This window comes from Xylocopa sonorina, chromosome 15 (assembly GCF_050948175.1).
Source record: "Xylocopa sonorina isolate GNS202 chromosome 15, iyXylSono1_principal, whole genome shotgun sequence".
NCBI lineage: Eukaryota > Metazoa > Arthropoda > Insecta > Hymenoptera > Apidae > Xylocopa > Xylocopa sonorina.
In genome coordinates, this window is record NC_135207.1 from 3,847,017 (window position 1) to 3,986,551 (window position 139,535).

Sequence of the window (139,535 nt, forward strand, 5' to 3'; positions counted from 1 at the left end):
TTGGAATCTTAATTGGAATAGGCTTTGCCACTGGTACCGGAACGTGCTTCACTACGTGGAACGGAACTGGTTTCTCAATTTTCACGGGAATGATTTTCTCGACGGGCGTGGGCACCTTTTTCTCCACTTTCGTGAACACTTGTTTCTCCACCTGAAAACATATCGCGAAGGTTAGTCGTTGTCGAACGCGCGAATCGCAAACGAGATCACCTGGTAGGGCACAGGCTTCTGCACGACCACAGGAACCGGATAACTCTGCGGGACCGACTGAACGTGGAGGCTGGGCACGAATATCGGGACGTTCTTCGTCACTGGCACTCCTGTCGCGATCAAACCCAACGCGACGTGTAAATTTGCGAACATCGAACGAGCATTAAGTTAACTTACGCACCAATTGCCTTGACGACGGGCACAAAATGTCCGCCGCCGCCGTAACCGCCTCCGTAGCCTCCTTCCAAGCCGATGTCGTGCTCCAGTCCACCTGATATAGTGAAGTAAAACACGATAGTAGGTATATATACACGTGATACGCGCGCTGGTCGGTTAAAATACGGCCCTACGAGCGATATTTAAACGATAATCAGACCTGATTCACCCAAATCAAAGCCACCGCTCTCGTGACCCACGGCAATTTCCCCCAGAGTTAATCCATGACCGTCCAACGAGAATTCCCCGGCCCAGCAGGAGGCGGTGGCCATCAAAATTACGATCTTGAAAAGAGATACATTTAAAAAGCTCCACCAGCACCACAAAGTATCGCCTATCGACGCGAACGTTGCCTATCTCTGTCTCTCGACCGTGTTACGATTTTGACCATTGTTATTAATCAGTTACGTAAGCATCGATAAAACGGTCATACGATAAAACCCACGTACGAGTCCCTTCATGTCTGCTCGCTGGTCGTCGCATATATGAGTGGTCGGTGTATAAAAGATCTACTTGAGACGGATCGACAGCGTGGCCACCTTATATAGCCGCTGCACAAGGGACGTCCAACCCCACTATCACGTGAAATCCAATTCAGAACGTTCACTGTCGAGTTACACTTCTCTATTTCGCCAAACGCTCTATATGCCTCTTGAAAAGGTTACGTAACGAGAAATGCACGAAAGGATATCCGTCTTTCGTTGGCCGTGCCAATGCACCCGCGTTGTTCCAATTACTCGTCTTTCGCCCCGTTCTCTGAGACTCATTAAGCGGCTTGATTGCACACACCGCTCTTCCGTCCGCGCGGATACGTTTCGAACACCACGTACGAGCAATGCGTCCATTTGCATCGCGCGTCTCTAACGCGATTTCGCGAATCGCCAGTGGGAGCATCGAACGCTTCCTGCTTCCTTTTACCGGATAATGTGCCGTGATACGCTGATCGTGCGCGATGCATCCTGGATGCCAATGAATCTCGGATAACGATCAGGAAAGCGATTTATTAAATCAGCGTAGGCGAGAAATGAACGGTAGCCGTCGCTGCGGCTGAAGCGTACGCGATGAGCGCTTGATAAGTGTAAATGGTTTTTTTATGCTTGATAAAAATGCGCACCTGTCGTGTACCGTGACTGGTTGCACCGCGAATTCACGGTACGTTTACTCCAGTGCCGATACACGAACAGATTGCCTCTATCTCGTGTGAACATTTCATTCGTAGCCCTCTTCAACGCGCTGATCGATGCCGTTTACTTCGTTTTAACCGCCGCTTTCTGAACGTTTACGCGTATCGAAGAAATCGAGGAGCGCGCCGCTTCCTGCGGATTTCGTTTGCTCGAGTGAATAACGTGGGTCCGATATGAACTTCCTTCCACGTCTTCGTACTTCGTTTATGCCCCGATCGAGCGTTCCCCTGCACCCGCCTCGAGCCAGCACCTTCTCCGCCGCGCGTTCACTTTCCACGGAATCTGCAGCCGGCTCAACGAAAATACCAGTGAAAGTGCCGATTACAATCTCGAGCACATTAACTCGAACACATCGGTGCGACGACCGCTTCCATCCATTAGATACAGAACTGCGGAAAAATTGTTTCGCCTGGTCCGCCCCCCAGCTCTGCGTGGAAACTTTCATCGTTCGAACGGTTATCGGATTTCTCTTTAGAGATGCCTTGCGAGTCTTCTCGAGCCGCGTTCTCATCTCGATCGAAAATTTCAGCCCACGACATACGCGTCACTGTGTCTGGGATGTATAAATCGAACATTTTACCAGCACACGTGAGCGTAAAGTGAGATGGCTCTTATCAATGGGGATGCTCGTTCACAGCCGTGGACGATCGACTTTCTCCTCGAAGAAGACGGTTGGCGAAGCGTTTGTTTAAAACATTTTATTGGAAAACAAGAAACAATGGTTTTTATAAAATTAAAAAACATACAGCGATAACGATGTTTAACATATATACAAAACGGGAACAATAAACATGATCGTTGCAGCCTCAATACTGTACAGTCGTCAGAGCATCAATCAGATGGAACGGTTTTTAAACGAGCAGTTCCTTCTCAATGCTTCTTCGCGTGATGGTAGATGGTTTTGTACACGGGGATTTTGATGGGGTACGGTTTGATGACTGGTACTGGCACATGTTTCTCGATCGTGATGGGTATTGGCTTCTCGACGGGCACAGGAATGTGTTTCTCCACTGGGAACGGGACCTTCTTCTCCACAGGAACAGCGACGGTCTTAATCACTTGCACAGGAACCAATTTTGGTACCGGATGCGCAACTGGGTATTGCTGAGGAACTCCAACTGGCACTGGATGTGGTACACCGATTTTCACGATATGAGGAACTGGTACTCCTGCAAAGCAATAATATTCGTTAACAAATATCCTAGACGTTAATTAAGGAACTATTTACCAAAATATGTAAGACGTACCTATGTGCTTGACCACTTTGATCGGCACTGGCTTCGTCACTTCGACGTGCTCGGACACAGGAACGCTTTGCACGACACTGTGCCCTCCGTCAAGCGAAATTCCACCCTCGTCGCCGCCTTCGTAGCCTCCTCCAAGGGAAGACGAATAGTCTGAACCGCCCAGGTCGCCACCGCCAGACTCCAAGTGTCCTCCGGAAGATGCCTCGAACCCTCCTCCGTGACCACCGCCCAAGTCACCCCCGTAACCGCCGCCATAGTCACCGCCACCGTAGTCACCGCCACCGTAGCTGCCACCACCGTAGCTGCCACCACCGTAGCTGCCACCACCGTAGCTGCCACCACCGTAGCTGCCACCACCGTAGCTGCCACCACCGTAGCTGCCACCACCTAAATCACCACCGTAACTTCCGCCACCGGAACTCCCCAGGCCCTCCTGGTCGGATCTCTCTATCGGCTGGAAACCACCGTAAAGCTGAGGCTGGTGCTGGTTTTCATCCTGTTGCACGATCACAGGCGCAGCGGCGGCCAAGGACACCAGAGAAAGTAGCACCTACGTTGAAGGTAAAGTTCACGTCAGTGAATGTCGGCTGACTGGTATAGAACGCGCGAAAGGGAAAACTGTCCTTTTAATCGAGAGATCGAACGTGTGGGTATTAGTATATATGTTGAGGTAAGTAGCAAACGATTTTGTGAAGTGAAATTGTTTAATAGTTAATAATGAACAATGTTTAGAAATTTTCTAAGTCGATTCGTTCGTAATTTGTTGATCACCAGGGTGAAAGAGTGTCGTGGCGCGAGGGAACGTTCAGTCGAGAACGATTTTCGTTGGGTGTTCGCGTATCGATCCGTGGACGCGTGTGTATCAGGGATTATCCGAATTGTTTACTCACGATTTTGTTCATATTCAGACGCATATAGCGGTGCTACCGGTTGTTTGCTCTGCAGATTTCTTCAGCGACTGATACATCTTTGCTCATTGCTCGTCTTAATATACCGGCGAGCCTTTCACTGTCGGCGATGTAGTTTTGTCCGCTGGCTTGTCGCGATAAATCCTGGCCAACCGTCGCAATTGTTTCGCAGCCATCGGTCCGTCGAGCACGTAGTAACTATCGGCTACTTTTGTAAACTCACCAGCGCCGTGCGAATTAGGCATTTTCTGCACCGTTCGCGGGTGAGGGCCGCTGTACGCTCACAATTTTCATTGTCAGCCTGAATGCTGGCTGTTTCCACGGCTACGTAAATAGACGCGTTCGAACGATCGTGTCTATTATGAATCCACGTATGCGCGGATTCCTCTGCACGCGTTCCATCGCAGCCATCGTAGCATCATTTTATCATTGACGTTTCGAGTGAAACGTAACAAAAACTAGATGTCCGATCGTTTTATGCGAGTAATTACGGTCGCCTTTCTATTGAGTTTTATCTGGAAAATAAAATGTAGCCAGTCGACGATGTAAGCACTCATATGATAGCCGAGGAGATATTTGCAATGTGCTACTTCCTGGGAAATGACGTCACTTAGAGGAAATCTGAAGACTCTTCTTTCTTTCAACTTATTTTATTGGGTTCAGGTTTATTTTCTTTCGTGTTTCTTCTAGTTCATGGATTCGATTTAATCATTCTAGGGGTTCTGGACATGTCTTCAAATGATTGAACAATTAGTCAACAATAATTGAACCATTATTTAACTATTAACCATTTATTATAACTTTCAAACAACAAAAGTGTTCTTAATTTTTAGTTTATACATTTGTACATTCGTCTACGAGACATCTTATACAGCTAAAACTTACTAACTGAGACTTATTAGCGGATTTTTATAAATTATTTGTAGAAATCTATATACGGTACACCTTATACAACGAAAATTCATAAAGATAAGGGGCTTATAAGTAAGGAGTAAACTATTTTCCGACATTCTTCTTTATTCTTGATGGAAAATAGTGCAGTGACGACTACGCGTTGGATTACTTCACATGTCAGTGTGTTAAGAAATAGAACTCTGGTAATAGACAGTAGAGATCTATCGATTCGAGCGGGCCTCAAATGTTTATGCTTAAGAATCTAGAGATTTTGCGTCGTCAGTTTCTTCATGTTATGCGAGACAAATGCGATGCAGTAGAATTCATGACTTAATTCCTTGCGGTAATTCCCTAATTTACGACTAATTTATTAAAATGACTACTGGTCACATCGAAAGGTGCAGCAACAATTTGTAAATCCGTCAGAATGGTAATAAAAAAGGTACAAGTTGTCAAGTTGAGAGATTGCTATCTCTCGATTACCTATAGCTCTCTCGAATCGATTGATTTCTGCGAACATCTCAAAAGACACATGCCACGTCAGGGTAATTATTCATTAAGATTACATGACGGCACATACATAACCTACCCCGCAACCATGCCCTATGATGCATTGCTATTAGAACCCATCATGAACGTCGCGCAGAAATACCAAACAGAGCCTCTTCGTGCATCAGAACTATCGACGACTGTCATTAAATCATTCCAATGAATGAGAACAAGGCCAGAGGAAGGGGTCGGTAAACTTACACACGTAACCTATCGACTAATTCAATCCACTACGAGAAACAACAGGTAAACAGTACAAATAAAAATAAAAAACCTTCTTCTTTACTTAAACATCAATACTTTACTTGGTAACGCAATACCATAACAATCATAAATACAAACAAAATCATGATCAAACAACCAGAGGCAATCCTCAATCGTCCCCTGTTAAACAATTTTCCAATTTCCTCGATTTCAACCTCGAGCGAGGCGCGCTCGAAACAAGAGCACCGCCCCTCATCACGATCGTCCTTAGAAAGCGAATTGGGATCCATTAGAACGTGAGCAATCGATGCACACGCGGAGGATGTGTTACACTGGTCCCCCGTTTGCCTTCCCGTAAAACTCTTCCTGTATACATCCTCGAAGCCTCGTGACGCAACGAGGCTTTAATGGCTCCATCCGTGGCCGTGAGACTTCACCCGATGGAACACGTGCTTATAAACGGGCACGTGAATCGGATACGGCTTCTCCACGGGCACGGGTATGTGTTTCTCGACTGGTATAGGAATGTGCTTCTCCACTGGGACGGGTATCACCTTCTCGACGGGGTACGGGACCTTCTTCTCGATTGGGACCGCCACTGTCTTCACCACTGGGATCGCGACTGGCTTCGCGACGGGCACGTGAACCGGATATGGCTGCGGTACTCCAACCGCGACCGGGTGCGGAACTGGGATCGCCACTGGTTGAGCGACAGGCACTCCTGCAAACATACGACGAGGTCTTGATTAGTCGATCGATCGAGAAATATTCCAAATTGAGACGGAAACTCGACGCGTTTGGTATACCATGGAATGATTAACAACGTTTGTATTTCCGCGCGAGTTACACAGAACAAACGTTTTCACGGTTAACGTACGCGAGTACCCTCTGATCGATCGAAGGAGCGAAACTTCTCGAGCTGTGCTAACTTGCGGATGATGTTCGAGGCGTTTAACGTGTTTCACGCCAGCAATTAATGTCGACGTTTTAAATTGATGGAGCAAACTTACCGACGTTTTTGATGACAGGTATCGGCACTGGTTTCGTAATTTCCACGTGCTCGCTTACGGGTACCGCTGGGGCGTAATGGTGCTGAACGTAACCTTCGCCGTGGAGTCCACCGTGTTCCAATCCACCGCCACCACCGCCGCCGTAGCTAGACAAGCCTTCGTGGAGTCCACCGTGTCCTCCTAGGTTTCCCAATTCTATACCGTGCCCTGAACCACCTGTTCCATAGCTGCTGCCCCCGGATATTCTATTCGAACAAAATTAATTTTTATTGTAGGTACGTACAGTTCAATTTGTTGGAGTGAATTGAAGGTGTAATTAAAATGGTTTACCCCTGCCAACCTGCAGAATGATCTCCAATGCCCGCTAACGTTGACCTCGCGAACAAACATGCCACGATTACCTGAAACGATCGATGGTTAATTGTCAAGTTTCAGAGAACGTATGACATTTCTTGTGAACTAAATATCTGCACAAACGAGTAGACTTTGTTACATTTCTGTTTTTTTTAAAGCCGATACTTTCCAAACTCGATCGACTGACGCTAATAAATGACATTACTCGCGATGGTGTATCCATAGAGCGCGATCGTAACTTCCGTTTCGTAGTGCGAATATAAAGAGCAATGAATAGCGAAGCGGTAGCGTTGGCGGTTTTACGAGCTGCAGAGAACACGTACCGATGCGTACAAGAGGAAAGTACGCGAACAGCAACAGTCACTTTTCACCGGCATTGATCACGCCACCGATCAGAACCGTACGAGAAAGAAGAAAAAAAAAAAGATCGTAAACGATCGAGCCACGATTCACTGTCCCCCCCCCCCCCCCCCCCCATTTGCGAGCCTCTCGTTCGCGCACTTACGCGCGTCCATCGATAATTCTCTGACCGTGACTTCCGCCGGATACTTACGCAGGACCAAGGTAGCATTTTTCGTCTATTAACGAGATAGCGAATGAAGAAAGGAATACAGTTACTGCGCGTCCATCTCGATGGACCGATCCTTTTTATACGCTTTCTCCCTCTCCCCTACCCGAACCAGCGGATGATCTCTCTCTTGGAAACCGGACTTGCATGCCCGTGTCTTACACTAGACTGTAGGAAATACACCCGTGTGGATACGCGATCGAAACTCGACACCGTGTTGCCTCCTAGACCAGATACAACTTTCCGCGCAGCCGTGACGAGATCGACGATTCCTGAATGCAAATAATCTTCGATCCGTAGAAATCGACAGTACCATCGCCGCTCTAATTGGTCCGCCTGTTCATTTACAAAACAGTGCTTTCGCCGCCATTCGCGAAAATTTTGTTTACCGGTGTTCCGCGCGGCTCGCGACGACCGCTTTCACCGGAGATGATCGAAATTGAAATTGGTAGAAACGAAGGCCAACGGGGGCCGCGCGATGGTCAGTTCGGCTCGAGGAACGGCCACGGAATCCGGCGGATTCCGGAACGGCGCGCGGAACTTGGTGAACGCTTGGTGAACGGCCATCGGGAGCGTCGATGGACCCTCTCGACTGACGCGCGCCAGCCACGAAAGCGATTTCCTTTCGATGTGGTTCGCCTTCCGTTTTGCGCCGTCTTCCCAGCGCACGCTCAGCCGTAAAAGTCGCGTGCGACAGCCGACAGCGTCGAGCAGTTCAAACGGAAATGAAATCAATCGTTAATGAATCAACCGCCATATTTCATCGTCCTGCGTGGCCATTAAAATCGCAAACGCTTCCTCGAGGGGCGCGCGCGAAATGAAACCTGCGATTAAATAGCAAAAAGAGGAACAGTTTAACGTCCGCGACGATCCGTTGGCAATTAACGACAGCCACTTTTTGGAACGAGCACGAAACGGGACACTCTCGTGACTCTGGCCACTGAAAAAGACCGAGTTACGGCTGGTTCCAGTGAGAGTAGCCTGTTATCTTTCGCGCAACAAGAAAGGAAAGCAAATAAAGTGGGCTAGGTAAAAGGCATAAAGCGAGTGGAACCAAAAAAGCAGCATCGATGAAAGTGTTCGTTGTGGACAGAGGAGTGGTCGCTCGTTAGAAATAGCCGGTGTCTGGATGGGTGGCGGCTATTCCGCGCGAGGGAGCTGGCTGGATCATTTGCCTTGTTCGCGAGACACCAACGACCACTGCGTTAACTCTACAAAATGAAAACCTGCTCCTGTATCGTGTCTATGCTTCAAACATACTTTACAATAATACTCTACACTGTAATCAGTGAACTTGTCCCTAACTTTTATCCACAATGTATTGAAACTAGTCATTAAGAAGCTTCCAAAGATTTGTTCCAATCAAAGATCCCATCGAGCTTATCGAACCACGCTCGTCCTCGTAGAAATAGTAAAACCTCGCGAACGTAGATGCAAGGGTCAATCTCCACTTCGATTCTTCCATCCAATTCCTGAAGGGCTATTGTTCGCGCGAGAAGTTGAAGCGCGAGGCACAGAAGTCACCAGGCCAGGGAAGAGTGACTTTGATCGAACGACTTTCTTCCTTCTACGTAATTGCTCCTGATTCGTAAAAGCCGGGGCCACGACACGCGGAGAAAGGGAGTATTACGGATGGTCAAGAAAGAGAGGCGAGTGAAAGGATTGCGAGGGGGACACGGTCGTAGATTCGACGCGGAGAGTTTGTCCAACCCGATTCGTTCCTCTCGCTGCCAGGCTCCGCTGACCGTCCTGTCGCACGTAACTGGACACTGATATCGCATTCTTTGACCGTCGATGGTGTCTTCCTGCGGAACGAACGGAACACCCTGCCCACCGCCACTTTCACTGGCGTTTCCCTTTGAACGGACGCTCGTCGAGCCGCGATACACGCCATTGTCTTCGAGCACGGTCCAGGAAACCGTGTGTCTCGCGAAACGAAGGTTCCACGACCTTCTTTCCAGCTTTCTTCCTGGAGGAAGCAGGCTGCTTCTACTAACGCGATCGCGATTTAACGATCCATTTGTTACGACGATCGAGCAGCAACTGTGTCACGATCGCGCGCTGTTAGGTAATCTCTCGTGGAACGGAACCGCGGCTCGTCGAAGCGTGCATTCGATGACACGGAAAGAAACACCGCCGTTTAGCCGACAGAGCTGATTAAATAAATCGTGTAACGGACGGATACTTGCGGACCAGGCGTTTGCGATACAATGTCGTCTACCGGTGAAAGCACGCGTGCCACTTTCTACTCGTTAAACGTCGGATAAATTGGTCGTAGGTATCGTGAAAAATAAACTTTATTCGCAACAGACGTAAATAATTGAGCGTACCATCACCTGTAACGTATATGCTAGCGTAACAAACGGAGGCACGAAGCTGCCGTGGTCAATTTGTAGCGTGCAAGCGGTTATCGACGCCAAGGATGATGCGACGACGACTTTTGCAGAGTCGCGAACTGTACTGCGTCAGCTACAGCGTTCTCCTTCGCAGCGATTATGTCCTTTTCCTAGAAAATGATGAGAACCTAGTGCGCATCAGGGTTTGAAATGATTAAAATATGTTTACCTTGGCTTCTTGCTCGCTTTGACTGATCTGTTTGTCAACATCTTGTTTCTGCAATTCAGCAGCGGTCGCAGCAGCGTTTCTTTGGATCGCAGCAGCCGCGGCTGCCTCCCTCGCTGCTGCCACTCGCTGAGCAGCTGCAACCGCGTCCTTTAATGACGCTAGTCTCTGTTGCAACGCCACCAATTGCTTCGCACTTGCTCTGGCCTCTGCTTCAGCTGTCGACGAGATCTCTCGTGATCTGTGTAAATCAATTCGTTCGTAAACAAACTTTTGTAAAAGAAGTGTTCGATTGAAGTATCGAGAATGCGTTCACCTTGCAGCAGCCTCCCTTGCAGAGGCTTCTTTAGCGAGAGCAACCTTCTGTTGGACGATAGCCGCGTGTTTAGCCTCTGCCACTTTTTGTTGAGCGATATTTACATTCTGATTCGCGTCTTTCGCTTGCTGAACTGCTTTCAGCACGTCTGGAGGGTAAGCTATACTGGGTGTACCAGATGCTGAGTCTCTTAACGCCTGAAGACAACGAGAAACAGACACGTGGAGCAAAAGTGCCATGAAAATTGGTCCAGAGAATGGTCAACTCGATTTGTCATACCTGAACAGCAACGTTGTGCGTGGCTTGGACTTGGACTTGCGTCAAGGGAATATCAGGCGCTCCAGAGGGGTTCCAGGAAGCTGGATCGAAGCTGGTTGACTGCCATGGTTCACTGGCAGGAAATGTTGGTACTGGTCCGAAGAAGTCATAGCCAGACGGTCCCAAAACGGCCACGCCTCTCTTCTCTCTTCTCGATTGCAATTTTGACTCCGCGATGCTGGTCAACGCGACAGCGATCATGATCTGCAAGAGTTTGTTTCAATTAGAGACGCTGTTCCAGTGATTAATAAATCGTCGAAACGAAGATACGGAAATTTAGAACGCTCGTTACCCTGTAGGCGATCTTCATGTTGGATTAGCTGCGGATGGTGTTATCGGTGATACTGAATCCTCCGGGTCGAAGGACCAGTTTATATACAGATAGCAATTCGCGAGAGAATGCTCTGTCGACGTCCAGGCGATGGCAAAATTAATTGAACCTATTAAGAGGAAATGTAAAGATAGGAATTGCAGACCTTTGTTTTCTAATGGCGATCCGCCTCGACCGCGTCGCTGTACAATCACTGGGCCGTGGATCGATTGCACACTTGGAAATAAACGGGATGCGATAACCACGATATTTATTGCATTTTTATCGAGGGAAAATCGTCAAGAAATAACTACGTCTGGAAAGTTTCCGGTAAGGCACGATTCACAGTGCGGAAAATGTCGGTTTGTTTGATCGACGTCATAAATATAACTTGTAAGCAAAAGCAGTTCTGCGTGTAATCCGTGCATGCCAATTTTTATGAACGAGGGAGTCTCGTTTCTATACGGAAATGCGACGATTCAATGGTCAGTGCTGATTAATTCGCAAGCGTAAATTTATGTCAACACATACAGTCAAACGTAACAACATAAATAACGTAACAATATAGTATAGACGAGTTACATGCATGCAGTGACAGATGTACTTGCACCTTAATTGTTGATACACGTAATATCTTTATACATTAGTAAATCGTAAATATCTTTCGCAGGATTAAAACGCTTTGTTCCTCCTGGGTATTTTGTATCCAAAATTCTCTTCGTGTATAGTTCCAGGTGTCCCTTCTGTTACAATATCGGAACTGTGTCCAACACTATCTCTTAGATCTTGCGAGAATTTATGATGTTTAAAATTGCCGTGACTTCCTTCGCCAGAAGAGTCTTTGGATTTATGATTCCCCTTCTCTTTTTTCGACGACGGTGATCCGTATTTTAATTCCGGTACCTCCTTCGCGTGGACGTGCTCTAAAATTATATAAATTTCTCTTCTACCCGTCTTTTTGCAATTTAAACGCTTACGATTCTATAGTGGGCGTGTTTTACTTTGCTTTGGCGATTTTCTTCTATACGACGCTTCAAATTCCTCATCGAAATCCTTGTCAAGGTATTTAACCTTTCGCGTGTCTTCCGCCGCTTCTTCATTTCTTTGCCTCTCGTAGCCTTGTCTGTCGTCATCTTCATCGTCATCGCTCTCTTGTCTGTCGTAATTAGATCTAGACGAAGATTCGCCCGAATGATACTTGCTCGATGGCGCACGCTCGTCTTCACTGTCGTTATCAGCTTCCTCATCGCGATTCTGACTCGAATGCTTGGCAAATTTCTCGTCGTACCGGTTAAAAGGGAACGACGTCGAAGGCTTAAAATTGCTCTCCGTCTGCGGCGCTTTGAAGTACCTTCTCGGTTTAAGCTCGTCGTCGTCGTTCTCGTGCGGCGTTTGACCTGCAGAACAAAGGCGAATGAATATTAAAATCCGCCTCTGATGTGGCAATTACTTCGACACGAACCATCGTCCTTGCCCTCCTTGTCCTCGCCATCGTCATCCTCGTGCTCGCCATCTTTCTTCGAGGGTGGCTGAGGATTCTTCTTGTCGATCAGCTCCACGTCGTAAAGAATCCCCTGCGCTGGCGTGGACTGACGGGGCGATCCATCAACGAGCTGAGGGACGCTTCCATATTTGAACTGCAACTGTGGCTGACTCTGAAGGGGTTGATAAGCAGCCATCGGAGAAAACCCACCAACCGTTGGATAAACCTCGATGGCGGCGCCTTTGTATCGAGGGAACTGCTGGTTGTTCGTCACAGTCGAGATTGGCACTACTTGACCCTGAAAACTGGACAGAGGCGACAAGAAGGGCGCGCTCAGTTGCAGGTTGTTCACCTTTGGCGTTCTGCCGCCCAAATACAGCTGATGGTCCGCGGCGTTCGTAACCAGTGGCTGGTTCTGAAAGCTGGCCAAGTACGACGGCAATTCTTGGCCATTTTGTAAGCGAACTTGCGGCAGCGACGCTTTCTTGTTTTGATTTGAGTGCGCGTGGATCTGCTGCTGAGGCGAGACTGCGGTTAAGGGTTGACTCGTCTTGTACACTGGAACTTGAAGAGTACTGGTGCCTAAAATAAAGTAATTCGTGAGGATATTTAAAGTTGAAGCGATATAATATTGCATCGATCGTTTTCGTGAACGTACCTGTTGGTTTCTGCGATTTTACACCGCCAATTTTGTATCCAGCGGACATGGTGAACAGATTGTCAGCATAGGGTACCAATTGCTCGTTGCTTTGAGTACCAGACGCGTCGAGAGAAATTGGCAAGCCACTGTATACAGATGACTGTTTGAAGATGTCACTGTAGGGTGACGAGCTGTCAATCGTAATCAATGGAGATGCCTGTACGGTTGCAGACTTCAAACTATCCGGTTGGATGTTTTGCACACTTGGAACGATGGGTTGAAACTGATGGAACCTGAAGTTCTCAGCGGCACTCTGACCCGTCTCCATGGCTTCTCTTTTGGGTCTCGCGTGGTTCGACGCCAGGAATCGACGCTCCTCCCCTGCAGCGGCGTTCAACGCCGACAGGAGCAACGCGACGCAAAGAACCTGCAATGTATGCGACAATTCAGACACGTCGTGCGTTCCTCTCTCGCACTGGATGTACGGAAAACGAGCAACGCGAAACGTACCAACATGACACTGAGCTTAATCGACGCAAACGGACACGGACTCTCCTCCTTAACTGGCTGCGGCGCAGATCCGAACAACTTTTATATGCAGCGATTAGCGATGCGAGACAGCCGAATGGGTTTGGCTTTTCTATGATTGATAAAAAGCGTGTCGAGAAAAACCGAGGCAAACCTCCGTGACTCTCCCTGATTGTCGATGTTCAACCGGCGTGTCAACGACCTGTCTCCTCGCTAATTTATCTTTCCTTATTGTCGCTCGCCATACCCTCTCATGTGCAGCCAGTAACTACGATTCTAATCTCCTCGACAATTATATTATAATAGAAAAAGTGGAGAAAAGAAATGCAAGCTAGTTTACTTTCATTTAATAACAGTAGGGGCACTCGTTCATTATACACACTGCGCATGCCAAGTGATCTATGTATAGTTAAACGAATCTTAAGAGAATCGACTTCGATGAAATTGGTAGGTGCACAGAGTGCAACAGAACGACTGTGGCCACCGGAAGTGTAATTATCTGGCCAATATTCATTGGTCGCAGTGGCCAGTGCCATTATTCCCATTTCGTGTCGCAGATCGAGAGAACCGTAAGAAATTTGCTTCTAATTGCCTCGCAGCTATCATTCCTGGTGAAAGCTGGAGCCCACTGCACAGGATACGCAGCGTGAGATCGATGCATGGACACAGAAATTGAGTCCACCACGGCCAAACAATGTGCAGGGGAAATTAAATCGTACGAATTGACCGCAAGTGCGGCGTCGATTATGTCGCAGCGATTTTTCTAGCCAGTCGATCGTTGTTGCGATCAATTGGCCGCGCCACGACAACTGTTACTTTCACGTCGGATCAGAAAATTGTTGCAGACTAGAAATTCGAGGAATTTTTTAACTACGAACGCGTACCATCGAACCGCTTTGGGGGAAAAAGTGTTCACACTTTCCTGCGCACCCTGCGAAGAAGTGAAATCATCCCAAGGCCGTTGTCAAATCGGTCTGGAATGAAACACTTTCACCTCGCGATGGTATTGAACGCAGAATAGCCGTTGCATTAATTCCATTTGCTATTTCTAAAGGGTTAATGGTGATCGATGATCCGATATCACCGCTAAAAGATTAGAAAGGTGTATTAATACGATAACACGATCGTGCAAGCCAGTATGATTGATAGTGCGCTCGTAAGAAAAATCGACAGCCGTAATAGAATTGATTTACTTTGTCGGTGAAAGTATCCTGTGTATATATGTGAGTGTGCAGCCCTCGACTTACGTAAACGCGGAGGACCAGAGAACGCTGAAAACAAGGACGATTATTTGTCGTCGATCAATTTTGCTGACATTGCGTAACACTTTTTAGAGATCGAAATAGGAATTATCATAAACTTGTGATGTGCAAGAAAGGATTCAGGGTTCGAAGAATGAAAGAGAAGAGAATAATCAATACACGTTTACATTTTTCGTTCACAATTAATATATACAACAAACGCTAGCACCTTAAAAACAAACGATTGAAACTTTCTCCTGGTCAGTGTCTACGTCTTCTTCTCGCTTTTTAACGCTTCCATTTTTGATCAGAAATAATTACTAAGACAGCTCTCGCCTTTCGCGTAGTCCATAGCCACGTGACAGCCTTTGTGTCTCACAAATGAATGGCATGAGAAAGAATCAATGACCGATCAATGAAACGCAACGCTTACTAAGTCTACTTGTTATTGTACTGAAGAAAAAAAAAAAAAAACATAATGAAAAACATGTTAGTCTTGCAATGGACCGTTTCATCTCACCGCCGCCATTCAGAACACGTTACTCAATTAAGTTCGCGTGCATTTACAATTCTACAGAATTTCATACAGCTTCTCAAATGGCCTGTCTCGTCACGATTAATTACGAACAGTTCTCTTCTCCGAGTACGATCCTCGAGCGTCGCCGTGGCCCAGATTAGAGTACAACATACCCTCGGAAACTTTGTAGTAATAATCCTTCAACGAATCGTCGTAAAATTGATGCTGCATACGACGCTTCTCGTCCTCGAAGAATTGCTTCAGCTGAGTCTCGTCGCGAAAGTAGTTTGGAGGTCCTCCATTGGGTAGCTTGTTGTTCTTCATCAGCAAACCAAAAAGATTGTGAACCCTTGGATGATTGAAGGCGTCCTCGCCACTGTCGAATTCTCTGTGTTGCTTAGCCGCGTTTGGAAAATTATTTCTATCGCGCGACTTGAAAGCTGGCGCGTACGTATCGAATTGTGAACCAGTCCTAAATTGCCTCGACTCGTGAAGATTCTCGTAACGTGGAAACTCGTCGATGCGAACTGGTTCAAGGTTCGAGCTGGACGCTTCGATGCCCCCTGTTTTAGGCGATGGATTACTCCTGTGATTGGTACGATGCGATTTTCGACCATGATAATGATTACGATTATTAAATCTTGGCGGTCCTGGTCTCTTCTTCCCTGGTTTGTCGTGGTAGTGATCTTTGGAGCGATGAGAACTTGGCTGTGGCGGCGTTAGGAAGTCTCTTATATGCTTCGTGTCTCTGAAATCGCTACTCGATCCTGAATTATACTTATCTTGATCGTTGGGTCTGCGTTGCCTATTTGGTTTGCCACTCGCATGATGTTTGCTCGAGTGAGTCTTCAGCATCTGCTCGAACGCAGCCAACAATTCATCCGGTTTCTTACCAGGCAATTCTGTCGTCTGTGACTTCGTCTCGCTGTGATGTCCCTCGAGCTGATCCTTGTTTCGCTTCGAATCCGTCAGAGAAGCCTTCAATCGTTGCAACTCGTTCTGCAGCTTCGCGATGTCCGCTTCTGAGACGTTCTGACGACCATTGCCAGACGGTTTTCGATCGTTGTTCCACTTCTGAGAATTGTAAATGGTCTTCAGAGACTCTTTGAACATCTGCTCAGCGTAGGTCTCCAAGTCTGAGGACAGTTTTGGTTTCACCAGCAGCTCGCTTTGGGCAGGGAAGGTCGGTTTGAAGAAGTTACCACCTGGTAGCAGAGGAACCAGATTAAGATTCTGTTGCAGCGGTTCACTAATGTGCAGCTTGCTATTCAGAGCGTTCTGATTCTTAACGACGTCCAGATTTGGAACGAAGTTTATAGGATTGAACATAGGTCTGTCTTGCGACTGGTACGCTTTTAGATCGCTGTTGGACGCTTGGTTACCCTTCGAGCCTATTTCTGTCAGCGAGTTCACCAGACTCTGAACGTTCGTGGAATCCACTGTGGTCGACAGTAAAGCTGGCCTAGCAGTGACGAAACTGGTCGTAGTGAACATTGGAATTGACGTGGTTAAAACTGCGGCAGGATAGTGCATCGTTCCATACGAATTTATAATCGTCGTGTCAACTGGACTTGGTTTGATGTTTGGATTAAGAATCTCGACGTTCCTCGTCCCAACGTGTGGCAAATGGGCGGTCTCAGTGGACCCTAAGGCACCTGGCGACGTATTTATCGTATTAGCGTTATTATTACTGTGACTACCCATGCTGTCGATCGATTGGTAAGGGAAAGACGGGTATTTCACGCTCCTCAGCGTCGACGCGCTATTATCGAAGCCTGTGTTCTGCATCTTGAGAAATTGCAGTCCTTGATCGCGATGCGACTGCAGCACGAGGTTCGTTCCTTGAACGCTCTGCTGTTCAGGGATCGTTTGAGGAGTAGTCGCTGACAGAGTCGCGAACGTTGGCACAGGATGCAGCAACGCTGGTAGCAAATGTGTCGTTTGAATGTACGCCTTCGTTTTCGACGGTACGTTGATGTTCTTCAGCATCTGCTGATAGAAGCCACCGTGCATCTGCGGTTTAAACATTTGCTGAGCGTTCGAATTTTGGAAGTAGTAAGGGTTGCCGTAGTACGCTCCTCTTTGATCGCTGTGGCCAACAGCCATGCTCGCAGAGGCCAAGAAATTCGTGTCTGAACCGGATGGCAGGGTCTTCTTGCTTTGAGAGTCCGCGGTTAACAAGTTGATCTTCGTGACGGGTATAGTCTGCGGCGTGGACGTGATCGTGGGCATCGTTGGCAGAGGGTGCACCTGTAAGTTATCGTAGCTAATTGGATTCTGACCGTGCATACCGTGCGAGTTCACCTGGATGTAATCCGAGCTGGTAACTGGCGTCTGGACCAACGTTGGGACGGTCTGAAGCGTGGGTTGAGGCACGATCAGCTGTGGCATTTGATTAGCCAGCACTTGATTCGAAGCACTAACGTACGCTGGTCGAGGCGTGACTGCGTCGTGGACACCCTGAATACTCTGCAAGCTGGGATTCAAGTTTGGGGTGACCGTCAAAACTGGAGCAACTGTGCTGGTTACGTATTGAGGTTTAAACGTATTCAAATTTAAGCTCGTCGAGAGCTTGTTCTGGTCGTTGATCTGCGAAAAGATCGCCTGCATCGAGTTCTGAAAGTTGTTGTGACCAACGATGATGTCAGGGATAGGAGTGGACGGTTTCATTTTCATATCGTGAGCGATTCCGCCAGTTCCAGGGACAGGCGTGCTAAGCGTGCTGCCTGGCGTGGCTGAGACGATGTTGCGCAGGACCGCGTCCGACACGTCGAAGCCTTGGCTGTTGCTGATCGCGGTTGCGTGATCGAAGTTCGCTACCGGCACCAAGTTCACTTTAACCGGAACGATGAGCTTGGGTTTCTCGAGCTGCCCGATTTCGAACCCACTCGAGTGTGAGATCTCGAGGTTAGGCGATATCTGATTCCAGCTGGGGCTGGGTTTGAACTTGGCGCTCTGCGTCTTCGAGTGTCTTATTTCAGGGCCAGACGGTCTGCTGTCGTACCTCGTATCCTCGTAGCTGTCGTCCTGATCCAAATGTCGATCGTCGTCTGTCCAGGAGTTCCCTCGAATTCTTTGACGACGTGACTTTGTTCTGGACGAATGGTACCTCTTACCCTGACCTTCGTACTCTCTACTGTCGTCTGGTGAACCTCGATGCTCCTTTGGGTACCGTTTCGAGCTGTCGCTAGGTCGTCTTCTGCTCTTCTGTACTCTTCTAGACTTCCCTGCGTAGTCCATGTAATCGTTGTCGTCTGAGGTGTCTCTCGAGTCCTCGTCGCTTCGAAATCGACCATTTCTACTGTCCATAGTGTAACGATGCGACATTGCTGAGCCTATGGAGTCGATCATCCCTGAATTTTGATAGTCGTCGCTACCAGATGGCGCTGATGGTCGACTGTATTTGTAGTTCGTTTCAGCGACCACCACTGGTCTGGAGAATTTGTAATTCTTTGCAATTTGAGAGGACGACGACATACTGTCGAGAGAGTCTGCGTCGTTCCTTACGTTGGCTTTCGAGAAGGCGTTGACTTCCTGGTTCGTCCTTGGGAAGGATGGCGCGGTTGGCTGCTGGTTGCTGGCGCTTTGGCTATCGTAGCTGAAGCTATGCTGATGATGATCGTTAGCCACTTTCCCCTCCTCGTGATTATTCTTCTCCGTGTCCTTAGCTGAGTTGTGAGGATAATAATAATTGTAAGACGTGTCCTCGTAGTTGTTCTCAGGCGAACTGACTCCATAATTCCCCATGTACTCCTTCATTTTTTGCCCCTTCCCCTGAATTTTACGATTCGACGACGACTGTCCGTTCTCGTCCTCGATCTCATCCGAGTTTGGAGGGTCCTCGTAGAGGTCTGGATAATTAGCCACCACTGGCGTGTCGTTGCGAACCTTCAGCAGCTCGAACTCGTTCTGACTACTTTGATACTGGAACGATCTGCGATTCAAATTTGGAAGACTCAGAAATATCCTTGCCTCGGTGGAGTAAGCAGGATCGTTCTCGATGTCCATCGAGTCTCGTTCTTTCGTCTGATCATTGCCATGAATCCCGCTGGAATTGTTCGACTCGTTCAAAGAATAGCTCCAAGTGACGTTACTGGTCTCCAATGGAAGAGTCGTGGTGGCGTTTGGTTCTTTCAGCAGATCGTTGGTGGGCGAGGAAGACACCAGCATAGGCACGAAACCATTCGAGTTCTCATAATGCACCGTGGTGTCTATTATGGACGTGATCAGCTGATTTCGAAACTCCTGCTTCTGCTCAGGCTTCTCCACGCTCCGCGCCACGTTCTCCGACGCGGTTGCGATCTGATCGAACGGCGTCTCGCCCTTAAGCTCCGCATTCTCCGTTGTCGTTAGACGTGGCCAGGTCAACGATAACAGTACCACCTGTGTCGAACAGGAAATTCTAATGTTAGCGATCGAGAACGAGCAGACTCGACTGTCAAACGTCGCCTCTACTTCAATCAGACTAATTGCGAGAAATCGAATAGAAACGCGATGGCGAACGGGGTCCTCTTTGCGCTTTACCGTCCCGCGGAGTTCACAGGCGAAACCATCAACTAAATTGAACCGCACGAGGGATGCACGCGTTTCGAAACCATCCCAGTGTGCGCGTTCGCTGGAACGCGGTCTCGTTTGCGGAATGTCGGTGCATAACCGGGTGAAGAAAGCGCTCCGATTATTGGGGAGTTAGGGTAATGAATGGCGAGGCTGAACGAAATCATTGGCGAAAATAAATGGCAGTTTAGGAGCTGACCTAGAAAAGAAAAGCAGAGTGGAAAAGTAAAATGCTAGAGGCATGCGTGTGTATGCAGTACGACGGGCGAGGACTGAATGTGCACGGGACCAGATCCTCGCCAACTTTCTCACCGAATCGCGGGGTATCAAAACTTCGACTCCACTCGAATTCCAGCGGGATTGTTCGTTCGACGAGTCAGTACGTCGAGGATGCATTTAACCGCCGACGAAGACCGCCGCGTTCTCGTTTGACGTCACAGGAAGATAGCGAGGGGTGTAAAATGAAATGGTCACGGTTAATGTAGTTAATAAAGCCTGCGGCGATGTCGCTTAATTGCCAAAGAAAAGGCATTAAACTGCGTTTAATTACGCGCGCCGCGTAACAAGTTATAAATTTCATGCCGCTTCCTGAGTGGACTGAAATGCGCACGCCGTACACGTCCAATTTCTCGAATCTAACATTAACGTCCCAGATGTATTCTAAATATTCTTTTATTTGCACTATTAAACCCGTAACCGTAATGCGACGCTATTTTTAACGCTCTTATTTGTTCGTTATCTCCTTACGTACTCCATCGTTCACTTTTCGCTTTACTTCGAACAACGAAAAAATTACAGAACGAAACGCGACGCTTTTCAGATCGCCGCGAAATAAAAATCTAAATTTCTCTCGTTAGAACCGAAATGTGATTAACCTAGTTTTGAGTGGAAGTGGGGGGGGACTGGCCGCTGTGAAAATCAATCTCGACGTTTCGAAGGGCGACACTCGTTCACGGAAATCTACGCGTTCGTCACTGGATCACACATCGTCGTGCGAAGACACTGTCAGTCGACGATTTCATATCGCGTACTTACAAGATAAAAGAACATTTTTCCTAGCCAGGGGCTCTGTCGCACCGTTCTTTAATTCTAAAAAACAGAGAACCACGATTAAGATGGACGGAGCGTCACCAAGGATCGCGTTGAACACATTGATCACGGCCACGGTACTCTTCCCCAGGTATGTATCGTTCGTAATCCGAAAGACCTTGCGAGATGGACCTCCACGCGAGAACTGAGCCACATACTAGACACGCGATTTTCTTTATACACTTCGGTGGCCAAGTGAAAAATATCGTTCTAAATATCATCCTATAGTCCACCACCGGTCGGAGGATACTTTCATTCGCGACACGCGACCACCGCTGGGAAAATCTTGTCCGTAACGAGTGCAGGATGCGACCAGCCATCGTTACGATACCAAGTCGGAGGAATTATAGCCGGACGAAGAAAAAGAACCAGGCTACTCCTTCGCGCGTTCGAGTCTGCCAGTATTTAGCGCAGTTAACTGTAATTGTTCTTAATGATATATAACGCGCGTTGATACTTTTCGTTCCTCCCGTTTAATTGACCACGTTCCATTTGCAACGATCTCTACGCGTGCGCCAGGGATAATTGCAGATGTAAAAGCCGGGAAGCACTTCGAGGGCGACGCTTGTGCTCAACGAACGACACCATCGATGAAGGAATAAGATCGTTGCAATTTCGATACCGTGTAGAATATAAAAGATTCACTATATGTGTGGACAGTAGTTTCTCAGCGGCAGTTTATGCGCTCTGAAACACACGCATTATGCGCTGCGCTCACTCCTACCGATGCAACCGGTCTCGCAGGATAGAAACGATGGCTCGCGTCGGTACGCCGCGATTCCACACACGCACGCACGCTCGAACGTTTTCCGATGTGTTGGCGCGCACTTGCAATCGCTACACTTTAATACCTTGTGTCTAATTGCCGTGCTCTCGCAGATATGCGAGATATCATCGGTGCCTCTCGCTGTGAAAACGTGGAATTAACCGCGCCCCAAGATCACAGCGGCTTCGCGTCGCGCGTCGCGCGTCCAGTCGACAATTAACGTTTAATCGCTGTTCTATCTGACGACCGTGTCGCTTATTACCCTTTTCTTCATCGAGCGTTCTCCAAATGGACGCGATGCAATCCGCTCGCGATGTCTACGCGCGATTAAGACGCGAGCGTTGACGCAGACTCGGACGCGATGCGAGGTACGCTCCTCGATTTACATTTTCTTCTGTACGTCGGTGAACAGTGAAACGAAAGAAAAGTTTCCATTAGAAATTCCCCGCGGGTTTTTACTTTTCTTGAAATTCTTCAGCGGTTTAAGCTAATTACGTGCAGTTAATTACACCTCGCGACTGGCGTTTGGTGCGATGACTCCGGGGATAACCGTCGAAGACGCTTTTAGCGGAGACTGGATACTCGAAAGTAATAAAAAGATCGCGGTATTCAGGAAAAAATACCATTATCCGATGTTTCCTCGAGTTAATTGTAATTTGGAGGATATTTTATTTAATTACATAGTAGTACAGAGAAACGTGAGTGTATGATACACGGTCCTTAAGAACTAAACTTATAAGGTACCTTTTTGAAGTGGAAAATTTGGTCGATCGTAGGGTACAGTTTCAAAGCAATGACTCACTCTGTACGCGACTAACTCTTCGAAGTCTGCAGCAACCAAGGAATCTGTCAGAGCGTTCGAAGAATCAGGTACGACAAATCGCGATGAAACTTTATTGCACAACCCCCGTGTATTAAATACTATCAAATAGCTACCTTCAATCTACCTCTAATCTGTCAATCGAATTTCATCGCCTCGCGCGTGTCACTCGCGAACTTACATGCTGCCCTATCAAAGATCCACGATCGTTAACCCTTGTACGACGTGTATCTGGGATCGTCCAAAATTTCGACGCTCTTCACTTTCTGTCTGCCACTGGTGCGTTGAACGTAATCGCTGCCAACGAAATCGCTCGCGTGTCCCAAGTTGCTGGTCTCGTAACTCGACTTCCCTGTGTAAGAATTCGAACTGTAACTGGGCGACTGACGCGCGTCGTCCTGCGTCAATCGAATCAGATCGAGAACAGGGCTTCTGTTCGACGCAGACGTCGACCCTTTCGAGGGGGACTCCCCACCAAGGTTATAAGTGGAGGGTTCAGCCAGCTGTTGGATGCTCTTGGCATATTGAATCAAGTATTGCTGAAGAAGTGCTTTCAGATTAATATTCTGCGCAGGTTTCGTCTGAATCGGAGAGGCGCCATCGACCCTGAGTATAATCACTGGTATCAACGAATTACCAGCTTGAACGAACGTTGGACGAACATTTAGAATCGACGATGGATTCCTTACGTACTCTGATATGGAAGGATTATAATTCAACAGATCAGAGTACTGAAGATTGGAATAACTGTTCAGATCGTTGCTGGCAAGACTTTGCTTCTTCGAGCCATCGTCACTCGAGAGTATCGTATCCAAATAGCTCTCCACTTTCGAACTGTACGAACTCGATTTAATCTGAAACGGGTCCTCCGTGGAGGAATCGAACGGCTGACTGATAGGAGTCGTGCTATTCATCGTCGATTCCGTCGTGTACGTGGCAGTGTACTCGGGATTTGGACTGTTCACCATGTATCTGGGCAACTGGTGCTGATATCGCGATTCGTAGCCGCTGTTACTATCCCCAGGTCTCGTCCTTCCCAAGGAAGACGCTGAGGAAACAGAAGATGGCGGCGAGTAAGACGCGGATGGGTTGCCAGCGGGCTTTCGTTGTTGCGCGAAATTTACATTCTGCCTCTGAGTCACTAAATTCTGATAGCCGAGCCGGTACACTTGTTGCTGAGGCAAGCTCGACGACAACGAATCCGCGGAAACGAATGGGTTTGGCTTGCGTCCGGTCTCGTCGGAAACCGCAGGAAATTGCACTGGTCCCTGGGAGAGGATCCCATTTTCCGTGGTGCTGGTTTCATAAATCGAATGGAGGCTCTGGGATTTCGCAGGCTGCTGCTGCTGTTGCAACGGATACTCTGAATAAGTAGTCTCGACGTAGGTACGCGGTGGCATGTCAGACACAGTGCCGTCCGGGTATTTCCAGAATACTTTGTTCTCGTAGCTGACGCCGTTCTCCACGGTGTATCGCGGCGCGTTCGAGTACTGGCCGTCGTTGCTCTGGAAATGAGGATTGTAGTTCAACGAGCTCGCGGATCGAGCGGTTTGCGGGACGAAGCCGTGAGGATTCACGTTCGATCGAACGTTCTGCCTCTGGTCCGCGTAAAGTTCTCGCGAGTTCTCGTTACCAGAGAACGGTACGCTCGTGGGGTAGCTGAACGAGGAGGCTCGCGAGTTCGCCAAGTTCGCGGTGCTCGAGGTCACGTACCCGACCGTGCCAGCGTTGCCATGGGCCAAAGGCGATTGCGTGCTCGCGCGGACCTCATTGTTCCCGTATCCAGAATTCTGAATTGCGAATGAGCTGACCAACGGCTTCGACGTTGTCGGGAAGTTCTGATACGATACGAAAGTGGAGCCAGCCTTCTGAGGCTTCGTCCGCAATCCGAACACGGTCTGGGATTCCGCTGATTGCTGAAGATTCAGTGGCTGAAGGTTCGCGTGACTTTGAAGCTGAGTATTCACGTGGGAATACGTAGAAGAGGAGAAAGGGTTTTGACGCGTGACGATATGACCACTCTGACTGCCAGGGTGCACCCTCTCGACTATCGTTTTGGGTAGAAACGGGCTGATCGATTCCTCGATGCTGACTGTGGTGCCTGATTTACCAGCTGGGAAGTAGTAGCTGTACTTCCTTGGGCGGAGATTATTCTGGTCGAAGCCGTAACCCAGGCCACCGTTCACTGTGCGCTTCGACTTCTCCTCTGAGGTGCCATTCTCGTCGTCCGTGTTGTTACCAAAGTCCAGTAGAATGATCGGTGGTAGAATTGGCAGCTCGTCGTCTGGCTGTTCCTTGTTGTTCTCCTTATCTGCCTCGTCCGCTTCGTCCGTCTTGTTCGTCCTCGTATCAAGATCGTCGTCGATGTCGGAAGGGACGGTGGTATCGATGGTACCAGTCGTGGTCTCGCTCCCCTGAGCATCGTCCGCCTCCTCAGGCACAGCCTTCCCGGAAGCGTTCGACCAGCAGAGAGCAATTATCAGAAGAGTCGTGGCGATCTGAAAGCGACGTGAAACGTGTGTAAGAAATCGACAGAGCTCGCGCAGGAACGCGATGCTCGGTTATCGATCATACCGCTCGATGCTCCAGTAATGATAATCTCGCTTTCACTTCCATTCCCTTTTACCACCGACGGATCTAAGCTACACCTCTCCCTTTTTTATTTACGACGCAGACGCGAACGTTCTGCCAGACGTAGCCGGTAATTATCGAAGGGAAATCGAGCTCTGGCGGTTATCGCGGGGCGGTTGACCTTGGCAACGGGCGCCACGCGAATTTCTACAAGGTCACAGTTGAAGCCAGACAACCGATCGGCGAGTTGAGAGAACGACTTTCATACCGCCGCGCGCTTACCATTTTCACCGCTTTCTTCGGCTGGTAAACGCCTGGTCGAGACGTGTATTCGTGCGCCTCGTATTTAAACCTCTTCGTCGAGCGTGGGGGGATGGCGAATTCGAAAAATCGTTTCGATAGTCGATCGTGAACGAACGCTGTTTCCTCTAACCGCGCCTAGTGTCGTAAATTTCATACTTTGCCTCGATGTATATGAGAGACGCGAACGATGTCGAAGCGACAGATATGAAAGTTAGTTAAAATGCGTAAAAGTACCGCGTTACGCTGCTTCGCGCCAGCTACCATAGAAATTGCTCGGTGATCTTGAGACCCTGAACTAGGACTAGCGTTTCGTAAGAGAGAACGATCGTTTCGGCGAACGAATGGCGAACGTTGTATCACCGCGCCAGGGTCTGTTCCTCGATCGAACAGGTAAATTGACTGTTACTGGGGAAGGAAAAAAGCAGAACGGATTTCGTGACCGCCTGAGAACCGCTGTTCTACGAGTATCTTCAAGGACTTTCACTGACTTGCTCAACAGAATCTGAGCCGGACCAGCGCGACTGTGGATGAAAGAGAATAAGAAGCACTTTCTCCGTAATGACCGATTCAGAGGAGCCTGGACCGTGCCTGGTCGACGGAAAGAATTCAATCGTATCTGCGTAAGAAACAACACGTCATTCCGCGTACACTGCCTCGCGTAATTGCTCAATTCACTTGTTGCTTTTATTTCTTCGCCATGGCGAACGGAACTAACCGCGCACAGAGGGTACGACCAAGAAAAACGTCAACGTACTCCGCGCGAGGTTTCTTTTGTATGCAACGAGCGACGAAAATAGACGAGTATACAAACGAACGCGTACAGACGACGCGATTCGTATTATTGTCATGAACGAAACGAGCAGTCAGAGGTGTAACGTGGTAGCCACGGTCCGCGTTGGGCAAACGTTTGCGTTTCCAAAGTAGGGTACCCGCTCGAATGAAATTACCAACGCAACGAAATTACTCCCGCCATATTGTTTGCCCGCGAGGAACGCGCAAAAGTCGTCGAACAACGCGTCTATCGTCGCGCGCGATGAATTTCTAAAGTGCGAAAATCGCAAAATCGCGCTGGGCAACGTGCAATCGAGCTGAAAGAAGGAATCGTTTGGCTTACCTGTATCACGAGGATCCTCATGACGATTGTCGACCTTAAACCTGTACCTGGTTGACGGTCTTCCCGTGTGTATTTGGAACTGATGAAGCAGAGGTAGCAGCATCCCACCTTATATGCCTTCGCCTGAACCGCGAGAGGGACACCACGATTATAGTTTCACCGCTATAACACGCAGGCATTCCTCATTCGATACGTACTGGAAGACACCTGCCAGCAAGCGTAGTGACGTCGCGTGGTCGGTGTGCTCATCCTCGGTTACTGATACGACGAAAGTCGAGATGACGATCCAGTTCCCTGTCGTTACAGCTGAATTAAAACGATCGACTAATCGCCATCGAACGGCACGACCTTTTTCTCGACTGATTAACATCGCTCGACCCAGCTACCACGCACTCGATTAACCGAATTCCAACGTTACGTCAGTTGGCCCACCGCTGTCGAGAAGTTTCGCAAACCTGAATGGATTTTAACGATGCACGATGCCTGGAAATAAATTAGCAGTTCCGTGTGGGTCGCCAGAGGAAGCGGATTTCTCAGAAACAATTTCAAAAGTCTCCTCTATCGAGCAGCTCGTCCAGCGTCCTCTCTCTCGGTTCGTTACATTGGCGCAAGCGTAAACAGCTTTGTCCGTCGCCTCTATTAGAATACATAATTACCGTCGATGGAAGCGGTATCGACAGATACATTAGCGTGGCGATCGGAGGAATGAAGTGTTAATTAATTACAGTAGAAATAATTTAATGTATCTGCCAACCGGTTCTAACGACCGGATCCTATCGACTCTGACGTTTCTCCGTTTCGAAGTTAGTCAAACACACGGCCATTTAACGATATGGTTTACCTCTACTGCTTAATTAGCTCGCTGCGCGGAACAGGGTGGATCTTTCGGCTCGCAGTGACCGTGGCGAGCAAATTCGATCGCCAGACGCGCGGTTCGACAACGTGGGACAATGCTGGATTCAATAAGAGTTTATTCGGAAATCGTGTAAAACTTGCACCCATGGGTATGATACATAAGAAAACGTACGGACAACACAAAGTGAGACAACACAAGTATCATGTTTTCGTTTGCCGCTTAACGATCCTCGATGAAAGACTAGATGCGATCGCGCCTCCTATCGTATGGGCGACGTCCCCTCGCGTAAAACACGTCCGACTGACCATCATGCTCGACGCTCGTCAATTGTCAAACGAAGAGGCGGCTCCTCCCGTTCTAATTGATCTTGCGCTTCTTGTAGAGAAAGTTCTCCTTCGATGGGAGAAACCCGCTCTCCAGCTTTATCGGCCTCTCCTGATATCTGTAACGTGCGCTCGGTTAATTTGCCACGATCTCGAGTAATTGGCGCAAATAAACGACGCCTCGTCGTATATAAAAAGTTCTGATACCTGGCTGAGTCCTGAGCCGCGATCAATTTGCTTGGGACGTACGAATCCAGCAGCGATCTGGGCCCAGATGATTCCACGTGGTTTTGTTCTGGCACAGGTTCCTCTTCTTGCCCTGAAACTGGTAATTGCGGTGCTGCTGAGTACCTGAAGTCTTGCGCCTGCACCTGAGGTGGCACCAGATCTGTATTAAGCTCTTCTTGATCCTGTCACAGAAAACATCGATCTTTGTAGTAAAAATTGTCAGGCAAAATCACGTCTCTCGACGCAGTACAGAAAATTTCAAGATCTCATCTACAGTGACGCGTTAGCCACGAACCTTGACGTAACTTTGAGACACACTTTGGCCAAGCTGGTGATCCAGATCTTGATTGGACAGCTCTTCAACCGGTGTCACGTTGTCCGACTGTTCAGGCGGGGTCGCGTGCTTCGCGTTACCTTGCAAGGAGTTGTCCTGGACGTAGGTAGACGCGCGAGCGTAAACGTCGCTGTAGACCGGCGTGGCATGCATATAAACCGTTGTCGGCTGTGCATACACCAGCTGGGAGACGTACTGCGGCTGCGACGGGGCAACGTACGCTTGCGTGTACAATAACTGTCTGCCTTGGGCCTGCGATTGGTCCGTTGGTACGTACGCTGGCACGTTCACCAAAGAAGGACCGTTGTATTTCCTTGACGTGACCGGCGCCGCGTAGATCGCGCCCTTCGTCACCTGAAATTGGCGAACGTTCAATTGCTCGTTTTTATGGCGGTTCTGAGATCAATTCTACTTTAGCCGTAAATTGTTCTATGACATTTGTGTCTTGTGTAAACGATATCTTTGCGCTAATATTTGCGACAGTCGAATCAGACATTCTCGAAATCGAGACTTTTTTATTTCCAATTTTAATTTAATTGTGGAGCATCGTTTCATTTTTTATCTAAATTTGCACTCGTTCATGCTTATAATATATCAACCTTTTTTCGTCTATTACATAAGATATAATGAAACGAAAGATTAAAATAATAATATTTTGCTACCCTTCTTATCCCATTAATTTTGAGAAAATTAAAGAAATAATAACAGAGACACTATATACATTTAAATTAAATAAAAAATATATCTGCACACATGAATAATTAGCATATCGATAAAATTATAATTATGTATGTTGATAATTATTTACAGATGGAAGCTAACCTTGGTCGAGAACGCAGCAGGGATTGCGTTATAATTCTGCACGTCTTGAACTTGATAAGTCGGTTTTCCCGGAACAATCGGCTTTTGACTTAGAGTCGACGTATAGAAGGGGATCGATATGTGTTCAGTGGCCGCTGTACTTAATCGAGGCACGAATAGTCCGCTGCCTTTGCCAGAATTTACATCCAAATTCGGGTAATAGGTCAGAAGGTGCATCATGGGGATATCGACGAAAACAGTTTCTGCGAAAGCGCGATCGCGAATGAGTGAATCGATCAAACTGAAGGATCCTAGACGTTGCCCAATTTATCAATACACCGATGTTACCTTTATTGAAATTTTTCGCGTACTTGGCCGCGACGGTCCTCTGCTGAACGGACTGCAAGCGATTGCCAACGCTCACTTCCGGTTGGTAAGCCAATTGTTGCGACTCGTAGACATTTGGCGTGATTCCTTTCGTAGTTAACTGCTGCTGTTGTTGATACTCGTTGTAATACCGCGGCGGTAATATCTGTTCCTGCGGTAAAATGTTATTTTGCTGCTGGTATACTTGCTCCTTCGCCGCGTATTTGTTCGACTGAGCGTACGTTTCCGGCGGATGCTAAATAAACATGAGACAGGGTACATTACTCGAGTAACGCGATGCAGTATAATTTCGAGTGTTTGCTCTTACAATAGGGTACTACTTTACGTTTTGCGACGGAGAAGGGGTTACGTATGTAACCGGTGGACTAGTTGGCCCGTGGTATTGGTTGGATACATGGAATTGCTGCGGGCCAATATCCGACTTCGTCAGATACTCCTGCCGCTGGTTTCCGGATTTCGATATACCTTCCGTCCTCAAATTGTCCCTCTCGATGTCCTCCAAGTTGATCCTCTTCTCCCCGTTCGCGCTGAGACACGCCAGGGCCAGCAGAAGACAGAGTTTCTGCAAACATAAACAGCGTGCTCTGTAACCTGGGGACACGGAAACCCTCTCTTCTTAAATAACTGGCTCCTTAAATAACGCGACACGCCGCGCGTAATTTAAACGAGGCTTGAATGCGAGACTCGACCGGGAGCGTTATCCGTTATTTAAGGCCAATCGTATGTGTGCCTCTCTTAACCATTTCGATTATTGGTAAAAAATGAACTTGCATCGGGATACACTTTCACTGCTTACGAAGCTCTGGATCGAACATCCGGCATGGACCAGTCTTTTATACACTACGCCTCGATCCAGGCCCGTGGGAGGACCGTTCCCGCGAGGCATGTGTATCGCATCGCCGATGCAAAAGTAAAAGTTTCTCTTCTCGATTCTCATGCAAATCGTTGGTGTATCTTTCACTTCCGACAGCGGTTAAATTCGAGCAAGTTCTCGTCCCGAGCGTTTCGAGATAAGACGCGCGCGTTACGATCGTACGGTCCGTCGAGCAGCGGATACGACCGCGTCCGTTGGTCGTGGATGGCATCAGTTCCATCGAGGCAACCCCAACGACCGCCCCCCAAAAAACGCACACTTACCATGTTGCGTTAATTTCAGAAGGTATGATCGCGACACAAAGATCCTAGCTCTACTACAAAACCAAAGTAGATGCACCTTCTCTTATATAGCCTTTACCCCTACCAGCGGTGTGTCCTGACGGGGCAACACTTCACTCGTGGATCACACCGTATCCAGAAGCCCTCCTGGACCACGTGCCGATGGGTACTCGGTTCAGGTACGGGAGAAGGGACTCGGTTTTCCTCATCGCGATTAAAAACCATCTCTTGCGTTTTTATTTCACCAGTAAAGAAGGTCACCAGGAAAAAGATCGTTCCAACAAATATATGACGCTTAATAAGTGCACAATAGAATAATAAAACGTCGATTTTGTCAGTGCGTATCGTTAAAATTCTCAAAGGGAACAGTGGTGTGGTTTTAATTAGAATCTTAATACAACGAACACGGTCAGTAGGTAATAAATGGATATCGGTTTTTTAATTTCTGTTTTCACAGCGAATGATATGCATTTCTCACGATATCAGCCGCGATAAGTGGCGGTAACGATAAATTCGAGAAATACGAGTGTTATTACTGATCGTGAGAACTTATAAGGAAAAGCGGATGGAAACGCGAACATATCCCGCGGCGTTCGGAAGTTGGCCATTAAACAGGTCTTTCTAATTTCCATCCGGACCGATCCGTGCCAATCGCATTGTCAACGGAAGGCGCGGTGCACTAAACACACGTCGTGCCGCACAGAGTCGTAGCTGTTAATCTCCCTGTAAATCGTTCCGAGCTTTCCACTACAAAGTTGTACCAATTACTTCGCTAATTAATTCTCTGGTCCGCTAATGAGATGAATTCGTTACTGGCCTGCATTCGACAGCTTCCACGTCACGTGACACGAGTACATTGACTTTTTCGTCGTTAATTGCAAACGAGACTGTCCCTCGAGCGTTTCTTCGTTACTCCCTGCGCTTCGAACGAGGAGTATCTGTTTAATTTCCAACGGCTCCAACGAATCAGAGGAAGATTGCTCTCGAGTACGCGCGGACCGTTCAGGAAGCGTACGCGAAGTGCATCTACACGCGAGCAGATCTCCAAAGCAGAAGGATGTTTTTCGCTTTAACCAGCGTACGAAAAATTCATTTACCGTTAATGGAAAAAGGGAAAGGAGGCTCCGCGAGATCCATCAATCCGTTCGTCGATCCCTTCCCCTCCATTTCCGCGGAACGATTCGCCATTGAAACACGCCGTTTCCGCGACCCTTTCCTTCGACGTGTACTCTGACACGACGGACGGGAGGAGAAAAGAAAAAGGACACTTTCTATCCGCATTCTGGGTGTGGAAACAGAGAAAATGATCTAATAAACGATGACTGCCTCGCTCGTACATCCACTCGAATTATACTCAATTAAGAGAAGGAGAGAACTTTCACGACGATACAGCGGCGACGTTTTCGCAGAAAAAGAGAGGCTGCGACAAATTTAATAGCTGCGAGATCAGGGTTTCGTCAGACCGGGTTCAAATAACAGGTCGGAAACACGTTTAACCTTTTGGACGGCCCGCTTTCTCGGCCGCAGTGTCGATGAGCGAGGACCACGGAAATATCAGATCCACTGTCGTATTCTACGCAACATTTTACGCAAAGTTCGCGTTATAAATCATGTCGTAATAATCGATCCTTCTTCCAAAACAGAAATAGAAAGAAAGAAACAGAGACAGAGATTAAATGCAGAAGAGAAACCAATCTTTCTACAAATTCAAAATAGCAGAGGGAAGCGGTCCAAAAAACTTCTAGAAAGGGAATTCGAAATAGTTGGCTTTGAAAAAGATCGACGACTCGAACTCCACTGGAGAGGGATGATCAAGACTTTCGCGTAGCAGTTCGCGGTGGCTGCTGTAAATGGAGTCGAGACGGGAGATCAGAAAAAGTAACGGCGCCGAGCTTTCGAGTCACCGTGTACGTTAACGATCGGGATCAAGCCCAGCCGCGAGAAAGTAAAAGGCACGGCTCGTCCGATTTTATTTTCGAACACTGGCACACTCGCCTGGGAATGCGAAAAATAAAGCAAAAAACACGGTAACGGGCCACTCTCTCTCACCTGCCGAGATGCACACTTCCCCTTTCCATTACCGCGCCCAAACGGTCGACCGGACGTTGCCAGGATCCGGATCCCTTCCCTTCGTCCGTCGTCCGCACCAGGAAAGGTCGAGAGCTCCCTGATCGGATCGAAAATACGGTATATCGTTTTCTCGTCCGACGACCCGCGCGTACAGCGCGTCACTCGCCTCCAATGAAACGGGATTCCGATAATATCGCGCTGCGACTCTGCGAGGGAGACGCGTTGACGCTTTCGCGCGTCACTTCCGGCATTGCCGCGATACGAACCAGATACGAAAAGAAGGTGTTGAAGAAAACAATAACAGTCGTTTATTGCCAACAATGATAGACATGGATCAAAGAAATTCGCGCGTGCCTACATAGAACGAGAGTCATAAATAAAAGTATGTGTCTTTGCCGAGGAAGATCGAGCAGAGGGTTGAAACGTCTTATACGCTAATTGCTCCTGCACCTCGTGCGATTCTATGAAAAATGTATAATTTTGTAGAGAAATTATCATTCCTCTCGACTTCGCGCTAATAGCGATCGTTCTAACGATAAAATTAACGACGATACAAATACAGTAACATCAGCGATCGACTTTTTAAGAGCTACGAATATAAAAATAAATCTCTGTAACAATTAACAGGTAGTATCGTAGTACGAATGGAGCGTGAATTTTTCTTAGGATCGTTCGATCGCGAAAAGTTCAGCCCTTTCTCGATTCGCCGCCAAAGTCCAAGAGGCGTCCTAGTTATTCTTGTACAGTCTCGATGGTTGCTGAGAGAACATTTGCGGGGGGTTGAAGTTATTCGGATAATTATACTCCCGCGATGTTTGAACCGTGGCGAATGGCTGATTCTGATAACCCTGCCCTGAATCGTTCTCATAGTTCTGCTGTTGCTTGTCATCCGCCTGGGAGCTGAAAGAACCCTCGTAACTCTGACCACCCTGATTTGACGAGCCCTCGAAATTCTCGTACGCGTTGGTCCTGGTTTGTTCCGCCACAGGGTTCCCCTCCATCTGATACACTCCTGGCTTCAATGGTACCGGATACGCCTTCACGTTTACCAGTTGATTTGGTGTCATCTGAAACTCCTGGTCAGTCGTTCGTCCAGAATTAACCATTCCATTATTACTCGCGACGTACGTGAGTGCAGTCTTGGCGATCGCGGGAGCAAACTGCGCGTCCTTCCTACGATCGTTTTGGCTCGAGTACTGATCAGTGTTCATCCTAGCCACGACTTTCTTGCTCGCTTCCTGCGCAGGATAACGATCCTCGTTAGCCTGTTGCAGATTCTGAACGTACGCCTTTCCCCAAGCGTGTCTCATCATATCCTCCAGCTGTTGAGCCTTGGCGTACGGTGCTGGCAATGGATAATCTGGTCCCACTGGTTGTCCAGCGACACTGACCACTCTGTAGGTCGTCCTTGGGAGCGGAAGGTTCTTCAGCTGCGAGTCGTCCCATCGCATCAACTGGTTCTGATGAGCACTCGTTTTGTAGCTGCTCGATTGGCTCTCGAGGTCCTTCGAGCTGTCCGATATGTAATTTGCTCCGTCGATGAACTGATTCGGACCTCTGTCTTTGTAATTCTGCTCATCATTCGAATACTTCTCTCTGTTCTTGCCGCTGATCTCTGAATCTGCGTATGGAGCATTGTTGGGGTACTCTGTAACTGGGGCTGGTAGCGATGACGGTGGCGGTGGTGGTGGAGGTGGTGGTGGAGTGTAGAACAGAGGCTTGCTATAGTAACCTTCTGGATAATAGTAGGTGGATTGGTAGTAATAATTGGGATAAGAAGCAGAGTAAGGAATCACTCCGTAGGAGGGTGAAGGCGCTGCGTACGTTGCAGGCGAGTACGCTGTTGGATAGGAATACGGGAGACTGCCGTAGTATCCGTAATTTGGTGACGAAGAGACCTTGAGACAAGGGTTGCGATTCAGATAATAAGGATCTCGAGGGTGATTAGCGTTCAAGCTCGCGCCGTACGAGTCCTTGGCGCCAGCTTTCGATGCGTACAACTCTGCTGACAACTGCGCGGCGTTCTCTCTGTCGGCTACTCCTCTTTTAATTAATTTAGGACTGTACGGGTAGACTGGATATATTGGTAAAAAAGGCTCGTCGTTGGGATCGTTCTGCTTGTCGTACCCCTGAACGAGAACCGTCGACGTCAGTAGAAACAGTAACTGAAATTTCAAGAAGAATCCGTCATCGTTCCTGCTCTTCCCAATGCGTGAACTCATGACTTATCAATTACACGCGTTTATCTGTCTCTGAGTGTAAGAAGTACGCTTATACCAACCAGCAGGTCCATATCAATCAGCCTGTCACTCTCGCCTGTCGATAATTGCCAGGCCTCTGATCAGCGCGCGTTTCGCTTCGCCTCGCTCGCTATCTCATCCGCGTTGCTCGCGTTCACCGTCGCACTGTCTTCAACCGTGGATCTACACGTACGTATCTGTCGCGAGTCGAAACAAGATCGAAACTACCGTCACGCGGTCGCGATGTCTAATGACGCATCAGCCGACATTGAATTTCTCCTTTATACCCGGCCGGTTGAAAAATCGCGGAACTAGTTTACCATTGATCTGGTCTTATATGTAGAGAATCCTTGTACGTGACCAGTACCCGCAGCTGGTTCAGTGAAAACCGCCTAGCAAACTCGCCTCTCGATCTGATTGCACTGCGCGCTGGTGCACGCCACGTTCGGTAAACTGGTCTAAAAGGTGCTGGCCTGAGGTGGGATAGATACGTACCGCCTTGTCACGCGCCCCATCCGAACGGACGCCACGGGGAGGAAATAAAGGCAGAGGCGAACCTCCGTGAAAGCTCTCGTTCGCGACGAGATGACCCCTCTCGAACGAATGATGAATAATTGCCGCGGCGTGGTCGTTGGGATTCGTGCGAACGGGAGTGCAACGAGGGTAACGGAGAGTACGCTGTCCAGCACGCGATCCTTTGAAGCCTCTTTTGTTTCGCGAACGCGAAAAAGGCGGCGGTAATTTACTGCGAGGAGCCATGGACTTGGTCACGGAAGTGAAGCGTTCCACGATGCCCGCGAGACGTTCATCTATTCAATTTACTCGACTTTCACCGGCGCGATGTCCATTTGCCGCATCGATCGTATCCTTGCCACGAGGGCCACGCCTTCGATGACCACGCGATCTCTGGCGCGGCTCGCGTGGTCAGACGCGGAGGAAGCGTCCTTTTGGGGTGGATCCGTTTGACTGGGGCGCTCGAGGTCGACAGTCGCCGCAGCCACCGCGTTAAATACGTATCGCTTCCGAGAAAGTGTCCTTTCCACTTGGAGTGAATGGGAGGAAACGGCGAACCGGAACTTCGAGCGCGACTATAATATTCGGTATTTACGATTCTCGCGTGGTATTTATCGAAGAGATTGCACGTGACGCTGATATCGATCGCGGTCATTAAAGACGAACAGCTTGGCGAAGAGTAAGAGCTGAATTTTCCCTGTTTTCGCTCGTACACGTCACCGTCACGGGCGTGAGAGTGAAGCGCAAGTATGTCGCCAGTCGAGCCAGTCGGAAAATAGTGAAATGCGGTTGGTTTTTTTTTCTTTTTTTTTTTTAACGAGCGAGCCGATGCACCGGTTCTACGAGACGCATCCAAACCGATCGAATCTCCGCAGCCTCTTCTTCGTTGATCTCGCGCGGCGTGGATGCGTGTTTACTCGTGCATGCGCACGTGCGATCGTTGAAAAGTGGGTCGCGTCTGCACGAGAACGTCGCCCAGAGGCGCTCTGCATCGATGCACGCGGCGCACTTTCATCCGTGTGGGTGTCGTTTTATACGGCCACGTCCGATTCGACAGAAGAAAGTAATACGCGAACCAACCGACGACGATATACGCGAGGAGGATAAAAATTTGATTATACGCGATAATTGTGACGTTAACGTCTACGCGAGCGTAACAAGGAACACGTGAAATTCTGCGTACACGTATGCACAGTGAATCAATAAACGTTATCTCTGCTTTCTACCGACATATTTTTACCTTTATTTTAAGAACGTCTGACTAAGTCCACCCTTAATCTCTCCTTTTACCAGGTTCGAAAAAATCACGAGACTCTTGCCAGACTGAGACCAGTTAGAAGCTACTAAACTTCTAATTTCCATTTTATGCTTCAGCGAGTTATTTCGCTGAGAAATCAATTAAAAGTTTTGGCAATCTAAGAAGTAGTTGGCTTAAGTATCTTCCTTGAGAAAAGGCATCGCGATTTTATACTGGTAGCGTAAATACCGTTAATAATCGCAGGAATAGGGGTAGAGCAAAGGAACAGTTCCTTTCTGAGTCACGTCAAACCGGTCTGCGAGCAACGGGCCTGGTTGTAGGGAACACGACGCCTCGTGCGCTTTCCCAAAAGGAACAAAGGTTTAGAAAGGAATCCGGCCATTTCGCTGGGTCCGGACTTCGAGCAAAAGTGATCCTCTTTTTGCGTTTCGACGCTGCTCCTCAGTCTCATCTTTATTACGCTGTATACATAAGTATATGGCTACTGTTCGCGTTTAACTTCTCTCGCGGCTGATAACTTTCACGGCGAAATGCGAGGCGGTCAGATTTGTTCTCGACCATCGACAGGCAAATAACGAAAATAACTCTATCGTCGATCGCAACTGGATGCTTTATTATATATTAATTGGCGGCGCGATAAGCCCTCGCGTCTCGAGCGAGCAAAATCTCTCCTGCGAGCCTGGCGTCTTGTAAGTAGGCGATGTCGTTTTCAACCTCATCCACTATAGGCACGCTATTAATAAGTACTCGGCATAGTGAAAGCTTATGAATACGTTACAGGCTACATCTCCGATAAAGTCCGAGATTTCTACTGGCTGCTTGGAGGAGTGCGAGACTATCATCAAGCGGTTACAAAAGTAATCGATTTATTGGAATCAACACGTATAAAAACTAGGAAAGAAACATCGCGATGTGGACGCCACGAGACGCACAGGTGAACGGTAAACGAATCGAATGACAGTGATATAAATACACAGCGGCGTCTTAAAGGTATAGCAATTATACTAGAAAACAAGAACCTAAATATAAATTAGCTTATTCAATACATATCTCACGATCCGTGGACGTGATCCCCGTACGCGTTCACAGCCGACTCGTCAGAAAGTGGGCCGCGATCTGTCGTCGATTGAAAGCTACGATACCTGTGAAACCACCAGAACGCATACGCGAAGCGTATCGAGATCCTTAATATTTACCACTAGGACTTGAGTACGAGATCGTGTCGTATCTGTTGTTAGCCGAATTTGGGCCCTCGTAACTTTTCGAGGGCGTGTACGCTGCGTATCGTGGGCTCAGGTTCGAGTAGGCGCCATGCGACTCGACAGGGGTGCCATAGGACGTGGATGGAGCAGAGTAGCTGCTCGAGGAGTAACTACCACCGGATGAACCCGAGTAGCTGGTAGCGGGACCAGAATAGGTAACAGTTGGACTCGAGTAGCTGGAAGCTGGACTAATATAATTGGAACTGGAACCGGAGTAACTAGAGGAGGGGCTCGAATAGCTACCGCCAGAGGAGTACGAGGAGTCTGAGGATGGTATGTAATTCGAGTACGAACTGGAACTGCTCGAGCCAGAGGAAACAGGAAGAGAGTAGCTGGAGCTATCAGAGGATGCGCTGGAGTAACCAGACGATCCAGAAGAGACAGGTAACGAATAAGAAGCAGAGCCACCGGAACTGGAACCAAGGCTAGATAAATGTCCCTGAGAGCCTGAGGATATTGGGAGAGAGTAGCTACTGGAACCACCGCTCGACCCAGAGAAGCTGCCCAAGGAGGAACCCCCGTGAGAGGAAGAAATAGGAAGACTATAGCTGGAGGAACCTTTACCAAACGAGCTGGAATCGATTACCAAACCACCGCTCACCGGATAGGACGAGCTTGGCGAGGCGGATTGAATTGGAAAGCTATGACCCGAGGAACTACCCAGAGAACCTAAAGACGCTGGCAGGCTGTACGAGGAACCGTGTCCTGATCCCAAAGTCGATGGAAGACTGATGCTGTTCGAGGCTGAACCGCTGTACGCTGACAATCCCTGAACACCCGTTGCGTAGACTGGAGAACTGCCTGATGAGATACCGCCTCCGTGGATGCCAAAGGTAACTGGTCCATTCTTCAACGACGAGGAGAACAAGCTACCGCTTCCTCCGCTGAAGGAGCTTAAACTGGGAGTACCGTACGAGGATTGGCCAAGATGTCCAAAAGAGAGTCCTTGAACGCCCAAACCGTGGCTCTGGCCAGCACCCAAACTGAGTCCTCCTGATCCAATGGATAATTGCGAGGCGCCATGTCCCAGAGAGCCGCCTCCAAAGCTTTGGATGCCTCCTGAGTGTCCTAGAGAGTATCCTTGCGACGATCCACCGCTGTAGGTTACCAATGGAGAGTTGTAGGACGACGATCCACCGGACGAGTAGCCTCCAGAATAATCGACGATGCCGCGTTTGCCCTTAGGCGGTGGTCTCGCTGGTCGCTTCTCTCCCTGCAGTTCGCGACTGGACACGGTCGAAATAACGAGGACTACTAGCCCGAATAGTACCTGCGAAAGGTTCGATTGTGTATACAGTCTCGCGTGTGTCGTGCGAGATCGAGATACGATCGGCAGGAAACGATCGATTCGTTATAGACTGGAGAACAGGTCGTGATATACTTACTAACGATCTCATCTTGTTTCTAAACTGGTGCTGCCCGGTGCGCTACTTCTCGTGGTCAGGTGACAACCGAGTATGTAAGTGAAATTGTGGTTTCTGATGCCATTGCTACCCAGAACAGACCTTTTATATACAAATCCCCTCTCGCACGGTGAAAGAAAGGTCTAGGTGAAGGTGAATCTCCCCGTACTGGTACTAGTGCACCACCACCATCGCATGGACGTCTCGGAGGATCCTAGGCTGATCTAGCGTCGGACGTGATGTTCGCGAACGAGAATCTGATACGTTGGTAAAAGTGCCTAAATCGATATTTATCGTGCATTGTCCACGGCGGGCGTGTAGGGTCTCGCTTCCTCTCGAGAAGATGTCGATGCTCTCTTTCGTTCGCTCGAGGAAGGAAACGGTTTGCTCCGCGAGATTACGCTCACGACGGCAGATACAAAGCTGACGGGAACGCCAAGCACTTTTTAAATCAGATAAAAGTCCTACCAAAAAGGAACACAACGGCCTTCTCGTTAAAGATCGTCAAATTAGTGGTTTGGCGTTCTCGTTAAAGTTAAGAGTACGTTAATTTTTGCGAAACTCACTGCTTTTCGTGAAAGTACACGTACGTTTCGAAAAATACTTCGCTGTTCTATTAATCAGATCCAAGATGTTGGCTCAGAGTCAACGAGCGCGAGGCTTGATAATTAAAACTTTTGCCTGACTGATAATTAGTCAAGCAGGAGCATCAAGACGATAAAACGATCGTTTTACTCGGGCAAAATTTATCGAGCTGTCTAATAAAAGTCGTTTCACGAAAAGTGCTTGATTTTATATTCGCCTGAATAAATACAGATTCAACGGGCTAAAAATTTGGCCCGTTTAATCCAGAGAACATCTGTGGCGCTGCTCAGAGAAAAAAGGAAATCTCTCGTTTGTTTCTACATCGACGATATTGTACAATCGTGTGTTTCGCAAAATTCCGTTTGTTAGAGTCTGATTCTCATCGGGATTAATACTTTCCGGTACGTCTTCTGGTACACGCGATTGTAACATGTGACGATATGAAAGGAGCAGTGAAGGTGTGGTTCGTGCGACAGACACACTCGGACTTCCAGAAGCCACTGAAAGTAGTTTCGATGTTGGAAAGTGAAATGTCCGAGCGGCTGGCGAAAAAATGACGACGATTTAGATGCACTTGCGCGCTTATTTTCGCGCGGCGTATTCGTACAAGTAACTCGCGCGGAGGAATCCAAACGGCGGCGTTCGAAAAAAAGTTTACGTGGCGAACGGTACGAAGAACGACGGATCGGATGTAAAGTACCGAGCGACGCCACCCATCTGCCCCGTCCCAATACCATAACAGCTGAAAATACCGATTGGTTTCGTTTTACTTTCACTCGTGGGACGAAGGAAGTCCACTGTCATTGTTCTCAACCGGCTCCTCGAGTGGCATTAAGAAACTGCCTCCAGAACTGCCCAATTTTTTGCCAATCGACCAGCACGTTATGGCGGTTTTATGCTGTTTCTACGTAAATTGCTAGCACCTTTGGGTTTCGACGTTCGACGATTAGTGGAAAATATGGCACTGCAAGACACGCGTACGTACAAACGACAGGAAATTAGACAGAATCGATTAGACAAATTGTAACAGACCGATAAGCTTGATATACATAAATGTCCAAAGGTACCCTTTTCAACAGCGAATTAAAACGTGAATTATATAGTGCTTATAAAGAGACGAATGTGCGGAAGAGTTCGATGATTAAATCTCTCGTTGACAGGCTACCAGTTACCCGGAACATTTTCTACGAATCGTGCATAATTCACCAAGGAACAAGTAGAACTAATAGCAAGTGGAATTGAACTTCTCTGTTTTCCCGTAATTCAATTTATAAATTTCTTAAAACGGTTCTGTCGGGAAAGAAATTCCGACTGGACGAGTCGAAAGAAAAACGGTAAAAGTACACGGGGCGAACTAAAACGAAAAGTAGAATGAGATTTGGGTCAGCCGCGGAAAGTGAGTTGACAGCAAGTTTCCTGTGTAAATGGTGAAGCGGTGGCGTCCATCTAACCCGTTTCTGTTCCAGCGTTGCCCCGCTCTTTTGTGAAAAGGCCACCGCTGTACACGGAAAACGATGCGATCGTCCGCGTTGGAGGCAATTACACCTGTTTAACAGCTGTGCTGCAAGAATCTAGTGCGTTTAGCGGTATAATCGTGTTGATAATTCGGTCACTCGATTCGTAGTACATCGTGCTTGCATTGCGCCACGACACGTCGCGACGCAACACCGTTTCCTTTATGAGATCATTCACTCCGTGCGAGTTGGGAAACCAGTTTAAATTACGATCATAGGACAACCCTCGCGAAATGTCAATTTATAATCTGACCAAGTAAATAAACGGCAAATTCAGCGTGCAAGTGTATCGAATTCGCGACTACGTTTCATTCGAACTTTTGACCATTATCGTCCATCTCTTGTCGTCTAAATTATCGACTTTATGTTTCTCTTAACAATCTCGATAATTGCACGTTTGTCAATTTTAAAGCCATCGTAAAGCACGCCAGGCGATACTTGCCGTGTTGAACGTGACACACGTTGAGTAATCCGTAGATCGATTAATATGGTAAGCACTTGTTACGTCTTTTTCTACTGGCAAACACGCGTTTAAAAAATTTTCGAAACGTGTCTCGATGACGATGAGACTTTGTTACGTGTACGCAAGCATCGTCCAAATAATCTGATTAGTAATAAGTTGACCGTGATTATAATTATCGAACAGCTTTCGAGGTCACGATCGCGCCACGACAAATCAGCTTGCCGCCCGTTTAAGCCTGCGGTGAGAGTTTCTTGGTGTACGTTTACAGGCCGGAAATCGAGACAGTTGGTTTTCTAGGGTGTACTTTCTTTAGAGGCGAAACGAGCACGCCGGTTTGTAATTTATGAACCTTTTTATGTAGGAACAATCTTCTTCTACAGCTCTACGTTATATCAGTAGTAACAATGAGGCTGTGACAATAGTATATCACCTCTGGTTGGTCGTGAACGATCGACGAAAAGAAAGAAGCAGAAAAAAATGTCGTCCCTCTCTGTTTCTCTCTCGACAGTAAAAAAATATTTATTCAGTATAATAAATAAAACAGACCTCCCTCTATATATACATGCAGCATTCGGTTGACAATTCGTACGCAATTGACGTAGAAGGCAAACACATCGAGAACTGATATACGAGAACGTGCCCGATGTTTCGAATGAAAGCGGCTAAAAGATTCGCGTTAATAAAGAAAACGCGGGAGCGCGAAACAGATCTCCCGTTCACCTCGCCTAGAATAATAAAAACGAAAACCCAGATTAATTCTACAAGATTTCGTGAACACCATTAACCAGCGATAATAAGAAGAAGCTCGCGTACTTAAATTAGAGCGAACTAGAAAAATTCAATAACACTCGCGTTACATCCCAATATCAATAAAAAAAAAAAAAAAAAAAAGAAACGTAACTTCAGATCGTTGCAACCGTACAACCAAACGCTGGACGAAAATCATTGGTACGCGTAGAGATAAACGTGAACCACGAAGACAGCGGTGAACGCACGCCTCGTGGTGGAGACGAGAACCGCAGCTGCGAGACGGTCGTGTCTCTCATTACCTTTAAAACCGTGTTATTAGCGTCCCGGCTCGATCCCGTGGCGCCCGGTCACTTTCTTGTTCGATCTTTCGGGTTCTCCTTTTTCCGCGTGGGTAAACAGTCAGTCTCGATACGGGGAAAACGAGTTATACGATTCACCCGCGAGAAATCGGATCACGTCATTTCCATATTTGGGTCGGTTTCGCTTGGGCATAGGTCGGCGCGTAGCTCCACGGGTAAGTCGGTAACGCTGGCTTGTGCACTTGATATTGAACGCTCGGATAATAGTAGAACGGATAGACCGGTTTGATGGGCTTGTACAGAAGCGGATTGATCACGGCTGTTTGCAGTCCGTAGCTCGGATGAGTCGTCGAGGATGTTTGCACGGGATGCACAGGATGTACAGGATGCACGTGCGTCGATGTCGCTGGGGCCACAGGTTGCAAAGGAGTCACTGGATGAAGAGGCGTCACTACCGGATGCAACGGAGTCGCGACAGGGTGCACGGGAACTGGTACCGTGTTGAGTGGAGGGGATGAAGGCGCGTTGGGTCGGTTTGCTGGCGGAATCGAAGGGTTCGACGGGTTCAATGGAGACGTGGGTGGAAGTACTGGTCCAGAGATAGGTTTTTGAACGGGGTTCGTAGGAATTGGTAGACCAAAATGCGTGGGCGACGATCCTGACGGTTGTACAGGTGAAACGGCAGCGGGTGCGAAGAAAGTGGCGCCGTAAGCTGGCACGTTCGATAGAAACGTGGTGCCACCGATCAAGGCGGGCACGAACCCGCCGTAAATAGGAACTCCTTGAGCAGACGTGGGCGGCGCAGGCACGGAGGAACCGAGCTGCGTGGTTCCATCGCCTTTAGCAGCCTGAGGGGGTTGCACGGTTGTCGTGGTTGTCGTAGTGGTCGTTGGCGGTTGGGCGGTGGTCGACGGCCCGTAGCTAAGCGGAAACCCCGGACTGATCGTGGTCCCTGGCAAAAAAGGTGATTGATTGAAAGCTGTATTCCCGACCCCAAAGTTTACGGTACTCTGTTCTGTATTTAAACCGTGAATCTTCATTCGCTGTCCGAGGGAAGCCAGAAGATCTTGATTTTCTACGAAGCTCTGCTGATTTTGCGCATACCTTCCAGCTGGGTCCGTATTCTGGGCCTGCGCCTGGGTCGCCAGGGCCCGTTGCAATTGAACGATCAGTCTGTCCTTCTCGAGGGACTGTATCTGTTCCAGGGTTTCCTGCGCGCTGAGGGTTCCGGATGCGTACGAGGGCAGGGGACCGCGGAAGGTTTGCTGGCTTTGCGAGCTGCTCTCGAAACTTTGTAACCGACCGTTCGCGTTCTGCACTTGATTATTCTGACCTAAGAACTGATCGACGTGCGGCGCGAAGTCCTGCTCGTTTGGCGGTGCGCCGTACAGTTGTTGTATGGCTTGAGCGTTTTGCGTTAGGAAGAGCGCAGCATCCGATATCTGTCCCTGCGGCTGGACGAGGCTCTGGCTTTGGAAGTTCGCCGTCTGTTCCTGGCTAACGCCCTGAGGACTCTGCGCTACTTGGGCCTGGGAGAAAATCTGCGGCGTGGAATAGTCGGGCAACTTTTGATTCTCTGGCGGCAAGTAATTAGCCGAGTGAGTCGCGAACGGTTCGTTGTTCTGAGTGGATATTGGATTCGGCTCCGCGAAGTCGACCTGTCTGATTGGACTCGGCACTCCCTGCTCGAACAGACCGCTGGGTCGACTGGCGAAGTTGCTCGGATGCTGTTGACTGAGATGACCGTGGAATTGCAATTTATCACGATGCTGTTGACCGTGCGACGATGGTCTCGTTTGGGATGGACTCTGATAACCGGGTGGACCATATTTGGTGACAGGTCGGTTCAGCTGCGCGGGATGTCTGTTAACGATACGACCCCTTTGCCCGGATTGCGCGACTTGGAAACGGCCCCTCGATGCCGTGGCGAAGCTGTCTGGTCTCTTGTAGGAATACCCCGAGTCTCTCTTTCTCTGAACGTCCGAATCCTTCGCATCGACGTCGCTTTCTCCTTCACCAAGATCGACTAACTCTAACTTCGTGATCTCAGGCTTCTCTTCCGCTTCTTTGGTCGCGGCTGTGATGTAGAGAAGGCTCGTAACCAGCAGACACGTCATCTGAAACGAGAATTCGATTCGTCAATAATGAATCGCGTCAATAATAATATTATAAATTGTAGAATCGCTGTGTCAAATCGCGTACGCGTACAGAAAGGTGTTAGAGTGTCTAAATATAATTTGTACGACGCTGGTCGCGGTACTCACCAACAGGAACTTCATGTTTGTAATCCAATCGCACTTATCACTACACTAAACGAACGTTACCTACGCTACGACTATGACTTCTGCGGGTTCCCTCGACATGTAATCAGAGCATCTGCAGTGGAAATAGCTAATTTCCTCAAGGATGGACAGGCTCGCACCGACTAAGACCACGGCCATACCTGCACATGTATAAATACAGTCGGGTCGCGACCATCCACGAATTACAATAGACTTTCTTACCGGCTTTCATCGATCACACTTAGGCAATGCTGTTACGGATCGGTGATGTTACACATATCGATGTAGAGTATCGTCTTCTCGCGACTGTTTCAAGCGTTTCATCGGTTTACACGCTTCTTCACGCGAGACACGTGCCCTTCAGGCTCGTAAACGCGAAATACGTACCGCGGAAAATCGAGCCGCTTGGAAACGATTCGATTTAACCCGGCGATAAGTCTGTCTGGATGAAAGTTCTGTACGCAAGGGGTCGTTGACGACGATTCCACGAGCGAGAAAGACATATGGCTTCCGTCGTTGATGGAGATTCCTGATACTGCAAAAACAATCGCGTATCTGGCGTACCCTCGCCGCGTGTATCGCCTCGAGTAAATTACTTTTTGTACGAGAAAATCTGTGGCGAAGGAAACGAGACGTCACTGCGACTTCCGTCGGTGCCTTAAAAGACATTCCGTGGATACGAGGACTGACGTTCGTATCATTCCCATCACGTCCATACTCTTCGAAGCCTCAGTGAAAGTACTTAAAGTCATCGAGTACGATGGGACAAGGAATAAGTGTTCACTTACAGTGATTTATTCCCATTGTGTAATTCCTGATTACGCGTGGCTCACGCGTGCTCGAATTCGTTGAAACGTTCGAAATGTCGCTTGCTGTTACGCATTCGGTTACGCGTTTCCTCGGGTAACGCTCGAAAGAAATTCGATTAAATAACGCAATCGACATTGTTCGTGTAGACAGCAAAGACTCGTGTCTTTTTTCGTACGTTTCATGTTTTCACTCTGGAAATTCAACGTATTCCATTTTTTCTATCCTCTCGCATATTGTCGACTATTCGAGGACCGCGAAGCATCGCATTCTTTATTCATGCACGCGTTCGAAATGGCCAGAGATAATATATGTACGATAACGTCAGGCGTAGCTTTTTATTCCAATGACTTCATACCGCCCCAAATGATGCCGCTTAAAGAGACATCGCCAAACTGCATCCGATGACGTCGCTTGTTTCTATTGTACTTCGTCGCATCTACAAAAAAGACTGCACGATCTATGCGTAAACGCTTTGAGATGCATTCGCATATTAGAGATGAAACTGCAGATGCATGTTGAATAGGATCGCCGATATTGAGCATAGAACTGATGATATCTTCGTACGAGTGCAGGTAGAATTCGAACCGTGCACTCTTTGCGATTTACATTGCGTGCACCCTTTCCACGAATTCCCATTAAAACAATTGTTCGCATCGTCTTTCGCGTTACGTCGTTCAACAAACTAGGAGGTTTAGGATAAGTGAGAGCACACGAAATATTTCAGCTTAATTAAATTCTATATTTAACATTGTAACATACAATGAAACGTCGTATTAAACATGTGCCTTGTCGAGACATGTGTACATCGAATGTTGCGCCTGAATACAGGACTCGCTCGTCCGTTAACTTCGAATCGGAGAGAATTTCGTCCAGCTGTGGGGGTTTTATTTAATTCGATGCCTGATGCAGAGCGAACGATCCGTTTGAAAATCCATGTGGTAGCCATGATCATTTCCATAGTCTTAACAGAGACACGGTAATTGAGAGTTAAGCCAGGTAGTAGGAGCTGTAGTAAGAGGGGTACGAGCGATAGGCATAGGGCAGGCTGTAGCTGGAGTAGGCAACTGGGGCTGCAGCGTATTGGTAAGGGCTGTACTGGTAAGCAGCGTATTGCACCGGTGCAATGCCGGCCAGCAGACCTCGCTTGTCTCTCAACGCGGCTTCAGGTGCCTCTGCTGCTGGCGGGGATTCGACCTCTTCCGTTTTGGCGGGTGCCTCCGCGGCGAACGCAACGGCGAAGAGGGCCAACAGGGTGATAGCCTGAAAGTAAACAATAATCAGTCGAACGATCGTAAAAAGCTGCAAACTGCGCGATCCATTTACACTCGATTCGAAGTATGTAATTTAACGATCAGTCGTATTGTTTGGAACGATATTTTCTTCGTTTTTACACAGTGATCGAGTTGTACGAGCCATCAAAACGAATGCAAATTATAGGTGTGCTGCCAGTAAATATGTACGATCGTGTGAGCGTGTAATTTGCAGTGAGCGATGCAAGAAAATTGCAGCTAAGTGCCAGTCGTTAGTTTGCCAAATAGCGATACAGTTATGATTTCATGCACTATAACGTTTGTGTATTTATGATAGCTACCAGTCTTTTCGTCGCGAAACAATCGCGACAGACAGATTGTAATCGCAGAAATGGCGTTATTAGCGAGACTCAGGAATCAGTGACGATACGTTCGATCGTTTTAGGAAAAATGGAATAATCGACCAAGTAAAGTAGTAATGCGGTGCACTGAAATGCTCGTCGTGCACAATCGTGGTGAGTATACTTACAACGAAGCACTTCATGGTTGGATAGTTTGGTGGGTATCTGAAGATCAGCTCGTTTGGTGAACTGGAAGCGAATGATGCTCCTGCTTTTTGGTGGATACCTTTATATACCTGGCGAACAGATCGCCCTATGCGCGTCATTCGCCGATTGATCAATCCGCCAGGATACACGCAATGTGCGTGTGCGAGGCGTGTATGCGTGAGTTGGTAGATGTCGTAGGAAACGACAAGGTCTAGAGCCTGAGGAATCTCGTTCACGTATTCTCGAAGCAAACCCGTGTACAACCTCCAATGCACGGCACGCGGGTGAAGCAAGGGACCTTGGCAATCGGCCAAATACGACAGAAAGTGTTTTACCACATGCGACGTAATATCGCTTCTTTACACTATGATACAATTGTAAGAAGTTCCTTGAACTTTAACGAACATAGTACGTGATGCTTTAAATGAATCGAAAGGGGAATAGTGGTGGCATCGTCGAATGGAAGAATATCCGCCACGTGTGCTGTTCGACGAAGGATAACAATAGACTTCTGTCCAATTTTGGTATATAAAAACGGATATTTGTCAACAGGTTTTTTTTTCCTGTGTCAAGTCAACGAGGACGACAAGTATTCTCTTTCCCCTGCGCTTGTGTGCGTAACCTGGTGGTGTACGTATCAGGACTGTTGCATAATTGTAATAAATGTTTGAAGAAAGTTATGGTACCACTCGTGAATTTCTCTAATTCTCACGTATACCCTGTTTTATACCTTAATGGAGGCCAGTGGTTATGCAAAAATCTTAGGGTATGTCACATCTATCTTGTCAGAGTGAAGAAATAGTTTCTCGTTCTTATCCGTGAAGTGTTCCACTATTCTTTAATGGTTAAAGAAAAGAAAAATACAGCAAACTGGACGGAATATTTAGATTATTATGATTTTTACGCAATAGTTGGTCGAATGAGTTTCCAGAATGTTATTTACAATTTTTGTGATGATATTGCTGCGATCAGTTCGCTTCATTCGAATTGCTAATACCAACACGTTTTTTTCTGCAGAAATGATTCACTCCTGAGGCAAATCCTGTTAAAAAATAATATTCCTCTCGAACCGAGCCATGTTTGGTGTCGGGTATAGTAGTAAAATCTGTAACTGTACCGAAACTGTATTGTACGTGAACAGGATGCGCCATTAAAGTAAATATCGCCTAAAGTCAAACGAAATTCAAAGTAAAATGCCTCGCACGATTAAAGGGCGTACACTTGACGCTTTGAATTTCAATCCCGGGGGAAATCCCGGCCATTGCCAAATGTCCTGTTCAACGCGTGCGTATCTTAAAATCCTGGCAAATCAGTCAGCAACCGTTTGCATACCGATACCTCCGGTGCTTTCAGTTTCTCTGCATGTTTAGTGGGTAGGTTTTTGTTTCACGTTTTCTTCGTCTATTTATATTCGACATCGATTAGGATGCACCAATACCCATTCAAGGAGAAACAGGTAGGTTTTTTAAAGTGTTTCGATCCGGTTTCGTACAAAGGTATCGCCAATAAAAAGGAATATAAGACAAACATAGACACAGCTTCTAATTTTATATATATTTAAATAGAATTCAACATTCCACCGCCTTGTTTGCTCCTATAAATCTGATTTAATTTTTTCTCTTTCCAAGGACGAACGATTGAAATCCTGCATTCCTGTACCTTGGTTTCTTCCCTAAAAACCTGATTTTATTTACGAGAACCGAAATTACTCATTCTTATTTTAAAGAATTCCATTTAAGAAGGTGTGGCTGTCTTATCTGTATATAGATAATACAAATAATTTATTCAAATTATTTAGTAATTAATCTCGTATATTATACGTATTTATTTTTAGTAAGGAATATCCAATGATTCTCGCAGAAAATTAACGATGCACCAAATTTGTATAATTATCAAACATTTAAAAGCATTTATTCGTCCTTACGATACCAGTAGAACGATATGAAACATATTAAGAAACTACGCTGTATAGATTGATTGCGCCGTGTATCGTTTATGCGATCGAAAGTAAATGGGAACGTGGCATCTTTTTGCCTAATTAATAATCTCAATGCAATTTATTTGTCTCTGCGGCTTCGCTTTCAAATCCTTCCTGGGCGCACAATATCGGCGCCCTCTAAATATTTTCTCATGAATTTTAATGTATCACACTCGATTATAGTTACGAGACCGTCTTCTGGCTACTTAATTATTAAAATGATGTACGCAGGATGCAAATATCAATAATAATGATTTGTAAAACTTTATTTATTAAATATTACAATATAAAAAAATTATATTGATGAGGTACCATTCCATATAACTAGATGCCTCCCGGAAGGATCCTTAGTAATATTCTGTAACATAGAAAGATGGCGCTTCAAAAACCCTCTTATATCCTAAAGATGTAGATGTAGAAAGATTTTTTTGTCAGATAGAGCTAATAGACTATAAATCATTAGGATCATTATTTTTAAATATGTTCATCATTACAATAATAACTTAACTGAGAAATAATGAGTTATTAAATATTTATTCACCTGCTCTACTTCAGAGATTACCACATGGAAAATATTATAATTCTATCTGCAAAAGAAATAACACTTCTGTTTTATTAAGATAAAATATATTCTACCGTCGAAACAGTATGCTTTTCTCAGAGGTAGTGACGAAATATATGTAGATATCATGTGAAATCAAATACTTATATGACAGCACATCATTGATATCGAAAATTAATATTTATACTAAAGTATATACATAAAAAGCCACTTACGAATATATACAATGCAAATCATCTCATGTATCAAAAACACTTTTAGCGAAGAAATTCTGAAAGTTAATAAATACATATGTATATATATATAATTTATGCCCATTATTGGAATACTTCATTCAAAATTAAAATGTCATCAGATAGGGGCGAAAGTAATTAATCTTCATTACAATCAGTTGAACTATGAACTCATCATAAAGATACCTTTAATTATTCTAACTATTTAGTTTCATATTTTAAAAATTTTTACCCATTGATCAGTATTCCTCAGTTCCCATTCAACTTTAGATCCAATCTGAAAAAAAATAAAAAATAAAACTGCAATAAACTTGATTTTTACTGCACTACAAATTATTTAATATTATTGTAAAATTTATCAGATAGGAGCAAAAGACAATTGACTAATCTTCATGAGAAATCAGGTGAACTATGAACTCATCACAAAGGTATTGGATTACTAGTAAGATTTTGCTATGTAAATTTTAAGTATTTACCTATTATATCTGGGTTCTTGTTCTCATCCAATTTTATAGATTCAACCTGAAAGAAAATAAAAATAAAATTACAAAACAAATGGATATACATTGTGCTACGAATTTAATATTATTGTCAAATTCATCAGATAGGAGCGAAAGACAATCGAGTAATCTTCATTAGAAATCAGGTGAACTATGAACTCATCATGTTTTTCTTTTAAATAAATGCATTTTTTTATTTTTTTTATTTACCTACCTATGGTAGTTATCATTGTTATTTACGTATACAAGAATACGTAACAGCTTTTATTGAGTCATGTCAATTTTTCTGAAATGAAAAAGCACATCATTCTATAAGCTTTTTTTGCACATAATGAAATTATTATTTAATATTTATAATTATCAGAGGATCTAAAACCACTTAATTTTCATTAGAGATCAGTTGTATCATGTATCCATCATAAACTAAGAAAAAGTAACACATTCTTAAGTACTGTGTAACAAATACATACCAACATCACTAGAACTTTTCAAATTTTCCTTGAACAAAAATTCTAGGTACATCTATATTCTCCTTTAAATTTACGGTACGTCTTTGTACATAATTGCACATTAAAGTTTTAAAGCCGACCGATTCAAATAAATTTGATATTTCTTCCACCGAGAAGTAATAAGTCCTAAAATAAAAATTGCTATGAGCAATTTAATGTATCAACATTAATAAGAGGATTAAGAAATTTTTACCTAGTCCCATCTTGTCTCATATAAAAATTTTCGCTAATTTTATGCCCCGGTTTAAATCTCAATTGAGCCATATCATACAAGCCATAATCTCTAAAAAGTACAACTCCACCGTTATCAAGAACGTTATATAAATTTAGCACAACTCTGAAATATTATAATTAAATGAGACACTGCTAATCTGAATGGAAGTAGATATACATATATATAGAGAACTCTTTACTTTTTAAATTTTTCTGGATGGATGGCTGATAAAACGAATATTAATGTTGCTATGTTCACCGGACAATCCACATTAAGGAAACAATTATCCGAGACAATATCTGTCTGAAATATTTTCATTCTTTGCGGATCATGTAGCGCATGATTCTACAAATAGTACGAATTGTAACACGTGGCAAACTAAAGAGATATCAATTACAAATAAATGATTAAATATACCTTCATCAGCTCCACAGCTCTAGGGGACAGATCGCATGCAAATATTTTCTTAAATCTCAATCCATCTTCGACTAAGGGGTATACGAAATTCCCAACGCCGCACCCGACTTCGAGGAGAACGTTGCCATCCTCCTTCGTGCCCAAACCCAATAACTCATTGAACTCCCTCGTGGTCCAATGTCTATCCTTAAAGAATCTAGTATCGTTTCGTTTGTAAAACAGATCCCAGTGTTTTTTCGCGTCTTTCTCTAGTTGATTCGCTCGATACTCTGAGACTAATCGCGAGTTTTGCGCCTGCATCCTCTCGATTTCTTCTCGCGTTAGTTGCTTCGCCACGTGGCCAGCAACGTACTCACTACCGTTCTCCATCGATTCGGTCATTTACCCGAACTCCGTTACGCTAACGATTATCTCGTAAATTAAAAGGCGACGGAGAAAGTTTAAGAATATTTCTGGACGTGGCAGTCGATTCGATTGCAATTGTAACAGATATTTATGCGACAATCTAATAGGACGTCTATCGAGGACTACGCAACACAACAACCTCTCACCTTTAAGTTCCAAAAGGAAATGGACGACGCTAAGAGGCACATGCGCGCAGTGGACGCTGCCCCACCACAATGCTCGTTCGACTACCTAGTCTAGTGATTTCAGGGCTGCCATCGTATTCCGGGAAAATTAAAATCTGTTTACCGTTGCTTTCCATGAACTCGACTATTACGCATTAAAACGATTATAGAATCGGAGGAACTGCACCGTGCAATCAACTACGGTTCTTTTCCTACAATTTCGTTCACGCTCTTTCCGTGTAAGAGCGTTTTATTAACCACGCGACGCGTTATTTGTGGAATACTTATTAATTAGTACAATTCGATCGCGATAGGATTCATTTAATTTTGCAAGACAATGAATACATAATCGGTATGAATTCCACGTGTGAACTTATTCGAGTAATTAATATGCGGTGCCCGTTTGAAACGAATATTTTCAGCCTGCGTACAGCATTGTCATACCATGACACAGTGCTGAAAGGGGTTAATCGTGACTGAAATTTATTCGATTGCCTCTACTAACATGTTTCATTTTTAACGCGCATTATTCAAATTTATGAAACTTAATACATGTACGTACAAAAAGTGCATTGCACATATGCATATATTCAGCAGTACTGGCTGTCGTTATGTATGCACATATATTTGTAATATTTAATTAGCTGTATACACAAACAGTCGCAGAAAATTATAAAATGTTTCATTGACTTTAATGTCCCCTATTACGCGAATCATTCGAGCAACGATGGAAATGTTCACAGAATAAATAAACGGAACTTGGCAATATCTCATTAGAACCTGATAATCTGGATTCTTCATTACGGTTCGGTGTTTGCTTTTTAGTAGATGATCGCATTACGATTTATGACCATCTCGCAATTTGCAAACAGAACGAGGTCAAAGGAAAATTAATCGATCAAAGTAGTATGTAGGTCATTGCAGACCAGAATTTTGTTGAGGGCTTGACAGATGATATGACGACAGATTAACCGAATGAAATGAAAAACACGTTTCGGAACTCGTAACCACCCGGGGCTTCTTCAAATAATGCATTTTGTCTGGCTTGCGCTTTGAAAAAAAAAAGGATTAAGCGATATTTTCGAGGCATCCAAAAATGTGCCAGCTGAGAATAATTAAAGAACGGAGATGGAAGTTCTCCGCGATGGGCAGATGAAAATATTAAGAGAGTATTTCTTGTCGTCACTGCACATTACATCTGCCAGGTAAGCTTCCTCGATTTACGTAATTTCAAATCCCTCCGACGTTCTCATTAAGCGACCAGTGAGCTACCCTCTTCTTCCCGACAAAATTGATTACACGAATGAGCTCTCAAAAACCCTGTCGCGACATTTTTGTTTTATCCGATCCAAGAAGAGGAGGAAAAATCCAATCGAGTATATCTTCTGGCGACGAATGAAACGCGCATTAAAAAAGGCTGCGATCAGCGTTTGGCTTGCTTTAAAATAAATTTACATTAATATTTTCTATTCCAGACTATTCTATAGCAGAACTCCACGATCTTTATTATAATTATTCGCAGCGCGACGTAACCAGAACAAACGTTCTCGCAATAATATTCCAGCGCCAACGCAAAAGCTTGGAAATTTCATCGAGTTTGTCATTCCTACCCGCGACGGAAACAGGCAATTACATCGAGTGTGTAATAATTTGTTACACGGGCATTATAGTAACTGGCGATCTATTCGCGATGGGAATTCGTGGCACGTTAAACGGTCGGATTCTTTGGAAACGGACGTTGGCAGAGGCGTAGCCGTTTCGCGAGGCGAGGAGCGTCTTTGGAGCGATAGACACGGGCACGTAATTGTAGGCGCGGCGAAGATGCTTCGACCGTGCCTTTTCCATTTGTCGAGGCAGCCAGCGTCGAAGCATCTTATACCGTTCGTCCTCGTGGGCATTCCAAGCGGGAATTCTCGAAAGCCAGTTGTGCCGTAGAAACACGCGTCGCGGCCTGCCGCTCGCCGGTACTTTCGAGTGTTCGTAAAACCGCCGTTTTCACCGTTTGCGCCGTTTCGAGTGCACACCGAATTTTCTTGCGGGCCACACCATCGAATAGCAAAGTGCCGTGGCTACCACTTGACCTCGACATTTCCTCGACATTTCTACGGTCGAATCCTGGTGAGTTACTTAACTACCTGTCGTGCGGGCCTGCCTCTGTCTTCCGTCTTTGATTCATTACAGCCTCGTCGATATTATTACCATTTTAAACGAGAGGTGACGCGCGCGCGATTAAATCGAGCGCATCCGTTTTAATAGCTCGCGTAGGAACGCGCGCGTCGATAGAACTGTCGCATCGACAGTGAGGTACGTTCAATTTTTTTTTTTTTTTTGTTTTCCGTCGAAGCGAACGAACGACCACGGTCGCCATCCGTGTTTGTTTAGGACGCATTCGAGCGCTTGCACGAGAAAACGTGTCGTAACTTCTAGATCCTCTGAATGTCGTGAGAACGAGCTGCCAATGGGGAATTCGCGATTAAACGGATTCGTACTCGCGACTGTACACAACAGAGTGATAAGCTAATTAAGCGTGAAGTAGAGCGTGGATTAAAAAACCGAGTGGCGCGTGACGTGTGAAAAAAATTGCATGCTCAGACGCGAATATGTAACGATCATCGAGAACCCTGCGATTTTCGCGTGCCGTTTTCTTGCGCGTCTGCGAAAAACGCTGCTATCAATTTCTAATTAACGATACTTTTTCGAAAGCGTAGCGAGAGCGGTCCATTATCGCCTTTTCGATACCTACACCAACTACTCTGCTGTTTTCTAATAATATCGCGGAAAAGAAAAAGAAAAAAAAGACGAACAACACTTGCGAGAGTCGCGACTTTTACAATGGGTAGCCGTCGATCGATCGAGGATCCCAGCAACAGCTCCGTTCCGTTGACACGGTTCGCCAGTAACGATAATCGAAGGTTTCGAAGCGGAAGCGACGATTTTCGCTTAACAGCTAATCAAGACAAAGGAGCGATTCGTGCGACCGTATTTTCGTACGCTCCCGGTTCCCAGGAGCGTCGACGAACCTGAGATACCCAACGATGGTTCGCACGAAAATATTCAAGATCGACCAGAGACCCCGTCAACCATCGCAAAATGCAATCGATACGAGAGAAACTACAATGGTAATGCATTCGACATTCCTGGACGAACGGCTCGTTTTCAGCTTTCCAGCTAGCGGCAGGAAAAGTGGCCGGTTTAAACTTTCTAAGCGGGTATCGTGGCCTCTGGTCATTAATGTACGAGCGAGATATCCGCGAACCCGCACGTCCACGGGGCGCGGATCCATAAAATCAGGCCCCGAGGATTTGCGATATCGTTGCGTAACTGCCAAGAAATCGGCTCTCCCTACCAATCGGTTTACTTGGACTACTTGCGCAACGATACTCGAGCCGATTCCTTGTTTCGACAGCCGCTTCCGCTCGGGGAACCATTTAATTCGAGCGTCCTTGGTCGTATCTAAGCGATCGAACGTAATTCGCGCGATCTCGGTGTCCCTCGACGTTGACGAGCAATTCCGGGATTGCGTCAACGCGCGGAAAAGCAAGAGCCAACGTAAACATCGCTGGTAATCATTGTGCAAATGATAATCCAACCGGAATACGCTGACTGCGAGTGTTTATCTTTTCCACGCGGTCACTCGTGGTCAACTCGTGGAGTACCGTTGCAGGTTCGCTGTTGGTCTCTATCCGCGCAACCGTACCTCGCTGCGGCTTGCACGAATAATGTACGCGATCTTACCGCTGCAGATGGCATACCACCGCTAATAATTCCTCCGATTACATGCTAAAGAGCCAGATGGTTGCCCAGCGGATTCCGTTAAGCACCGCGTCGGCGTGTACGCGATCCTTTCCTCCTCAGCGACTCGAGCCGCAGTCTCGCTTATAAAATCCTCTAGCGGGACACGACCGCCTACATAAAAATAGCGGGAATCGCGTACGAGCGTTTGGACGTTGATTCGAATGCGACACGCTCGGAAATCGGCCACGATTCCCCTTCTTCGGATCGTAAATCGTTGACGTTCGAGGCAGAGCGTTTTTTGGGTCGAATTACTTTGCTGTCTCTCTGTCATAGGTCGAGCAATGGAGCGTTGCGATGCTCCATCGCGCGGGGAACACACGGATAGCCTGGCAAGATTCTAGATCGCAAGGAGCACGCGAGAGGAGAGGCCAACTGCCAATCGATACTTCCACATTCCCCTCGAAATTACCACGAGCGAATAAACTCCCGCAATTCGATAATGCGACCGCGAAGCGTGACTCCAGGGCCGTGCATACCGCGGATGCGAAACCAGGCCCGCCTATAGCGACAGTGCCGATCGCCTGTGCACGATCGCACGATCGAGGGTACCCTCGTGTACGTGTAATCCACGTAACTTCCAGCATTCCAGCCACCGCGCATCTCGCAACGTCGTACCGTCGATTAATGGAGATGACATAGCTGCTTATTAGCATGACAACGAAACAGCGGTCGCGCGACCGATAAAGGGGATAGCGAGCGTTGCTGTCCTCCTTCGGGAGCCTGGCTTGCCAGCCAGTTCGCCTCGTTCGAATAACTTCGTGGCGGCGACGCGATCGCGGAAGAGTCGTGCGGCGATTTTCGTTTTCGTTCGATCGGGAAAGTCTTTCACTGGGGATACATCGAGCGAACCGGTTCGCGGATGAACGTCGACGAGGTTTTCAGTCGCCTTTTACTTCGTCTCGCTCGAACGAAATCAACGGGATGATGTATCGATATTAACGGAATCGCGTGCTCATCATCGATGTAATCGCGTATCGATAACAGCGCGTGGAAAATTAGAGGGATAATTGATCTGACGAAGTCTCGAGATCTCTTATTACAGCCTGTCTGGCTGTAACATCCGCGATGCACTCGCGCTACCTTCGGATTCCTCGCGATCGCCGCGCGCGTTTAAACGCGAGCGCATTAAAACTCGCTTTCTGCTTTAGATCGGCAACATCTCGCCTCTGCGCAGTGTTTACACTTTCCTTTTAACGGCTAAGACCGTTTTCTCGCAGGTAATTGATAAGACGAACGGAGCATTATTTTAATTGCTTAACAAGCACCAAGCTTCGATAAAGAGCGATTTAGCAAGAAAAAGGAAGGACCAACGATATCCCAGCGAGATTGTGCTGCGTAAAAACAGCTGCGCTGCTTGCCAGATCGCGGATAAGCCGCTGTAATTTCGTGGCACCTGTCTTTCAGCTTGGTTTCTTTCCGTACCTGCATTCCAGAGAAAGTTAACCGCGATGATTTGGCACGCAACCGAGGCGAGCTGCGCACACAGGCCTGCTCGATGCGTACCCGCGTTTCCATCACGCTCCTCTGTCCTCGCGCGCACCATCGCGCACGTGTGCGAGACGAAATTTCACGAAGAATTTCTTTATTCCCCGGCGAGATTAATGCTTTTGCGCGCGTTCGCCACGAAAGGCGGAGCGTGTTCGTTCGTAAAAGCGAAACGCGCGGTAAAATTTGCTCGCAAAATTTGTTTCGTCCACGTTGGGACTTTTTATCGCTAGTCTGGGAATAAACTGGTACACAGGTTTCAATTGTTGCCGCGAACGAATGTATTAATTTCCACGAACATTCACGGCCGTTTCCCAAACGACGAAAGTGTAATTTGTCACGCGTAACCGCCGTCGACTATTTTTCGAGTAATTTGCATCGATTACGCGGGATCTCGTATTCCGTTTGAAATCGTAGCTCATCGTTCCGGGGACCACGGATCACCTGAACGCTTTCAGAATCAGCTGACTCGAATTTTAATAACGACTAGCCAGCTTGGAAATCGGTTAATCCTCTGATCGATCGTTTCTAAATTATTCGCGAGTAGAGAATCGCAACGATTTTATATACACATTTCGTTTCGCGATGACTGCATTCTCGTTCATTTGAATTCGAGAAGGAAACGGTTCATCTTTCACGTGAATTACCGGTTCACGTGGCGAGGGACAAGTGGATTATCTGTAAAAAAGTGGATTACGTTCGATTTTCGAAATCGGAGCGACCCGACGACACGAACGACGATCGAACGGCAGCTATGGAGAAACAGGAGCGGCACAGCCACGCCTCGCTGAGCTACGATACAGTTTAGAAAGGCGAGTCACAAAAACCTTTCCAACGCCCTTCACTTTTCGCGGGAAAAACGGAATCCGCGATGCGTTTCGCGACGTCAGCGTTACGAGCTATTGAAGCGTTATTATTTATTCCATTGCGTTTCAACCGACGCCCACCCTTCTCCTCGCCAAAGTCCATACGATTTTCCTCGCGAGAATATCCTGTTTACGATTAGAAATCGCTGACATCAACGCGAACGTTCCCTCGCCGATGAATAATTTGGTGAAAACTGATTTCTAAGTGAAAATTTTGTACACGTTAGGAATTAACGATCGTGATTAGTTGGTCCGTGATGCACGGAAGGCTTTTCATCGTCCGTCTGAATTTTATCGGAGAACCATCAAACTGTACAAGTTTGGAAGAGTTTTCAAAAAAAAAATGAGAGACAGTTCTATGCAGTTGGGGTGTACCGGAAAATTTGTAGGTGCAACGAGAGAAAAAAGGCTCTAACCGGGAGCTCTTCAATTTAATTTACTAAAAATATCGCTATCGTACTCGCGTGTCCGTTAAAACATATAATTACGAAGTGGAACGCGAATGAAAATTTTCTGGGGGAAGAAAAAAACATACTCGTACGAGTAATAGAACGGTTCTGAGAATTTCGAAATCGTCGACCATCGTCATACCCTCGCGAAAATCAGGGAGAAATACAAATTATTTATTGTTACGTTATTATCGCGAGGCAATTCATTAACGCCAAGTCCACGATTAAGAAAAGTATTTAGTGCGCGATGTATAACAGTAATGTAGAGCCTCTCATTTATCAAACTGATTAACTTCGTGAAACAAAGGGTACGGAAAATTGTTAAGCACAAATCAAGCCTGCTTTTCACGAGTAAAAAATAATTCAAAAATCGGAGTTAATCATTTTGATCGACGAACAATTCGTGTCTTAGGACGTGCCTGAACTAATGATAACCGAACACAGATATGAAATACCGTCGAGCGATATCAATAGTCGATGAACACGCCCGTGGCTGCAGTTTTTCACAGGATGAAAAACAGGATCCGTCGACGGTGCGCGGAAAAATGCTTGATTTGTTGTATCGCTATGCATCTAGCGATTTCGCAGTAGTTTCGCCGATGCTGGTCTCGGTTTAAATATACTATGCCTTATGGCATCATTATTGATTGATCGGCTGTCAACGGCATTCGTGCCCAGAATTACGTTTCGCGGTGGATTTATACGGGTTGCGTGCAGCCATCGAAAACATTGATACAAATACCGTCGGTGTGCGTCGAGCAAATTCATCGTAATGGAATATCGCGGCGTGGAATTGGAATTCTAGAATCATGAAACCACGAGAGCCTCGAACAGGGCGAGGGGGAGGATTTATAGAAATTCGCGTGCGTTATTAGTCGTAAAGCGCGCCTCATTGGGCATCGTCGAGGGGTTGCACCCTTTAAAATCTACGCTGAACTCGCTGGAAGTCCTTCGAGTAACGCGAATTACTCCTGCCTCTGCGGAGAGAAGTTGTAATTCAATGTTCGCCGTTGTACTTGTCCTTGAATCACGTATCCAGAGGGGTGGCCGTGTTAGCCTTGCGAGGGTGACAGTGGCCGGCGAAATTGAGGCTATAAACGTATCAGCACGCGAAACTCCGGTACGAAATTTAACTGCTGGCTGGAAATGTAGCCGCGATGAGAAACTATTCCGGCGCATTGCGGAAGCGGTGGGGCCCGTATGACCCGGCCGAGGATCGTGCCCGTAATTGAGATGTAACTTCTGCTTTGCAGATTGAATATTGCCAGGTAGGATGGACGCTGAAACCGGGGCCATTCTGGCCCTACAAATATTGGCTCTCTGTTCGATAGTCGCCGCCCTGTTGGCCTACCTAATGCGGCAATCGAGGAATGCCACGGACGAGTACGAGACCCGCAACAAACGCCACGTACTGGTCACCAGCTGCGACACCAGCGTAGGCCTGCAGATCGCCCTTGCACTCTACGAAGCCGGTTACAAGGTAACGACACACCTACGCGTCCTACCGCGAATCGTTTCTCTTACGTAACCACTGTGTGGTTGCAATAAGTCTGTAGCAATTGGAATGCACCTTCTATTGCAACCGTTGCAACTATCGTCCTTCTTTGGTGGTACGAGGTGTGACGATTTCGTTTGTGGAGCGCAAGGTCGCTCAGCGATTCGGTTGCATCGTCTTCGAGACGATGTCTGACGTGTGATAAGCAAATTCGATGGTACCTCAGAAACGAGAACAATTCGCCACACCTCGCACAATCGAAGGATAGAAACGGAAGGAATTTTTAATACAAGGTTAATCAATTGTCGAGCAGGTGTTCGCTGGTTTGCTGGACTCCTCAGGAATCTCGCCGTCGATGAAAATCTTGAGGGCGATCGAGCAACGGAAAGAAAGGCAGGAGGACCCGACGGACGCGAATCACGGGAACCCGCAGGACCCGGAAGTACGTGCTCACGGCCAAATCGTGCCATTGGAGCTGGACTCGACGAGGGAGGACAGTTTACGTGCTTGTTTGGATGCAGTTAGAGCGAAACTTCCGGCTGGCGAAGATGGCAAGCAATTGGCGACTTAATACGCGACGAACGGCGAGGATCGAACACGCTGCCCCCCTTACACGGCCCCCACGTTCATTTTCCTAGAATCCTGCTTCAATTTTCCGCACGAACAATCGAAACCCGCCTCTCTGCTATTTAAATACCCAGTCGTGTACCACGAACAGAGTCGCGGGCCATTTAACGTCCGCCATCCGCGAATATCGGGCAAATTGACGGGTTACTAATTAACGAACGCTCGTGTTACCTTAAGGGAACGTTAATTAAGTTCCACGCGACGTTCGAGCCTCGCAGGATCGATGGTCGACTTCGAAATTCGGGCCTGTTCCTCTCGACCTTTAAGTCCCCAACCGTATTACTTCTTTCCTTAACGATACGTTAATAAATGGCTCGTACGAAAGTCTATGGAAAATCGCAGATCGTTTCAAAGCCTCGACTCGAGGCTGCGTCCTGAAAATGCGAACGATAACGTTTTATTGTACAAGTAGAACACAAGGAACGGCGGATCGCGAGGGAAAGAAAAGAATGCAAACGGAAGATCGAGCTTCCTGACGTTCCGCACGCAAAGAGTCGTGGTCGTGAAATAGTTTCGGCTCGCCGCAAATTGTTCCCCGCCAGATTGCAAGTTGCTCGCGCCGCTTAACAGAAGCGTTCCTGGTTCTCGTCTCCGTTTCCTCTGCATTCAAGCAGATTTTAATTCTCGTTATTACGTTACCTCCTTTGCGAGCGCTCTATCTCTCTCTCTCTCTCTCTGCGCGCAAGTTCCGGAAGTTCCACGATGGACCGATCCGTCAGGCACCGCGGGAGGATGCCACGCGAGGCGCAGTTCCATCTTCGCCGTGACTGGCCAAAAGCGGCCGCTTAAAGTACACTGAAGTTACAGCCTCGCTTAATTACAGGCCTGTGGGCAGTCGTGCACACTGGCGGGCTGGCCCTGCCTGGCGTCATTGAGAGGCAGCCGAGCTCCGCGTGGGAGTCCATGTTGCGACACAATTTGGTCGCGCCGCTTAGAACCGCCAGGATGTTCATCCCTCTTCTGCGCGTGAAAAGAGGTCAGCCGGAATTCCCGAATTAACGGTAAGCCCGTGAGATCCGGCGAGCCTGTTGCAAATAACGATTTACTCTGCGAAGGACGCATCATTCTTCTGGGCGACTCGACGACCAGCTACGGCACCAAAGCTGGGACGGGACTGGTGGCGTACAGCGCGTCGAGGAAGGCCGTGGAAGGTGCCGCAGAGGCATTAAAGAGCGAGCTACAATCATCCGGCGTCGACGTTGTCCTCCTTAAACCGCCGCCAGTGAATCCTCTTATTCTTTACAGCTCCCCCGTTCTCAAGACGTAAGGCTTCGAACGTTGCCTCGCGAGACGGAATCTCGTAACGTTTCGCATGGGAATCGTTCGTAATTGATTCGCAGATTCAAGGTGAAAAACGTTGTATTTTCAGATCCGACGTGGAGTCTGGGATAGTGTCGTCCGAGGGAACGTGGACCGCGCCCGTGTCTGCTGACGCTGTCCAGAATTCGTTAATACCAGCGCTCACGTCGCCATGTCCACGCGTGGCTTACGAGATGGTCGCCAAGAGCAGACTCTTCTGCAAATGAATCGGTTTTAATTCACTCTGATCGAAGGGTGCTATTGTTACACGTGAAATAACTTACTTGGTACCTAATTACGTCCCGTCACGTATCAGTCAGTAATACTTTGTAAGACTAACGGTTGTTAACTTAACGTCGATGGATTTTTTGTTACGTACCTTCATACGTTTTTAATTGTAAATCTTCTTAGACGTACCAGTTGCGCGAGAGGCTTAAGTTTGTAAGGTTTATGTACAGTTTTATAATTAATACACTGTTAACAAAATTTTTTAATTAACACCAGCGACCACTTTTCTCCTTCCTCCCTCTGGCGACGACCGAGGCGAATTGAAGCCAGGGTACGTCCTCGATGTCCTCGGAATCGACAAATCAAGATGTGCGGTATCGCAAATTATTCAGTTCCTGTTACACAGTTGGAAGCCAGCAGAAACTCTGCAGGTATATCAATTTCGGTGACGATAGTATCCATCGCGAGTTTCACGAGTAATTCCCGGATACCTTCAGCGAATAATGAATTTGCGCGTAGTTCAAGTGAAATTCTATCCAAATTTGATTCGAGCAGTTTCCAGTTAACCAGAGGAGGCAAAACTAACCTCTGGCGAACTCGAAAAATCCGCTGGCTGCGAGCCTGTTAGCCATCGAGTCGCTAATGACGTAACATCATCCAGGAAACGAAAGATCGGTCAATCGAGCCTCGATGTTGGTCCTCGCGAGCAGTTTCGTAAGGCGTCGAGCTATTACGCGAACCGTGAAAGAACTGACTCGAAGTTAAACTAAACAGCAGGCAAAGAAAAATAAAAAAAATACCATTAATGGACAGCGATGAGACGCGCGCGTCGCTTAAAACGACAAAACGTTATTCCAATTAATCATCGGACCGTGCATAATCTTTTTCCAATACTTTCGTGGGCCAGCAAGAACGGAAGGAACCGGGGAATCTAACGAATTAGAAAAACCGGATTCCGTCTCTGACGGTTCTTAAAAATAAATTTACATAATTGCCCGATATCGGACGTAACGTTTAATGCGAACTGGCTGATAGATTCGCCGATAATTCACTGACCAATTCGTCGAAAACTATTTCATTGCTCGTCAACGGGTTACATTCGGTGATAATAATCGAATCGAAGAGATACAGATCCGCAGAGACGGACGGATGGAACAAGGGTGGAAAGTCTGCTGGTTGGAGAGAGACGAGGGGGTTGGTTTGACTTTCCATCGAATCGATAGATTACAGTTCAGCCAGGAATGAATGTATCATGCGAGTGAACGGTACGCGGAAATGCAATAAATTCAACAATAAACTGTATTGCCACAGTGGGATGCGGCTATTCAGGCGACATATTGACACTCGTTCGCTCTATCGTCGAAAACGTGGAATTTATTGCTCATTAATCTCGACAGTCCAATTTACATTCCCGATCGAATATACGATAGGGCGGTTTCTTTAATGGAATTGACCGTGGCTAACGTGGGAATAATTGTAGCCGTATAATTTTAGAATTATCGCGGATCCGCGGGCTGATTAAAACTACTAAAGCATCGGTAATGCGCGCACCCCACCCACCCCTGCGCGCAGCGGAACGGTTCGTGATCACTGGCAGCGCAAACTTTGATTATGAGTTCGTTTTTAATCAATTCGCGACACAGTTACTGGCGACATTTGGGCCGCGATTTTGAAACGGCGCGCGCGAGTACTTTTTGGCCTAGAAAGTATTTCGCAGCGCTGATTTTTACGTCACACGATATCGATGCCAATCCGTGTCTGGCTCTGACGAAAACTGGAGCCGTAAATGAGAAGTTTGAAGAATAGCTCGGTCCACCGAGCAGCGCCAACGTCGCCTCTCACTCTCTCGAAATCGCTGACAAGCTGTGACAAACAAATTAACGCTTTAACGAGCCGTTTCTTTCGCTACCCGAACTCGACTATAAAATATAATTCTGGCCGTTGGATAAACAGTCTATCGTTGGTCCTTCGATAGAGAGGAGGAAACATGGCGTGGGTACAGGTAGGAGACATCAAATTTTTCAAAATCGATAGGAAATCGTTTCAGTTTCGAGCGAAGCGATGAGAGACCGCGAATGATAGGGTCGAATTTTGTTGCGACGCGTTCAATTGATAGCGGTTCGAAGCTGTTAAGCAAAGATTACAACGCGGACGTTTGGACTGGCCGATGTAACGCGATCGATCGTTCCAATTTCGAGTCTCACCGATGTTATTGGCCGAGGAGCGGGGGCCAGCCTTCCTTAAAACGGATCACCGGATCCATGGCAAAAGTATTACAAAGTCGTGACCGTAAAGTAAGAGCGCGGCGTGTTCCGGAGGGCTTTACGCGACCGGCAAAAGCGCCTCCGTGAGTCGGTCCCGCTTAGCCTCCGTATTCTCGACAAAGAATAATGATCCTCCTTTCGCAATTTTCCGTCCCTCGCGGTGCGCGACCTCGCATGATTAAAACGAACTTTTATCGTATCATCCGCCGCGACGGTGTTCGCGATTAATTTTTCCTTACATTCTAGCCACGCGCTCGCATCCAACCCCGCCGTTTCACATCGGCGAGCCAGCGAATTAAAAGCTAACTGCATTTTACTTTTTTTACCTCGTTCCGCTCTGTATTACAGAAATTGCTCGTTTTCGCTTCGATCTCGATCGTCCTCGCAGCAGCAACCAGCCACCACCATGGAGGTACGGTACTCGTGAGTTAAACAATAATTGCGTATCAGAAAAAATTATATCGATGTCCCATCGCAGATAACGAGGAGGCTGGCAGCGAAGGTGGCCATGGAGGAGGCCATGGACACGGTCACGCTCATTCCTTTCACCACTTCATCGGTCCTGTCGAAGGTCCTCATCAAGAGATCACCTGGAAGGACAAACACGGACACCATGACCACGACTACGTAGCTCATCCAAAGTACAAGTTCGCCTATGGGGTACACGATAAACACACGAAGGATTATCATGGACAGGAGGAACATCGAGATGGTATGCAGAAATATTAAGATTCGATGGCTTGTGCCCTTATGATCAGGAAGAAGTGGTAGTTGACGAGTTTTCGCGTGTCTACGTTCCCCAACAATTTTACCAGACACCTCGTAGGCTCCTAGTCGTAGATTAACGTAAACGTTTGAAATCGCAGGGAAAGAAGTCGAAGGGGAGTACCATCTTCACGAGCCTGGCGGCAACGTGAGAAGCGTGAAGTACCATTCGAACCCTCACGGCGGTTTCTTCGCTGAGGTCCACAATCACGGAGGCAACGATCATTCTGGTGGCACTTATGGCGGCCACAAGCATAGATAGAAACCAAATATCGATTAAACCCGATCATTATCATTCGATTCATGTTGTATGTTATATATAAGCAAAAACGAATTCCTCTTACTCTTATCATGTGTCTTATTGTTATCGAATAAACGAGAAGTAAATTAAAATGCGAGTCGAACGTTAAGTCAACTTAATCGAGTGGTTAAAATTGCGAAACGTGGACGGTGGATGGCATCGATATTCCAATGATCGAGATGGTTGTACGCGGGTGCAAGAACCTTGGTCCCGTGGACCAGGATCGAACACGCCGCAAAGAGATCGGCCATTCATTTCGTTACTGACCGACCTCTGCCAATTCCGCTATCAATTTCCATCGCCGTTAGGTAATTCTATTGTGCATACGCTTCGATAATTTCCAGTAAGTTCGCGTGGCTGATAATATCGAGCACAGACTGCGAGCCGCCGTTGAAGCGCAAGACGCACCAGCTTCGCGTCGGCTCGAGGCCTTCCATGGAGAACTGGGACAACAAAGATGCGACGGCTGCACAATGCGCTCTTTCTTCGCAGACCAAGGGAAATAATTAGAAGAACTACGCATCGTTTGAATATAAATCTTCTTCTGAGAGTCAGAACTCCTCTGAATAAGTTCCTTTGCAAACAAATTTAATTCGAAGAGTGCCAGTCCTAATTAATTAGTTAAACTCGCTCGAGTTGTACGGAACTTTTTTTCCTTCTTTCCTAGTCATCGTTGGAAATGAAAGATTCGAGCGATTAACGGCGATGAAATTCTGGAGTGCACACGCTCAGAAATGTTTATGCGAGTATCGTGGAATGTACGCGATCCTCTTCTTTTCGCGACGATGCTTGGAATGTCGCGGCACCTTCAGCCTCTGCAACGCTTCGCGTACATTCTCGCATAGGTGGTCCTCGCGACGATCAGATGCTACTCGAAGCTCGTTAAAGTAATTAGTCTGTACTGGCTGCCACGGTTCCTACCCTTCACGCATCGTCTGTAAATTTATATCAATTTTAACACTGATTCCACTGAACCCTGCAGAAAGCACGGCAACCGCGGCGTTTCTCGTTCTACGATTCGCATTAAAACCGGTTAACGAATCGTTCTATTTTTGTTACGCATTCTTCAGGCCCCGAGTACAATTTAATGCTTTTCAACAATTTCCAGGAGTTATATTAAAAATAGTTATACAGCTGGCATTGTAACCGTGGTTGCATTAATGCGCGTGGATTTGTTTCACGAACGCCGCTTTTAATGAATTCGTTACGCGGGGCAACAACCGTCGCTACACGCCACTATTCGTTGAATTAATTAAAAAATAATACCTGCTTCGGTTATAACAGTAACAATGGCGGCGCGCCCCCGATTTTACGAGGTATTTATCAGGACCCAATTGCGCTGTAAATATTTTAATGAAAACCATCGCGAGCCAGGAATTCATGGCAGGCCTGTCTTCCGCACGTTCACGCAGAAATGACGTATATCCGGTCCCGTGTACGAATGCGCGTTGCAACGCGCAGCGCAGATCGATACAGTCGTTACCGAACTAAACGGATGGATTACGAGTCGAGTGCGTGGAACAAAATTTTCTTCAGTATAGAAATATCTCGTGGGAGTAGAATCAGTCGATTCGATCCAACATACATATTGGTTCACATGTCAAAAAGAATCTTTCGTCTTTTACCTTGCCTCCATCGCAACTCGCAACGTGGACAGTTTATCTATCGCGATTAATCGAGAACATTGCGATAGCGTTCAACAATTGAATGAATCTGCTATGCTTCTATCAGGAGATCTCACGTATTTAGGTGATATACGAATTTAAGGATGAATCAGAGGCGTTCATCGATTAATGGAAAATTAGAATTTAGTTTGATTTCTGTGGCCAAGATTGAGCGATAACCGCATCGGACGGGATCCTCGTTGCGCAGAGTCGGTTTGTCCGCAGTTTTTAATTCCGGATTATTAACGACAATTTCATTTTACGCGCCTGGCCGTACGTTTAACGTTCGAAACTCGACTTTTAATCTCGACGGATGAGTAAGTATAAGAGCCCCGATGAATAAACTTTCGTCTCGCTTTAATAATATCAAACCTGATTAAACGTTGACTCGAAAGTTACGATGAATAAACGCTGGAGACTTAGTGGACTCGCCGGGAAAGCACGGGGCCACTTGAAAGGCTTTTATGAAACTTCGAAACCCTTGGTGGATTCTTTAAAAGTGTTGCTCGCGGTAGCGTAAAGCTCGATTCAAGTCGCGGATAAGAGAAGGGGGCCACCGTGTCACGCGTGGCCAGCTGGTTTATTTCGCGACTCGAAAATATAGGATAAATAAAAATTAAACTCGCGTTTCTAGCTTCGTACGAAGCATCGAGAGCACATAAACTGGATATATTTGTTTTAGTGCGGAAATTAAATAAACGAAACCAACAAGCAAAACCGTTCGATTTAGTTTTCATTCATCATTACGATATCCCCCGCGATTCGTTTTTACTCTGAACGTTGAATAAACAACGGAGAACGCAAAAACTCTTCCGTGTCAGGACCAACAGAGCGGAATCGATCGTTTTAGTAGATCGCTTTAAGGTCCATATGCGTGGACGGTTTGTCGGTAGGCAAAGCTGCGAAAGAAATACCATATTTTATGCACAGACTGGTTTTTCGACAGCAGCGTAACACACCCGTCACAACGAAACATAGCTTCACGCTTTTAACGTAGCAACGAAATTCTGTTTGTCAAAAACGTCCACCAGTCCCGGTATATAAGCCTCAGCGAATCCTCGTCGAGGTATCACTCGATCCTCCGTGAGCCAACAATATGGTAATCAAGGTACACGTAGCGTTGCCAAAAATAACCGTCCCCGTAGGAATCCCCTTTCTAATTTACCGTGCAATCGCGGTATTTTGTTAACAGTTCGCTTTTATCTCGGTCGTGGTGGCCATTGCAACGGCGCGACACGCATTAGCGGGACACGCTCACAGTTTCGCGCATTTCCACGGGCCAGTGGAAGGTCCCGCGCAGGAGATCTCTTTTCATGGTAAACACGGACACCACATCGGATACGTGGCTCATCCTAAATACGAGTTCTCCTACGGAGTGGATGACCATCATACTGGCGACCATCATGGTCAGAAGGAACACAGGGACGGTAAGTGGAGGATGGAATGGAAAATGGCACCTTTTCCTCGCTTTATCGCCGCATTCTTTGAAATTTGAAATACACTTGGATACGAACTATGAAAGAATGGTTTTTCTAGGTAAAAATGTTGTGGGCGAATACACTCTTAAGGAACCAGGTGGTAATGTGAGAACTGTGAAGTACCATGCGGATCATCACGGAGGATTCTTCGCTCACGTACATAATTCTGATGGTAACGATCATGACAGTGGTCATGGTCATCATGGGCATGGACATGGGCATGGACACGGGCATGGACACGGGCATGGACACGGACATGGACACTATTAACGACTGGAAATTAAGATAAATTCTAGGATACATTCTCTGGATACTGACGAAAGCTCTCCAACTGAATATTTATAAAATGGCACGTTTGGACCAAAGAAAATTGGCAGTGCCATGGACACAGAGTGTTGTTACCCGCAAATAATCCTCGCTGTTACTCTCGTTATTACCGTTGTTATAACCGTCGAATATATATCGTGTCTGTTACAAAGTTCCGTTTTATTCCTCCCCTTGGCATTGTCAATGTATTTCTCGAACAGTGACTTTTACGACCAGCAGAATTTCCAGCTGAAGCTGCGCGACCGAATCTACAGGTACACAGACCGCGCCTGTATGCTTGTGAAAATACGAAGGCCCGTAACAATCAGAGTATCGCCGCAATAAAGTTATCCGCGTCAGAGAAATACGGGGGGCTCGTGATATTTTTATCGACTTCCTGCATGCGAACGGGAGCCTCGCGGTTTCTCTATAAATCGTTTAATGCGCGCCGCGCGTATTCAAAACTCGTGGGCTGGGGAACGCGCCGTCGCGACTTTACTATTATCGAAACCCCTCGACCTTTCGCGGCGTTCGAAAGTAATTCCGCAAATTCGAGTGTCTCATCGAACCGCTGCGTACACTGCGGGGGAAAATAGGTTCCCGAAAACGGTGGTCGTAGACTGAGCGCACTTTAGAAGATCGATCGAACCGCCACGCCAAGTACTTCCAATCCTCATTAACCCAGAAAAATAAGATCTTAACGAACGCGATTCGACCGGTTTCTTTCTATCCTAATATTCGACGAGTCTCCCTCCTTCTCTTCCTCTCAGGCTGCCTTTCGTTCGAATGGAACCCGTCCGTTTTGCAACACGGAAGCGCATGTGTCTCGTGTCGTTGTTAGAACGCGATCTCCGGTATTGCTCGTCATTATCGTTAATCCGACTCGGTTCGAATACTCAAACGGCACGATATTACAGCGATACCGGTCGAGCGCACGCGGGATAAATAAATGGATGAGTTGCGTGCACGTAGGGTTAACTTAACGAGGGAGAGGGTCGTTCTAAGCCTAGTTCGACAGATCGGGTCACGTATTTCTCGCGAGAGGGATACCAAAACGATTACTTAGCCGCGATAAAGGCCAGCAGAAATTAATTTCCATTCGTGTCCGCGGGATTTCGTTCGCGAACTCATCAGAAGATAACCCTCGCGCGGCATTCGAGATTTCTTCGCGACGTTGCCTCCCTAATGGATCCAACCGCTCGAATCCACGGATACACCCGCGTAACTTAATCTTGAATGATTAAAAGCCAGTAATTGCGATATCACTCACTGCGCAGCGGTAAGGAACGTTTTATCTATGCACGATGCAACGGTAAATTGGAATGGCTAGAAAGATGCTGTAACCTCTCTTAATCTCTTGTTGGATTACGTATTAAATTTTCAAGCCTTCTGGTTCTCTCGCGGGTTACCGTCTATCCAGTTGGAGATATTAATCGGGTAATTGCTTCTCTGACAGAAACGTTTAAGGATACTCGACGATATTTGCCCGAGCTGTCAACAATTTATATGTTACAAACGTTCTCGTTACATAATTACATCCAGATGTTAACATTTCGCTTTTATTTCGTTACAAATAACATCGACGAGACTTGCAATCGATCGTTCGACGCTGAATCATTATTATCAACGTTAATATTTCAATTCGCACCACAGCGAATTCCACGGACTTCCACGCGTAGTTAGTCACAGTTAGTCGTTTGTCAGGTTACTTCAACGTCGGAGGATTGTGGGATAAACTTACGAGCAATTACGAGAGAAGTTTCCCGGGTTAGCTTTGGTCCCCCTTTAGCCGACGTGATAAATGAAATTGTACAAAGAAACTAGACGGCGAAAGGAACGGTCACTTTCGACAATTTGCGAGCAGAAGAGAGGGTAATTTACTCGAGGGGTGCGTTGTTCTTAGAAGCGTCAGACCGGGGTCAGTTTTTCCGTCCATTCGACTTCCGTTTCTTCTTTTTCCCCCCGTTTCTTTCTGCCCACCTTTTCTCCCTCGCCACCGACGAGTGTCGAAGCGTAACCGGAAGGCGGTAACGCCATCGCGAACAGCGGTAACAGAAGCAACACCCATCCGAGTGGCTCTGCGGAGCGTGCGACCACAATCAGACGCCGTCTCGAGGGGGGTGGGAACGAGTTGTCGGGAACAGACGGCGGCAATAATGCGCGATGGACGTGATAGGATGCGATCGATTTTCTCGATCTCGAGAGAGAATGGGGTCCTTATTATTCCGGCGAGAAGGCAGCACTCCGGGGCTAGCTTCGTTATTCGATTCGAAGCAGCAGCGGTCGCCTCGAATCCACCGCCACCCTCCTCTCCTGTCTCCCAACCCTCGCCCTGACCCCTTTATAGCCGCGTCTTTTCTTCCCATCTTCTCCTCCTCCTCCTCTCCTTCTCTTCTTCTTCTTCTTCTTCTTTCTCTGCTTCTTTTCCCTCTTCAGCCTACTTCCGGGTTGGTAAAAATCCAATTCGTGCCGGGGCGCGTTGCATGGAAAATAAGAGGACGGGACATTGAATTGCCGCTACGTAATGGCGCTACGTAACGTAAGCTACTCGCGCCGCAGGCTATCGGAGTTGGCCTCTTAAGTGAAACGCGATAATCGAAACAGGTGAACGCGTGTCGCTGTTGTTTTCGAACCGACAAACAAAACAGCGTACAAATAAGGGACGTTCCTGTGCTTCTCTTTTCCTGTTTTCTTGTCACGTTCGCGAGGGTGTGGAGGAGAGGGTTCGTTTTTTTCTTCATCGATCGAGAACAGCCGCGAAAGAAAGGGTCGAAGGGGCGCGAGATTGCGTTCACCGAGTCGATCGTTACGAGTGATCGGTTCGTGGAATATTTAAAACGATCTCAGCGATCGGCTACCGCCGCGATCCGTGGCTGGTTTAATTCTTAATGATCGCTTTATCGCGTCTTGCTTAATTCAACGTTCCATTTCGCTTCACTTAGCGGCGGGGCTGGATCGACCAGCCCCCGAGGATAATTAAAGTTTAGTGTATTTCGAATAGCCAGCGAGTATTAATGGAATTTATAATAGTCTTTTTGTTCAGGCCACTTTAAGTCGCTCAACTTTTTTATTCCGTCGTTCGCTCGAGATTACCAACCGTCGCGACGACGCAACGACCGAGGTGGAAACGATCGGCGGTACCGTGGCGGAAAAAAAAGAGCGTCCGCCACGGAGACGCGGGCCGCGCAAACAATTAATCTCGGTCGTTTGACGAGGAATAAATCTCGATGCCAGAAGAAGCGCTGCGGGAAAGTTGCGGACGGATCGTTAGCATTGACAGGAAATTCGCGAGCGAACTAGATTGGAAGTTTCATTCGATCAGAGGGGGGGAACGAAGTATGCTCGTCTCGCAAAGAAACTCGCCTTCTGACTCGACGAACGTCCCCTTACGGTAAACATATTTACATGAAAGCTCGAGAGTGTGCTTTGACACGCACCAGACTTTACAACCTCGACGGATTTACAATTAGAAAGTTCACAGATCGTAAAACACTCGCGCGGATCCGGGGACGGGGTAAGTTCGCCGTTCCACCCTAATCGCCGTCAAAATGATTCAATAAACGCCGGGGGAACCACCGCGAGGCGACGCCTCGCGAATCCACGTAACGATTATTATTTCAGGGAAGTTTGATTACACGCGATCGACTTCCCGCCAAGTTGCTCGTAATTTTATCTTCCGGAAAATGTCGGGACGGTAATGAATAATAACATTCGCGCGAGTATTCGCGCTAGAATCGATTCAGCGCGCGTTACCCATCCGCCACGAGACCATTGCTAACTCCGAGCCTTTCAACGGCCGCTTTTATAAGCGTCGTTTCATCGGGGTATCCGCGCACAATGGCGTGTCATTATCGATATTCTTCGGGAACCAGGTAAGGCTCGGAGCTTATCGCCTGTTGCCAGCCTAACTCGTTCTCATTTAACTTTGCCAATACTCGTCGTCTCGCCCGTCCTGGAACTGTGTCTCGCCAACTTTCCAATTGTCCGACAACTTTTCGCGAACCGTAACTGACTCCGGCCTGCGATCCCTTTTAATATCGCCGCCCGCTACCTGGGATCTGAATATCCACCAAGAATCAGCTAACAGTTTTATTTCCCATCCATTATTCGCTGATGATCTTCGTCGAACAACTTCTCGCGTTTCGTACTAACCGTTCGGGTTTATCGCCTTGGATACAGTACGTCTTTGTTGGATTTAATGGAAACGAAACAGAACCCCGCGTGCGAATTAGAATTAGCCAGCGTTAATAAAGATCGAACGTTCGTTTCTTCGTATCGAAACGTCGCTTAACACGTTGACGCAAATGACGTTTATAGCCGTCCTTAGAGATAAGTAGACAAATGACGGCTATAACCGTCGTGAATATTTTAATTAATAAAAAAAAAACAGCGTTAGTACGAAGTGTACTAACCACATACACTTGTTAATTATTGAGTAACGCATCTAAATAAAAAGTAATAGCATGCCAGACAACATATCAGTTGTTTTTTTGAGCAAATGACGATTATAGCTGTAGAAATTTTTTTTTTTCAAAAAAACTGTGGCTAAATGTGATAATTTTCACTTTCGAACATACGACTTACACTCGACTGTACGATCGTAAAGTAAAAAATGTGCGTAAACGCGTTAACGTTTATCGAGTACCTTTTCTCCTGTCGCGTTCGCGAATATTTCAAAGAACGTCAAGAATCGCAGTAACGATCGTTCGCATCAGAACGAAATGGTCGACAGGATAGCCAAGGGACGCGTTCCATTGCAAACCCCGACGGAAGATGTTTTGACGAAGCAATCGAGGCGACGATGCACCCGCAACGGATTGATGGATCCTGTACGTCGTCGGATCCATTCTTCTGACCGCGATAAAAAATCGTCCCGCATTTCTCAGGATCGCGGGCTCACGGTTCGTTTGGCCGGCGTCGAGCGATCGTCTGCGACAGTTCCCTCTATCTTCCGTGGCTCCCGTGGGGGATGAAAAATCGTCGGATCCTCGCGGGAGGGCGACGCGCGGACTTGTTCGGTGGAACTTTCGAAACCGCTGCCACGGAAAAAGAGACAGCAGGGGGGGGACAATAAAATAATGGAACCGAATCCGTGGACAGCGGTGGGGAGCAGCGAAGCGGTGAATCGAAACGTGGCAAACATCCTAAGCCGCGGCGCGTCTTGAAAATTTTATACCGCCAACGAGGGCGCGCGCGGTGAAATTTAAGCAGCGAGCGAGCCCGTTTCGCTGCGGTCGTTTCATTTATTTAATTGCACCATCCGGTCGGACATTATTCCCGGCGTTTCGCAGGTAATGCGAACGACGGAAACGATACGGACGGGAATAAAATTATAATTAACCGAGCGCGGCTGTATTTCGTCGGAGGCGTTAAAATTAAGCCAGGTCCTGCAGGCTGTTGAAAGAGAGAAGGCTCGACGGATAGAGGCGACAGTGAGAACAGCAGCAGAAGGAGAGTTTCTTTTCTCTGGTGGCAACGGTTAGATGCTTGGCAGGCCGCTGTTAACCAGTAAATTCTTGAGTAACGATAATTTCGCGATACCTTACTCGGCCGTTCGTCTACAACCGGTTCTCCTCGTTGCTGGATAACATTAGAGCTTTGGTACCGTGCCAAGATACATCTGCCAGCACTCACCGTACCTACATACACGCTCGAGGTTTATATACTGGGTGCTCGACGATTGTCAGTGGGAAGTTTAACAGGCGATGTTAAAAGACAGAATGAAATGGCCATCGAAGGTGACCAAGTTTCGTTTACTTTAAATAAGTGCGTATCTCAATGGATCTCAGTTTGGAGCTTCTTAAACGTATCGTATAACGTTTCTTTCGAAGATCGAGCACCCTGTACTTGCTCGAATCTCGTTGTTCGAGTCTCAAAACCGAAAGCATCTCGATCGTTCGTCGCTGAGATTCGATCTTCTCTTCATCTTGACCGTCCTCCTTTCGTACACTTGTTTGCGTGACGTCGCACGCGTACCACGATCGATTGTCCATCCGTTCGAGCTCGATTTCCGCCTCTGCTTCCACGCTTCTTCAGAAACAGGCGCAAGAACATCGCGTTATTTATGACCATCGCGCGACCCGTGTGTGGTCGAAATTAAATTCTCTCTCGCTTTTCTCGACGGATATTCTTCAAAGACACGCTTGCGTCTGGGAATAGTTACGATCCCGTGATCGACGGCTGTTTCTCTGAGATCGATTTCGAGACGCTGGTTCAGTTTATCGTCCTTCGTTCGTTCGATGAAAACGTGACGTAATACCAGACAGAGTATCCTCTGTAAAATGGCTCGCGTACTTAAATATTGAAAACACGATCTCAACGGTATCGTGACGCGTTTCGATTTATACCGTAGTCGCTTGAAAACGAATTGAAAATAATATTCCCAATCGAAGTTGCAACGAGCCGTCGATTCAAGTTTAATCAAAGCGTTCTGCGTGCAAGCGGAGATAGTAGTACACGGAATATTCGACGCATTTTCAATGCGCCTATTGCCGGACGATTTTGTTATTACACACCAGTCGGCAGTGGCACGCATATCTGGCATACATGGCCCCGCGGAGTCTCGATTTTAAACGAGCCCGATTTCAGCCAATAATGAAATTCCATTTCCTCCATTCTACTCTGAACCTTTAAATGGCACCGTGTACAATATGCGTTTCCCCTCCGCTCATTTTGTTGCCTTTTTTCCTTTTTTCCACCCCAACGCGGCTTTCAATCGAGAATGGAAATTCATCCACCGCGGCGTTGAATTCTGAAGTCGATCCATCGGCCAGCGAACATAACAAGGCACGAATCACTAAAACGCTCGACGTATTTTTATTACCCCCTCGCGCGCCGCCTCCGCGATTAAAGAAGCTTCTCACGCTTAAGCCCGGCTTAGCGATGCATTAATTTTATAGCGGCCCGAATGGAGCACCGTGTCGTTTCTTTTTACTGTCGTTAACTTCAGCCGTGCTATCCTATTATCTTTGTTTCAGTACGGCCCTCTTAATAATTGAAATATCCATTCGTTAGCTTGATCCGGATCAGCGACTAATAATCTTAATTCTCGAGAAGCTCGCAGGGGACGATGCCCTTCCGCGCTTTTTCTGCTGCTATCGAAGCGACCTGCTTCTCCGCACGACCAATCTGACGAACGCGCAGCGCCATCCGCGAAATTGCGTGCCAGGATAATTACACGAGAAACATTGGACAAAATGGGAGAACGATCGCTGGCGAATCGTGGAATCGACGGGGCTGACGCGCCGCGCCGCGATTCTTCGCGTATCGCTCGCGATGCTCGATCCAACCGGACGTACGTGCCTGTTCCACGGCGATGATTAACGTGATGAAAACGCCGCTTTTTACCACGCCACCGACCGAATGAACGAACTTCCTGAATGTGTTCGTGCCTTTTCATCCTCTCCTCCGCTGGCGAGCCTCTTTTTATCCACCCAGCCCTTGCTCTACGTCCTACGCTCTCTCGCTCCCTTTCGTTCGCTCCAGATGCCGGCCACGGAAGAAAAAGGGGCGAGCGGAAAAACGAAAAGTGAATACTGGGGAAATGTGATTCGTGAAGTACGGCCGTGGCAGCGGAGGGCTTTGCATTACCATTTTGGCCGGCTGCCAACCATCCAGCCCCGCTAACCCTCGAGGAATCCTCGATAGAAGATAAGGCCTCGCCCCCTGCTCGTTCGCGGTTGGATTCAGCGGGCACACCCGCTAGATAAACACACCCGTGGGAGGGTAACCGACTCCTGTCGACTGGCCTGAGGTCGCCAGGGGGACCCGTCCCCGGATTTCCACAGATTTACAGGCCTGGCATTCCTTATCGTAATCAACCGGCTATTCGTTCCGCTTCCAGGTTCGAACCTAAGAAATCGAAAGGAAGGACGCTGTTAATCTTGCCTGGGCTCTCGCGTCGGACCTCATTGTAAGTTGTTATCGCAACCACGACGAGGATAGTCGACTCTCTATCTCTCTTTTCGATTCGATGATGGATTTACACGATGGCAAATCATTTCGATACGGAGACTGATCCAGGTGAGATACGAAGAGAAGTATAGATACGTACGAGATGATTTGTGCTCGAGTCTCGCCACTGGAAGCCCGCGGAAGCCTGTGCTTGAGTTATTCGAGGAACGTACTGAATACACGATCGCGAATGTATAAGCACGATTCTGCCTAGTTTATCCGTGTCCATTCCGTACAGTTCGCAATTCGTTTCAATTCTGACGTCCGGTTTTTCAACCTGAACGATCCCACCGCTCCTCCATTTTTCTTACCCATATTCGCGAGCGTCCTGAATAACGATCGAGTGGACAGTGGCTGATGCTCGAGGACGTGGGACCAAAGTGACGAGGGTTTGTCGTAGGCATCGAGTAAAACGGATACGTGGAACGTTGGACCATCGAAGGATCGCGTGGTCATGGACTTTGCAGACTGTTCTCAGCGAGTTTCCGGTCCTGTAATGATTCTTCGTACCCCAGGATGGAAGGTTTCAAGGAACAGAACGAGTATCGACAGTTTCATTATTCTTCTTCCACTCTTCAAACACTCTTCGAACTGTGTATTCTTATGAATCGCACACAACGCAAGGCGTACCCACACGATCTCTCTTTCTCTATCTCGAGCGTGGTCGTTTTCGTTCGCCTCGCGAGAGATCCAGGTGCGAGAGGAAACGTCGAGTGTATCCTTTTGGCGTCGATGTTTCCCAATAGCCGGATTTCTGCACCCCAGCCACGATCGCGCGCTCTTCTTCCTCTCCGCGTGTCTATCAAATTCTCTCGTCTACGAAACTTTGTATACCACCCTGCCGCGGCACCCTCTCTCGGTTGGAATGAGTTTACATTGAGTTTACTCGGAAAGAGATAGTTTACGTATCGAAACCGTCTCTTCCGCGGTTCGTTCTTCTTTTCCACGCGCGGAAACTTTTCTGCCAGCGTATCCGTGGCGAACGACGAGCGCGTCGAGTCCTCCTCGTCGAAATACGGCTACCACCTGGCGGGGGTGTGTTTACTTTTTCCCTCGCGGCGGAATCGGACCGTCGAACGAGAAGAATTTCTAATTAGAACGAGGGATACCCGCTTGGTTGCGCGCTAATATTTGCCGGGACTTCGTTCGTTTTTCGAATGCCTCGCGGACGGCTTCTGCGTAAACTTCGTCGATGTTTCCAGAGGAGTGTACCAAGCAAATAAGAAACGAGCACGCGTTCGGTGGGCAGACGATTTTTAATTTGTTGAGCGCTTCAATTTTCGCGGCGCTACCCCAACGCGTGGCGAATGAACGCCATTTTAATGGCGTCTCGATGACGCGAGATGGAAGTATCAATCGACAAGAGAGAGGACGACGATGAGAATCGCGCAAAATATGTTCTACTTCTTACTTTCGTTCGTGTATTTCGAAAGCTGGGCTTCGAGATGGGATGCGCGAGGTTCCACGAGGACGGGGTGTTTTCCTGTTCAGCTCGTCTTCCCGATTTCCAGTACGGTTCCTTCCTCGAAATACGTATCGCTGAATAATGACGACAAAGGGTCGACGTATCGACGAGCTACGAAGACTTATCGTCGTCGCCTTTTCCTCTGCGCTGTCCTACAATTTCGAGGATCGATCCGCGGGGGGCTTCGCAAAGGAGCGTTACTCTCGTTTCCTGTTGGAACGATCGAACAAACCCTCCTCGAAAAGCTTCTCGTATCTCTCGAAGGCACCGATCCGGTTTTCAAGCTGGATCTTAGTGCCGGAATTATCAACGTCGCAATGTAAACGCGAGTTCGCGAGTGGAGAGTGGCTTTTATCGGGACCTGTGCAGCGAACGTTTCATCGTATTAAAGAGATTTCCACCGAGGATTATCGCGTGTTTTCTCGTTTTACTCTAGAAGGACTTGAAACGAACAAAGATGAAAAGGCTAATATCGTTGTCGATGCCTCTAGGCGAGAGACGACTCGCGCAGAAAGGAGCGCGCTATCAGGCGGCATATATTTTTTTTCTTCTTGTATTTTTAGCAAAACGCGAGAGCGTCGAATCGAAAGTCACTTTGCGGTTTCTCGAAGTTTAAAGCGACGTCCCTGGATCTCCGCGATGCTCGACTATCCCTCGAGGGAATGTCATCGTCGTCCGGGGTACGTTCAAAGCTCGTGTGAAATTTAAATACGATTTAAACCCGACGTCAAATTATTTCCTCCCTGGTAAACTTGATCCTCGGCAAACACCGACGTCTTGAGCTACCGTGGGCCCTCGAATCGCTAGAGAACGATTTCCGATCCGATGAAACGTAGCCTGATATCTGACGATCGACGCGAGACTGGATCCGCTGGTGCTTCACTGGAAGCGAACGTTCCATTCTTTAAATATTCGCGTGCAACATTTGCACGCACGCGACATGATTCAACGACTGGGTCGCGTGAATTACGTTTTAAAATAAATATGGCGCAGGTTAACGTAACAAGTGGCGCGTATATTCTGGCGCCGTTCTAAGCAGCAATACCGACAGCAGCAGCCGGCGTTCTTCCCCCACGTTTTCTCTGCACACGGAGAAGTGAAAAAAGCAGCAATGTTCCATCGTAGCTGTTTATTTTATTACACTCAGACCTGGCTTTCACCCGCGAAACGATCGTCGCGACTCGTTCGCCCTGCTCGCGACCTTAATACACGGCGGATGACTTCCGTTCCTCCTCGACATCGGGACGCTTGGTGCGTTCGCTTTGTTGCCGCGAGATTAACGAGCTCTGTTGCGAGGCGTTTGTCTGCTCGTCGCGCGCGAACTTGATGGCAGCATAACACGAGACGCGTACGCGGCTCCTCCGCGCGAAAGATCCAGTCGTCTCGCGGAGGAACGAACTAATACGGGGATGCTGGCGAACTGTGAACGAGGGTGCGAGCGAACCGCGCGCGCGTCGATCCGTCTCAGCTGGCAGGCCGCGGGTATCCTTCGAGCGACTAAATATTTCATTCCCCGCTATTCCGTTCCTTGTTCGCGCGCGCGTAAAAGTTCGCGCTCGTTCCGCGCGCGGAGCCTGCCGGAAACGTTGAAAAGAGGCGATGCAAATTTATCGCCTGGCTATTTAACGCGTGCTAATGTGTGCATCGAGTTTCTTCTCGCGAATGAATTTCAATTATTACGCTGGGTACGGTCTGGTAGCGTAAGGCGTCACGCTGGAAAGGATCAGAGAGTATCCGCTGGCAGGCATGGCTGTAGTCGAGCGTAATCAGCATATCGTTCGCGATACCTAAAATTCGTGGCTCGAATATCACGGTGAAGTGAGTCACGACACGTGATTCAACTGGACGGCGTGCTTTTAGTGTCAACCCATTTGGTAACCGTGTCGATTGTGCGTGTACACGCATCGTATACGTACATGCTTGTTCTCTCTCTCTCTCTCTCTCTCTCTCTCTCTCTCTCTCTCTCTTTCCCTCGTGTATCGAAAAATTACCATATCATGCAAATTCGTGCACAGCCAGCGACACCTCCGACCAAAGATTTCCCGCGTGACGGTGCTCGCTCGCCGGCGCTGGAAAAAGCGGCGGAGTTTTCGAACGAGAGCCAATGGCCCGTAACGCATTTGCGTACTCGAAACGCAATTCTATGGGACAACAATACCGCCGTCTATTCGTCGGTCCTCGATCGACCCGGAAACGAGATGCGGAAAGCGATATGCGTGCGAGTTATTTCGCAGCGGGAATCGTTCGAACGGTTTATCGCGCGTAGCGATCCACGCTCTCTTTTCCACGTTCGAAACTTTTCGAAAGAAAGAAGAATTCTTATGCGTCGTTTCGTCGCATCGTTCAGACGTTGGGGGATGATTCGACGCGAGACGATACGCATCGCGAGGCTGACTCGACGACAACCACTTTCGATCCGTTCTTGGTCACCCACGTCCTTCGTCGTGGCTTTCGAGTTACGCGAGAAAGTTTCATTGCAGTTCTGTTACTATGGAATACTCCATTTCTATCGAGTAATCTTCAGAGACGAGATATCGATATGTTCTAATCGAGAGGATGGTAGAGAGAACGGAAATCAGAGTCGATGAACAGAGACGCGACGACGTCTCGCAAAATTTCAAGCATCCCCTGAATCGCGACCTTCCAAGAGCCATCCACTGGTACCACCATTGCTCTTACGCGTTTCGTCGATCCTTCCACGCTAACTACGACTCGCCTAGCGCTATTTTGGACGACTGCCAGAGACACACGAGTTATCGGGGAAATTTAATTGTTCGAGACTTCAGATTACTGTTCTCTCAGAGTGTAATCCGATTATGGGTTTTCCCGGCTTCAATTACCCATCCTCAGTCGGTGTAATTGGACTTAGTGTCTGCCGCCCTCTAAGACTGTCATCCATGTCAGACGAAGTATCAACGATTAATCCATTCTTGGATCATCGAACAGCGTTGTCTCTTTTTTAATCACGACTGATACAAGTTTTTGGCGGCCTCTCGACACTCGCCACTACAGGGACATCACCATTTACAGTTTTCTGATAGTACATAAATACCTATCCATTACAATATATATCAGTTCTGACCTGTCCCTAATATCCCAGCGTCTAAGACAGGGCCTGTTAGGTAACCTTACTGATGAGTCCACTAGCAGGCCCAGGACGAAACGTTCTTCCCTCTCATTTCTTTCCTTCTTTGCTCTTCCATTCTACAGCAAACCAAAGCACTTCGTTTCAAGTTCCTCGTGTGTTTACACGCGTTGCTTCTGCGTTTCTGGACAAGCACGCGACAATGAGATCGAATGAGTCACCCTCGCGAGGGATGAAAATCGCCATAAGTTTACGTGGATCGCTGACAATGGCTTATCGACGAATTCTTTTCGAAAGTGTTTGCGATTTTATTCTGCCAGGTAGCGAGAGAGTGGATTTTCCGTGATGTTCGACAGATCTCTCGCGGTAGGTGCGAGCGTCGCGCTGGATACAAACTGTGTATCCGACATTAACGGGCGACGACCGACGCCAACGGTTCGCAGACACACTCGAGACTGGATTCATGCAGATTGGCCGAATTGAATATCGGGATTAAACCCGGCTACGGTTCCGCGAATAAGAGAAGTTCCCGGTAGGAATTTCACCGGAGAAATCTCGGCGGTTCGCCCGCCAACCAGCTCGCAGCGACGTAACGAATTTACGCTATCCTATAACACCGTCTACACGCGACTCACCGCGTGTTTCAACAACTCTTTGACTATACATTAGCGCGGCTCTAAGCACTAATTCGAATGGAACTGCAATCAGCAATGTAAATCGCGATCGTATACACACGAAATAGACTAACGTTAATTACGAGCAGGCGTTTGTTCGTTCCATTACGCGGGGTATGAAAAATCAGCTGGATCTCAGCGCGTAAGATCCGCAGCCGTAAACTCGCGGCTCGTTTCGAAACCGTTAACCCTCTGCGGTTCGTGGCACGCTTCGCGTTTCAAACCGACTAATTAATATTCGCTAAACCGTCCGGAAACGTTGCCAACGAAACATACGAATTCTCATATCTTCATAATTGACGATACGTTTATATTAAATTAAGTCGTACGTTAAAATTGAAATCGCAGAAATAAAATCATGATACTATGTCACGTCCACTATGAACGTAGGTTCGCAGCAGATTTTAAGCACCCCATAATTATGTAACAGACTTGTTCTACAGTGAAACATAAAAATTCTGATCGCAACGAGTGGAGAACAGTTCGTCGTCGTTTTTTTTTCTGAAACAAAACAATCGCAGAGAAGAAACGAGGAGGAGGAATTTTTACCAAGAGCAGGGACCTCGAACTGCTGCATTTTTCTAATGGCGTGCCGGCGTTTCCTCTGTTCGCCGAGGTGTGTAACCGCGAGTAAGATGACGAAGAAGGAGCGAGGGCGTGTTGTGTGTGCACACGGGTTGTCGCCTGTACGCGGCGTCTCGTAAAAGTTTCAAGCTTGGAAACTTACCAAAGAGTAAATGGTGACGGTGGTTGCGGCGGCGTTTTCGAGACTCCGTCTCGCGGCCGCATTTACGCCTTAAAAACTTGCCAACTATGGCTTTTAAGAATTTTCCAGGGCCGTCTGCGCCTCTACATCGAACGCCAGAGACCACGAAGTGCGTTGCCTCTTGGGATTGTCGATTAAAGAGTTTCTCGATCAGTAGAGTGGCCAATTAAACGTCTCTTGTTAATGACGAAGAAGCCACCACGAAGATTGAGACTATTACGAAATCAGGCGACGATTGTTGGCGACGATCTATTGGCAATGACGAGTAAATCGAGTAAAGTAGTATAACATAATAAGAGCCTGGCGAAACGATTTTCTTCTCGCGGGTTATGGAATTGATCCAGTTCGAGTTCGATGCATACGATGAAGCGGAGGATGGTGGGCTAGAAGCGAGTACGAGGAACGACGAAGAAATTCAGGCACTCGAAACGCGAAAACTGCAGTTAGTTCCAACAGGTAGCCCTGAGAACGATTACGATTTAAAGGCAATTCCACTGTCACGGGTTATCACATTTCTCGCGGTTGATTTAGGTTCGTATGGTCGAGTCAGTTCCGGATATAAAATCTGGAACGAGGATCCCATCGTGGAGAACGTTTTGCAGCCATCGAATCGCGTATCTCGCGGTAACAAAAAAAAAAGGGAGTCGTAACGCTGAAATCGCTGTGGCGCTGACAAAAGCTTAGTGGCGTCTTAAATATTTGACGCGCGTCTACTGAAATAAACGCGAAAGTTTCTTTCTTGGCGTCGTTTGTGCGATTGCGTTCGCGCGTTGTTTCAATATTCCAAGACATGACGAACGACATCCACCGTCGCGATCGTTTGCACGTTCGATATCAAATTTAGGGGATACCGCGGGCGAGTAGACAGGCATAGGTTGAAATATGCTCGCGTTGGTCGCTGGGTCGTGGCGAGCATCCGTCTTCTCGTCGATACTCCATTGAAGCGGCGTTGTTCGCCGACACCGGTTCCCCACGTGGATTATTCTTCCGGCTAGCAACGCGCTCAGCCTTCTGCCCGTCTCCCTAATCTTCCATTCAATTTCAGACCGACCGATAACCTGCGTTACGAAAATCGACGAACCGATAAGCGACGCCAGCTAGAATTCCGAGATCAATCAATGCCTGGCTCGCAGTGTATGGAAATGCAATCGCGCGGAGGTAGAAGGAAGATCGAGGAATCAAAAAGACATCGTGGAACGCGAATCGAAATCACGGGACACGCCCTCGACTCGGTTCGGTTCCTCTTGAGAAGTTGCAGGTTGCCACGCCGTTAAGAACCGCGAACTCCATGCTTTTTGGCCGCTTCACGAGACTTCCCCGGGTCCGCTGGACGCGCTGACTTCCGCGCGAACGCGTTAAGAGCTGTTCGACTTCCGACGACGTGAAAAATCGACGTCGAGATTATCGTCGAGCCCCGTATTTCCCATCGTGGCCGACGTTATCTTCGATTGACGCGCTGTTATCGACAATATCGCGGAGGAATGTTACCGTTCCATTCGATTTCGCGTTACAAATGACAATCTTCGATGAAGGAAATGCAATTGCGGACGTCGACTAACGTCTATGTGTATCTATCCGTTGACTCGCAATAATGGCGAGTGTTGCGAAGTCTCTCGCAAAGTGTACCGTCGAACGTCACGGATGCTCGATGCGATATTAGCAGATGAGACACGGAAACTGAAACGCACTCGATACATATGCACCGCGGATCCACGGGGAAACGACATCCGCAAAATGGAAACTATTATTCACGGAACGGCGGGTCGATGTAACCGGAAGAACTTTCAGTGAAAAATTTCGCGTGCCCGGCCTGAAACTGCAGTTTCACAGTTTTGATCGAAACGCGACGATAACTCACTCCGGATTTACAATCCGTGCTCGTTTCACGGTGGCGAGCCAAACGGCAACAGCGGGGTGGCGGTGGGGTAAAAAAAACTTCGCGTCCCGAACGTTTCCGGGGTCCATTTGAAAAAAAGCGTAACTACTGTATATCACGCACGCAACCGTTTTCGCCACCCGAAAGCGGTTGAGATGGCCGGAAAAATCTCGAATCGATCGCGAGACTTGGTAAACAGCGACGAGCGCGATGCAGGAATACGGTAGCTCCTTTCTCTCTGTTTCTCTCTCTCTATCTATCTCTATCTCTCTCACCCTCCTCTTACCCTCTTCGCCGTTCACTATTCCAGGGCGATCGAGTTTGTACAGTATATTACGCAAATGTAGCCTTCGATCAAACGGCTGAGCGTGCTGGCTCGCGTAGGAGGATCCAATTGAGTCGTAGAGGGATTGCCCAGGCTTAGGCTTGCCCGGAAATGAAAGTGGACCCTTTGGTTGCGATAGATCATACACTCGATTACCCGCGGAGAATCCACTTTGATAAGGATTTCTGTGCGAGCTCGAAGCCTCTCCTTGACCGTGGCTGACAAGATCTACAAGATCCCGTGCCCTCTAATGCCGCGTTATTAGGAAATTGGCTGAGCTCGCCTGCTAATGAATGAAAGCGTTGCGAGTCGTGATATCGATCGCGTACGATTTAATAACACTCGTCCCTTCGTTACGATGCATCGAAAGTCGACAGCTTTTAACTCTTCTGGTGACAGCAGACACTATGTGCATCCAGTTATGCTAAATCTATAAACGAAAGGGGCGCGTGCGCGGGTGGCACTGAATTTTTACCAAAAACACCCCTCCTGCCTGTGATGCACGCAGGTAAAGGAAGTAGTTCACTCTGTAGGATCAATCAACGGTACTAGGGTTGCTCCATTTTTTCGCGGATACAACGATGGATACAACACGTACCGTTGGAAACTCGAATAGGATTTTCAGCCAGTTCTCGTGGCTCTTTGATTAAAGGGACGGATATGTTCGTTATACGGAACGGTTGGTTAAAGAGACACTCGAAACAGCGCAGCGGGTCTGGCGAGGATATATATATATATATTTTTTTTTTTATATATAATTAGTAACGGAACGAAAAGCTGGGAAATGCGGGTCACGTCGTCGAGACGAACCCCGACGTCCAGGCAAGGAGGACGTGATTTCCATTTCGGACCGACGACGCGATGCGCGTCCGTTCAGATTGCGATCGTCTCTCGAAGAGGACTACGAACGGATGCGAGCGTGCGTCGCTTGGAGAACCGATGAATTTCTTAATCTCTCGATTTCCATCAAAGTTTCAACGGTTTCAATACTTCCATCAATGCGCTCTTGGGAAGATAAAACTAAGTTTTAACCGCGTCTCTCTCCGCTTAATCCTTGGTGCGCGATCACCGTCAGATCATCTCTCGTTCTCGCGTGGAAACGGAATCTTTGCTGGAGCAAAAGGATGTTTGTTCGATATCTCCGCGGTGGTGCAGATTGCGCGGACCGTTGGATGAAGATAAATTGTATCCGCGATAATACCGGTCGTCGTTCGATCGCGGAACGAAAGAAAACGCAACGCGGATTGTGGCCCCGGTTTTCCCCCCCCCCACTCGATGTTAAGAACGGATCAATTCCACTCTGTTTGCTTTTGAACGCCAGGGGAATTTATGGTAGTAACGAGGCACGATCCGCGCGGTTCTCCACGGCACCGGATGGTTGCAGCGCGACGTTAAAGATAAGACCAAGACAAATTCTGCAAGCGAACGGGACGTCGCGTACATTGGAGAGGACGCTGAGGTAAAGCGACGCGAAAATTCACTAGGACAAAGACTGATGTGGCGTAAAGGCTGTCTTCCAACGACAGCCTCGTTCGCTCACCCTTTTAACGCTCCTTACCCTGGCGAACGGGATTAGCCGCCATAAGTGATCCAGATTCCCCTGTCTTCCCTGGCAATTACTTCCAACAGGTCGTGTGGTTGAAAATCGCGCGATCACAGAGTACACGATCGACTAAAAAATGTATCCTCCACGGTTGCAGTTGGTCCAGCCTATACGCTGGTAGCAAGAATAATTGAGAGACACCGGTTGATTGACCCGCGCATTAATCTCGAGTTTCGAACCAGCGCGGTAAAAGAGGTAATCGCGCGAGCCTGGGTCATCAATCTCGCATAGCTCAGCCCCCGTTGGTTCTCCTGCATCCTTCAAAAAACTGCGCTGGTAACGAGATAGGTGGGTGAGATAATATCTTTTTTTTTTTTCTCCACCTCGCAGCGACCCTCCCCGTCGAAGGCCTCTGCAGCAGGAGAAGTAACCCGGTGGCGCGTTTCCATTAGCATCGGTTAAAAGTGCTTTTCATTAGCGTCGACAGCCCACGGGAACAAAGGGGTTGGAGTACGAAAGGCGAGCGCGAGCGCAGCGTGAAACGGGGATGATGCTGGCCGAGAAAGACGGGGTTAGACGGAGACCAGGCGGGACCAGACGAGAGGAGAGCAAGGCTCGAGCGGAACGGAGCGGAGTCAAGGCAGTTGCGAGGACGGCGAAGGGCAGGAAGAGCTTGGCGAACGAAAGGACGAGCTGATAATGGGAGCTTGTTCTGGGGTGGTTGCTGGCCTAGGCGCGCGCCTACTCAAAATAATATCGCACCGCGATGGGTCCTCATCAATCACGCGCTCTAATGAAAAGCCCTGGCGTTAAAGCTGCGCTGTGAATGAGCCAGCCTGGGCCGATTGAAATCCCTGCTAACGATACGCATAACCGTCGTCGATCCCTACGTCGACTCTACTGCGCGTGGAACACAATAATTGTGTTTGAACGTTTTTTTTTTCTTTCGAGACTACTCTGGTTCAACGTACAGATTTATTTTGTACGATATAGGCGTTATTAATGTTGTAAACTTTGTCTCGTTGCGTGAAATACTTATCGCGCGGCTACTGTGTTTGTTGGGCGAAATAAAAATGTATGGAAAGATCGCGTCGTGAACGCCAAACTGGGGAATGCAGATAAATTTACCAGGGGGTATTACAAACTTGACGGTCTAGTGGAGGAATACATGAATTTTCAAGTAATTATATTAACATACATTAAAGCGCGATTAGCTTAAAGTTTGCGCGAGACCCTTGCAACCCCTGTAATCCTGATAAGAATTATAAACGTTCTATGTTTAAAGTAGAACGAAGTATCTATGAATAGTGATCTTCGACTGATCTGCTATCGTTTTTATATGATATGATCGTCTGATTTTGTTCATCGGAGTTGGTGCAACAGCCATTGTCGTTAATGAACAGGCGCGAGCGTGCGCCACTCGGTTACGGATCGAGCCCTCCGCCTCGACGACCTTACCACGGGTTTCTCTTTGTCGTCTTCCGCTTTAGTTCCTCGTTGGCGACACTCTTTCCCTGTCTCTGCGCTCTTTCTGAGCTGGCACACCTGTCAACACTCAGCTAATATACGGGCCACTTGGCTGCCGCTGAATGGCCCTCGAAATCTTTATTTTGCGGAGGCTACGCGAGACTTGTAAACGACCTTCTGACGCGGAGAAATCGTCTTCCCGTAGTTTTTCACTCTCCCCTTTATTCCCGCCGTTTGCTTTTCTTCTTTTCGCCGTGGCTTCTTTCTTTTTCTCGTCTCTTTCTCTCTCTCTCTGTCGTCGCTGAATGGCCACGCTCCACGGGCTGCCGATGACACGTCACCTTGGCGGTGAGCGACTCTGGAGATTCTTCTTTACCCCTGACGCCTTTCATCGAGCGTCCCTCACGATAAAGCGAGAGTTATGGAGAAATTTCTCGCTCGAAAACTAATTGCTCGAGGAACAATCGGTTCTTTAAAACCGTTCCAGGCGACACCGCTCGGATTGTCTCTTCCTTTTGCGCCATTAAGCCCGCCATCCCTTCTTTATCTCCCTGTTGCACGCAAATCTCCCTCTTTTCAACTGGACCCACCCAGTCGCGATGGCATTGGGTTAACGATGCAGCTACTTGTTTAAGAATTTCTCTGCTCGCGAGTAGAAAATGGAGTTTGCCTTCTCGAATCTTCGTACCAGTCGACTTTTGCCCCGTGTCTTCGTTCACGGGAAGCACCTGTCGACTCTGCTTTAATGTATCACTGTTGTTCTTGAACGTCGAAGGGGTGTCATCTCGAATAACTGTACGCAAGCTGTATACTCAAGAACAACCCACTGAATCAACGATGCACAGGTTGCATCGCGTTCGTTTCGTCACTGATGCACCCTTTATTTCATTTTCTTCCATCGTTCGATGGAAACATTCGAACGTTCAATCTCTTCTTTTCTTCTCTTCCGGTTGTAGAAGTCGCGAGCGCAGCTGCGCGCCTACTGAATCGCGAACAACTCGCGAGCATAACACCCCACGCGATACCATAGTTCATACTCTTAATTTCCACGATAGCGAGCCGCCGTGCGTGTTTCTACCCTCGTGCGTTACACACACCACGATACTGTGTTTAATAAAATTGATAAAGTATTACGCATTAAACAAGCCTCGTTTCTCCGTGTGCTTCTCTGCTCTGGAAAAAAGTTTCGCCCCGTCGTCTTATCGGCTTAGCTTCTTCGTGCACCGCGGAACTTAGCCTCTCCAACTCGAGGGGGTTGCTTGGGAACACGGATGCAACGATAACGCGTCCACCGACGCACGCGAAGTTCGAGTTCGACCATAGAAAATTATGCAACGGTTAATTAATTGAAGTACAACGCGTGTTACCGTTCGAAAGAAACGAGCGATCGCGCTGTCGACGATAAACCATCGTTGTCGCGGCCCTTAACGAGCTCGTTACAACGCCGATTTTCCGCAAGCATACGCGCGCGAGTAATGAACACCTTTCGTTTCAGCTGTAGCGAAGCTTCCCTTTTTTTGTCGACGTTTATCACTCATATGGATAGAGCAGCTTCTTCTGACCAAAAAAAATTTAATATCTTGATGTGAATCGGTGCAATAACGCGATCAGGTTAATTCCGCGAATCCGTTAAGACAGGACTGACAGGCGACAAAATCCTTCGCACAGATTATCTCAGCTGAGAGCGTGGCGCGATATAAAAATTCCACTATAAAACGTAGGTACCTTTCCTACGCGCGCCTACGTTCTCTCCTTTTTGTTCTCACGGATGCACACGTGGATCTCAGCCGCGCGTATTATTCCCGGGAATTTTTAAGAGGATTTTCGTGCAGTGCGTTTGAAAATGGCCGCGCGCTAGGGTCGTAAACCCTCGTAGCGGCGTGCTATTTTTTTCTACCCGTCGTTGAAAACGCCGCGAGATAGTTATTCGAGTCGACGCATCTATTCCTTGTTAATACGCGCTGAGTTTCGTTCGTGACGAATATTTGGTTGACACGGTTGCACATTGTAACATTTTGCTATTTTATAAATAGCTTTTGCTATTTTTTTTTTAATTTATACTAAATAGCTATGTAATAATATAGTGCTATATCAGTAATTATGCATAACTGCACAATAAGAAATTATACTTTTGTTCCAAGAGACAAGCATCGCGTGCTTTGAGATAATCGACAAGAGATAACCCCGTTCTTCGGGTGTTTCGTTGAAATATTCGACGAAGCCGATTCCTCTTGGATAATTAACAGGAACAGACGTTGGAACGAGCCTGGTAATTGGCCTTAATTACCCGTCCAAGTGGCGACGTTAGCCGCCTATTTCGTTCTCCATGGACTAGCCGTCCAGTTTCACGTCGTGGATCGCGAGCCGTGGGTCGAACTGGGACGGGGTGAAAAAGTGTAGGGTAGCCGATAGGGTGAAAAGTCAATCAGAAATCGGCTGGTGACAGGGAGGAGGGGTTTTGTCGGCGATGCTGGATTAACTCCAATAATCCGCCGATTGGAAGGAAAGAGGGCCACCGCATCGGAGTGGCAAAGGCGCGATGGATGGCCGAATGATTTCGGGGCGGTTAGCAGCGCGAGGCGAAATTCGACAGAGAGAGAGAGAGAGAGAGAGAGAGAGAGCGAGCGAACGTCTGCCGTTCGCCAGATTCGCTAATCGCTCGAAAGCAATTAAAAATGTTTAATCGAACGTGAGATGACGGCGCCTGGAGCACAGCTCTCTGCCCGTGCAGCTGCTCGATCTCGTTTTAACCATCGACCGACTTTGCGTACGAATCGCTCGATTCTTTCCTGCCTGGCGATCCCTTCACCCTCGTTTTCCCGCGACTGGCGAGCCATTTTCGTGTAATTTCATAGTCGCCAGTGGATAGAATAACGGTCGTGTTCGACGATCGCGTATTCGAGACTGCATTCTTCTTAACTGCATAACTTCTGTCTTGATGAGATGATGGAAGATTATATTAAAGAAGCGTCGATTCGCAAAATAATTCGCCAAATCCGGCGAATAGACCGGGTAAACCTTAACGCTAATGGGAGTATGAGCACCGCTGCTGGAGGGTGCTTGTCGTGCGAACCACGGAGGGCTGTTCGCATTGTTCGCGAAAACAATGCTGTTCAGCAGGTAATTCGCCGCGGGTGTTGTACGACGAGATGTAGGCAGGGAGCCCGTTTTCGTACAAAGGCCAGGCCAAGTTGTCGAATCTTGTTTTACGTATTTTCGTACAATCGGCTCTCGTCAACGATTTCGTGGAATTTCGACAGCCGTTTATACCGCTACCATTATCCGTATCGCTTGTAACGAGCCGCAACGTTCCGCGCTACCAGCTTAGAAACGGTTCGCGGTATCGATTTTGGGGGGCGCGCGTTCCGCGTGCGGCATTGTAAAATTCCATTTATGAAACGCGTTTAAACGGTTCAGAACAGGGCCAAAGGGGCGGCGTAACAGCGCGATTTCACGCGGGATAAAATCCCGCGACCCGAGACACTGTTAAAAATCTGGAAACCGCGCTCGTACGAGCCGTTCATAACCGAGGAAATGTCCGCGAATAAACGCCGCGCCCGTGGACGACGCCCGTTTTTATTTTAATTTGTTTCCCGCCTCTGGTTGCACTCGCAGTGGCGCACGCGGCTGCAGACGGCTACAGCACTCGCGTCGTTCAATTACACAGTACACTTTGAATTCTAGTGAACCGTTTTAAGCGCGATCCTCCCATTCGACGACCACCCGGAACACGACAGTTGCCCTGTTGTCGCCCCTCCGCCACAGTGGCAGAAGAATTATTCCAAACAAATTTCGCAGCCCCGTGTTGCGCTCAACCCGGCTAGAGACTCGTTCGACTCGCGTATTTCAAAGTCGTCGAAGCAATTATCAGAACCGTTCTAGCGAAAGTCCCGAGAGTTTGCCGCTGGAACCTCGAGAGAAAGCCATCAAGCGTAATTACAGTCTGGAATTAGTGGCCGCTGAAAAATTTGGTTTCTTGTCGGGAGGGTGCCGCACGCGCGCACCGCGCCTGTTCCTCGCCAACCCTCGCGCGAAACACTCCGCTCGTTATATTAATTCGCTGCCACCGAGAAGTTCAAACGGCCCGTCGACAAGCGTGCCGCCCTCTCCACGGATTTAATCGCGTTCCTTGTGCGATGTTCCTTACTTTTGATACGATTCGAATTCCTCTTCCTCTTTGAACGCACCCCCTCAACGACTCGCAGGACAATAACGTCGGGTCGAGGATCTCTATTTTTACTGGTGAAATTTATGTACCAGCACCCCCTGAACAACGAACATTTAATAACAACTGATTGTTTCCAGTCTGAATTCCTTCTTCTCGGTCTTCGAGGCGAATTTATTAAGAGATCGCGCGCGCATAAAGAGAAACCCTCGACAGTAGATATTCCTCGCATCGTTTTAAATTATTGCTTCTCAAAAATATTCTCCCCTGCACGCTTGCGTTTGGTAGGAACGATAAGATCGCGTAGAGAAGTTCGCGAAGGCTCGATACGCGTCCTCCATCGTTCCGCCTTTCCGCGCGTTATTATCTGTCGCATGGCTGGAATACTTTCGCGGCCGAGTTCCAGCGATTTGAAGAGTCGAGTCACGCGCGAGGGACGATCAGATAGAGAGATTTTTTCGGCACACCCTGCCTGCGAGGTCCGCACGACGAGTTTCTGTTTTGGCTCGTTTTCAGCGCCACACTTTCCACGTCTTCGACGACTTCTCTTCTCCCCCACCTCGCTTGCTTGGGTACGTTTACCCCGTGCAGAGTAGACCCCCGGTTGATCGCGATCCCGCGGTAATTTCGCGGCACATAACGCCAGCTGGAACGCGTCGAAGGGGTTGGAATTGAATGTCGAAGTCGTGGGAAGTCGCGTCGCGCATGATTATCAGGCCACTCCCACGGAATCGTCTTTTGTTTCGAAGAGAGCTGCTGCGAGTGAATCGCTCGTTTCTAACCATTATCGTGCTAATCGTTTCCCGACACTCTCGAGGCTGGCCTGGCGCAGTCTTCGTGATCGAGCGCGGAAATAACATCGAGAAAAGGCGGAGGAACGAGGGAAAACGGGGGCGGGAGTTTGTCGAGAGCACACGCGTCGATCGACGCGTTGTCTCGAAGGAACGCGGCGGTCGAGAAGAAGTAGAGGAGGAGGAAGAAGAAGAAGAAGAAGAAGGTGCAGCTTATTTCGCGGAAGCAAGACCAACACGAATACCACAGTCTCGACAACCGAAACGATCGAGGAAATGGCAAAGGATCGCGGAAGGAGGAGGCTGAAAAACCGTGGAGAACCGTGGAACGAGAAAAGGAAGCGAGGAAGGAAGTGACGGTGGTTTGGCGGAGAGGCGTGATTGAGTTTAAATCGATTGGAAAGATTAGAGATTGCGAGAAAATAAAAGGGTTGGGCGCGGATGCGAGAAGAGGGAACCAATTCCGAATTAAACTAGCCTCGATGGATTTTCTTCTCTTCTCTCTTCCTTTTTCGCGTTTGCCCTCGATTCGCCATAACTATTTTTTTTCTGTACATTCATCGATTCCCGGAGAATCGATACAGGAAGAGACACGGCAGTACAAATAACGAGCTAAATGGGATTCAAGATGTTAGAAGTTTCAGTGGAATAATTAGTGCTAAGCCAGGAGGGTTGAAAAGAAGTGGGGAAAGAGCAGACGATTGGGGATGAAAAAGAGTAGAGCCAGCGTATAATTCAACCCGCGACGAAGTCCTTCGCGACTAAAAATTCCCGTAAGACATCGTCGCAGCGTCTGTGTAAAAACAGAGGGATTAATCTCGACAGTTCTGAGTGTATCCCAACGAGTGAGCGGTGTGCAATTACCAGTTACTCAGGGAAACAACCATAAAACATTCGATCCTGAATAGTTCAAAACAGCCTAGACTAACGATAAAACAATTACCACTAACAATAAAAATCCAATTTTGATGTTAAGTAGCCAATAAGAGGGTCGCGAGATATCTCGACAGAAATAATTCAAGGGTTTAAGTAGCTTCGTTCAAATACGGATTTTACTATGCCTTTTCACTTAGCCTTGAAATTTATCTAAAAGTTCCGCACGAAATGAGAGCTGGGAGGGAATCGTAACACCTCCGGTACGATACGTATCTTATCCTGTCGAGCTTTACGAGCAGTTCTGACTTTAAGAGTTTCGCTCATATGCATAAAGAACGATCCTTTTTTAATACCAAGGGGTTTAATACAGCTGATAAGCCAAATTCAGATGCGTCAGCAGGTGGACGTGGCTGAATTTTTCTTTGTCCACGTGCACCACAATTTCGAGGGTAAGGAATGACGCGGGAAAATGTTTCGGCTGGGAAATTCAGAGAATAATTGAAGTACATACCATGTTATATACACCGTGGTAGTGTCAGCACATCGAGCAGATGAAACTCGAGTAATTGAGTTACTACTGGCAACTTAATTAAGCGAAAGGAGCGTGGATCGTCCAAATGTTGGATGGTACTTGCACTCTTACATTGCACATTTTTCAATCTCCTCTTAATTCGACAAATATTTTTAAAATGAACACGATGAATTCCTTATTCGATGGAGGTGAGATAATTTCTCTGAGACGGTAAGAAATCAGTTGCTGTCGAAAGAGTTCGTCGAGAAGTAGAACGACAGAGTTACACGACACGATCACAGAGGAGCCTGTGGCTGGGATTAGCAAGAGCACTTACTCACCCTTGGCTGGATTCGCAGGGTGAATTTCAGCCACCGTGAGCGGACACCTGCGGCCCCTACGCTGCTTCTTCCCTCACCGCGCACTATCCCTTAACGAACTTGAAGATCCATTCCATTGCGCGCGAAATTTAATCGGAAATAAAATCACGCGTCTGCGTCTGAACGTCTTATGAACAATTACTCGTCCAATCCATCGATGATTATTCTTTTCTTGCAGGAAAAAAGTGAATTGAATAGTTGTCGTGAAATCGTAAGAAGCTGATCCGCAGAAAAGTTTCGTGAAAGTTTGTAAGCTATCGATTCTCGTCGAAACGACTAATTCGTATTCTTGCTGAGACTCAGGAACTTTTGTATTAATTATTCGAAACGAAGAGAGGCGTACTGACGGGACAAACGATAGTAATTATCACGTGGCGTGAAAATGTAAAGAAAGGACGCGCTATTAAACGTTGCACGCGAAATAGGTAGACAACGGGTATGGCAAGTGAGAGAATAATGAGAACAAAGGTCTCTCCTCGCTGCATGCTAAGTGAAAAATGACGTACTATCTGGAAACGTACGACCTGCCGCATAAACAATGCGAGCCTTTCCAACTGCATCGCACACTGCCACTGGAAGGACGTCACTGAATTTTACATCACTACTTACAAGTATGTATTGGACGCATTTCTCTCTTTGAACCTCTCCTACCATACATTATTTACAACCCTCTTCGCGTGCTACTTCCGAAATAATGGCGTCTCTGCTCTCTTCGAGAGATTTTTGATCCTCGCTCGTCGAACGCGTGCCCGCTCTGGCGAGTGAACCCCTGCTATTCTGAACACGTATTTCGCGTCCCACCCGATAAGGAATTTCAGAATTTCAATAAACCCAGCTCGCAATCATATTTAATTAAGCCCGCTGGTTTAGTTTAATTAATTCGTTTGTGTATTCGCTGAATATTACATCGAGATAGGCGTCCATTACCAGGCTCGCAAATGAGATCGTTCACCCTCGACGTTATCGTTTTATATGGCAGAGTAAATTCCAAGCGTTCGCGTAATCGAAAATTCATCGGTTAATAGTTGGCGTTATATTCAAACCCTCCACGTACATCCGGCTGTCAAATCTGAACTTCGAAATTCACTGGTCGACGAGTGATAAACGCAAAAAAAGAATCCAAAGTTCCGCGTCGTAAAAACTTATTCTTGATTTGTCGCACTTTGAACGAAAAAATATTTTCGTCGCACTTTACCTTTAATTAACTCGATAGAACTCTCGAAATTTTACGACTCAACTTCTCACCTCGCAGGGCGACGGAGTAAGATCCGCAATTTTGAAGACGGTTCGAGCTCATTCGAGGGAAGGACTTTTGTAATTACAAGCCGACTCGTTTGCTCGAAGCTTACAGCGCCGTGGCTCGCCGTGTGACCGTCCTTCACCGCGGTTGATGCAACGGGCTCGCCGTTTCTTAATTATCTTGTAGATTAGGAGAAAACGCCGGCAGCCGTTTGCTCGTAGACTACGCGACACCGTCGGGTGTGGACGGTGAACACGGGCCAGGAAATCCTCTTCGAAATCATCCTCGCCGTTCCTCCAACGGATTTGAATAGAAATTGCCTTCGGAACAATAAGCATCGTTCATCGGTGACCAGGAACCGCTCTGCACTCGCGTAGACACCGCGGCGTCTTCTCTGCAGACCATGCCAAGGGAAGAAAATTACTCCTCTGGTTGTTAATTGCGCGATTATCGAGCGAACAGTCGCGATTTAGCGATTATTGGCTAGAAATTCGAAGGGCAGAGGACAAATAGTATCCACTGCGAGTGGACAGTCGCAGGACCTCAGTCTCGACGCGTGTTCTGACTAGTCGCGTCACAATCTACTGTCATCTGAAAAATCGATGCACTCGTACGAAGAACTAAGAAAATTCCTACGTCGAGAAATCAAATGGCTCGACACGTCCTCCAAATATTTCCATTTCAAAGTACATTCCTTGGATCCAAGGAAAGAAGGAATGAATTGACAAAGGAAAATGCGAAAACATTCCTAGTAGCAGGTGACTCGATCGTTCGCAGCAGCGTTGGTTCCAACGTGTGGCTTCGCGTTAACGATCGAGCGATCGAGCTTGACGGCGTAACCAGGGTGGAGCTTGCGGCCATCGAGCTTCCTCGTCAGGATTGGGTAATGTCCGTGTCCACGGTTCCACCATGGCGGAAGTGAAATTATAACGCAATAAAAGAGCAAAGACCCTCGTTCTCGTTCGAGCGTCCAGCTTTCGTAGTGCTCTGGGCACTTTTTCACGACGTCCTGGTTCGTCCTCGTCTTCGAGATTTCCTCTTTCAATTCCCTTCGACCGAAACTCGATTTAAGGGTAGATATCGCGGCGAAACGAGGTCCTTGGATTAGTTGGCTGGCGCATCCTCGACGTTAGAACGTTCGCGTACTCGAAAAATCGCATAGAAACATCGCGTTCGAATGACTCGCGAGTGTTGGTAATTATAACATGAAGCAATGGTGGTTGCATGTCCGCGCGAGCTGCTTGAAATAATTTTTAACTTTCCCGCGGAAGTAGCGGCGGCTACGAAACGACCTGCGGCGAGAACCAGCGGATTCCTAAGGGGCCAGTGGTTCGCGTAATGTATAAAACTCATTTGCGTTACAAGCTTAGAACACCTCTCCGTGGCGCGGTGGTCGACGAACTTCGAGGGTCCTCGTTTGAAACGAGTCAAATATTTTCGACCGCGTTTACAGCGCGATGGAGATATTCCTATTCATGTATTCCACGTTGCTCGTTTTATCCATGAGAGAGGAGCATTCGTCAGTCGAATGTGGAATATAAAATTATACGAACGCTGGTATATTTGCATCGAGAGATAATGCGACGACGAGACGCTCGAATGGCTGTTCGAGTCGGGAGTTATGGAGAGAGGGTTCGATGAAGAGTCGCGAGAGCTTCACGGTGCTGGTGGCATCTTTCACCTTGGTGTTTGCGATCCGTTTGGGATTTACGAGGATTCTTTCGACGATCTCGCAGGATCCGCTATTTCCGTGGTGAGGAGAGCCAGAGAGAAGTGTCTGTGATCTTAGAAGTAACTGAACTATCAGAACGTGGCTAACTGTTAGCGCTTTTTGCTTTTATCGCGTATATATATATGAAAGACAGGCGATAACCGAGCGGAAGGAGTTCCCTGCTATCCAGCGTCGTCGATAATATCTTTATTACTTATAAAACGATTCGCTTCTTACGAGGGCGGATAAAATTTCTTCGAGTGCCACTGTCGTTGGGCGGTAATTAGATTATAATGTTATTCGACTGCGGATGGAGGAACTTTTACCCCCTTAAATCGACCGTAAGATAAATTAAGGTCTCCTATAAAAATACCTCGTATCCGTCGCCAGAGCGTATGAAAAGAAACCTGGAACGACGTCGATGGTAGCGCGGATCTCGCAGCGTTTAATTAAACGGATGGAGTAGCATTCGTTACGCGGGATCGTAAGTGCATATTGTTTTAATTAACTTTGACGTTGATGACGGCACTGTTTACATTAATTTCATTCCCCGGCCATTCGCCCAAACGATGCCAACGTTATTACGTTAGTTGCAGTAAATAATTAACGGACACGAAAGACCGCGCGTGTTTGCACACGAGGCACGTACTGATGTAACATTATCGAGTCGCGTTAACGTCCATTTAATTCCGTCCTGAGAAAAATCGACGCGGCAGCCTTTCAACCGCGCGCGATTTATGCGCGATCGTCGATTATACGCGCGTGACGCGATCGATCAGCGGCCAGAAGAAGCTGGTGTCGTTCGATAGAGGAGGGTGAAGCGCCGTTTCGCAGCGACGAAGCTGCGACGATATAACCGCGCACAGAGCGGCACTGCGCACACACGAGTTCCAGTCCTGGCCACTCGAATAACTCACCCTCGACTTGACTAAGCGACACGACAGAATATAACCGAATACAAATTACACGGTGGACAGATTGTACGTTAAGATGTTCAGTAAACAAGTTGCGGTAATTCAACGCTGGCCTTGAAAGGGTGCAATTCAACGTCGACCTATTTTCTAGCTGGGAAAATTAGCAGGTAGAAGGGGTTAGTCGTTGTGGAGGTACAAGATGATATCGTACGGTCGTCCCTTGGAATGCTTGGTGACGCTGGAAAGGGATTTAATAATAATTTCATCCCCTTCGCACGTGGCTTGCGCGGGGTTGCCTCCTGCGCCAAGATAACGTATGATAATTGGGCATTAAAGAGCAGATTACGCCGTTTAACACACTCTCGCGACGCGCGAGTCACAGTTACGCAAACAATGTATTTTTGTTTCCTCCTGTTGTACACGCAAGCAATTAAGGACAGCGGCGCGATTAAAGGGAGCTGGGGCGTCGTCGTCGCGGCGTCGCGCTTTAAACTGCTTTCAGATGAAATTTGCATAGTAACAACTGGCAACTTCGGGGAATTTCTTAGCTTAACGTTACAGCGCGTTCCGTACGCAACGATTTGCAACGGTCCAGGCGGAACTATCACTCGACTTTAGCCATTTGTCTTTTACAGAACCCGGCGAAGAATTAATGAACATCGCGGAGGGCCCCGTGGAATTGCTCTAAGTGGGTTAATTATTTTAACTTGGCTGAAAACCGTATTTGTATCCCGTCCAAGAGCCTCCGACTGCCTCGCAAAAATTTCCCTCGTCTCGATTAGACTTCGAGCGTCTTCGCGTGAAGGATGAACGGCGTCGTTAATTTGGGAATTTAAATCGCCATCGTGTCGATTTAAATTGCAAACGGGTCGATTCAGTCTTTATATATTTTTTCTTCTTTTTTTTTTCTACAGAAATTCAAAGCACACGTTTTTATAAATCGAATCACGCTACGAACAAACATCGCTCGTGTTGATTCTCCTCGCGAAGCGAATCCAGATCGCTTTCGAAGCGTTCGCGAGGGAGCGCAGATAAATCATGATGCGTGTTTGTCCGGTCTAACGATAAACTCCGACTTAAACCATGGCTCTCGCGTAGATTGACGCGTATAGCCATCGGGGAATGTAAGAGGATGCCTCTAAGCTGATAATCCTGGGACTGGATCGGTCGAAATTCGACGGTGGATAAAATATGATTAAGCTGCGCGAAACACGGGGACACCGAGCAAGGGTATAAATCAACCGAGAAGAAAAACGGAAAAAAAGAAAGATAGCAAAAAATGTTTGAACGCCACGTAGAAGAAAGTATCGAGGTTTTAATACCCCGTGTAAATCCATTTTAACACTCGCGAACAGCGATCGGTTTTTTACGTCTCGTCCTGCCACTTCGACGAGACTGCGAGGATCTATAAAGTTTCTTCGACTCGCAGGATTCTGTAGCAATCTCCTGGGCACTTGTTCCTGGTTCTTGTTAGTCAATAACGCTCCAGTCACGGAGATCGATTCGCCGCATTAATGCTTTGGCTAACTCCAGCTTCGGGTATTATCGACGGGATAATCCATGTTGACCAATCGCAAACAGCTCGGTATTGTCTCGCGATGAACGATCCTCTCCACGAGTTCGCGACGCAAATACGATACTCGTTCGTTCATCGACCGAGACTGGCCTATTCGAGATAGTTTAAATGATTCCACGAACTGTGGATCGTTAACAGGATCGAACATAATTTCACCTCGAGACGAGGCGTTCGCGTAATCGCGTAGTTCTCTTCGTAACCTCGATAAAAGGAACTGGTCGTTAAATTAATGGCGAATCGGAATGCGAATTATCAGAGTCGATGGGGTAAAGTTCGAAGAAAAAGTATCAAGGTATTTCTGGCTCTCTCTCTGGCGGGTAGTGCCGTTTAACGCAGGCACGTTTCTATCTCCTGAGAACTATCTGGCTGCAAAAGTGATAAGGCACGGTGGGGGTGTGTTTCGAATTTGTTTGAAATTTTCCTACTTAGAGAAAGAACCTTGCAGAGGCAAGAAGTTTCGGAACGCAGTCGCAATTTGTATTTCTGTCTCGACGAATCCAGCTGGAAAGCTGTTACGCGGGCGGGTGCGGAGGCAGCGTTTCATCCGGCGGCTACCTCGCCAGATAATTACAATTAAAAGCATCGTTTGTCCGTCGATTGAACGTGACGAGGAACAGTTGAATCGCACGACAAATTATCAATTCTCGCGAAAGATACGGCAATTTCACGCGCATCGAGACGTTAAGGTGCTTTCGATAAATCGCGTCAGAAAGTGGTTCGCGTGCCCGTAGGTTCGACGACGAACGAGACGACGCGGCCAGGCGGAAAACGGGGCTTCGAGAGCATGGTAAAATGGAGTCGAGACGATTTCAGCAGGTATTTTTCTAAGTAGCTGTAACGTGAATTTTTTTTTTTTTGCGACCAGCACGGACGCGCACGAGAATCGTACACGCGCGAACGTGTTTCCCGTTCCGTTTGTCGACGGTCCCCCGGTCGAGAGGGCTGGCTATCGACGAGGAGCTGGGAAAAACCCGCGGAAACGCGGCCGGATTTCCCGGAGAGACTGAGAAGAGTCGTTCAGCGAAATTCAGCCAGCCAGGGCGGACTCGAGCGCGGCCGCTGGAGGCAACATTAAAGCGAATCCGGTAGCGGACCGCGCGAGAACTTTTATGGGGCCAGACTCCGAGCCAGACCAGCCTCCAACTTTCGAATCCGCTTCTCGAATTACCTTTGCCAAAGGTACGATGCGTGCGCGATTTTAATGCAGCCCTTCTGTGTCTCGCCCTGTCTCGCGCCACCCCCGAACTAATCTGCGCCTCGTCGACAACGCGACGCCTGATGAAATTAAACAAATTTTTAGTCTGTATACCTGAGAGTTTAGTGAGGATTCTGTCCTGGGATTTTGTATCAATAAATGCGTCGTTCCATGGTATGATTGTGGAGAGAAGAAGTGATATCGACTCGAGCTGAATTCCAGTGAATCTTCGAGAATTCATGAATTCAGCAATTTTCTTGGGAATGTTACAATGAACTTTACGAATACCAGGTTCTTTTTCTGCTCGATAATTTCTCCTGGTGAATGCAATACTAGCGTGGACGATACCTCGAACACCGTGTTTGAACAGCGACAGCGCAACAAATGCCAAACGAACGATATTAAACTGTCCGCTGAACGAGCCACCCTGTCTCGCCCCGTGTATTGCTCTTTCGTTACCCGGAAACTGTATCGCCTAGCGAGAAACATTAAGCATCATTATAGCCAGCGTTTAATTTGCTCTGTGCATCGAGTCGTTCTCGTGTCACGCTCTCCACCCTCCTCTGCACCCCCTGCGTCTTCGCGACAAAAGAATCCTACGATATTGTGCATTCGAGACTCATTAAACTAGATCGCTCGTTAATTTCAACCAGTCGCTCGAGAGAGAAAAGCAGTTATAGAGTCTCCAAGCGGTCAGCCGTGAATTTATCTCGCGATGAATACGCGCGCGGGACGTGAAAAGGGAGAGACAATGAATACACAGTGGCAAGGGAGAACGGGTCTCTTGGATGAGAAATCGAAAGGGTCGGACCCTCGCGAGAGGTTCGAGAGGCGCCTCGCGGGTTCGCGCGTTTGCAAAAAAGCAACGCGCGATACCTCATCCTAACCGCAGGATAGGTTGATACATTTTGTAAAAGGAGCTGGCCCCTTTATTTTCGCTCCCAGGCTGCTATCTGTTTGTTATCAAGACTTCATAGTTATGAATGAAAACGTCGCTCGTATCTGTCACCCCCGTAACTTATACGGAATTCGTCGCCCCTGGGGGACCGTCGACGGTTTCTGAGCAGAGGATCGGCCGCAAAAAGAAGTTAGAACGGAGTTCTTTCGGAGGACCAGCGCCGCGCGAACAAACGGAAAGGCCATGCGTCACTGTCAGAACGCACTCAACGAGGACGCACGCCTGTGCTCGAAATATCCCACTCCACCATGGTTGTATCGACAAATGTGGGAACCGACTAGGTGGTACATGCAGGCGCAAACATCTGGGGTGGGTGCTAAATATTGTTTACACGGGCACGCGCGAATTCACCGGCCCGATCGCGCGCTGGGCGATAAATAAAATTTTTTCAACAATATTTATGTGTTTACCGTGGGAAAAGTGTTGTTTGAAAACGGACAACAACACGCGCGGACGAACTGATAAAAAAAAAAATTGTCTCACCTTCTATGCGTGTATAAATGAACGATAATGATGCGTGTGGGGTGGTTTTCGGTTCCTCTAACCTATCTCTCTTCCTCTGTCTCGCTCAGAGAAGAAGATTCCAACCCTTGATCGGTAACACGAAGCACGAGCATCGCGGGACGCCTTCTGTTATTCCCATTGGTGATCGACGACAGGAAAAAAAGTAGAGTTCGCCGTGACGGTTGGACGTGAAAGATAAATGTGTCGCGCGTACGTAACTTGGTGACACGTTTCGATATAGAAATGGCATCTTGACGAGCAGCGACACGAGGGGGGTCGAAAAGCGGGACGCGATATCGTATACTTCCGAATCATGCTCGTTTGCGGTCGTCGGAAGCGAGTGACGTATTTATATTGACCGCGAAATGCGCGACGAATGGAGCGGCTCTCGCGGGCAGCTCGAAACTGCGTAACTTGGAACGACGAGCTCGTCGAGGGCTCGTCCGGCGTGCGGCTTTTCATTGAAATTCATTGGGGGAGAAAAAAATAGCGTGGCCGTCGGCGTCGTATTTACACACGCGGTTCTGGTACGTGGCATGCCGCGTGCGATGCGCATTCATGAACGCGCGCGTGAAATATCTCGATATATCGATCAGAATAAATAGTAAACAGAGAGAGAGAGAGAGTAGATCGTTGGTGCTTCGCAGCTGCGTCCTGAAGAAATATTTTCGTATTCGAAAGAGGGATCGATAGCGTGGTTGATTCAGCAAGGCGATTGAACAAAGATCGATCGCCAAGCCTGGTAAGAAAGTTTTAACGACCAGCGTACGTGCTGGTGCAATGCGACAAAGCGATGATTTCCAAGTCTTCCGAGCGAAGTAATCTGTCCCCCTCAAATATTTACGGAAAGGATTCGTGCGGCCGCGATTCCCCGGAAGAAGCGTCCAGCCTGCGAGACGCTGGCGAGATCGCTCGCGATCCAAGCGGCGAACCTCGTTAACGTTAACGCGACTCATCGATTTTTTATCGCGTCCGCCAAGGATATCGTTGTCCCGTTCGCGAATCGTTTATTTCCTCTCCCTTTCTCTCTTCCCCTCGCGCTTGCTCGTCGCTTAAAGTCTCTCGTTCGAAACGAGGAACGCACAGAGCGAACCAGGGACCAGCGGAATCGATATTTCGAGGACGAGTGCCGAGGGTATATATCCATAGGAAATTCTTTCTCGACTACCACCCATCGTTATCCGGTGGGGGCGAACGGGCAATCCAAAACCCGGCTGGCGATAGAGTCAGCCATTTTCCTATCAGACATTGGAAAAACGTGTCTATCGAATCGGAATATATAACGCGAGCGTGGAGCTTCGCGGAGAACGTGTGGGGGGGAAGGACACGATCGTGGTTTCCACGTATCATCTTCCTCATCCACTGGCTCTGCCGCTCGATTCAACCGGCTCGCGGGCCCCGCCATTCTTCTCACTCGTTCGTGTACACCGTGCCAGTGAATATTTCTTCTTATCGACAAGTTGCAATACCGGCATGGGAAATACTCGGTCGGAAATACCCGCCCGTTAACGTAAGATGAAATCTCGCCTAGGAAGACAGATTTACTGGGCCCTCGTCGTCCCTCTTTCTTGCTGTTTCCCCCCCCCCTGACTAATTAGTTTGTCGCTGCTGGCACGGCTACGCCCTTTTAAATCATCCCTGGCTACGTTTCGCAAAAAAAAAAATAAAATAAGAAAAAAGGAGAACGATTGCTGTTAGTCGAGAAAGGGACGCGGCGGTATACCGCGCTTAAGTTTCATCCCCCGCTTCTTCCTTTTACCTCCTCCCCGCCCTTCTACCGGGCTAACTTTGATGAGACGACTGAAATTTGCGAGAAACTTTTATTAATCGGAATACTTATCGCGCAACTTTCCGCGCTCGCTTTTTATCTCGTTACAAGTTTTTAAGCGTTCCCAGCGACACGATACTTTCCTGTTATCTGCGGAAACAGGAGCCTCTCGCAAAGTGTTCAGACATCTATCGCCGTTGGATGATCATTCTTTCGCAATCATAAGTTTTTACCTCTTGATTAATCGTTTCGGATCGCGGGGCGAGTCCTCCCTCGTTCGTTTCGTTCGTTTACGTTAACGACGTCCACCAGAACGCCTGTAGATCATTTCTATCTGAGCAGCATCGTTGCTATTTGCGTTGCTCTTGCGTTGCGCCACCATGACACCAATCGCCAAAGGCTCTTTGCAACTGTGAAACGATCGACTAGCAGCGATCAGCTGTTGTCACAGCGTTCGATCGAGAGTGATTTAGTCTCCCTCTGCTTCTTTGATATCGCTGCCAGTTCGAACGACAATAAAATTTTACTTTAAACATAAATTGCGAGGGGTTGAGAGTACCTCGATGAAAAGCGAAACTCCACTGTGTAACTGGTCGCTGACTACAGAGCTGAGCGTGAAATTGAGGATAGTTGCTCGTTGAGAACACGAGGGGGGATTAAGCTGGTATTTTTGCGCAACGGTGGAGTGTCTTTAAACGGGCATTGTTAATTATACACGATAAATTTGAGGGGAACGCGCGTTTAAAGCTTGCAACTAATCCAGCTTTACGTTCTCCGCTCCACCCCGTTTATACTCCTTCATGGCCCGTTAAGGAAGACCGAACGCGCGCGCCAGGCACGTTGAAACCGAAAAAAAAAAAAAAAAAAGAAGACGCGTGCTCGCTGCGAGAAGCTCGTCGGGGGTGAAGTAAATCGCGAGGCTCGCGTCGCGCGATCCCTCGTCTCCCGCGGGACGGAAGAAATAACGCGGTCTCTGAATCATAGCTGACGCATCGTTCGATTTCATCTTCCGCCTACGCGCGCTGGTTTCCTCGCCGATAGGATGCTTCTTTGCATCGAGAGAGCGCAATAACGCCGCGCTGGAGAAAAGATACCCGCGAGGGGGTGAGAAGGAGGCGATGTGGGGGCGCGAGAGGGTGGATTTATACGTACAGGCGGACGTCGAGCGCGGTATAATGCGACGAAATACTGATTTTTCCTGTCCTCCACGGGCATCCCACTCGAGAACGATCGATCGAAGATGCAACGAGAGACGCATTCGATTGTCCTGCGAGCACAGGCAGATTACGCGCGATCGATCATGGCCCCGTCGAACGGCTCGCTAGCTGGAATAATTCCCCGCGTGTCGTCCTGAATCTGATCTTGGAACGTCGACCAAGGCAGTGCTGGCCGCGCTGGCGTTTGCGTTCCGAGTTCTCTCTGTCACCGCGATTAGTCAGAGGGAATAGTTGCTTAGGCAGGAATGTTTGAACGGAACCGCGCTGTCGTGAATTGTCGCGACCAGACGAACGGCTCGCCCTGGGTTAATTCGCCTGCGCGTCGACCACCGCGATCTGTTTATTTATTTACTTACGGATTTAGTTATTTAGGTTGCTCATTTATTTATTCACGCTGACGGGTAAACGAACCGTTCAGAGTATACTTGAGATCACAAAACGGGCAATTAGCTGTAAGTGGACAGCACCCAGTGTACAGGGACCATCTGGCTAAAGCGTGACAGGGGAATCGAAAATGTCGACCGACACGGTCGCGAATTATTCACGTTCATAGTGATATGGTTAATGGAATATAATTGTCCACGTGGAGTGCCATGTGATCCCTCAGAGACAAGGGAATGACGTCTTGTAGGAGTCAAAGGTACGATTAAATTAAAGCACGATAGAATCTGAGGACGCATAATGCTCTCATTAAGCACTGTCGCGAATGAGGGCGCCACGAATGACATCCATTTTATATTGTACCTCTACGAACGTATCGATGTACTGCACGGGAATTTAACTGCGAAATCGAACGAAACTAATTGAGCCTCCTCGTAACGATCCATCGAACGTTTCGTAATGATCTTTAATAAACGCTGGTGCACGGTTCGCTTGATCGCGACGGAAAGATAAAGCTTCCACTCTGGTTGTACGTATATGTACAAGCGCGGCGGTAAGAATTGTTCGAGTCCAAAGAGGAAAAAGCCAATGGCCGCAAGAAACGTGTAATTCCCCGACGCTCCCGATCCCGTATCGCAATCAACCGGGCAAGAAAATAATGAAACTAAAACAAAGCGCTCCACCTTCCGTTCGCCCTTCCATTCCCTTCGATAATGCGTTCGTCGATTACCACTTGTTCGAAAGTTTCCGTGCCGTCCACGACGACACTGAAAATTTAATCAATTCGGAAGGGAGTTCGATTACGTGGCTTTTTGCTCGAGGCGCGCTGAGCGTCTTTTTAAATAATGGTCGACGCTATTTTTCAAGCCGAGGAAAAATGGCGCGCGGCCGCGGATGATCGTGGGAAATATACCGTTGTTTAAACGAAAAATATTTCTCCTGGTAGAAACGTGTCCTCTTTTGAATGGAACGTCCCAGGTACCGACGATACCGCCGTCGAGTATTATTTATTCTCTAAATCGAGTACCGGTCGGACGACAGGTCGATCGGAACGCGAGCAAAAATATTGAACCTCGACGCAACGAGACGGCAAATTTAAACGATATTCGTCATCAAACTTTCATCTGAACGTATCGATAGTATAAATTTACACGATTAACTCTGCTGCATTCAGTAGCGAAAACGAGGGGATTTTTTACCGTACGCCTGAACAACAACGCGATTTATAGTTCCTTTCAAGGCAGCAGAACGCTGCACGATAGCGCGCGACGTTCGTTGCAGTAAAGTCTCAGCCTCTGACAGGACGTAGAAGCCAACGAACGGGAGTAAATGGGGTTTCCACGATAAAACGCAGTCAGAGACGCGTCGACGTCGTCACGAGCCCCGTCACGGTGATGGAAACCCTGCAGACTCTTCGCTTGACGGACAATTACGAGTTTCTTATGAATATTCCAGCAGCTAAATTATCCGACACGCTCGTTTTCTGTTAAGCCTTCGAGCCTCGCGACCAACGATTCCTCTGATTTTCGCTGGAGACGGATCTGAAAATGGGGCGAGAAACAAAATAATTCCCCTCTCTGGGCGAAATAAATCGAACATAATCCTGGACGTGTCCCGTTAAAACCCTCTGATTCATCGAGTTTGCAACGGCGACGGAAGTGTGTACCTACGAGGGATGAAAATCGTCGGGGTGTCGTTCGTGTCCTCTTTTCGAGGCGAGTCGCGGGAGGAGCGCGACAGGATTAGTCGAGCGACACGCTCGATGCGCTGCACGAGCTACTGTAAACGCTAATTTATGGACGAGACTTTAATAGCCGGGAACGAAAATGACGCGAGTATCGTTGCAGCCCGCGTGTCCACACGAACGACGCGAACACGTGTATTTGTAGAAACTCCTGAATCAGCGTAACTCGCGACGTAAACTAGCTTAGAGCAGGCCGCGCGATCGAAAGCAGGGTTCGAAAGCGATCTGACGTATCGAGTATCGATACGACCAAATAATCGTGTGGTAAATCGTGGATTCGTCGACGGGGGGGTCCGTTAAAGCGGTGGACGAAACAGTTGGCGTGCTCGTTAATAAGTATCGGTGGTATCGCGGGTACGAAACAGGCTGCGCGCGATCGTAGACGCGCGTACGCGGGTGGAGCGATGACGAGGACGCGCGGGCCAGCCTGGAGAACGCTGGGGATGGTTCGAAACGGGGACGAGGGTGGTGTTGGGGGGTTTGTAAAATACACAAGTGTTATACGGCAAGATGGTAGCCCTGGTCCCCCACTTTTGTTCGCGTCCCTGCATTATTCATGAGCGTATACTTATAAGCCACTATTGCGTCGCGCTGCATCTACCCCCGTTTTTCGCGGGCTCTGCGAACACCAAGCCTGCCGCTGCCAGTGGAACAGTTTGGAAGCGAGGAAGAACCGTGGCGAGGCCGCGTGGAGTCGGAAACGCGAACGAAAAATCGGCTCCAAGCATGAACCTAGCAGCCGTAACGAAAACTTTATCGGAGCGGAGCCACGCGGTTAAGCTCGAATCCGGCTTTAGCCGGGTATCGGGCTCTACCACGGCTAGGCTACTTTCAGAACCAATGAAACCGCTGTTCGACGAAGATTACGCGCTCGCCAAGCCTCTGTAACGAGACTATTTCTCATTGCCTCGCAGTAAGAAATTCGTTTCAATTATAACTGGAGAGTTGCGCTCGAGCACCAAGGTGGCTGAATTGATTAACCGGAAGGCTGCATGGACACACTGTTCGAGTGGACAACGATGGATCTCTCCACGGCGGAAGTTTCGAATAAAACCAGCGGGAACAGAGCCGCTTAATTAACGTGGCGATGGTCCGCCCGTGAAAGCCATCTAATAAGAGATTGAATAATGCCAGGATCCGGATTAAACTCAACGAGGCGAGGCGACGCGACGGGGGAAGTTGCTCGACTTGCAAGAATCAAAAGTAGACGCGACGCGCGAGCGATTCGTCCGCGAGGATATTCTCTCCGCTCGTCGAGAAAGCGCGCGTTTCACTTGGTACACGAGCAGAGAGTTACCAGACGAGTGTCTCCCGATGCGATTTTTCAGACGAGGCGACGCTCATCAGTCGAACGCAGGCGCCAATTAAGACGGTTGTTTGTTCAGCGTGTGCATGTGTTTAGAAAATAAACAAGCCAGCGCACGAGAGAGCCATTGCGAGGATTACCAGAGAGATTTGCTCGCGCAAAAGTGTTTTTATTAAATATACACTATGGTTGAGTCCACGCGCAGATGATCCAGATTCCTGCTCCTCCACGTTCCAGCGTTGTGCTGGTACGGGAAGCTGGTAATGCAAAACCAATGTAAGCAAATCTTCCGGTGGCGTACCACCGGGGAGGCCACGTCGACGAAAAATAAGAGGCGAGCCCGAGTTTTCAGCATCGACTTCACGATGTGCCTCGGATATTAGATATCCTATATCGCTCGATTCAGGATCACTTTTTACTCGCGTTCCGACACACTTTCTGACGTATTGTTTGACCGATATCCAGCCGCTCGATTATGCTGCAGAATCTTTCGTAGCTTATGCTGATACAGGACCACGTTTTCGCGTTAGCGTTCGTGTCGTTAGCTCGCGTGATCGCGATTAAAACGATCAAAGAGATTGGCGATGGACGCTGGTCGAATATCGGAAACGCGACACGTATTTCCGTAGCGACGATTTCTCGAGACGCGCACAGATCTAGCAACGCGATCGCAAACACTTGCTTTCTTTGTAAACGAGACAACGCGCGCTTTCCTCGAGAGCTGTACAAATGGCGAGAGGCCAGCTTCCTTTGAACACGCACGACGACGCGAAGATGTTGATTTATGAGAGAAAGAGACGGAGGTTCGCTGAGCGTTGCCCCGCTGATGCTCTCTTGCAGGAAGGTAATCATTTATTTCATGCGTGCGCGTTTGCGAAGCTACGGAAACACGTGCTAGGAAGCGTCGAAGGGCTCGCCCTCTCACGTGCGCGCGTAATATTCGACTTCAGCCGGCGCTCTTTCGAAATTATGGGAACGTGTCCCGAATTATTCTCACCGGATCTGCTCTTTATCTCGCCATCCGTTTATTCCGCTTTAAAACGAATCCCGCTCGTTTCCGTGTATTCACGCATCGACCGCGCGTACCGTGAATTGACGCAATCGACTTGAACCGACCTGAAATGCCCGACGCAATACTCTTTTCGGATTGGCGTTCGCGGCGCTAAAAAGTCAGCAGAAACGCTCGAACAGCGCAGAACGTGGTATTTCTCTGTTCGGTCGATTTAAAGCGTGGCAAATAGAGTAAAAAAAAAAGAGAGAGAGAGAAAGGGAAAAAAGTATAAAGGCAGCAATTTGAAACGTTATTCGAATGCACGCGCAACCCCCTCGTCCCGCGCCGCCCACCCCCCGTTTTGCATCCTGAAGCGTCTCTGTGCGTCCCGGCTACGTGCTTTAATATTCATACTATTTAAATATGTAGATTCCACATACGCTCGCGGCCGCATACCCGGCTTCGTGCCTGGGAGAACCTCGACGCGCGGAGGATCGATTTAAGCGTGCGACCGGAACAAGACCTCGCGAGTGCTCTCCTTGCGTCCAGTTCGTCTCCTCGAGACGCGCGGTTTTCGTCCTGTCTCCCACGTTTCTCGTCGATCGTCTACTCGTTTGCGATCCAACAAGCGATTCTCCGATTTCGACCGTAGAATGTCGATGGTTTCGCTTGTTTACGGTGATCGCGTGCGACAAACGCGTGACGAAGCGGAGTATCGTTAAGGCAAAAAGAAGACGAAAGGTTCGTTCGATCTCTGATCATGAAACACCTCGTTCGATTACGTTCAGCTAAGGGAAAGCATCTTCCGTGCTCAACGAAAGCGAAGCCAGGTTTTATTCGCGAACCGATATCTCCAACGACGCTCGATAATTCATTCCCCTTGGCTTGGTATTCGAAAGTGCACGCGTTCCCGCGAAAGTGCGCGTTCAAATTCGGTTAATATTCACGAGCACTTTCGTTCTCGCCGCGATCGAGTCACCGTACGCGCGCACAGGATGCCACGGGGAGTGTCTGTCCGTGCAGGCGCAATTTGTCTGGCCGCGTGTTGCGATTAATTAGCAGCTGATACATAGCTCACTGGGGGCGGGCGTACCGCGAGGGGTGGCAGGGTAATTACGTCGGGTCTTGGAGATTTTCGCGATATTAAATCGCGTCGGGAGTAGTACACGCAATGACTGGGCGGAACCGGCTAGCCGTGGAACCAGCAAAACGTTTTATCGTTAACAGGACGTAATGGATACCAGCGTTCTTACTTACCAGCAAGCTCGCGCCTATTACCGTAACCTGCTTTTCCATTCGCTCGTAACGTCTCGTGTAGCACAGTGGCGAATGCGAGAGCCACGGGCTTTCCACCCGGTGAATTTAACGTCGCGTGAAAGGGGGACGGTTCAAAGGACCTCTGGTCGAAGGAACAGCGGAATACCACGCAGACACCAAGGGCAAGGGACCAGGAAAAGTGCACGGTTGGAAATTTGACTAAACGAGAGTGGCGCGTGTCGACGAGGAAAGTTTCGTCCCGATACGAGCGGTTTCGCGACAGCCAGTCGCGAGACAATAAATATCCACCGCTGGGAGACTTGGCTGCGGGAGATCCAGCCGTTTTCACCAGCGCGCCAGCGATAAAAACCGTAGAAAGTTATGTGATGTGTGTCACGGGCATAACGCGCGGCAAACACGTCGGCGAAGTTGTCACCAGTGCGACTGGCTGGCGAAAAACGTCTGCGAATCGGCCGACTTCCGCGCAAAACCAGCCTGCCCGAGTGTTACGGCTGCGACTGACAACCGCGCGCCAAGAACCATCACTGTCCTCGAATGATATATCTCGAGGAATACCCGGCTGCTGCGGTAACAGGCTCGAACAATGCGTTCAGGCGTCTCGCGTTGGGAGGCGAATCGGTTCAGACTTGCAACGCGTCCGCGAGAAAAGTCAGGGTGCCTCGAGATCTCGCGTATACTCGCAAGAGGATCGACTGCAAGTGCCTTGGATAGGACGCGGTATTTAAAGGCGATTGGAGATTCGTGTATCGCGTGGAGAAACATGGAGAACGCTGGATCGAGGTGAAAAACACGTGCGAGTTTGGCAGTCGTACGAGATACGTGCTAAATTAACAGCTCCACGGGGACAATGAGTGGAAAAAGCGTTGTATAAAAACTGCTTGTGTAAGAGTTGAGGGGTGAAAATGAGGATTGCGTGCTTGCGTAGGGAAAAAGGGGTGAAAGAGGGTGGAGAAGTGCGATAAAAAGGCGTAAGAAGGTTAAACTCGCGGTGACTATTCTTGTCTTTGTCGTGAACCACTGAATTAGAAATGGATAACGATAAGTTTTCTTGAAGAACAGTCGAATGCTCGATGCAGTCATCGTTCATGCGAATGTCGTACCGCGTGACGCTGTCGTTGATCGAGAGTCTTAATGACAGTCGTTCGCAGTGCCGGTCTATTAACCCTTTTACCAGCCTCCACTTCTTTTTTACAGTACGGTAATACAAGTTTCGTGCACGACGCTAAAGTCGGCTAAAAAATACTGCTCGAGCCTTTTGGCGGCGGTCTGGAGCTGACGACTATGCTCCTGGCGAACGTTAAACCGAGGCTAAGCCAGTTACCATCTGTGTTTACGAGTGGTCTGCGACAGTTCCTGAGAATAAAAACATTTACATGTTGCTCGTGCAACGGTAAGAACGCGTAATAAGGTCGCCTTGGATTTCTTTGGTGAACAACCAGAGGAGTTAGCGGTGAACGCGTTGCAGCGAGTGCTTCCTGGTGACCGTGAGCTCCTCTTTACAGAGGAACTCTGAACTCGAAAAGAAATTTGTTCGAACGACAGCGTACTACCGTCGACGATCAAATAATAACGACCGTCGTGTATCAATTTAATCGAAATAGCCAGCTGCTCGAAGCGTCGCAACTGGATTAATGTACAAGTGACTGGAAAGTAAATTCGTTACAGTGGTACCGCTGTAAACCGATCGAGCGGCGCGTCGACTATATTTAATCGAGGTTAGAGCAATTAGACGTGCACAACAACCGGGTTTCATTATAGAGACAAACTCGAGGGCAATCGATTATAAAGCGGTTCGTACGATTATACGATTTTGGTGTGTATCGAGGGAACAGTTGATTCAATTAGAATTCAACGAAGCCACTCACGCATCGACCTCTCGAACAGAGATGAAAATACCTTTAGCAGCTTAAATATACGCCGCATATTGCACGAAACCTCGTTAGAATACGTATTACGCTATAGAATCCCGTTGATCATGCTCGCGTAACTACATTCTTGTCTATTCATCTCGAAGCAGCTTCCGCGCGTTCATCCCCCTCGACGACGGACAAATTTGTCTTCGAAAAGATCGACGCGAGATTCCTCTGGTCGACGATAAAGTGGCCCTAATTCAGGAGGAAAGTTTTCAGATTCCGTACAGCTTTCTTACATTAAGCAATCTCGCGGTAGACAGTCGGAGCGCGGGAATCGATCAAAGGAGGCGAGCTGCGGCGATTCGTCTTCATTCCACGCGCAAGGGGATGTAATTTTTCATCGTATCTCTTTTTCGTTGGGGGCGAGAGAACCCACGTGGTGGCTTATTTTGTCAGGCATATTTCGACCACCAGGAGGACACCCCTTTCACCGTCGAGTGTCGAGTAAGTAAAACAGATACGCGACGAGAGCGTACCGCGGGTGGTAATCCTATTGTTAAACGGCGCACCAAAATGGAAATGACAAGCGCGGCTGTACAAACACACCAGCGAGACCGATGGATGCCAGCCAGGGTGTGCGTCCTCGACGCGCTTGTTCGCTTCGCCAGCGAACGACACGCACGGTCGTACGTACAGCGTTGGTCCTTCGAGCGTGAAGAGCTTTCGAGCTGCTGTCGGTACAGCGACGGTATCAGGACCAGGACCAGGACTAGAAACGCTAGGACAACGATTTCGTGCTGCATCGTACTTTCATAGAAGTAGCTGGAAGGTAGTAGCCTGTACTTGGTCAGACCAGTGTGCTTCTACACAGTACGAAACTGGTACAACGCGTCGCTCGTTTCAACCCTGCTCGTCTTTGCGAACATCATCCGTGTGTCCATTGGGAGGAGCTTTGCTCAGAAATACCTGGCGGACTGAGTCCTTTTGTTTCTCGCGTCTTGGTTGGTTTTTCTCGTTTCCAGAATGAGAAGGGGTAGGTTTAAAAATTCAGACGATGGTATGCGCGATTGGACGCGGTGCGTGGAACGAATCAATTGTCATTCGTCTTGATCAGAAACAAATATGGCGAAGATTATCGAGTTCTCGTTAGATCCTGTGGAAGAGTTTTGCTGAGAAATACCTGGCGTACTGAATACTTTTGTTTCTCGCGTCTTGGTCGGTTTTTCTCGTTTCCAGAATGAGAAGGGATAGGTTTAAAAATTCAGACGATGGTATGCGCGATTGGACGCGGTGCGTGGAACGAATCGACCGTGATTCGTCTCGATCAGAAACAAATATGGCGAAGATTATCGAGTTCTCGTTAGCTTCTCCGAGGAGTTAAACCTTTTGGGACGTGGCACGTAAAAGGTCACGAATCAGTGCGCGAATCTAGCACGACGAGCTTCTTTAAGAATTCCGTTCAGGTACGAATCAAAAGGGAGGGAAAAAGGAGATCGCAGGAGAGAGAGAGAGAGTGAGAAAGATCCCACGAAATTGCGTGGGTTATCCTTTCCCCTCCCTATTCGACGCCGTTGAGAATCGTAACGAGGAGGCACGTACTTGTCCAGCTCTCGTCTATTCAAAGGTGACACGGTTAAACGCGAATGTAGCTTCAGTATTCACCTACTGACGGTATCGATCAGATTGTTTCGTATCGGTGATTGACTCGTCTGATCATCCTCGCATACACATCCTTTATATTTAACCTCTGAAAGAAGAAAGTCTGGGGAGGACGTTTACGTTTTCGAGGATCCATTATTAGAACGATCGATCTGAAAATATTCAATCATTTGAATACCATGAACCACGTTCAGTTCAGATAATCCTGCTTCTATCTCTTCTTAAAGAACGAGTCAGAAGCTTTACATATCTGCTCGCAGAGAGATCCGAATAAGCCGTGGTTGCTTCGAAAAGTATCTGTCGGAATGTCTCGCCGGAAGCTGACACGCGAGACAGTAAGCGGACAGTGGAAAAATCGTCGAACTCGAAGACGCTGAAAAGTGAATCTGAAAACCAGCTTTCGCTGAAAAGAGGGACGCGTATTCGCGAACAGCAAAGTTTACGATTCTCTTCAACAACCGAGGTTTGTTTCGCGTTATCCGTTATCACGCGGCAATCACCGCGAACCAGTCTCTCCAGGGGGTGAGACAGAATACGCCATCCTGTTCTTTCGCATGGAATCATCCTGTGAAACCCGTGCTCTCGTTTTAATTGCAACGCGATAACGCGGCGTTGTTTCGAGGGCCCGCGCGAAGCCTTTAGGAAAACGAGGCGCAATTAGCAGGCAAAGGTTCAGCTGGCGAAACGAGGATAAAGTAGGGTGAAAGCGAGCACCGGGTCTGCGAGCAAATTCCTTCGATTGGCCGTTTCGCGCGCGCAGGAAGGAATTTCCCGGCGACGGAGACAATGCGAGAGGGGGAATCGATTTCCTCCCGAATGGGACTTCCGTGCGACCTCGCGGGGTGGTATACACGCCATGCACACAGCCGTGCACGCTTGGAACCCGTTGCTCGAGCTTCGTCGCCGGCCAATCCTCTCTGGCTATCCTCCTTCCGCGCTTTAATTCTGTAAATTCAGATAAACGAACGAAAGAAACTGGCGCACTCGCGACTGCTAATCTGGTCGACGTCACGGGGATGCCAGCAGGAGAATTCCTGCTCGTCGAAGACGCCAGTGATAGGGGAAACGGATGCGAGGGTGGAGGAGGGTGAGAAAGGAGACGAGCTCGCCGTCTGAAAGCAAAACCTTGCTTACCCCGACGTATCGAGCCCTCGGAAGGGAGGAGAGATAATTTATTAAAATTAATAACGACGTTAAGGCCGCTGCTTTCATCGTAGCTTCAAAGGAGGGACGTGTGCGAGGGAAAAATTGCTGCCGGCACTTTTCCAACCGGGCTTCATTTCCGTGGTTAACGGAGAGCAGCCTCCCAAGCTTGTAACGCGATCAAAGCCATTCAGCCATTGTCCACCGCAATGTCGTCGAAACATTTTGGCACTGTTTCCGAATCAGCGCGATTACAAACTGGGCCCGCGCACGCGGCACGCGATTGTTCAGCGAGCGCGTTCCTGATGCGGCTCATCATTAGCGAGGGTGTGCCTCTACACGCGTGGTTGTTTCGTTTACCACCGTGCACTGAATCAATGACTTTTCACGCGGAAATATAGCTAATTTAGAGGCGTCATTTCGCGTCTCTCATTTATCAGTGCAGGATGCCGCGAGCTCCAAGGAGGTGAACAATTGTGCGCGTTACTTTCAGACAGAGTCGAACGTTTCAGGATTTCGCATCAAGCGTGATCCTCCTCTTTGCTGGTTTTATTGTTCTCGTATGTGCAGGAGGACGCTGTCCAAGGATGATTACCTGACGAATGCAACGAGGACGATGGAAATCCGTACGCGAGCCGACGATTTGCAACGCGACAGTCGAAGATACGTGGCCCCTGTACAGACTAACGACGGAATGAGTAACGGAGGGCCAGGAATCCTTAATATCCCGTCGTATTTTGTCGGGACGTCGTCCAGCGTTGGCATGACGATGCTTTTAGCCCCCGGGGGCAATCGATTGGCCGTGCATTCGGCGAGGCTACCTGCCGGGACGCATCGGCCAAGTTTATTGTTAGCGGCAGCCTCGATTCGCATGAATATTTCAATAGGGTCGCTGCCGCTAGATAAATGGACAGTTAACGAGTTTTATTTTTCACCGCGTCGCGCTTGACAAGAGCCGCGAACGAAGCACCGTGTAGGAAAATTAGCGAGACGATCTATGGTAGTTTTTCTTCCTCTTCTTTCACCATCTTCGTTGAGAATCTCGACACCTGCGTCTTTCATCTCGATTCGTACGTTCGATTCGAGTTACAGCAATAAATCGCTTGATTGATCTCGAATATATTCCTTTATAATAGCTGATCGCGATAAAAACGATGTCGTAACGGTGGAACGGATAACGAAACTGAGAAAACCCACGCGTACGAAATTCAAGGGTCAACGTCGCGATACGCCAGTGATTGCTCGATCCGATCGAAACACGCCATGTCGTTGATGTCGCGATTCAGTGGACTGTTCGAACACACCGCGTAGACGCGTTCGTGAACAGAGGAACCGCGTTCGTGCGAGACGTACCCAGGGCTAGGCGAACGTTTGCTGCCCTCTAATGCGGGATAATCGTTTGCATAATGCATGGACGGCGTGACTGGCCAGGATCGTTCGTTTCGACACCGTGACGGCCATATGTTACTCGAGCCGCGACATAAAAAGAACGAGAAGGGAGTGAAACGTATTGATTCCGTTGACCGTTCCTTCGCGGAACGACGGCGGCACTATTTTCGGTTTTATTAGCCGAGGGAAGCTCGTCCTGCGTTCGTGCGAAACCAAAGCAATTCCACGACCCTCCCTCGATACGGGAGACACTTGACCCCCTCCCCAAAACACCTTCGTAAAACGAGCCGTAAAGAAGATTTACAACGCTGTTATTTCGGGGACGTCGACGGCAACGGTGAGGTGTTGTATGACAACAATTAGATCAACCCCAGCTATAACCTCCATTACAATATGGGGCCAAGCAACGCAGTGTCGGGAAGCGTCTAGCGTCCCTCTGGATTTCACCACGGTGGAGATCGATCTAGCCGCGGAGAGGAGCCTGATCGTTAGCTCGAACACGTTGCAACCGCTTTTCCCTGCTCTTGTCTACCTTCTATCGATGCGAGTGCGATGCGAGAACACGATTTAAACGCGAGCAGGAGTGGAGGCGATCGAAAAGCGACAGTTGTTTCATTCGCGCGTCGATGACACTTGACCAGCAGACGTTCTGTCAATGCAAGATCGACGAAACTCGAAGTGCATACGCGATCTTGTTTTCGAGGTGTTTCTACGCGATTTCACCTGCCTAATTTCGCTGAAACAGATTAAAGAGCATGTACACGATCGTATAAAATCGTTAAAAGTCGTTAATGACTATCAATTGCCTGGTAATAACCAGAATGATCGATGCAATTTTCAAGTTCGTTAATCGTTTCCCCTTTTGTCTTAAATTGTCGAAAGAAATTATCGTCGCGTCACCTTTCGAGCAAGAAGAGGCCATCATCGTTCCACTGATAACCCTTTGATGCATGATCTCCTCGACGTGGTAAGCCTCGCCTTAACCAGAGCTTACGGGTGCCCAGATACATATTAACCACGCGAATTGCGCGAGCAGTAATCAGATCCGCTCTTAACGAGCTTCGGATCTCCCGATTAATCACTGAAAGCTCCGGAAACGTACGCGGCTGATTTCCGCGGCCCTCGAGCGGCTTACGATCCTGGCGACGAAATCGTAAACTCGCTCTCGTAAATCCAACGCGGGAAGACGACTGTTCACGACGAAGATGATTATGTACAGTTGGTCGTCGACGCGTACCCCAGCGGCCCTGTAACTTGGTAGCCGAAGCACGCTCGACCGTGGCTCGACGAGCCCTTTAATCGTTGCGACGTTACAGAGCGACCACCCCCTCGAAGGGTGCATCGACATCGATCGTAAAAGACTTTGATGGCTGGCGCAGGACGAACCGACGTTTCGCTGGCCGATTACTGACTTCACGCGCTCTTCTGGTTGAAATATGTCTCGTCAGATTTGGTCACGTTTGCCCAAGGTAGCTCTCGAACGATCGATTGCACACGTGAAACGTCCGTTCGAGCCTCGAAATTTTGATGCAACACGAGGCAAACGGTTACGTAGCGGTGGAAAGTATTCAACGACGAATGAACTGTTTAAACGCGCCCCTAAAACCGCTTAATAACGCGGCGGTTGGTTCGGCTGGGAACGCGGGCGGATTCTCTGGGAGGCTTGCGTTTCGCAGTAATGACAATGCAGTAACGTCAAGGGACACACTATTGTTTCCAACTGTGAAAACGTAACACGAAATTAAGCTGAATACAATTACGGTATAATGAATGGCCGTAATAGCCCAATTGTGTCACGTTCTCAGGAAGGTACAAGAGTGTGCGGATCGCGCGGTAAGCCAAGAATTGCTCGCACGCGCCGTTGTAATTCATGAGGCGACAACTTCTAATTACGCCATCACAATACATCATCATGACAAATTAGTGATCCTGACGTGATCCACTTGACGAGAACCGACGTTGGTACAAGAATTCTGTTTCGCAGGATGGCTAATTATATACCGCAACCCGTTGTTCGACGGAATTTCGAGACGCTCCCACTGATCCAAGATGGCGCACGCGTGTGGCGACGTTCTTTTCGCACGATTTTACGAGCTTCGCGTTAACCGTAGCCAGAACTAAGTTTCTGGGACTGCTTTCACCCTAAACGGGATACGTGCTGTTATTTGAGAGCAGCGAAATTTCAGAGACGCTCATTGTCCAGCGATTTAACGCGTCTCCCTCGGTCATCCCAAAGTTTCCTGGGTCTCCCGCTATTCAGAGCAACGTAACAAGGGCAAAGAGAAAACGAATACAGTAGGACAATATTTCAAGGAAGCTCGCAAGACAATCCAGGAACGCCGTCCAACGAGATAGCTTTGTCTGCGCTGTAAAAATTTCATGGCCGACTCGCGCGACCATTTTCCACTGGAATTGCCTCGCGCTAACATAGTCGCTGTAGAGTCGCTCGCGAGTGCCGTTTCGAGTGCAGAATCTCTGGAATTCTTTCGCGAGAACTAGAGGAATGTTCAACGATCGATTAAGAAACTTCACCGCGTTTCTTTCAGCTGCGTAAGCAGCTCGAGCTGCCGTGAGAGCTTGCCTGTTGCCTTTGGCGAGGTATCGCGTGTCCGCAGCCGCGCATCTTTGACGAAACTTTCGCGTACAGATGACAGAATAATTATGGAGAGGAAGAAAGGACGGGATAAAAGAACGGGAGGAGCTTTCTACGTTGGAAATCGCGCGCAGCAGTAAACTCGAGGCGAAGCCAGCTGGAAAATCTAACGAACTCGTAAATTCTCCCTTTCGATGGATCGAATAAGAAAGCGATAAACGTTTGCGGTTCCTTCCTGTATACGCCACGAACTCGATTTATGATAATGTTTCCGTGTGTATCGCGGTATAAGTTGAAAACTGACGGAAACAACGTCGCGCGCCGAACTTTTTGCCGTGTTCGGCTGGAGTAATTACTTTCTAAGCGCTGCTAGTAACCGATCCCCCAGCTGGCTATAATTTCCTAGCGACGGAACCGCTTCCGCCAGTCCTCGATTTCGAAAGTTTGAATTGCAGCCGGCCCGATTGACCATCGATTACGGATAATTTATTTCGAGAGGAAGAGGACCAATCCCCCATCCCCCGTGTCCGTCGACTGTCGAAGCAGCCATTTTCAGGATAGACGTTCCATCGTGCCGTGTTTACGAGCGACTTGATCGTCTCGTCAGCGATATGCAACTCTGAATTTCGAATGTAATGTACAGTATCTGTTTCAATCTGAATGCAACGTTCTCAGTTCACCTCGTACACTTATGTATTCGTATATATCACAAGTACTCTCTGTATTTCTGTTACACGTTTCGATATTCTACGAATGCACGAAACATTCACGGTTTACTTGAAACGATACCGCTAATACAGAGGAAGAGTGGATGCTCTTTCGTTACTTTTCGAATTCGAACGGAATGTTCGAATGGTCGCGATCGATCCAATCTACTAACCGAACGAATAACGGTACAAAAGAATCCCTATCAGCATACCGTTTCTGCAGTAGACAACTTCTTATCGGATTTCTACCGAAGAAATATCCCACGGTCCATTTTCTGCGAGGGAAGTACACTTCAAGAATGAGTTCTCCACGATACGAGATCGTTCCCGTGGTAGGGAAATTTTGCGCGCAGATAAAAACAAAACGGCTCCCTTCGTGACGTGTGTGCATCGTAACTAACGAATCTGTGTCTATCAGCGAAGAAAAGAATTTAGAAAGTGTCCGAGAAAAAGGCTGGGACCAGAGAGGTACAAGACTGGTCAAACAAATCGAAGCTGCCGCGCCCACAAAAATCAATTGACTCATTAAACCGTACGGTCTGAACGAAGCGAAAGAACGGTGACCCTTGAATGATCGATCGCGTGATGATTAAGTAACATTATCCGAGGTGTGTCCGTTTCGATGAAAGAAAGTATCACGTAATTTTTCCTGGCGAACATTTCCCCTATAAAAGCCCGTTCGAAGTGATTAGTCACGTAGTTACGTTTGTCAGTGGAACGTAATAAACGACGTATGATTTCCAAGACCACCGATGGACATCAAGGTACAACAAAGCAGGGGACAATATTTTACATTCGACAATTTTCTGTTTCACGATATGCTCTTCGTTTTTGTTCAGATATCGCATTTAATATTGCTAATGGTACCGATATTCGCTGACTTGGCGAGCAGTGCATTCACGTTCGAACCGACGGTGGTCACTAGTCGAGGTAGAACAGCGAGAGCAGTGTGGAAGGCTAAAGGTCACGATGACAGCGGAGATTACAAGGTTAATAAGGGATATGCATCAGCATACAGTGTTAAAGACGACGGTATCAAGAACGAACATGCGCATACCAATTACAAGGATGGTAATATACAGTATACAAACGTTAATCCGTTTTGGGTATGAAAAATGGTCAAATAAAGACGCAGTAGAAAGTCAACGCGTCTAACAAATTATCATAGAAACTCTCTCATCGCAACTATCTTCCATTGATCCTCTCGATTCACAAATCGTCGATATACTAATCGATACTTTTCAAAAATCAGGTGCCAATGTACAAAATACCTCGACTCACAAATCGAAACATGGAAATCACCAGGTTGGTCAAAGAGTCGACCATCAGCAATTGAATAAAAATGGCCAGATGGACAACGACGATGGTTACAAGCACAAGTACCAACGCGGTTACCATCGCACTCACGGTTACAGTCATCGTCATCACCACGGGACGGATGGCACGAATCACGACGGCAACGGAGACGACTACAGCGGTTACTATCGCGTTCGATTTGTGCACAAGGATAAAAATGACGGATCCCACCTGTGCAATCACGGTGATTGCGAGCACGGCGGGTTTAATTACAACGACGGGTTCGAGTACCATTACGGAAACAACGGGGCGAATCGTAACTCGCGTGTCCATAACAGCGACAGCGGTGGTGGCCACGGCTCTGGCAAAGAAGATGATATCGAATGCAATCACAAATACAAGTTTGGTAACGACCACAGCGAAGGTATCGGCGGCCACGAGCCGGATTATTATTATGGACACACTCAAAGCGGCGGTAATTACGCTAAAGGTTACCCCGGTTTCGGACGTGACCATTATCGTCACCATGAACTAGATCAGGATCACGCTGACTACCATCATGGGCTGGTGCATCGTAATTACTAAGCAGAGACCGACTATAATGTATACAACGACTTGTTACAGGACATTACGTAATCCTCCCATTCCGGGGCAATCAGCGAGCATTGCGGAGTCCCGCGGAGCCGGGCGCCAAAAATTAATTACACCGGGTAATTATTTATATACGTTGGACCTGGGGGCGAGGTACGCCAGTGGCACAGCGTGTCCCAACCTCGCGTTTTCGTCCAAAGTGTGTCGCGCGACGGTAACTTAACGCTGTCTACGAACTTCTCTGCGGCGAGCGGGCGAAAAAAACTTTCATTAAAGAAAGAGCTGTACGTTACATAAAATAAAAGGAAAATTACTGCGCCATTCGTACGGATATTACGTTCGTTATGTTTCACTTCTTGCGCCCATAAATTGCCAGCGAATAACAAAACCCCTGGCGTTAAATGGAACAGAAGGATAAGGTTGTAATATAATTAGTATGCGACTAATAACCGGGAATACCGCGGCTGATGAATCCCAACGACGATTCCGTTTCACCTCCTGTGCTCGTTACGTGAAAAAAAAAATCGCATGTCGCTAGATGAATGTATTCGTATCGAAAAAACGTTACACCTTCGAGGATTTTAATTAGTCGATTAATCCACCCTTACTGTGGGGCATCGACGACTATTATTTTTACGTTAAATCGACGCGTGTACCTGCTCATGACAGAGATGAAGAGAATCGAGGAGAAGCAAGATTACAGAAGCATCGAAGGATGGATAATCAAAGATTGATGCCAGCTAGCGCCTGCCGCGGTTCGTCCAATATCAGTCAGAAGGGTTGATTGATCGGAGCAACCCGGGCCTTTCACAGACGTGACCGTCTAAAAATCCGCGAGGGCTCCGTGTGACGTTGAACGAGCGAAAAGAGCGAGAAAGATTCGTACAGTTCGCGATTCGTCACCGTTATCGCCGGAAGTCGAAACGAAATTTCTAGCCAAGTCCAAAAACCAGCTGCTAGCTCGCCTATTACCCGACGATCAGCGCGATAAGAGCACGAGACGGATAACGAGACTGAAATACAGCTGCACCGATGCATTAACCGGCACCGTTGATTAATTAAAACGTCGGCTAGGAATAATCGATTCCGCGGACGGGGAAGGTTGGCAAACATATTCGACGATAATTAAAATCGAACCGATATCGAGAACGTTATTAACGTTTCTCCTTTTTCTTCCGCCTCGCCACTCGTCGACTGTTTCGTGCTACACCGCGGGGCGTTTATTTAACGATAATCTGAAAACAATATTCGAACCCCCTGACTGGACACGGATTCGCGGTGAGTTTAATTACACGCAAGATTCTTTCTGGAGGGTGGGATCTTGGCGCCCCTGGGGGTGCCACGATAAATTAATGATACTCTGGACCGTGGCGGACCTGGTTCCCCGTCCCGTTCTCCATTATATCGCTTCGTACTGGACGAGCCTATCTGAACTTTAATTAGACTCCGTTCATATTGGGTCACCACGGAGTTCCTACGCGGTTCAATTGCGATGCGATCATAAATTGATTACTTTTACCCGTATGTCGTTACCGGTCAGCAACGATCGTTAATTAAGGGTTTAATGCGGTAATCTACGAATTGGTTTCAACCCTTTTCTCGCCATCTCGACGCATGGTACGAAAGTAGCTTTTTAACACGTGCAGTGTTATTGAAGATTGTTTTAAAAATGTCATTAGAGAAGGAATTGTTAATACAGTTAGGGAAGCAATTTCCGTGGTGGGTCGACGATCGAGGGTAGAAAAGCACGAGAAGGAATTCTTAAGATTTAATCAGAATCCCTCTTCTGGATCCAATCCCTCATGGCTAGCTTTCTGTTTGTTTTCGAGCTTTCGAAAGGTACTGAGTCTCTTAGAACAGCTGCTGATTGCTCCTGGTCATTACGTTGCTAGATCGTCACCAATCGAAAGGTTAATTAAATGAGTAAGAAGGCTGATAACAGCAGAAGTCGCCATTTGAAACTTGTCTGATATATGTGTTCCTACGTGACTCTTGGTTGCTCGTCGTTTCGACGGGTTTTCAGGTACGTCGCGATTTATTTGAACCCGTCGCATCGTCGTTGTGTACAAATTATACAGGGACAGTTTTAGCCCCAGTTTAATCCAAAAGTGTGTCGACGTTTCGTTAGTCGCGCGTCCGTAAGACTTCCGACAGGAACTTGACGTGTTCGTAAAGTACACGTCCACTGGTGACACGTTCGAAGTGCTTTTACGTAGCGTTCCATGGAATTACAAAGGCTTTGATCCTCGACTTCGACGCTGAGCGCTGGCTGTAGCTAGTAGCAGGATTACCGCAAGCGTTACAGTAGAACCACCAATAACGTAAGCCGCCCAAGTGCATTAAGTCACCGAGGTATGACTGCTATTTACTCGAAATCCGCGAATACGTCTTGCGTTCTCCACTGGTTTAGCCGATATCCCGCGTCGCGATTAAATCTGAGCGTCATCGTTCGAACGAGCGTCGCGCAGTCGATCGGAAATCGACGATGGTCGTCGATTATTTAGCGTACGCTCGCAGTTAATCGAGCGTGCACTGAATCTGCGAAAAACTTGCGGTCCGTCGATAACTGAAACGAGTCCAATTAAGTTAATCGCTTAACGAGACAGGGATTGGGGGGGTCGAGGGAAAAAGGTGGCGCCCCATAAGCCTGCCGCACTCGATGATCGCATAATGGCCGATCGACGTCACCGCGTGGCCGTCCAGCACTGTTTGCGCGGCGCTGGGATTAGTTGGGCGCCAGCAAATTGACACACGTGTGTTCGCCTCGCCACGAGGCGTGTGCTCGACATTGTCCGTTGACGAGGAGCTCGATTGTGGCCCGATCAACAGGTCTTAAGATCGCGCTGCGAGCAGCGGGCGAAAGTGTTGCGCTTGGCCGCGCGACCGTGACAAGCGCGACGTATAAATTCGCTTCTCGAACTCTGATTTACGCGCGTCGACAGCCGTGCACGCGTGTCCCCCCTGACAACTCGCTAATGCGTTAATCTTGGATCGTGACGCGCCATATTCGTGACCGTGTCTTCGTCGACGCGTCAGAATCGCGCGTCGTCGTTCGTGATCGTCTGGAACGAATACCTGAGAGGTGGAGGATTCGTGGACAAGTAAAGTTTTCGTACGACAAAATTTTGTCGATGATTTTGGAGGAAAATCTCTTGTATTGTATAATAGGAGGGTCGTACGCCTTTTAATTGGATCCTCTGAGAGTGTCTGCAGAGAAATTGTACGTGGCACGAAGAAGGAGCCTTGTCACGGACTTCATAGACGTTCGTGGATCCATCGACAAGACCGAGTCGCTTTTAATTAGCCTCGCATTGAACCACCTTTATCGCTTACCGCTTTCACGTTAATTGCCGGTCGCTTGTTAAGCCAGCGCGTGTAGAAACAATGCTTGATCTACCTTTTCATGCGATACGTCGGTAATTAAGTAGTGGTGAATGAAGATTGATGAACGAAACGCTAAGGGCGTCGAGGCTTTTCTATCCAGCACCTGTTCGGAGTCGGTTTTTTTCTCAAGACGTTGCTCGATTGCGATCGAAATCGAGAAGAAAAGGGACGTAATGGATGTCCTGCGTGACCGGATGTCGCGTGAGTGCGCGATGAGAGCGAAGATTAGATCGTAAGAGGCGAACATCACGATATGATATCACAATTCTCTTAAGATTATCGATGGCGAACTGAAAGACACATCCGACGAATCATCGTATAAAATTGAAAAAAGAGTCTATCAAAATGAATCGTCTGCTTTCGGAAAATCGTTCTAGTTTACCTTCAAACAGACAACCATCGAGGTGGAATCGTAGAATAGTCGCAGAGCAAATTGTTTTAAATTGAATCACGTTGCTTTTATTTGATCAACGTCGGACCGTGTAGTTTCGTTTGCGTCGCTTTAATCCACACGCTTAACTATGTCGATCGATACGTATAAAATTGCTGGAAAAATAAAGTGTTCCCGTTGGCATTTTGAAAATCAAGATTTTCTACGCACGTTTCTCAATGACATTCGATGTTTCGAGAATCGACTGTCGACTCGATGTGGTCGTCGCGCGATTGGCTTCGTACGCGCAGATAATAACCACGAGGGAAGAGAAGAGGCGAGGATCGTTGGCAGACACCGACCGTTTCCGTATTTTAATAACGGGAATATGTTATCGTGGATGCAAATGAAACGGTATCCTGGCACATTGGCTCTTAATAGTCCGCATTTTTAACGTTTCATCGCCTTCCTGTGCCCCGCGGGGTCGCGCTCTGGTAACGCCTGACACAACCGCAATAACGCGAAAAAGGATGGCGCGGAATTGCGTTTCCTTACCCGTTTTTAGACCTCCTTGGTTAACTGCGCTCTAGGAAAAATGGCCTGGTGAAATTCCGTTTGTCGTGCGAGCTCGCGAATGGTCGCTCGCGAGAGTAAGTGTTTCGACTAAATGAGAAATTTCACTGAGAATTTTAATTGAGCCAGCCGACAACTCGAGGGGTGGCGAGCAGTCAACACAGTGCCCAGCTATTCTTGCCCTCTCCGTGCTCCTCTTTTGTTCCGATCTTTCATCGAGGATAAAAACTCGCGTAACCGTTGCCTCAACTGCGCTAACGTGCGAAAGAAGTCAAGAAGCAAGTATTTACGATCGCGCGTACGACGTCGCGGATACCAAATCTATTTTCGAAACAATTTCCAATTGTTCGAACGACGATATAAAATGAATCGTTTATCGCGTCGAATCGCTCGAGTATTTTCGTTTAACGAGTGACTGAACAACAATATTATCCGCGCGGTGCTTGACCCGCGTATAAAAATCGATCTCGCGGTATAATTCGTACTCGACACGTTTGATCGAAGTTTCCAACCCCTGTGCGACATCAGCAGTGCCGTCAAAGAAATTCGCTTAGTCACCGTGCCCGTTTCGCGCATCGTTCGCCTTATATAATTTATATTAAATAAATTCCTCAGATATTGCCAGACGATAAATTAGCAGAGGCTGATACGTTCATCGCGCTCGTATCGCTGCATATACAAGCGCGCGTCAGTGATTTTTAATAAAGCGGTAACCCTCCCAGCCCGTCTCCCTTTAATATCGTTGTAACTGGTCTGATTTTATCGTCGTGTATCTCGCGTGTTCTTCGCTCTCTGCCTCGTATATTCCGCCCCGGCATTATGCTCTGCCGGGAATTTAAATGCACGGTCGAGTATTTACTCCTGGAAAATTAAAGGGTTTGTTCTTGATCTGGTCGCTCTCGAAGTTGCATGTTTCGCGAAATTTCGTGAAAATCCTCGGATGCGCTGTGAGATTCGAGACTTGCTTCCTTTGGTAAAAAGCTAATATTTCGCCTCGAGTAATTCGGTCGACAGTGTCTTAGATGAATGATATATCCGTGCGTGTACGAGAGAAGGAGAAGAGACAACGAGACGCGACGAAATTGTTCAGCATTGATAAGCAGATCGAGGAAATCCCAGGACTCTGGTTTTCCATTTAGCCCCACTTATTTGATCGTATTCTGAATTTTATCACTCGGATGATCCTCTTATTTTTATCCGCATACCGTATTATACTCCATAAAGGATCAGATAAAAAGAGCGTGCTTTTAACATATACGTATCTGAGGTATAACCGCTACGTGACCAGCATACATTACACACACGGTTTCTCCTTTTCCGTGGAGAAATGAAAACGCGTTGCACCGGTCCTGTTTACCTGGAGGACGATCCAAAACGTTCAGATTCAATGTCCATCGTCCACGTGTCCACGTTTCCCTTTCTTCCAAGTTCAGTCGATTCGTCGATTCACCCTTCGACCCCTTGACTCGGTTATCGCGTCGCGAAAATTCGACGCTGTACGAGTTTACCGTGAATAGAACGAGTTAACTCGTTCTTATGGCAAAACGAATGTGTGTCAACGATACCAACCTATCCATCTTCCCTCAGGCGATGCATTGTTTATCGCCACCACGACGGTTCGACTGGGTAATTTCGCGTCAAAGATCCCGTTCGATGCGAGACAGCTCGAGCAAAAGTGGCCGTAGACGCTCGTCAAAGGAAATCCGTACTCTGAAGGAAGTTCAGTCATGTTTTTCGGTCCCGTGCCACGGATGGAACACGAGAACCCACTTCAATTAGCGCTGTTTTAGCATCGTTGTACATGCTTCAATCGAACCGTGAAAATATAATTGTTATCCTGGCTGGGTATTCATTTTTCGAGAAGACAGATACCGTAATGGGCTTTCTGAAGACGTAACGAGGCTGCACTCTAGTCGCGAGGAATAATTCACAGTTTATAGAGCAAACGCGAGCACACAGAGTTCGCGATTTCTGGTCGAACAAACGGACGTTTGTTCAAACGGATGTTGGAAACCTGTGGACTGGTCAGTCACTGGTACAATTGAATGTATTCGTATTCTCGTGTGGAATAGCAACGTACTCGCGTGTTTGAACGCCTTCTCTCGAAAGAACAGCGAATATTTCAAATCGTAGACGTCAATCAGCCATGCTCGAATCGATCGTGAACGAAATTCAACAAACGATTACAACGATCTCCGTGCGTGCGTTCGAAGGCAACTCTCGTTCGCGTTTAGACGCACTCAGTGAAGAATTATACGAGGAGTTTTATTCCCAAAGAAATTCCAAGAGAAAAGACTATTCCTCGCTCGTAAAACCGATGGTTTACGCGCGGAATACTGCTCAGCGATTTTTACCGTCGACAGGAGAAGCGTCGTCGTAGGAAAGATTTCTTTCGAGCGGTCGTCCAACTTCTCCGGTTGGCTCCGGCTCGTGAAAGCGAGGATCCTTTATGTGCTTCACCTGGACGGGTCGAGCGGCCAGTATATCAGCTATTTCGCATCATCTGGCACGGCTCGCCGCGCGAAATCGAATAATCAACGACGCCGCTTTCGTTAAATGCAAACAACTTTGTCTATAGCCGTTGGTCTCGACGTTTACGCCTGGCGCTAAAGCGTGGCCGGGTGGCACGGTCGAGCGAGCGAGTGCTTTATGGACTTGTCGATCGCGATCGATTCTCGCAGCCCCGCAGACGACGCTCTCCGGTCGAGGCAACGCGGACGATTCGACGGAGTCAAAGAGACGGTCGAAATAAGAGGAACGTAAATCGAAGTAATGGGACAGGGGATACCCTCTGGTAAACCGCAGCGGTGCGCAACTTGTGTCGCAATATCCAGCCCTTGAACGGGGGCAGAAACGTCAGTGGCAGTGGCGCGAGCATTAGCCAGAGCGTTCCCAGAGAAATAGCTGGACTGGTTTAATGCTGGGATTTTATTTTCCAGATCAACAAAGCCCTTTATGCTCGCGACCGCTGACAGAAATTGGAAACGGCGCGCGGACGGGCGAGCAGAGACGAAAGAAATTCGAGCGTTTAAGTTTACGACGGTCAAATAACGCAGGTGGCGCGCAGCAGCGTCGTTTCGAGCGTGTACTCGTTAGTTTTCAAATTAGCTGCTCCCTCTCACTGACGAGCAGCTACGTTCTCTTATTTCCTCGTCGCTCTAAAACGAGCTTCCGTAAATATCCACAAACTGCCGCGTATCCTCTCAACCCCTTGTTCATCCGATTTTTCCAGTCTGCCTGTTAAACGTTGCTAACTTCTGCGCGTTGACGCTTTTCATCTGTCGTTTCAGACATTCTGCACACGTTTAATTATTCTCGTCGATGTCCACTGATCAGCGACAGGTGTGGTTCTAGTTTCGAAGTCCAGATCGAATAAATTGTTGGGGCTTCCGGTAGATAACGGCCTGGAAACGGAGGTGCCGCAAGATTAGCGACGACGCTGGCTCAGGAGGCGCAAACCGGCGTTGCTCGAAGCTGGAGAACGGACAGTCGGATAACCAACGCGAGGGCATTTGAAACTGGAACAAACAGCCCAATAAAGGAATTAAACGGCGCTATTAAACGGACGAGACAGGCAGCATTTCAAGAGGACGGAAGAAACTGTCGCTGGATCGAGGCATTTAAAGTAGATACGACTCGATTCTATCCGAGTGGGAACCCCGAGGGGTTAAGAATCCAAATAAATCCTGGCTCGAACCGAGTAAGCGGATTATTCGACCCTGGCTGTCGCTGGACTACGCTGGGCTTCGTGCTTTTCAAAAGGAGCGAAGCCGCACAGCGATGCCTCCTTAAAAGTTGAGAAGCCACCGTGGCTGAGATTAGCTGATAACTTTCAACGATGATCCATCCCCTCGCGAGGACTATTTACGCGTCGCTGGAATCGAGCACGATTGGTTCTGTGCTTACGATTCTCGAGTGCGCGCACAATCGATGTTGAATCGAGATCGCACGATGGCTCGTTACCATTCTTGCGTCGTGCCATCGATAACCATAGACGAATGTCATTTCTGCGACGATAGAACGAAGAGCAAGGTAGAATCGTTGGCAGTTGGCGTTGACGATCGGTTCCGTTACGAACGTGAGAGGTCGAGGCGGAGGGAGGTCCAGTTTGACCACATCTGAGCGAAATTCACCGGTTTCCACGCGAATACGAGGCCGTCACACGCACGAGGGGCCGTCGTCGTACAACTCGAGGACTCGCGTGTGTTCACGAGGCGTACACGAGGAACGTGCGCATCGCGGCGTTGGTATAAAAGCGTAGAGAAGACGCTGGAAAGTGGCAGTTCTCGCTTGACCGCCTTAAATATCGTAATGGGAGGCATGAGGATCAAGGTAGAGTATCCTGGACGAGAATTTCCGGGCGATTTCGGGGAATTTAGAGGCCACAGAGCTGGAGGAGCCGCGGACAGAGGAAGACGAACTGGCTGAAGAATAGAACGAAGCTGGAGCCGAGGAAAGTGCCGTTTTACGCGGATACGGTTCATCTTTTCTCTACGAAGGACCAGTGCTAAATAAAATTGGAGAAACACGAACAAGAAGGAAGTTTGGCTTTCAATTGGTACCCGGGTCCAATTAACGGCAGTGTACAAAGAAACAGGTTCCTTGTTAAGGGAAGTCATACACGTACGAGAACGAAATAAGTAATTCTGTGAGGGATGAAGATTGCGGGGAACGAAGTGCCGCAGTTTCGAGGGCCGCGCAGTTGCGTCGCGGTCACGGAACACTGGACCAGCTGCTTGGTATTCCGGATTCGCGTCGCGTAATTAAAACCGGTGGACATTTTTTTTTTCCTCTTTTTCTCTCTAACCCCTCTCTGTGGTTTACTACGTTCGCGTTCGACGCGATTTAATACTCGTTACAGCGTTACGAATGGGGCGTTATTAAGTTAAATCGTTCAGACAAATGGATACACCGCGGTCGAAATGACATCGAATTACCCTGATCTCGCGTCTCCTATCGTTTCCGCGTCTGGTTTTTCTTTTCTCTTTTTTTTTTTTGTTTCAATACCCTCATCGATACCGCGCGGTGAATCGTTTTCAATAATTCCGCTCGCCAGCGGTAAACGAGAAAACAAAGTGAAACGGGCACAAAAGCAAGGGGGGGAGAATCGAATTTCAATCGAATGACGAATCGCGAAACTTTTATTGCCGGGTATAATCGACAAGCAGAGTTTGTTTTCGAATCGGAAATCGGCGCCTGTGCGCCCTACAATCGGTGTAATTAAAACTGGGACATCTCAGATGGGTGCACTCGTGCTGTCTCCCTTTGTCCCACCGCTCGTCCACTATTGCCTCTGGGAATCAATTTGTCGCTTTAAGTGCGCCGAGTGTTTCGATTGCTTTCGTTGCGGTTTAACCGATCTCCTCGCGGACGCAACATACGGCCAGCCATAATTAAAGTATCGAAAATGGTACACGTGTATGCGATTTAATTCGTCGATCGCGATCAGTCCGCGGTAATCCCTTTTCTATCGCGAAACCGCGTCGAAATAACATTCAATTGGACCCAATCTGGAGCGCGCGAACGACAGCGAGGGGTGGATCGCGTAAAAAAACCTGATCAACGAGAGGATTAACTGAATTCAAGTTGACGTTCCTGCTCGCAGCCTGAGTTCAAGATTGTCAGCTACTTTCCCTCGAGGCTATTATTCACCTGGAGCTATCGGATATCTCATCTGTCCTGTTCCTCGAGCACGAACAACCACGCGATCGCTGTGAACTCAGACTATTCTCTCTCGTCAATAGCCAGCAAATCCTGCGGTTATCAGTCTTCCTGGCGTAGGAAGGCTCTCGAGGTGGTTACACGGAGCGGTATTTACGATGTCGACTTTTTTCTGCCGCAGGTCAGTATCGCGTTGACCATCGCGTTGGCTCTGGGCCATCGATCACGAGCAGGCGTGATCCCCCTCGAAGAGGAGGTCTTCCACGGGCAACAGGACTCAGCGCTGCAGGGTTCACTGGCCAGCTCGTACCTGCAGTTCCACGGACCGGTCGAGGGGCCCGCGATCCAGGTGAAAGTGCCGTACGAGGTGGACCAGGAGGAGAACTCGAATCACTTGCACGGTCAGGAGCAAGGAGAACAGAGGCACGCGTTGGATTACGTGGCGCATCCGAGGTACGAGTTCGCGTACGGAGTCGAGGACCATCGCACTGGGGACTTCCACGCGCAGAAGGAGAGGCGAGACGGTGAGCAGAGGACACGAGCGTGTCTTATTCTCTTACAGCAACACCTCGTCGAGTAGAGAAACTTTTTCGTATATCGTGGTTCCTTCGAGAGTGTGTCGCGTGCGAATTTGCGTACGACTGGATCGCGAGAGAAATTCGCGTGGACAGAGGCAGCTGGTGGACGAGTGAAAAAGGACGAAGAGTTTCTCACCCGCTGACTCTGTTGTGCTAATGGCTAAGCTACTGGCGAAATTTCTCTGACGTTTAATCACCTTCCCGTTACGAGTCCAGGGATTGGTCCTCGCGGTTTCCGTTTGTCCACGAGCATTCCTTTCCGCAGGAAGCAACGTGTCTGGCCAGTACAGCGTGAAGGAGCCAGGTGGCAGTGTTCGCGTGGTCAGCTACCACGCGGACAAGGACGGATTTCACGCGGTGGTGCACACTTCCGGCAAGAACGACCACTCTGCTGATGTCTATACCGGTCAAGGCCAGGCTCGAGTTCACGATCACCAGGCTACGACGCAACAGGAACAAGACGTCCACGATTACGTCGCCTCGTACACCGCCAACGAGGGCTACTGATCCTTTTGCGGTCGATCGACTCTCCGCTGCTTTGTACCTGGTTACGTAACGTCTCGACGTTTCCTGTTTCTGCTATACCAAAAGGCTTCCGTCATCGACTCTGGTAGCCGCGAGCATTACGATCGAGATCGTTCGCGTTGTAAATATAGAATAAATATGCACCCGAATAAAAGCCACGCTATTGTCGACTACGCGTAGTTTCGTTTCGTCTCTTGGAAACGGTTCCTACGATAACTAACCCTTCGTCGAAGTAGCAATTCGTTGCCAACAGTCTCGCTCCGCGTCCACGTTTCACGCGATACCCTCGCAGACGGTATTTACCGCGCTGTAAAATGCAAGATCCTCGCTTTCAATAGGCGAACAACGGGGAACGATGGGTCGGGACGATAAGACCAAACGTCGTGTAATTATTCGTCGATCGATGCGCCACGGCTGGGGTGGTCGCCGCGAAAGAAGGTCGATCGTCGACGAAACGAGGAAAGCTGAAAAGCTCGACCACACCCGCGCGCAGGGAGACACACGCTCCGCGTCGTTAAGGCACGTCTCGTCTGATCAATTCGATACCAACGGAACGTCGTTATCGCGAGTGGATAAAGACAAAAGGGGAGAAGGAGGCGAAACGGGGGGGGCGAGGGGTGGCGCGACGCGAATAACAGGAGACGAGATAAAGGGAGGGCACGTCCGCGCGCTAACAATGCCTCGGATGCATGTCGATAGAGGGAGAGGAAGATTGGAGACAAAAAGAACAACGAACGAGACGGCTGGGGGGTTTGGCGAGCCCAGGATAAGGGCTGGTAAGAGGCCGTCGACGGTCTCGCGGCCACGTTACATCGTTAAATCGCTAACGATCGGATTGACTCGAGATCCTCCGCGACAGAGGAAACATTTGGAAACGGCCGACGGGAACTGGGTCGAGCTCGCCCCGGGAGATAAACGAAGGGGATGTTTCACGCGGCGTCGCTTCTTACGTCCGACTCGTGCTAATGACTGTTGCGGATGCTCGAGGAACGCGGTAATTTCCGACGGCTCCAGACAGTAATACTAATTACTCTGAGCAACGGGTGGCGCGATCGCGCGACGAGTCTGTTCAGCTGCTGATCGACCGTCGTGGATCCCACCTCGAAATATCCGACCGCTACCTTCAACGTCCCATCGCGTTAACAAATGATGATGGAAACGTTCGCGTGTTGCGCCATTGACGCGGCTAATGAAGCGCCGATTCACGAGATCGACCCTCTCTCGCTCTGTCCCCCGTGCACGGTGCCCTCTCGTTCTTAAACGATCTCCCGCTGCCCCCAGGCAGAAGCGAAACTCTACGCGAGGTCTGTTAACAGCTGATTCTCGCTCCAGATTCGAGCAAACTTCGACCACCACTTCGAGGAACAGCAGGACAATGTATCGTAATTTGAACAAATTCCGTAGGTCTCGCTGTTTGGTTAGTTCGAAACGGGGATGCTCGATCGAGGCTGGTGTCGCCGATTTCGAGGGAACCGCAGGATCTACAGGGAGTTTCGAAAAGTTTCTACCTCTCCACCAGGTCCCTATGCTTCATAGATAATATTCCAACACGAGTCGATCAATCGAGTAACGCGTTATAAAATGAGAGAGTAGTCGCTGTTCGTACGAGAATTTCGATCAGCAGACGTGAGATCGGGTCTGTCGACTCTCGAAATCGACGAAACAGAGAGACGTTCCTGGCGAAGCCATAGATTACGCGGGGCCAACAGCGTCCGCGACGCGGGCTTTTTCCACGATTCGTGGCGAAAAATCGGGCAACGATTTTTCAAAGCGCTGCGAATCGTTTTTACCGCACAGTTCATTATTCTGTGTCATTGTTCCGAATAAAATTTCGCTGCCGGGCGAATCGATAGTCGCGCGCGCGCCGGTCGCGTGAATCGCGCTCATATTTGCGGAGCTCCAATTAGAGTGCCGGAGCGCAACCGTGGCTCGCTTTTTTCCGCTCGGCTCGCGAGCAAACCGGCGAAAACAATACTGGCGCGCGGTGCCGGAACCAGCCTGGTATATCTTAAATTTACATTCGCAGACGAGATTATGCGCGGCGACAATGACGAATCGACGCCGATCCCGGACGCGATAACGATGTCAATATTCCTCTGCGTAAATATTCCCCAAGGCAAAACACGGTGTATTTCCATAATAAATTTGACGACGCGCCACGGCGTGTTTAATCGAACACGAATGTGGGTCACCGTTGCGTTAAAACCGCTCGGTCGTGCGGCGGTTGCGCGACCGCAAAAATCGCATAAATATATTATATTCATAACTATTCATTGACCTGATTCCCATGCTCGACTGCCTCTGATCGTATCGGGGATGTTTAAATAATTGAAAAAATACCCTGGGATCCATATGGTTACCGTAATCCGTGTCCACGTCCCAATGTCCACCGTCTGACGAATATCAATAAGAATTACAGATGATCTCATTAACGATTACGCAAATAGCGTTATTCATCGATACGGACTAGTGACCGCAGGCTTTCCTGTAATTTCTACCAATAACGACCCTCCGATCAACGTTTAATCCCTCTGCGATCTCTGCAACATTCTCGATCCAATCCTCTTTCCATATTTTTCCTCGCAACTTTTTAATCTCACGATAAACTTACAAGTGTTATCATTCTTATCGAAAATCGCGCAAATTAATCGACGCTTCGTTTGTCTCGAAACGAAGGCAACTTTCGAACAAGTAAAATCGAAGGATCGCGTCAGACTCTGTGATCGTTTCATCTATTCGACGTAGAAACGAGTATTTCTCGCTGGAAATCGGAAATAGTAAGGGAAGAATGTATATAGAATATCATCGTAGAACGTGAAAAGCTGGCGCACGCGGGACGATCGTTGGGGTTCGAGGGTGGGCAGCCTGGACGCCGATCGTAGGTGACCATTTCGTCGCTGCAATTATAATGAATCAGCCGGCAAATGGACAGCGCGGCAGGAACGCGAGCGGATAATCAATAGGCTTGCCATTGGCAGCGCGGGACGGCAGGAGGAGGGTCGTGCCGGTCCGAGTGGCGTATTTCAATCGGCAGGAAACGCTAGAAAGCCATGGGCCGCGGCAATTTTGCGCTCTCGTCCAGCGTGCCCGTCCGCAACGCGTCGACACTGTTAATTTGTTAACTGCTAATTCGCCCCCATCACAGTCGATCGCGTCTCGTCGACCACGTTCGAAAAAGTCTCCTCGTGGAACGAGTCGATCGTCGCTTGGGTCTTCGTCGTTGGACGCGATCGTTCGCCATTAATGGTAATCATTTTTCGCCAGCTTGTGCACTCGCTGATAGTCGAAACGAACGAGCAAGTTGTCGCACGCTGCTACCGATTGTTTCTGTTCGCGCACCCCCGTGGAAACAACGCGTTAATTCCACTGCTATCGCGCGCGACTAGTTCTCGACGGTTTGCACGAAAGTGCGAGGCGCATACCGGTCAGCGGTGTTTGCTGCGTCGATATTAAATCGGGAGGTACGAGAGCGGGTCGTGTGTATCAGCTCGTTCCACGGGGCCATGGAGTTTCGCGCAAAAACGTTCCGTCGGAATGGAACGGAATTAATTCTGCTGCCTTTAAGCCGGACCATCGTCGACTGTTAGGCGAATTTTATGAAACTCGGACATCAAAGCGTCTCCCTCTCGTTGTACCGTCTCTTTTCGTTTTTTTTTCTCTTCGCTCGAAAATACTGAAATCCCCCCACGGCTCTCACCCGACTAGCCGCGGGTTATAATTAAAGGAAGAGCCGACGGGAATTAGCGAAGACAACATCGCGGACACGCGCAAAAAAGAGGCGCCGCGACGTTCTCCTCTTCGCGTCAAAAGGAAAATAATGATGAAAGTTGCTGGGGAGTCTGAAAAGATCGTAACGCCGGAAACTAATCGCGAGCTTCCTCGACTCGGGAGACACCGAAACAGGATGGATTTCGAACGTGAAACGCTGAAAGCATCTTATTTCTCGCACTAACCTAGACAGTGACGGTACCATCGCCGAGTCTGGGGACTTTTTAGCGTATCGATCGAAACGCCTCAGCATACATCGTAATTTAACAAACCAAATGACCAACGCTAGACGCGAGACTCAATCGTCATCAAAGATTATTGTGAGAAAAACGTCTTATCGAAAAATTGCAAGTGGTTGCTAGAGGTGGCATTCGTTAGATTCCATAGTCAATTGGGCAAATCCACGGATGTGCTACGTAACCCAGGTATCCTGCGCGGCAGGATCGAGTTTGAAACGTCCGTGGAATTTGTTTATGAAAAATGTAGAGCGTATACATGTACGTCGCGAACGAGCACACTGTGGCCTGGTGTCGATGCAATAATATACCGTACACCTTCCATTGGGAAACGAACACCGTGGGGGAGGGACGATAAAAGCGCGGAACCGGAGAGAACGAGAAAAGGGGGGCAGCGAAACAGATAGAGGAAGAGAGAAAGGGAGAAAAAGGGATCACGGTATGACCTACATTTGGCCTACGGGTCGCAGAGTAGAGCTATTGATTCAGTTCGCTCTTAAACACAGCCTCCATTTCATTTCGTTCCAACTCTTCTACCATTTCCCGATTACCCTTTCCACCCACCCTCGCCGCCGCCCTTACCACCCTTACCACCTCTGTACTTGCTCGAGTTTATTTATCGAGTGGCTTATCCCGACAATGTCGTGCCTCGTGTTTCTCCTTCGATCCCTGAGACGACTTATCCGCGCTGAGAACGAGGTTCGCGTGCGAATTATTTAAGAACAAAACGTATAAATT

General features: G+C 48.0%; 16 protein-coding genes and 3 non-coding genes across 19 annotated transcripts in view; 3 read left to right on the plus strand and 16 right to left on the minus strand.

Annotated features, from left to right (window-relative positions):
- Positions 1-363, minus strand: part of LOC143430649 (uncharacterized) — a 7,836-nt gene extending 7,473 nt beyond the window's left edge. Inside the window, exons 1-2 of the mRNA XM_076907023.1 lie at positions 211-363; positions 116-151 (exon numbers count right to left, since the gene is read on the minus strand). Of these exons, the coding sequence (XP_076763138.1) occupies positions 116-151; positions 211-363 (189 nt within the window). The remainder of the gene's footprint in view (positions 1-115; positions 152-210) is intronic.
- A 2,117-nt stretch (positions 364-2,480) lies between these two features.
- Positions 2,481-3,771, minus strand: LOC143430575 (uncharacterized). The gene is made up of 3 exons (XM_076906918.1): positions 3,748-3,771; positions 2,858-3,407; positions 2,481-2,779 (listed from the first exon to the last, which is right to left on the minus strand). Exons 1-3 carry the CDS (start codon positions 3,769-3,771, stop codon positions 2,481-2,483), a joined length of 873 nt encoding a protein of 290 aa, XP_076763033.1.
- Positions 3,772-5,816: 2,045 nt separating this feature from the next.
- Positions 5,817-6,812, minus strand: LOC143430650 (uncharacterized). The gene is made up of 3 exons (XM_076907024.1): positions 6,763-6,812; positions 6,423-6,667; positions 5,817-6,133 (listed from the first exon to the last, which is right to left on the minus strand). The coding sequence occupies exons 1-3, from the start codon at positions 6,810-6,812 to the stop codon at positions 5,817-5,819; spliced, it is 612 nt and encodes a 203-aa protein (XP_076763139.1).
- A 2,939-nt stretch (positions 6,813-9,751) lies between these two features.
- LOC143430822 (uncharacterized) lies at positions 9,752-10,929 on the minus strand. Its single transcript, XM_076907253.1, has 5 exons — positions 10,833-10,929; positions 10,502-10,744; positions 10,223-10,419; positions 9,910-10,147; positions 9,752-9,850 (listed from the first exon to the last, which is right to left on the minus strand). Exons 1-5 carry the CDS (start codon positions 10,848-10,850, stop codon positions 9,752-9,754), a joined length of 795 nt encoding a protein of 264 aa, XP_076763368.1. The 5' UTR covers positions 10,851-10,929.
- Positions 10,930-11,522: 593 nt separating this feature from the next.
- On the minus strand, positions 11,523-13,489 carry LOC143430651 (uncharacterized). Its single transcript, XM_076907026.1, has 5 exons — positions 13,484-13,489; positions 12,992-13,400; positions 12,313-12,915; positions 11,852-12,247; positions 11,523-11,773 (listed from the first exon to the last, which is right to left on the minus strand). The coding sequence occupies exons 1-5, from the start codon at positions 13,487-13,489 to the stop codon at positions 11,523-11,525; spliced, it is 1,665 nt and encodes a 554-aa protein (XP_076763141.1).
- A 1,698-nt stretch (positions 13,490-15,187) lies between these two features.
- Positions 15,188-20,863, minus strand: LOC143430652 (uncharacterized). The gene is made up of 3 exons (XM_076907027.1): positions 20,849-20,863; positions 15,433-19,642; positions 15,188-15,195 (listed from the first exon to the last, which is right to left on the minus strand). The coding sequence occupies exons 1-3, from the start codon at positions 20,861-20,863 to the stop codon at positions 15,188-15,190; spliced, it is 4,233 nt and encodes a 1,410-aa protein (XP_076763142.1).
- Positions 20,864-22,697: 1,834 nt separating this feature from the next.
- LOC143430653 (uncharacterized) lies at positions 22,698-26,544 on the minus strand. Its single transcript, XM_076907028.1, has 2 exons — positions 26,477-26,544; positions 22,698-24,986 (listed from the first exon to the last, which is right to left on the minus strand). The coding sequence occupies exons 1-2, from the start codon at positions 26,495-26,497 to the stop codon at positions 22,698-22,700; spliced, it is 2,310 nt and encodes a 769-aa protein (XP_076763143.1). The 5' UTR covers positions 26,498-26,544.
- Positions 26,545-27,689: 1,145 nt separating this feature from the next.
- On the minus strand, positions 27,690-30,769 carry LOC143430654 (uncharacterized). The gene is made up of 7 exons (XM_076907029.1): positions 30,689-30,769; positions 29,731-29,967; positions 29,367-29,640; positions 29,040-29,281; positions 28,179-28,571; positions 27,863-28,065; positions 27,690-27,774 (listed from the first exon to the last, which is right to left on the minus strand). Exons 1-7 carry the CDS (start codon positions 30,767-30,769, stop codon positions 27,690-27,692), a joined length of 1,515 nt encoding a protein of 504 aa, XP_076763144.1.
- A 2,589-nt stretch (positions 30,770-33,358) lies between these two features.
- On the minus strand, positions 33,359-35,023 carry LOC143430655 (uncharacterized). The gene is made up of 2 exons (XM_076907031.1): positions 34,912-35,023; positions 33,359-34,795 (listed from the first exon to the last, which is right to left on the minus strand). Exons 1-2 carry the CDS (start codon positions 34,921-34,923, stop codon positions 33,359-33,361), a joined length of 1,449 nt encoding a protein of 482 aa, XP_076763146.1. The 5' UTR covers positions 34,924-35,023.
- Positions 35,024-37,826: 2,803 nt separating this feature from the next.
- Positions 37,827-39,496, minus strand: LOC143430826 (uncharacterized). Its single transcript, XM_076907260.1, has 2 exons — positions 39,289-39,496; positions 37,827-39,173 (listed from the first exon to the last, which is right to left on the minus strand). The coding sequence occupies exons 1-2, from the start codon at positions 39,298-39,300 to the stop codon at positions 37,827-37,829; spliced, it is 1,359 nt and encodes a 452-aa protein (XP_076763375.1). The 5' UTR covers positions 39,301-39,496.
- Positions 39,497-43,075: 3,579 nt separating this feature from the next.
- On the minus strand, positions 43,076-45,196 carry LOC143430829 (uncharacterized). The gene is made up of 2 exons (XM_076907264.1): positions 45,182-45,196; positions 43,076-45,034 (listed from the first exon to the last, which is right to left on the minus strand). The coding sequence occupies exons 1-2, from the start codon at positions 45,194-45,196 to the stop codon at positions 43,076-43,078; spliced, it is 1,974 nt and encodes a 657-aa protein (XP_076763379.1).
- A 1,800-nt stretch (positions 45,197-46,996) lies between these two features.
- LOC143430656 (uncharacterized) lies at positions 46,997-51,556 on the minus strand. The gene is made up of 4 exons (XM_076907032.1): positions 51,551-51,556; positions 51,057-51,102; positions 47,789-47,913; positions 46,997-47,269 (listed from the first exon to the last, which is right to left on the minus strand). Exons 1-4 carry the CDS (start codon positions 51,554-51,556, stop codon positions 46,997-46,999), a joined length of 450 nt encoding a protein of 149 aa, XP_076763147.1.
- Positions 50,691-50,768, minus strand: LOC143430905 (small nucleolar RNA snR60/Z15/Z230/Z193/J17). Its single transcript, XR_013102666.1, has one exon. It is a non-coding gene; the product is annotated as a small nucleolar RNA snR60/Z15/Z230/Z193/J17 (small nucleolar RNA).
- Positions 50,931-51,013, minus strand: LOC143430903 (small nucleolar RNA snR60/Z15/Z230/Z193/J17). Its single transcript, XR_013102663.1, has one exon. It is a non-coding gene; the product is annotated as a small nucleolar RNA snR60/Z15/Z230/Z193/J17 (small nucleolar RNA).
- Positions 51,173-51,253, minus strand: LOC143430904 (small nucleolar RNA snR60/Z15/Z230/Z193/J17). The gene has a single exon (XR_013102664.1). It is a non-coding gene; the product is annotated as a small nucleolar RNA snR60/Z15/Z230/Z193/J17 (small nucleolar RNA).
- LOC143430576 (tRNA N(3)-cytidine methyltransferase METTL6) lies at positions 51,551-52,759 on the minus strand. The gene is made up of 4 exons (XM_076906919.1): positions 52,221-52,759; positions 52,003-52,148; positions 51,783-51,926; positions 51,551-51,715 (listed from the first exon to the last, which is right to left on the minus strand). Exons 1-4 carry the CDS (start codon positions 52,599-52,601, stop codon positions 51,559-51,561), a joined length of 828 nt encoding a protein of 275 aa, XP_076763034.1. The 5' UTR covers positions 52,602-52,759; the 3' UTR covers positions 51,551-51,558.
- A 1,847-nt stretch (positions 52,760-54,606) lies between these two features.
- LOC143430573 (uncharacterized) lies at positions 54,607-63,305 on the plus strand. Its single transcript, XM_076906915.1, has 6 exons — positions 54,607-54,907; positions 60,638-60,864; positions 61,193-61,430; positions 62,330-62,482; positions 62,562-62,769; positions 62,876-63,305. The coding sequence occupies exons 2-6, from the start codon at positions 60,658-60,660 to the stop codon at positions 63,030-63,032; spliced, it is 963 nt and encodes a 320-aa protein (XP_076763030.1). The 5' UTR covers positions 54,607-54,907; positions 60,638-60,657; the 3' UTR covers positions 63,033-63,305.
- Positions 63,306-63,400: 95 nt separating this feature from the next.
- Cpr11 (cuticular protein 11) lies at positions 63,401-69,775 on the plus strand. The gene is made up of 6 exons (XM_076907033.1): positions 63,401-63,464; positions 65,776-66,009; positions 66,164-66,314; positions 66,708-66,831; positions 69,220-69,454; positions 69,564-69,775. The coding sequence occupies exons 1-6, from the start codon at positions 63,401-63,403 to the stop codon at positions 69,773-69,775; spliced, it is 1,020 nt and encodes a 339-aa protein (XP_076763148.1).
- Positions 69,776-132,251: 62,476 nt separating this feature from the next.
- On the plus strand, positions 132,252-134,851 carry LOC143430580 (uncharacterized). The gene is made up of 3 exons (XM_076906923.1): positions 132,252-132,361; positions 133,872-134,214; positions 134,534-134,851. The coding sequence occupies exons 1-3, from the start codon at positions 132,341-132,343 to the stop codon at positions 134,773-134,775; spliced, it is 606 nt and encodes a 201-aa protein (XP_076763038.1). The 5' UTR covers positions 132,252-132,340; the 3' UTR covers positions 134,776-134,851.
- Positions 134,852-139,535: the final 4,684 nt, after the last annotated feature.

Bases quoted from the DNA above. Each gene is read 5' to 3' on its own strand.
- LOC143430650 (XM_076907024.1), bottom strand. From the start codon at position 6,812: ATGTTTGTTCGCGAGGTCAACGTTAGCGGGCATTGGAGATCATTCTGC. The intron at 6,668-6,762 runs GTTGGCAGGGGT...TTGTTCGAATAG, and splicing joins CATTGGAGATCATTCTGCAG to AATATCCGGGGGCAGCAGCT. The intron at 6,134-6,422 runs GTAAGTTTGCTC...GTATGTTTGCAG, and splicing joins ACCTGTCATCAAAAACGTCG to GAGTGCCTGTCGCTCAACCA.
- LOC143430653 (XM_076907028.1), bottom strand. From the start codon at position 26,497: ATGAGGATCCTCGTGATACAG. The intron at 24,987-26,476 runs GTAAGCCAAACG...CGTCGCTTTCAG, and splicing joins TGAGGATCCTCGTGATACAG to ATCGCCACGACTCTTCTGAT.
- LOC143430651 (XM_076907026.1), bottom strand. The intron at 12,916-12,991 runs GTACGTTCACGA...ACTTTATTTTAG, and splicing joins AAAATCGCAGAAACCAACAG to GCACCAGTACTCTTCAAGTT. The intron at 11,774-11,851 runs GTAAAACACGCC...ATATAATTTTAG, and splicing joins AAGAAAATCGCCAAAGCAAA to AGCACGTCCACGCGAAGGAG.
- LOC143430580 (XM_076906923.1), top strand. From the start codon at position 132,341: ATGGGAGGCATGAGGATCAAG. The intron at 132,362-133,871 runs GTAGAGTATCCT...TTTCTGCCGCAG, and splicing joins TGGGAGGCATGAGGATCAAG to GTCAGTATCGCGTTGACCAT. The intron at 134,215-134,533 runs GTGAGCAGAGGA...TCCTTTCCGCAG, and splicing joins GCAGAAGGAGAGGCGAGACG to GAAGCAACGTGTCTGGCCAG.
- LOC143430654 (XM_076907029.1), bottom strand. From the start codon at position 30,769: ATGAGGAAAACCGAGTCCCTTCTCCCGTACCTGAACCGAGTACCCATC. The intron at 29,641-29,730 runs GTAAAGTAGTAC...ATGTTTATTTAG, and splicing joins CCCCTTCTCCGTCGCAAAAC to CATCCGCCGGAAACGTACGC. The intron at 28,572-29,039 runs GTTAGCTTCCAT...CGCCAATTTCAG, and splicing joins CTGCTGCGTTCTCGACCAAG to GTGACGAAGGGCGCGATCTA.
- LOC143430576 (XM_076906919.1), bottom strand. From the start codon at position 52,601: ATGACCGAATCGATGGAGAACGGTAGTGAGTACGTTGCTGGCCACGTG. The intron at 51,927-52,002 runs GTAAAGAGTTCT...ATAATATTTCAG, and splicing joins CATCCAGAAAAATTTAAAAA to AGTTGTGCTAAATTTATATA. The intron at 51,716-51,782 runs GTAAAAATTTCT...TTTTTATTTTAG, and splicing joins ATGAGACAAGATGGGACTAG to GACTTATTACTTCTCGGTGG.
- LOC143430656 (XM_076907032.1), bottom strand. The intron at 47,914-51,056 runs GTAAATACTTAA...TGACGCGCATAG, and splicing joins CAAGAACCCAGATATAATAG to GGCGATCTGTTCGCCAGGTA. The intron at 47,270-47,788 runs GTAAGTATACTC...GTTTACTTTCAG, and splicing joins CAACCATGAAGTGCTTCGTT to GCTATCACCCTGTTGGCCCT.
- Cpr11 (XM_076907033.1), top strand. From the start codon at position 63,401: ATGTGCGGTATCGCAAATTATTCAGTTCCTGTTACACAGTTGGAAGCC. The intron at 66,315-66,707 runs GCATAGATAGAA...GATAATTTCCAG, and splicing joins GGCACTTATGGCGGCCACAA to TAAGTTCGCGTGGCTGATAA. The intron at 69,455-69,563 runs GTAAGTGGAGGA...TGGTTTTTCTAG, and splicing joins TCAGAAGGAACACAGGGACG to GTAAAAATGTTGTGGGCGAA.
- LOC143430822 (XM_076907253.1), bottom strand. The intron at 10,148-10,222 runs GTGAACGCATTC...TGATTTACACAG, and splicing joins GCAAGGGAGGCTGCTGCAAG to ATCACGAGAGATCTCGTCGA. The intron at 9,851-9,909 runs GTAAACATATTT...ATCATTTTCTAG, and splicing joins AAAGCGAGCAAGAAGCCAAG to GAAAAGGACATAATCGCTGC.
- LOC143430573 (XM_076906915.1), top strand. From the start codon at position 60,658: ATGGACGCTGAAACCGGGGCCATTCTGGCCCTACAAATATTGGCTCTC. The intron at 60,865-61,192 runs GTAACGACACAC...ATTGTCGAGCAG, and splicing joins TCTACGAAGCCGGTTACAAG to GTGTTCGCTGGTTTGCTGGA. The intron at 62,770-62,875 runs GTAAGGCTTCGA...TTGTATTTTCAG, and splicing joins AGCTCCCCCGTTCTCAAGAC to ATCCGACGTGGAGTCTGGGA.
- LOC143430575 (XM_076906918.1), bottom strand. From the start codon at position 3,771: ATGCGTCTGAATATGAACAAAATC. The intron at 3,408-3,747 runs GTGAGTAAACAA...CCTTCAACGTAG, and splicing joins GTCTGAATATGAACAAAATC to GTGCTACTTTCTCTGGTGTC. The intron at 2,780-2,857 runs GTACGTCTTACA...ATTGCTTTGCAG, and splicing joins CAAAGTGGTCAAGCACATAG to GAGTACCAGTTCCTCATATC.